At 41.5% G+C, this 144179-nt stretch overlaps 4 protein-coding genes across 4 annotated transcripts; 1 reads left to right on the forward strand and 3 right to left on the reverse strand.

Annotated features, from left to right (window-relative positions):
- Positions 1-7775: 7775 nt before the first annotated feature.
- LOC124259339 lies at positions 7776-12186 on the reverse strand. The gene is made up of 5 exons (XM_046693462.1): positions 11998-12186; positions 11192-11504; positions 10298-10368; positions 9643-9952; positions 7776-9193 (listed from the first exon to the last, which is right to left on the reverse strand). The coding sequence occupies exons 1-5, from the start codon at positions 12058-12060 to the stop codon at positions 8469-8471; spliced, it is 1482 nt and encodes a 493-aa protein (XP_046549418.1). The 5' UTR covers positions 12061-12186; the 3' UTR covers positions 7776-8468.
- Positions 12187-21375: 9189 nt separating this feature from the next.
- On the reverse strand, positions 21376-40014 carry LOC124259335 (arginyl-tRNA--protein transferase 1-like). The gene is given in 12 exon segments (XM_046693458.1): positions 21376-22784; positions 23269-23386; positions 31018-31117; positions 31994-32175; positions 32532-32693; positions 32727-32888; positions 33678-33767; positions 34145-34272; positions 35679-35812; positions 35814-36110; positions 36646-36709; positions 39909-40014. Coding segments are annotated over 12 exon segments (1704 nt in total). The 5' UTR covers positions 40003-40014; the 3' UTR covers positions 21376-22611.
- A 345-nt stretch (positions 40015-40359) lies between these two features.
- LOC124259341 (2-oxoisovalerate dehydrogenase subunit beta, mitochondrial-like) lies at positions 40360-61425 on the forward strand. The gene is made up of 9 exons (XM_046693465.1): positions 40360-40517; positions 41950-42027; positions 48759-48827; positions 49157-49290; positions 54349-54504; positions 57292-57463; positions 57738-57883; positions 58967-59053; positions 60027-61425. The coding sequence occupies exons 1-9, from the start codon at positions 40382-40384 to the stop codon at positions 60165-60167; spliced, it is 1119 nt and encodes a 372-aa protein (XP_046549421.1). The 5' UTR covers positions 40360-40381; the 3' UTR covers positions 60168-61425.
- A 25890-nt stretch (positions 61426-87315) lies between these two features.
- Positions 87316-90531, reverse strand: LOC124259342 (extensin-like). Its single transcript, XM_046693466.1, has 2 exons — positions 90519-90531; positions 87316-89093 (listed from the first exon to the last, which is right to left on the reverse strand). Exons 1-2 carry the CDS (start codon positions 90529-90531, stop codon positions 87316-87318), a joined length of 1791 nt encoding a protein of 596 aa, XP_046549422.1.
- Positions 90532-144179: the final 53648 nt, after the last annotated feature.

The following is a 144179-nucleotide window of genomic DNA, read 5'->3' on the forward strand; positions in this document are numbered from 1 at the left end:
TGATCCCTGATTGCATCATACCAATAGATGCTAAAATATGCTGCTTATAATTACACTGGTGCTCTGTATTCAAAGGACAAAACTGAGTGGTCAGTTCGGAGGGAGGGTACTTGGTGTAGAGTTATATTCATATTGAACCAAGGGATCGTATCTCAGTGGGCCTCAGTCATCAGTCAGGACCAACACACATGTCACTTTCTCAGTATAGTAATCTTAGACTCAACATTAAACCCCAATTCACTTCTTTAGTCAAATATTGGCCTACCTTGAAATCCCGAAACACAAGAAAGGACGACTTTCTCTCCTGCCTCCACCGAGTAGACTGTAGCAGGAGGATGTTGGGCTGGATTTGTTGGAGTGGACTCTTTCAGGCCATAAACCTGGACAACAAACTGCTGAGAGTTTGAAAATCCAGACCATACCAAAGCATTGACTTTGCTTCTTTCCAAGAGCAATAGGCGTTTCAGTTGGCCAAGCCTGTCACTGACAGACACAAGGACGTGCGACATGTCCTGCCATTTTATGTTTAGTTCCAGGCGAGGAGGATCAGCTTCAGTAGCCCTGAACTGGAGAGTTGATTTGTAGGAATTCTGGAAACAGAGTAGATACTTGCTAGAAAGTTTTCAGTCTTTTTCACTTCAGGAATGATATCAAGGTGTCACAAATAGACTTGCCATATTTGTTGTTAAAGGGATTGATATATACTTTCAAAATGAAACATCTACATTTATAAAGAGACTTGACAACCTTTACTTACAAGGTTCTCCATGGTATTGAGCATGGGACTGTCCGTGCTGCTTGATTACAGGTATGTGTTTAAAACATACACTGTTCTTGACACGTACAGATATCGTAGGCTTACATCACATCTATTTCTAGATATGAAACCAGCGGACTTCCCAGTGGTGATTTCCCTCACTGAACATTCTAGTAAATGAGATAGCGTTCCATAAATATGTACTTTTTTGGTACAGTCCTTGCTGCAGACAATTTGGCACTGACAGAAACATTTGGATGAGATCATAAAATATCTAGTAATATTTGTGGATTTCTGTTAGACAAAGTTGAAGATTGTAAATCATGGATGCTTTATCATCTTCTTACAAGTGAGCAGGTATATATAGAAGGAGAAAGGCACAGCACTTCATTGGAATAATAGGACTGGTACAGAAGCGAAAACAAAAGATGTGCATTTCAACTAAGCGGAAACTATTGATTAATTCACCACTGGTGCCATATAAGGGCATATATTGTTGTTCATGGTAGTGTTACACCACCCGAGATGTAAACACAATCAATTAACAAAGACCTGTTCACATTGTTCTGTGAGTAGCTCAAGGATTCTCAGAAGAAGGAGAGTGAGATCTGTGTGTGGCTCTATATGTCTACATGTGTGTGTGTTTGTTCATGTGTAAGTATGAGTGTGTTTATGTAGGCATGTGTATGTACATGAATGTGTGGATTAGCATGTGTCTGTGCGAGGGTTTGAATTAGAATGTGTGTGTGTGTGTGTGTGAGTGAGAGAGAGTGTGTGTGTGTGTGTAGTGTGTGTGCGTGCGTGCATGCACACCATGCTGCTGTTCAACACAGATATTCTAATCAGACACCTTTGTGGTACTGCCACGGACCTGTCCCTTCCATGTTTTTCATGCTGATCGCCAGGCAGGGCAACAAGTAGTACCATTTGTTGACATATTTTGGTGTTATGCAGTTAGGGATCGAATCAAAGCTACCTAGATTAGAAGTAGTTTAAGGCCTCGGTTGACTGGCCGGCCAAACTCCCTGGACAGCTGGACTATATTGTATAGTGAGAGAGTCTGGAAAGTATTCAGCGCCCTGCTAACATGAACACATCCCTTGCTCAACTTAGAAATAGCAACATGACAGATGATCTGTCAAACATATTCTAACAGTATGGCAACACTCTGGTGGACATGTATCTAACCACAAGGTACATTTTAACATTATTGTGGACTGTTAAAGTCAACTCTGTGGTAAAGATTTGCATCCTTGCCAAAAGTTATTCAACTGTATGAAAAACATGTATATCCTGGTGAACATATATATCCTGGTGAACATATATCCTGGTGAAAAGTTATTCAACTGTATGAATAACATGAAATAATATCCTGTTAACATGTATATCCTAGTAAACATGTTTATGCTGGTCAACAGTTATTTCACTGTATGGTGAACATGTGGTGAGGATTATATGAATGGATCGAGAGTACACCCAGTGTTCACTGAATCTCCTGTATCTCTGAAACTGCTGATGTTGTAACAGTGACATGTAGTCAGACAACAAGACAGATACAGGCTATACTGGAGTGTGCCTGGCTAGTCTGATGGAGTACTTTATTATGTTACTGAGTATGCCTGGCTAGTCTGTCACTGATGGAGTATGCCTGGTAGTCTGTTGATATCTGGTAGCCTGTCACTGATATTTCCAGGCTAGTCTGAATGAATGCCTGGCTAGTCTGTTACTGAAATCAATGCCCACTGTCTGCCTTAGTCTTTGAAATGCAGTATTCCTGGCTAGTCTGTTACTGATGGAGTGTGCCTGGCTAGTCTGTCATGCCTTTACACCAATGTATTATGGTTATATCTGTACTATTTCCAGCCTGTCTGCCTTTCTTTGGGACCACTTTCACTTTACACCAATGGTAACTCAGCCTCTGTCTGGGACACATACCTTAACAGCAGCCTGCTATGTTTGAATATTTCATTCACATGTACTGTTAAAGCAACATGTGAAGCCAAAGAGACTTCTTTTGTTTGGGTGTCTCTTATCTGCCTTCTTTCCTCACAGCTCATTGGTACATGAGTGGTGGAGTTGAGGGCAAGACACGTCTGGAGGGAATGTTATGAACCATTATTTCTCTTCTGAAATCTACCGGTACTTTTCCAACCCTGTCTGGTATAGGGTCACAAAATCAGACAATTTGGCACTGACAGAAACATTTGGATGAGATCATAAAATATCTAGTAATATTTGTGGATTTCTGTTAGACAAAGTTGAAGATTGTAAATCATGGATGCTTTATCATCTTCTTACAAGTGAGCAGGTATATATAGAAGGAGAAAGGCACAGCACTTCATTGGAATAATAGGACTGGTACAGAAGCGAAAACAAAAGATGTGCATTTCAACTAAGCGGAAACTATTGATTAATTCACCACTGGTGCCATATAAGGGCATATATTGTTGTTCATGGTAGTGTTACACCACCCGAGATGTAAACACAATCAAATAACAAAGGCCTGTTCACATTGTTCTGTGAGTAGCTCAAGGGTTCTCAGAAGAAGGAGAGTGAGATCTGTGTGTGGCTCTATATGTCTACGTGTGTGTGTGTGTGTGTGTGTGTGTGTGTGTGTGTGTGTGTGTGTGTGTGTGTTCATGTGTAAGTATGAGTGTGTTTATGTAGGCATGTGTATGTACATGAATGTGTGGATTAGCAAGTGCCTATGCGAGGGTTTGAATTAGAATGTGTGTGTGTGTGTGTGTGTGTGAGAGTGTGAGAGAGAGTGTGTGTGTGTGTGTGTGTGTGTGTGTGTGTGTGCACACGTGCGTGCGTGCGTGCACACCATGCTGCTGTTCAACACAGATATTCTAATCATACACCTTTGTGGTACTGCCACGGACCTGTCCTGTCCATGTTTATCATGCTGATTGCCAGGCAGGGCAACAAGTAGTACCATTTGTTAACATATTTTGGTATTATGCAGTTAGGGATCGTATCAAATCTACCTAGATTAGAAGTTGATTAAGGCCTCGGTTGACTGGCCGGCCAAACTCCCCGGACAGCTGGACTACATTGTACAGTGAGAGAGTCTGGAAAGTATTCAGCGCCCTGCTAACATGAACACATCCCTTGCTCAACTTGGAAATAGCAACATGACAGATGATCTGTCATACATATTCTAACAGTATGGCAACACTCTGGTGGACATGAACATATATATCCTGGTCAAAAGCTATTCAACTTTATGAAAAACATGTATATCCTGGTGAACATATATATCCTGGTGAACATATATATCCTGGTGAACATATGTATCCTGGTCAAAAGCTATTCAACTGTATGGTGAGCATGTGGTGAGGATTATATGAATGGATCGAGATGACACCCAGTGTTCACTGAATATCCTGTATCTCTGAAACTGCTGATGTTGTAACAGTGACATGTAGTCAGACAACAAGACAGATACAGGCTATACTGGAATGTGCCTGGCTAGTCTGTCACTGATGGAGTATGCCTGGCTAGTCTGTTACTGATGGAGTATGCCTGGCTAGTCTGTCACTGATGGAGTATGCCTGGCTAGTCTGTCACTGATGGAGTATGCCTGGCTAGTCTGTCACTGATGGAGTATGCCTGGCTAGTCTGTCTACTGATGGAGTATGCCTGGCTAGTCTGTCACTGATGGAGTATGCCTGGCTAGTCTGTCACTGATGGAGTATGCCTGGCTAGTCTGTCACTGATGGAGTATGCCTGGCTAGTCTGTCACTGATGGAGTATGCCTGGCTAGTCTGTCACTGATGGAGTATGCCTGGCTAGTCTGTCACTGATGGAGTATGCCTGGCTAGTCTGTCACTGATGGAGTATGCCAATGTATTATGTAGTTATATCTGTATTTATTTCCAGGTACAGAATGAATTCTGAGAAATCAACCACTGTCTGCCTTTCTTTGAAATGCAGTCTAACCTACTTTCACTTTACACCAATGGTAACTGCCTCTGTCTGGGACACATACCTTAACAGCAGCCTGCTATGTTGGAATATTTCATTCACATGTACTGTTAAAGCAACATGTGAAGCCAAAGAGACTTCTCTTGTTTGGGTGTCTCTTATCTGCCTTCTTTCCTCACAGCTCAGTGGTACATGAGTGGTGGAGTTGAGGGCAAGACACGTCGGGAGGGAATGTTATGAAACATTATTTCTCTTCTGAAATCTACCGGTACTCTTCCAACCCTGTCTGGTATAGGGTCACAATTTGTATTCCATGTTTTCTATATGCCTTTCTCATCCACATCATCTATGAGAAACCAACCTTTTAAAATAGTGATATTACATGCATATATTCCTCCACAGTGGCCATACTGCTGTGGCATAGATGTGATAGTTCTGTGGAAAGTCTGTTGGGTTTATGGGTAATTGTTTAGGGAATTCATGCATTGCAAGTGTGGTCTTCCATTGTCTGTGACAGTTCTGTTTGGTTAAATGTGTTTTACATATTATCATGTTACTTGTTCAGTTGCATTTTCAACTAAACCCCTGAATTCATAAAATATTCTGGAAAATTTGTTAAAAATGAAACCCAGAATAGTCTGCTACATGATTCAGTATGTAAGGGAGGTAATCACATAGCAGTCATTTAATGAACCAAACTAACATCTGATCTGTTTAGCAATATAATCAGAAACTGCCCTGCCACTGATAATATATGTACCAGTACCAACCACTAAATATCCTGGATGTTAGTCTGGTGTTTCTACAAGACACAAGGGGCGGTGGGGTAACCTAGTGTTTCAGGCGTCCGTTGATTCCCCACATGGGTATACCCCACCGTGATATCGCTGGAATATTGCTAAATGCAGTGTAAAATCCAACTCACTCACTCACTACAAGACACAAGGGGCGGTGGGGTAACCTAGTGTTTCAGGCGTCCGTTGATTCCCCCACCGTGATATGGGTAAATACTCCCTACAAGACACAAGGGCCGTGTCCGTTGATTCCCCACATGGGTATACCCCACCGTGATATGCTGGAATATTGCTAAATGCAGTGTAAAATCCAACTCACTCACTCACTACAAGACACAAGGGGCGGTGGGGTAACCTAGTGTTTCAGGCGTCCGTTGATTCCCCACATGGGTATACCCCACCGTGATATCGCTGGAATATTGCTAAATGCAGTGTAAAATCCAACTCACTCACTCTCTACAAGACAACCTCAGGCGTCCGTTGATTCATGGGTATACCCCACCGTGATATCGCTGGAATATTGCTAAATGCACGTAAAATCCAACTCACTCACTCTACAAGACACAAGGGGCGGTGGGGTAACCTAGTGTTTCAGGCGTCTGTTGATCACTCACCCCAAGACATGGGGTATGTTTCAGGCCCCACCATGATATCGCTGGAATATTGCTAAATGCAGCGTAAAATCCAACTCACTCACTCTCTACAAGACACAAGGGGCGGTGGGGTAACCTAGTGTTAAAGGTGTTCATTCGATTCCCCACATGGGTATACCCCACCGTGATATTGCTGGAATATTGCTAAATGCAGCGTAAAATCCAACTCACTCACTACAGGGGCAGTGGGTAACAAGATTCGACAATGGGGCGGTGGGAATATTGTAAACCTGGAAAAGTGTCACTCACTACAAGACACAAGGTGTTAACCTAGTTATGAGGTGTTCATTCGATTCCCCACAGGGGTACAATGTGTGAGCCCATTCCTGGTGTCCCCCACTGTGATATTGCTCGAATTATGCTTAAAGCGGCCTAAAATTCAACTCACTCACTCACTACAAGACACATTTTATTTCCTCGAAATGGGGTCTCTTCTGGCACCACACAGGGAAGGGATGGAACCACACCCCTTCCACTCCCTGGGCAGAGGCTATATCCACAGCACCATAGAAGATGTGGCAGGTCACAGCAGAGGCTTTGTGGACGAGGACAGTGGGCTAGAAGCCAGAGTCTAGTGATCTTTTTAGCAAATGATACAACTATAATTAGATTTCGTTAATACCATACCAAAAGACTGAAACAATGGACCTTGTGTGAATTATATAAGTTTATTCTAGAAGGATCAAAAACCATAAATGTTTTCACATGTAACATCAGTAAATATATGTAAAGATATGTATAAATATAGATTTTTAGAAAAGGCATGTCAACAATATTAACAAACAAGTGATTATACATTTGGCAAAATGAAAATGTAATCATTTATTCAAAGAATCTAAAGAAACACAACCAACATTTCAAACAACACAGATTGCTTTAAAACACATAAAAATATCGCAACTTGAAGACTGAAAATTTGGAATCTATTCTGGACTATGACTTGCAAATGTCTTCATAAAGATGTATTCTGTATTAAGGCAAATTACAAACCTTGTCAATTGCATTTGACAAAAAGGTACAAACCGTATCAAACAATAACTCGATTGAAAACAGTTGCCAAGACAGTGCACACTTTAGGTGCAAAACACAAATGTGACCCATGCATCATCAGTTACAAATATCACAGTGTAGGCTGGCTGGCATACAACAGGCATAAGAAAATTACATATTTAATCTCTGTGTTCTGAAACTATTATATCGGAATTAAATCAGGCCATACATGGCTCAGCAATGTGACGTCAACAATGATGTATATACAAATGACAAAACTGATGCTAGTACTTGACTGTAACACAGTATTGTTCCAAGCAGCCACATTTATTATCTTGTAAGCATATTTTTCCGGCTACCTGATTGGTCTAGAGGCGGTCACGTGACCAACGACAGAAAAGCATACTGACTCCAACCCAGATCTGACCAAAAGTCATATTGACTTGAGTTACTAAAAATAGAGTTTGTCGTCAAGCTATGACATCATTCTATTGTTTACATGTCACAGTATTGTTGACATAACGTTATTGGTTTGTAGCGAAAATAAGATTACTTTTCTTGACTAAATGGACATTTTTTTGGTTTTAGAAGCTTTCTTTTTTGGTAATTACATAATAAAACAATTATGGACTGGTGAATTCGGTCAATACCTGTGTTTATCCCATAAAAACAGGTATTGACCTCATCACCAGGCTATAATTGTACATTACTGTACATGGTATCAGTATATATAAGTTACAAGTATCACAGTACATTACTGTACATGATATCAGTATATATAAGTTACAAGTATCACAGTACATTACTGTACATGGTATCAGTATATATAAGTTACAAGTATCACAGTACATTACTGTACATGGTATCAGTATATATAAGTTATAAGTATCACAGTACATTACTGTACATGGTATCAGTATATATAAGTTACAAGTATCACAGTACATTACTGTACATGGTATCAGTATATATAAGTTACAAGTATCACAGTACATTACTGTACATATCAGTATATATAAGTAACAAGTATCACAGAGGCACAGAATTGGTACAGAAAAACACATGCATAATCTGTATGACAGAATGATGACATAGGGCTCAAATATGCAGTTGATCAGTAGAGGTGATAAAAGTAAAGCATACTTCCCCAACACAACCATGATAAACATGTATATTCCACACAAAGTTGGTGTATACGTTACACGTATGACACTGGAGAGTGGCACCAAGTATGTATATGATTGTGTGGGCGTTCACAAACGGCAGATATGATAACTTGTTTGAGTGGCATTTAGAAGTTGGTGTGATGGCAGATATGATGTCATTAAGAAAGGGCATATTGTCCTAAAACCACCCTGGTGTCAAATCCTCATGTTCGGATACCGAGTCAAAGCAGCAGTCTGGGCAGTCAAGCTTCTTTGGGATTCCCTCCTTCTTGCTGCGTCCCCTTCCCCGAATATGCACTCGTTTAAACACTTTGTCCTTCCCGTATTTGTCCATCAATGCACTAATGTCGACATCTTCAGTGTAGAGAAACTCCACATGGAACTTGCTGACAGACGTCATTGTGAATGTCTTCCCCAAGAATGGATCATCCCTTGTGGTGAAGAATGGATTAGACTGCAAGTCCAGTTCGATGAGTCTCTCCTCACAGAATGTGTCTTCAGCTGAACCCCTCTTGGTGAGGACAGCTGTGACGTAATGTGTTTCCTTGTGACAGTAGAAGTCCGAGAAGTACATCCTCGTGTCAGATGTGAACATCTCCTCCACTGGAATAAAAAGGCGTTTGTTTCCGAAGAAGGAGAAGTTGGGTATTTTCTTTTTGTGCTTGGATCCACTGAAGAAGAGGCCACAGATTTTGTTGTTGATCGGACAATATGGATCGCCATTGTTGTCCTTCAAGTATTTCTCCATCACGCCATCTGTGTTGGCCATGATGTCATCAAAGTAGGTTTCGGGTTTGTTGCGGTAGAACTTCTTAACATTGTATTTGCTTGGATTTTGTAGGTTCTTGGAACAAAATGTCTTTGCTTTGCACAGAAGCCTCTGGAGATCTTCCTTTGTATTGCCTGAAGACAAACCTAACTGTTAAAATTCTAATCAGTTGGTAAAACCTGTCAGACGTATTCTGATTTAATTTAAACTATCAATACCCCAAATGAGCTACATACTAGAGTCTGTAAGTTTCAATAAGTGTTAGGAAAAGGGAACATTAAAAATAAATGTTTCATATATGTATATTAAGTGACATATTCACAGACAGGTATACAGTGAAATCAGAATAGAAGAACTGGCAATGAAATCTGACCCCTGTACACCCTTCAAGGAAACCCTTCAGATCCCTTCTGGTTACCCTATCTGAATCCCCCTTCTTGAATTCCATGTGAAACTCCCCAATTGAACCCTGTTCAGAACAGATGCAGACCATTTCCTGCCTTAGCGTTCACTAAAATACTTCTGAGACTGACATTTTAACTCACTCACTTTATGATGACAACTCAAAGCAGAGCCAACTTACATGTCTTGATAGTGATGATGTCTGACCCACCACTAGGTGTATATGCCCCACCCACAACTCGCCAATGCTCGGTAGAGATCACCCTGGAACCTTTCAGTCCCATGACCTTGACCCTGTAGTTGTTCCTGGACTGACAGACGGGCAGTAGTGGGATGCCGGCGCTGATTGGGGTGGATGACATCACAACATACTCCTTCTGACTTCTCTCACAGAACACAACACACAGACCTGCCTCACTGTCAGAGGGTCCTGTAGGTTTAAGGCTGTAGGTCAATGGTGGTTTGTGCTCCACCTCCATCTCAAGGTCATCCTGAAAAGGATTTTTGTTATCAAACTGAAGGGTTTTCAATTTCTCAAGCAAAGTTGTATCCATTATATCCTGATAAGATATTTGTCTACAGTAATAAAATATAAGCTATTTCAAATATTGTTCCCTCATCTCCTCAGGTAGCAATTGATGACTGAAGAAAACTTTCATGTCAGTTGGGTTCATAGTTCAGTTCTTGTGTGAGTCAAAACACAGATATCCAATTATGACTGAAAATACATGCCTGTATCTTTTCAGAAGATAACATTATACTCTAGGTTAGTAAATGCAAGTTAATGTCAGATTCAATGTTGCTGAGCAACAATATAAGCAAGACTCGTTACTCACCTGAGTGTCTCCCAACAGGTGTGTTATGTGATCAGTTGTGGAGGACCACGTCCCACAACTCAAGTCCACCTCTGTGAAACAAGGAGAACACTACTAAGTTTCATTCATACAAAAGAAATATGACATGTATTTGAACTTATATATTTGACATAGAACTCAGGTCACAAATTAGTTGACGTTAAGCAACGTCGAGCTCGGAGAATCCTTGGATGGGGGATTGTGTTTGGCAGCTTGACACCTAAGAGTTACTAGGACTTCAGTCCTGCTTCACACTGAAACACATGTGATACATGTGGTCTCACCTTAGGCAAGTGAGTTTGTTCAAAATTGCCTCTGTTCACCCAGCAGAAGAATGGGTACCCGGTGGGATAAGTCATGTAACTATAACCTTCTTGGTGCCTCACAGACAGCTTGTGTTATCCGGGGGTAATAATAATCAGATTGTAACAAAAGTTGTGGTGCTTTGAACATGCACTAGTGCATGGAGTCTAGCACTCTACAAATACACTGTATTATTATTATTATTATTTGAATATTTAGCACAGGATATCATGTTTCTGTTTCAACAGTAGGGCTTATAATTGAAGTATATCAAAAGTCAAAAGTAAAGTTTGTTTAATACATATAGAATGACAACACTGGAGAACATTCAATCTCAGGTATATGTCCAAGCAGATTCATGTGGTTGCAAGAGCCAAAACAATCATGACCATTATGTGAATTGTTCACTAAGACTCAGTGATGACACCAGGTGTTCACAAGAAAGGTCAGCATGTCCTGCCCCACCAATAGGACCTGCTATTGATAAAATGTGCATGGAGAAGGAAGTATTTTTGGTGTGAAGCCAGCTGTACTGTCATAAAATGGGCACCTGAAACTGCAATGTTCTCATACCTTGTGTCACTTTAGTTGAAGGAAAGGCAACATCATGACTTGTTTCCACGGTATACGATGTTGCAAACGGGTATCTGCTGCTGCTCTGTCCAGTGTCAATCTTCAGGCCGAACACCTGGACAGTGTCCAGTGCCAGGACTGACTGTTCCAAGTTATTACCAGCCTCCAGGAGCAACAGGTGCTTGAGTGACCCCTGTCGCTTGTTGACCGCTACCATCACATGGGATATATCCTCCCCACACTTTATGTGTAGTCTCAGCACTGGGTCAGCGTATCCATATATTTTGAATGAGAACCACGAATATGTTGAATTCTGACAAAAGTATAAAGCAAAAAATCATATTTAGTATTTTTAAAGTTAGGTTTGGATTGATACCAGAATCAATACATTTGTTTGCATAACTTAAGATTTTCACCAACAAATCTAAAGTAATGATAATACTATCCGTAACAATGTATCATCATGTTTGATCAGATACTGCATTAAATATTTAGTTACATTTCCTAAAGAAAGTCAAAAGAATGAATACTATGATTTGTTTGCATACATATTTTTAGACCAGGTAAACTATTAATGCTTTATGAACCATTATGTAGATGTAAGTACACATATAATGAAACATTGAGACACCTGGACAGGTAGATGCCCATCTCAGGCCCTTAATGGCCTGTTAACAAGATTTCAGTTCTGTTACAATAAACAGTCCAGTTGTCTGCAAGTGAATATCTTGTTGAGTAGCTCCATTACGATCTGTATATATACTATGTATCAACAACATTACAATTACAACGAACAGTATCCTCACCATGCTTACACGATGATGTCCTTCCATCTTGTTCAGTTGTAATAAATGGCCGAAGTTCCTCATAGTTTATATTTATACTACAGTCACTCCTGATGATAAGCAGTGTTTTTCAGTGTGTGAAACTGTCGGTATTCCATCAGGGGATTCCCCTATAGAAGCTTCTGGTCTGGCCTACTGCGTGGTCCGGGAGATGTTCCTGCTGCTCTCACAGGGATCACCTGATATGTGGATGTGTTGCAGATATATATTTATGTATGTATAATTCCCTGCTTATTTCAGACATTTTTATTCAAATGTTGAGTGTCATGTTCATGTTTAACTCTGCAGTCCAACTACACACAGACTGGCTTGTTGAGGACGGTTATCAGCAGGTCGCTCTGACCTGGCAAACCCCAGCTATTTATAGAACAAGGTCACAGGAGCTCGAAGGTTTTTGGAATGTGCATAATAAGGCTTGCACAATTTGACTGGCACTGGATAGGATGGCACTGCGTAGGATACAAATATAGCTGTTTTAACTGCTACGTAGGATACAAATATAGGTGTTATAACTGCTATGTAGGATACAAATATAGGTGTTATAACTGCTATGTATATTTAGAAATTATGATACTTATTATAAAGTTCTGTAAATGAGAATATGTCCACCTAATAGACTGCAGGGAACCCCTGTACTTGATAAACTGGAAGTTGCACCGTTGCAACTACATGTACTATTTCCTCGATGTACAGATTTTTTTAGACAACAGTGTCGACATTTAAGGTTGTTTTTTTATATTATGCAAGCGTTAAATGTGTTGATTTTCAGTGTAGTCCGAAAGCTAAGACATTCCGTAGCTACTTTTTAATCATAGAAATGTTATATATCTTTTACTTTACGACACAAATGTGAAGTGAAGTCGTAACACTGGGGTAGGAATGTTTTGTGGCGTGAATTTTGCATTTCCATGAGCTATTATTCTAATATATAATCATTTGTTTACATCGAGGTAGCAAACTTCAGTAGTTTAGTAATCCTTTAATCTGAGTTATCATTTTTCTTTTATGATCATTGTCTGTAATGTTACTAAACAGGCACTGTAGTTGAAATCAGAATCAGAATAATTTGTACTGGAAGTTGCATAGTTAATTGTATTGTATTTTCATTTAAGAGAGGGGCGGTGGGGTAGCCTAGTGGTTAAAGCGTTGGCTCGTCACGCCGAAGACCCGGGTTCGAATCCCCACATGGGTACAATGTGTGAAGCCCATTTCTGGTGTCCCCAGCCGTGATGTTGCTGGAATATTGCTAAAAGCGGCGTAAAACCAAGCTCAGTCAGTCAGTCAGTCATTTAAGTGATACATTTGTATATACAAAACAAAACGTATTGGGTATTCGTTGCAGGTATCCAAGATATGCCGTATCTATGCAAATATTACAATCCATTGCTATTACTGTGACGAAAAGAGAGATTTTGACCAGATTATTAATCATTCAATAGAAAATCACCAGGTGGAATGCCATGATGCCCATTGATGTGTGACCTGTAGTTCCAAACATGCTGGAACTTCTTATCACAAATCGAACATGAATATCGCCATTTATTTTCATGGACACTTCTTTGGTGAAGTGTGAGTCCGTATTTGGACTTACACCCATGAACGCATACATCACAGATATTGGTGTTATCAGCTTTTCGTTTCTTTCTTGGTGTGCTTGTAGTCAAATCTGAAGTATCGAAAGATATGCTTGACTCGTTTTGACCCTCAATATCCATTTCTGAAATTTTATCAGTTTCTCAATATTTTCATATCCATGAAGATGCAACTACCAGTACAATGTCTACAAGGCACCAAAATAATAGTGGTCAACTACCATCACATGTACAGTTTCTTTTCAGCGTAATTACACGTAAAGTATAGCATGCAACGATATACTTTACTGATGCCTTAACAGAAACATTCATTCCTTTCGTTGTAAATCACGCAAATCATTCTAGGGTAAATATTATTTTCATAAATAGCCAATGAAGCGGTATTTCACGTTCGATCTTCGAGCGATTTGCGAGAGGTCCATATTTTTGGTTAATCATTGGGATGAAAATACACATTCGATTTTTGAGGCAACTTCCGGTTTATCAAGTACAGGGGTTCCCTACAGTGTAATATGAATGCAGAGATTATTGATTTAGAGTCAATGGTGTTGGTGTTGATTTGGACACAACAAGGGTTTGTGATGGGAAGTGGGTGGGTGCCTTAGCGTTGTTCTCTGCCATACCTTACCTATACAGTATTCAAGTATTTGAGTGTTTCACATGATACGTATATAACCACCAGCCAGTTCCCGAGCCTGACCACTCGCACCAAGTCCTCTTTTCGCTTGGGTTCTAATCCAGACTGGTCCTAAACCTTTGGTGACCATCCCCAGAGTTGGAGCCTGACCACCCGATCCCCTTAGTTGCCTTTTACGACAAACATGGGTTGATGACCAATTCTAACCCAGGTTTTCTCGGGTTCCATCCCCAGAGTAGGAATTGAACACCTTCCATGTGTTATGGAGATCCTTGCTTTTGTCCTGTATAGTTTGCTTGGGTTCAAACCTGGACTGGTCCTAAACCTTTGGTGACCCTCCCCAGCGTTGGATGGTTGGTTTGTTGTTTAACGCAGCACTCTGCAATATTCTACCTATATTGTCTGTAAATAATTGAGTCTGGACCAGACAATTCAGTGATCAACAACAATAGCATTGATCTACGCAATTGGGATGACGATGTCAACCAAGTCAGCGAGCCTGACCACCCGACCCCATTGGTCGCCTCTTACGACAAGCATGGGTTGCTGAAGACCACTTCTAACCCGAATCTTCACAGGTTTCATCCCCAGAGTGCTGGAGAGTAGGAATTGAACACCCTCCATGTGTTATGGAGGAGATCAAGATGATAGTTAAGAGTAGGTTTGGTGATTCCAGTATTTCAAGAGTATCACAGAGTGTTGGCTTCATGATTGAGGAAAGTGGTCATCACTTTGGTGATCACATGACCTCAGACATGCTGCTGACGAAAAGAAACAAGAAAAACATATTTTTCTTAAAAAAACATTTATTTCTAATGCATTTGTTTATAAATTAGAACACATCAATCCAATGCAGCATGTCAACAGTTCTTCACAGTTGACATCTCCTGACTACTGATGAAACCTGAGGTGTAACACAACTGGCAACATTCATCCTTCTCGTGATATCTCTTGCTTGCAGTCATTTATATAATTAGAACTCAAATTTGAGAAAATAACATGTTCAGGAGGTTGTTGGAACGTTATTACACAAATAATCCGAGAAATCAAGTTGGACAGAATGTCTGATCAGTAATGACATATCGCATGTTAATCACTTAATCTTCAAATGTGACCTAATAAAGTATTCTTAATAGTCAGTGGTGTATCTTGTTTCCTGTAGTTATTATCTACCTTGTCTGGGCTTTTTAACAGGACAACAAATTAACCCCTCATTGTCGTCCTGCCAACTTCAATTTCTGTGTTGTCGTCCAGCAAAATATTTGCAGTGGTTATGTTTCTAGGTTTGTCAGCAAAGTTATTGGGGCGTTGGGGTAGCCTAGTGGTTAAAGTGTTCGCTTGTCACGCCGAAGGCCTGGGTTCGATTCCCCACATGGGTACAATGTGTGAAGCCCATTTCTGGTGTCCCCCGCTGTGATATTGCTGGAATATTGCTAAAAGCGGCGAAAACTAAACTCACTCACTCATTCAGCAAAGTTATATGATCATTAGGAAAAATACTTATATGGGCTTGACAAAGGTGGTAAAGATCTGAGACATGCATCACTTTGTGATTGGCTCCCTCATTTAGCTGATACGTTGTGATATAACTGGAATACTGTTACGCCATAAGATACAACTTACTCACACTGCCAAAGCCACACCCACATGCTCCTACCCAACAAACATAACAAATTTATATTTAAATGAAGCATTGATTCAGTTTTGTTTCTGATGTTGTTTTAATCGTGTTCTGTTCTTGGTTAAGACATGTCAGATAACGCTTGCATGGAGAGAGATAGAGATGGCCCAGAATTACAACAGTGTTATTATTTTCAGGTTTATACCCCTGGTATGTAGTACATAGGTGGGTGGGTGGTGTTATGTAGTACAAGGATGGGTGGTATGTAGTACAAGGGTGGATGGGTGGTATGTGGTACATGGGTGGATAGGTAGTATGTAGTACAAGGGTGGATGGGTGGTATGTGGTACATGGGTGGATAGGTAGTATGTAGTACAAGGGTGGATGGGTGGTATGTGGTACATGGGCTGATGGGTGGTATGTAGTACAAGGGTGGATGGGTGGGTGGTATGTAGTACAAGGATGGGCGGGTGATACAAGGGTGGATGGGTGCGTGTGATTTAGTACAAGGGTTGATGGGTGGGTGATATGTGGTACATGGATGGGTGGGTGGTATGTGGTACATGGGCGGTATGTAGGACAAGGGTGGATGGGTGGTATGTAGGACAAGGGTGGATGGGTGGTATGTGGTATGTGGTACATGGGTGGATGGGTGGTATGTAGGACAAGGGTGGATGGGTGGTATGTGGTACATGGGTGGTATGTAGGACAAGGGTGGATGGGTGGTATGTGGTACATGGGTGGTATGTAGGACAAGGGTGGATGGGTGGTATGTGGTACACGGGTGGATGGGTGGTATGTAGGACAAGGGTGGATGGGTGGTATGTAGGACAAGGGTGGATGGGTGGTATGTAGTACAGGTGTGGATGGGTGGGTGGTATGTAGTACATGGATGGGCGGGTGATACAAGGGTGGATGGGTGCGTGTGATTTAGTACAAGGGTTGATGGGTGGGTGATATGTGGTACATGGATGGGTGGGTGGTATGTGGTACTTGGATGGGTGGTTGGATTTTATGTGGTACAACAGGTTCACTCTTAGCTCATTGGGATATGTAGTACATGGGTGGATGGGTGTTATGTAGTACAGGGGTGGATGGATAGGTTGATGGGTGATCAGCTTGTCTGTCTGTTGCCCACCCTCCACCACCATAGCCCAAATTAATGCTCTGGATTTTCAACAGGTTCACTGAACATAATTGTTTATTTCAGTCAAAATTAAGTTTTTCAGTGTTATATTATGTTAAAACTCACACCTGTCCCATTAGTAAAGTGTATTAATAGTCCTGACATTTTTCATAACGGATAACAATAGAATGGTCTTTGTCAACACTCACCGGTGAGTTATCTCCATGACCTCAGCCCCAGCACATTATCTCGGCCCAAACACAGCACACATTATCAGCAACTGAAACTGTTGGTTTTCCCACTAACAACCACATTCCCTTTACCAGAATGATCTCTGACTGTGTGTGAGGTCTGTGTATAGATTACTGTGACTAGTTACATCAGTAGAATGTGGGATAAGTTGCACGTACATGTTTACCATGACTGAAACAAACCAACCTGGGTTTGATACTGACTACTATACAGTCACAACTTTGACTCTTAAAAGTAGGGGAACCTGAACTTTCAAATTGGATAGGAATTATAAGCGTTAACAAACTTTTCAAAGACAGACATCATATGAACGCACCACCTTTTCTCTTTATCACCACCCCTAAACAAAACGCATGGGATGCACGTGCACAACGCAGTAGCCCCATACACATGCATGGGGTGTCATTCTTGATTTTGACAGTTTTCAAGAAGGTCAATAAATCACTGTAGACTATTTATTGACAACCAATGAAAATAATACACATGCAGATTTCACATCATACACCAATCATCTTTGAAGAGTGATTACTGTACAAACAACTATGGTCATAAGGAAGTTCAGGTGGTGATTATTATCATATCAATATTGATTGACTCCAATATATTTCCCAATATTTTTCAATCGGAAATTAAAAATGAAGTTCGTCTACTTTTTTTGACAAGTATAGCAGCCTCTGCCCTTGATGATACCTGTCTGTGTGTTTCCTTGAGATCACTATCATCAGAGTCTGCATTCCAAACAGCATTAAAATCTCATCCTTTTCCAAATTGCCATCTCAAAGCTACTCCTATATTACCATGTACATTGCTATTATTCCAGCTCCACATGTTTTCTCCTCAAGACTCTTTCTCACAGTGCCCTTGAGCTCCGTATAGTGGAAACTAGGCGCTATTCATCCTTCAACTGGCCAAGTCTATTGCCTAAAACTAGCTATTCATCCTTCAACTAGCTAAGTCTATTCATCCTTCAACTAGCTAAGTCTATTCATCCTTCAACTAGCTAAGTCTATTCATCCTTCAACTAGCTAAGTCTATTCATCCTTCAACTAGCTAAGTCTATTCATCCTTCAACTAGCTAAGCTCAAGAGCTAAGTCTATTCATCCTTCAACTAGCTAAGTCTATTCATCCTTCAACTAGCTAAGTCTTTTCATACTTCAACTAGCTAAGTCTATTGCCTAAAACTAAAAACGATCATACTTCTCACCATGATTGTCAATCTTCCAATCATTGAAATAAACACAAGAAGAAAAAAGGTATGTTTTTATTGAGGCTTTAGTAACTTCAATATGCACACTAGATACAGTGAGTGATGAAACCTTCACATAACCAGTCCCAAACAGACAGATTGTAGATTGGTTTGTCTATAGAAGGAAGCAAATGAGCAATCATTTACCATGATGGGATGTCAGGCTTTGAGGAAGGGTGGCTTTAAACAGTATCAATTATACTACTCAAAGAAAGAAAGACACATACACACGCATGCACGTCGTCATATGAGCGAAATATTCTCAAGCACGACGTTAAACCCAATTTCACCTCACCTCACCTCACTCAAAGAAAGAAAAAATATTATGCTACTCAAAAAAGTTAAAGGTCACATGCAACCAAAAAATCAAACATAATTTAAACACAATTATCACTTATTCATGACATATAATATACATTGCTGAAAAAACATAAAAAACATAACCGAAATAATAAGCGTACAATCGCAAATCAAAAGTGCAATATTTTGTTCCTGGGTTTACTTCCCTAGAAACGAAGCAGCCGCGATACCGAACCCAGTCAGAGCGGGTTGGTGTGCACTCAAGTGTAACGACTGGTTCATTTGCCGATGCCTTCACGGCTCATTGTGTATGTATATATAGAGATGTTGGGTTTTGTAAATACATGCTCATTTTTTGTGTATAACATTTTGCAATCAACAGACATCATAACATGTCATGTGTACAAGTATCACACCTGCCTGTCTGTGTAATTACATAATGTGACAGAGACCGTACTCGGGCCATATAAATCAATGCGCATTTGCAAAATCATTACCAATTATTTTTGTTTATGGTGTATAGCCTGACACGTGTTAAGTTCAAATTGCATGTGATCAGTGATCAAAGTTGTGTATTGAATATTGTCATTAGCAGACGGGCAGAGACATAGGCGTCAATTGAGTTTTGTCTGTGACAATGACATATCCATATCACAGTTAGAAATTCTGTCAACACTAAATAATGACATTGCTTTTAAGTATCGAACTGAGAAAGTGACTCGGTAAGAAGAACGTGTGGTGAAATAGACAAATGAAATTATATAAACAGTTAAAATCGGTAATCTACTGTAATAACATATAAAAAGCTCGCGCCTGTGAAATATCAACAAAGCATTAGAAAAATAGCTCACACCAAAGCCTTCACCGAGTATTCACCGGACAACCCGCTTCCAAGCTGTGCGAACTTATTTCACTGCGCATGTGCTATGAGCGCAGCCCAGCTGTTGAAACCACTTCAATTCCCCCAAGCACTGGGGGAAAATTAGTGAATCATTTGAACTCCGATTTCGCACGGGTTTTTTCATCGCGTTATTTTTCAACTTTATAAGTTGAATTTGCATTTTTGATGATTTGTTTCGGGTAAGACCATACCCAAAGGTATCAGAATCTGCAAAGTTGTGTTTTACGTTGCATGTGACCTTTATAGTACATTATTGTTCAGATGACAGTTTAAATGAAAATTGTGTGTTCTTCAACTTTTGAGTAGCATGTATTGCTTATGTAGCATCAATGAGGATCAATCTTGTGACACCCAGGTGTATAGTGCTATCTGATTCCGAACCAATAACCAGTGGCTCCTGATCTGATAAAGGGACGCAACCCTGCACAGTAATTTGTTCAGCCTAAGAAAACCAAGCCACCTGTTTACATCAGGTAAAGGTGTTTCAAACAAAAAAATCAAAGTTATTAAATCTGCACATATATCCTTTCTGCACATAGCCTGAACAACTGTCGGAGATTATTATAGACATACTGTGTCAAATGTTGCTCTTTTAAGTAGCTCTCAGCTTTATGCATAAGGCATAGTCCATGTCATAAATGACACTGGATTAATTATCTGTATAATTCGTCACATAAAATACAACAAAACAACTGACTGATCAGCCTTAGAAATGTCTGTCTTTGTTCCGGACTTTGATCCTCAGAGGCCATAGTGTGTCCTGCTGGACAGAGTAGTACTAAAATCACACAACGGAGAACTGTTTAAGTGTAATGGCCGTCAATGTCAGTAGCCCTTGAGTCCTTGACAAGTTGACTACAATGAATTGCCGGCAACAAATGGCTGTTGCACATGACACTAACACAGCAGTGTCATCACTAACACTGCAGTGTCATCAGCAGCTTGCATCGTCCAGATGCCAGGACATGGACAATGTGACTGATCCATGACTGACTATAAAATCTTTTGGGGTTCGAACTAACAACAACACAGCCAGCCACTGCCATCACATAACTACACAATAAGTTATCCACAACAAGAACGCACACTCAGACTCTCAGTGATTATGTCTGCCACTGGGTGACCAACTTAACAAACCATTAACAAAAGGAATAAAGAAACAAGATGTCCTACAGTCCCAGCAGGTGTCCAGTGTAAGTAGTGATGACACATCTAGACGAATCTGTCATTTTCAAGACAAAGCCAGCAAACCACATGACAGTCCATACCTTCTTTCAAAGAACAGTAGTGTGGAGGAGGTATGTACCCGTAGTACCATGGAGATGGAGCTAAGCAAACCACATGACAGTCCATACCATGGAGATGGTTGTTTCATCAAAGTTCACTCACTACTGCATGACTGTGATATTAGCTTACTGTGTATGATTATCAGTTACTGAAGTATCCCTGGTGCTTTGTATGGCAAATCTGGTGTTTACAGAAACGGTTGATAATTCTCTTGAAAAACTTCTGTTTGGAGACACACAAATCCTTGACACACTTTGACCAAACGTCCAGTTATTACAAGAGAAGCTAACAGCCACACAATATTACTTCCATCATGTTCATCACAATATTACTTCCATCATGTTCATCACAATATTTACAAGTGAAAATACACAAATGTAGTCCAAAATTCGATTTAATAGTGTCAATTTCATAAGGGACAAATTACTTCTTAGGCTTAACAAATCAATTCTAACAATGCTTAAGTAAAAGGAAAATGTTCACAATCCAAGGATAACCAGACAACAAACAACGAAAGCTTCAGTTTCTCCTAAATATGTTAAATAATATCTTCTCTGCTGCTTGTAATTTGAACATGAAAATCTAAATTAACAAATGGTTAGTGAAGTGTTAGACACTTTTCACTAAAAATCACAGCCTTGTGTTGACATAAAATCCATTTCTGTAGCCTAGTCTAGCAAAGCATTAAATAGGGTCCCATCACAGTGGCCTCTACATGTACAACTGCATGTCATCAACATCCAATACACATTAAATACAAAAGATACTCTGAGATCACACAATACCTGGTGTGGTATGAGTATCAAATTGTCGATACTGAAATATGTACACTACTTCTATACAAGCAAATCAGTGAATGGAAATGGATCGATACTCCAAGAACACCAAACATCAGAAAAAATTGCATCAGGTATAAATATAGAGTTGTTTCAATGAGTTCGGAGAAGCACAACTGTAAGTTTCTCTAATGTTTGACACAGACAAAGCCATGAAGTGCAATTTCATTGCTGGTAATTACAAGCATCATTTTCTCAAGTAATACATGAAAAGGACTAGTAGCAATAGTTGTCTATGGTTTCTGAATGAGTGAGTTAGGCAGTTTGTCACACTGCCATATTGCAGCAAGAGAATGACAGCAGTCAAGACCAGGGAGTGACCTACAACACTGCACTATGCTTGGTGAACCCACTGCTCCAACACACAATCACCCTAGTATACAGAACACACATTATGATAGCCTTCTATGCATACAGAACACATACTGTGACTACCTCGTGCATACAGGTAACATATGAAGATAGCCACCTGTTCATACAGAGCACATATCGAGATAGTCACCTGTACATACGGAGGTCATATAGAAGCAGTCACCTGTACATACAGAGCACATATCGAGATAGTCACCTGTACATACGGAGGTCATATAGAAGCACTCACCTGTACATACGGAGGTCATAGAAGCAGTCACCTGTATATACAGAGGACATATCAATACAAGCACCTGTACGTACAAAGACCACTTCAAGACTGCCATCTGCATGTATAAAGGACACACTTCGATCGCCACCCATACATCAGTGTGATCCTGCAGCCTGCTTTCTCTCCCTAGGTTCTACTTCCTGAACAGCAACATCCGTTCTGCACACGTCTTCCCCGCTAACATGGCGTACTCCTTCACTTCCGCCTCATCGTTGGGTTTCAGGAAACTGTACACCTCGTATGGCATGGCCTCGGAGTCGTAGAGAACCAGTACACGGTCCAGGTCAATGTTGCCATTGTCGTCCTCTGCAACACAAACAACACATGAACCTCTCCTCTTCTCAGTCCCTCGACATCACATGGTCTTCATGATTTTGTTGTGTTCAGGATCTGTTCTATTTACTGGATTGGATAATGGTTCCATGTGTGCAGAAACACCTGGACAAATGTTGATCCCACAACACCACTCTGTTGAGCACAGCAAGCTTCGCCTCGCCATATAATTTCAAAGTCCAATCACCAAGGTTTACCACATGGAAAAACACATTTTCGCCTAAATTTTCTCCTGTCTCTCTACCTACAATTAGCTTATTTCAACAAATAGAAAGTACATCTAACACTCAGTTAAATTGAAGATTGTAACTACATAATGAGCAACTCCCAGCAAGTGATAGCATTCTATCACTGATATAAACTGTCGCTGGTTACTCTATAATTCTGTTGCCAGGTAAGGACTGTGAGACAACATACACCCAACTACACTATCTGAACTAGACCTCACATTACCCACCTACACCATCCTCTTCTAGTCGGGCATAGTGACTTGCATCCAGCTTGGGCCGACATTTGTCGATGGGGACCCAGGTGTAGGCCTCCGGACAAGCCAGGTAGGAAGGAAAGTACTGACCCTGAAACAACAGCATCACATCTGTACAGCTAGTCTGTCTGAAACAACAGCATCACATCTGTACAGCTAGTCTGTCTGAGACAACAGTAGGTCACTTAAAACTATGCCTGACAATCACGATGTGTAAAGCCTGTCTGTGGTCACCTGATTGGTTGGTTTGTCGTTTAACGCTGCACTATGAAATATTCCAGCTATATGGAGGCGGTTTGTAAATAATCGAGTCTGGACCAGACAATCCAGTGATCAACAGCATGAGCATCATTCTACGCAACTGGGCCTAGATTTTCGAAACTCTCTTAGTGCTAAGATAGTCGTAAATTAATGTTAATGAATGGCACTTACGACGATCTTAGTGCTAAGAGAGCTTCGAAAATCTAGGCCCTGGGATACAATGACATGTGTCAACCAAGTCAACGAGCCTCATCACCCGATCCCATTAGTTGCCTCTTATAACAAGCATGGGTTACTGAAGATCAATTCTAACCCGGATCTTCATGGATCTGATATTAATGAAATACTAGTAGCAGTGTAAAAGCACACTCACTACAATCTGTTTGTTCCATTGATACAAAACAGCTTTGTGGCACTTATTACATCCGAAATGTCTGACTAGGTCAATATTTTCTTGTGGTAGAAATGTTTTTCTTATTTATCACTGGATTGTTTTTCACCACAAATTAATCATTGATTGTACATGCCAACTGCCAAGATAATGAATGCAAAGTCACAAAATTGGTATTTTAGATATTTACATACTTACCTCTTATCATCTTATGCATACTTGCCTTCCTCTTCGAAACAGACTATGGAAGTTGAGATCGAAAACTTGCTAACCTATACTAGCGAAGGTGGTTCGATTGAAGACATCCGGGTGACCGGTAAGGTCACGGCAGTCCATCACGTGGCTACGTGAAAAGTCATTCCTTTCGTATAGAACGAAGGGTAGAACGATGATAGCAGGGAGGTAGAGATGTCTCGGGCGGGCTTCAGACTTGATGATAAGAGGTAAGTATGTAAATATCTAAAATACTTAGATTTTACCAAAATGTTTACTTATCTCTTATCATCTTATGCATCTTATCTGACAGCCCTGGAAGGTGGGACGTTCTAACCGCTGTTCACCCAAATAGACCAGCAGATCAGATGTATGGAACAGTGAATGCTTGGGGGTCTGCAAGCAAAACAAAGACCATGAAAGTGAAGCAAGTAAAGGGAACAATAGGTGAGGCACTATCACGATTGTCCCTATACATAGGTCACCATACTCCAAAGGAAGAGAACAAAGCCTCGTACCTTAGTGAGTAGAAGGACGCGTCAGCTGTTGAGCGACCACAAGAGGTCCAAAACTCTGAATTCCTTCAACATCCTCGACTGCCACGTCTCGAAGATAATGGCTGGCGAAAACAGTGTTAGACTTCAAATAACAGCCCTCCATAATGGTAGGAATTGAACAATTCCTATGAAGAGCCATTGTGGAAGCCAAAGCACGAATTTTATGAGGGTTATTCGGCTTGGGATGAGGTAACCCGGACGCCTCGTAGGCATTGATGATTGTTGTCCGTAACCAGAGGGCTACAGTGTTCCTGTTGACCTCCCCCTTGGAGCCTGCCGACAGAGGGATGAATAAACGTTTCCTCGCCCTCTGTCTGGGAGACAATCTGGAAATGTACTCTCTCAAAGCTCTCATTGGACAAAGGGAGAGTTCGTCTGCCTCCTCATTCCCTACCACAGAGGAGAGGTCTGGTTGCCCCGTTAATTGATTCTTAGCCACGAAGTCCCATAAGAGATCCAAATGGACAGCACCATGACGAGACTGTTCAAAGTGGATTCTCATGACGTCTAGGGCGTGAATCTCACTAACCCTCGCAGCTGTGGCTGATGCTAAGAGAAAGACTGTCTTTCTGGATAACAGGTCAAAGACGCCTGGCCTAAAGGTTCATGCGGGGCACCTCGTAAGTGTTGTAGGACAACGTTGAGGTTAGTGGTGGTCCGATTAATTGAAATAATCGAAGATTGGTCGCAATGACAAAATGAACAAGCAATCGATCATGTTTTCTCATAATCAAACACAATCAATTTTGGAACACTTGTTTGCAATAACAATATTTTTCACAAGGTCGGTTTTGTCTGTTAGATTTTATTAGCACTACAAGCTCTTCCAATTCATGATTGAATTTATCTTAAAGACTCCATGAAATTCATGTTCCTAACATGCTGGTCCTCCTTTAAAGATGTGAAATTTGCAAATGCATTTTGTGCAATTTGCAAAGAAAACGAAAGAACTACATGTTTTTTTCTTTATCTTTTGTGCATTAACAAACATATCCAGGAAAATTTGATAAATGACGCTAACCAATTATTTTCGATGATTGATCGGTTGTAATGAACCAATCATCAATTGCCAGATTTAAACCAATTCCTAACACTAGTTGAGGTCCCAAGCTGGCGGACGAAACTTCACCTTCTGGTCCTCAAGCTTGAAGGCTTTCAACAACCTGCAACTCAGGGATCTTGGACACCCGTTCATTCGTTTTCACCGCTAAAACAGAGTTGATGGCCGAGAGGTAAGTCGCGATGGTGCCTCCTTTGAGATGAAGAGAATTCCACAAATGGAGGAGAAATTCCGCCAAAAATTGAGGGGAGGCTGTCAATGGTCTCACAGTACGGGATGAACAGAACCGTTCAAAAGTAAGCCATTTGTCATCATAAAGTCCCCTCGTCGAAAGTCGATGGGTTTGTGAGATAATTCTAGACACACCATCCAAATAACCTTTAGCCCTCAAGGTCCTCTGCAGATGACCCAAACGCAAAGATTGAACCTCTCCGGGTCTGGGTGAAGTTGCCTGCTGTGAGGGTGCCGCAGAAGATTTCTCCACCCGGGCAGACGAACTGGGTTTGCGTTGGCGAGACGCCTTAGTTCGGGGAACCACCCCCTCTCAGGCCACCAAGGCGCGACCAAAAGCAGTATCAGTCGAGTGGTTTGTCTTATCTTTGCAACAACCTCTGTTAGGAGTACAGGAGGCGGGAAGGCATAGGCATCGAGATTTTCCCAAGATAGAGACAGGGCGTCTACTGCCCACATGGTTGGGTCCAGGACAGGAGACCCATAGACCGGAAGTTGATTGCTCTGGCTGGTGGCGAACAAGTCTAACATGGGCCTGTACGGGGACTGGCGAACGAGAGCGAAAGCCTCCGGATGAAGCATCCATTCTGTGGGTGATGGTTTGCCGGGTCTGGAGAGAGCATCTGCCAGAACATTCTTACAACCGGGAATGTGTCTTGCTCGAACCGTGATCTGAGCTCGATCCAGAATCCTGAATAACTGGAACGCCTGATCGAGAAGGCGCCGGGAGCCAGTCGTCCCCTGATTGTGTATCACCCAAACCACTGTCGCATTGTCCGATGCGATGAGAAGGTTGGATCCTGCGAGGAATTTCTGCCAATGAGACACTGCGAGGATCACCGCTTGCAGTTCCAAGCTGTTGATGTGCCAGACTTTTTGCTCTGCTGACCACAGCCCCGAGACCGTGTGGCCGCTTAGGTGTGCTCCCCAACCCTGCATTGAGGCGTCCACAACGAGTTCCTGGTCGGGGGAGAATTCCCTCAAACAGACACCGTAGCAGACGTTCAACGGTCGAGTCCACCAGCGAAGGTACTGGTGCAGATGCAACGGTAGTGGAATGCTGGTTCTGAGATCGTCGGCTTCTATGAATAGTTTCAAAAACCTTTGGATAGGTCGAAGCATGAGCCTCCCCCTGATCGTGAGGTCCTGCGCTGATGTCAATAGACCTAGAATGGCTTGCCAATCTCTCAACTTAAGAACCTGGGTCAAACCCTTGTGGATGCAGACCAATATCTTCACCCACCTGTCGGGGGGGATTCTGAGCTTGTCCTGATCGGTGAGGAAAAGTCCTCCTATGAAGGTGAGTCTCTGAGACGGCTCCAGGTGCGTCTTCTCCCAATTTATCAGCCATCCCAAATGGAGGAACAATCGGAGAGTGTATTCCTTCTGTCGGACAAGCCTTTGACGATCCCAGTGATTCATGAGACAACTGTCTATGTAAGGACTGAATTCTATTCCCCGCAGATGAAGGTAACGAGTAATTGGAGCTGTGATGCATGTGAACAGCCACGGGCCAAAGAAATTCCAAACAGGAGTACCAGCCATTGGAAATGCTGGCCATTGAAGTAAAAACGGAGGTACTTCCTGTGTGGTTTGAAAATTGGTATGTGCAGGTACGCATCCTGTATATCTAGGCTGACAAACCAGTCTCCTGGTGACACCTTGGACCGATGCTGGTCCAATGAAATCAGTCGAAAATGAGGAGGATCCAAGAGGTAAAGGTTGTTGAACACAGCCATATTGTGGATCATTCTCATTTTGTTGGTGTTTTTCTTGGGGATCAGGAAGATCGGCGAATAAAACCCCGGGTGGTTGTTGGCATCCTGCACAAGTTCGATGGCCCTTTTGTTGAGCAAAATCTGGATATTTTCTGCTATTTGCTGATGTTGAGCCGAGGAATAAACGCTTGACCGAGGCAGGTTGGTCAGATGCGGCTGACTGCTTAAGGGAAGTTGGTACCCTATTTTCAGTATGTTGACAACAAAAGGATCTTCCAGAAATGTCCAATTGGGCCAGAAGATCCCCAGTCTCCCGCCTACAGGTGTGGGATGGATCTGGACGACTGGGGGTGGGAGGTCCCAGTCGTGGATGTCCGACGCCTCAACAGCGTTTATACTGTGGTTTGGTGACGGCTGGGGTTTGCCCCTCTTGCCAGAGTCACCAGTGGTAGGTCGTCCCTTGGCTTGCCTGAATCTGCCAGCCCGATGGACACAAGTACGCTTGCCAATGCAGGAGTTGGCCTTGGGTGCTTGATTTGTTTTACAAACGGCTCGAAAGGATTTGAGTGCTATCTCTGTAGTTGTAAAGGATTAGTGTTCCTTATAGATCCCCCTAATGGAATCGTTGAACAGGCATCTAGTGGAAAAGGGCTGACGAAGCAACTTTCTTGTAAACTCCAGTTCCCAAGTACACGCCAAGAGAAAGCCAGACCGTCTCACTGCTGTGGTATTAGCCAACGCCCATCGAACATGACCAGCAATGTCACCCAAAGTGCGAGATTGCCATCTCATCATCGACGTGAGATGGTCGATCTTGGAAACATTATCTTCTTCCAAATCCTTAGAAATAGCCTCAGTAGCAGAGGCCAAGGCAGACAAGCAACGTAACATTCTTTTCAATTCAGTGTCAATAGCAGCCAACTTGGAGTCAGGAACCCGATATGAGTAGATGAGAGAAGATCCAACTCCTCATCGTGAACTGCGGCCTGGTCAGAAAAGTCCAACGAGTGAATAGGATAATCACCTTTGTGCGCTTTAGCTGCCCTAAAGTTATGGCAAACTCCTCATCAAGAGAATCAACCAAATCCCGGACAATAGGGTGAGGTGGAAGACAAAGATCTGGTGAATCCCAGATAGTAAGCTTCTTATCCACTCCGGCCACTGGAGAAGGGCAAGAAGTCTGAAGTCTATCTGCCATCCAATCAAAAACAGCCTCCATGGCTAAATGCATCTCGGTTTGAGATGGGTCCGTTATCTCCAGATCGTCCAAAGTTTCCTCGTAATCTGGACAGAAATCTTTCTCGGAGCAAGGCGAGCCTAAAGGAGACCTACTCCTGTCAGTACGCCTAGAACCCTTATTGTCCCTTTTTGACGACCGTGACGACCGATCAGAGGTAGTTGAGGAGTAGACTGAACAACCACGTCAGGCGTTAAGGGACGAGACGGTTGAGGGGATGATGAATACAGAACAGCTGGCCCAGGAGGGGCTGGAGGTCTCATCTGGGTGTGTTGATGCGACTGGTTAAACATCGAGTTCACAAAAATTATATATGACACTCGGGTCAAAACCTTGAATAGGTATACCAAAATTCTGGAACACAGCTGGGTAATTCCCCACTTGTTGAGTCACACCTGGCTGATAAAACCCCATCTGGTTCGGTCAGCCACGGCTGAGTAGACAACTGTTGTTGTGCGCCAGTCTGAACAGGTGCACCACTGCCGGTAGATGCGCCGCCGGGTATAGGTACGATTTGTCCAACAGGTACAGTCTGTCCCATGAGTGCGCCCTGTCCAACAGGTGCGCCGTTGAGAGAAGGGTCCATCCCCATAACGCTGACAAAAAACCTCGGTTGACACACTGAGCGTTGCGTTCAATGGTGACGAACTCGAAGGCGCACTAGTAGGTGCGCCAGACGATCTCAGGGTAGACGAGGGAAAAGGCTGCCCCTCCAAGTCCTCTACAGGGGTAGACGACATTCTCTTACGTAGTCTCTGTTGCGTAAGTCTCTTCTTAGTTACACGCAGGTAAGCCTTGAAGAAGTCAAGGGATAACAAATCACACTCCGAACACCTGGAGTCCCAAGTGCACTGAGAAGTGCAATTTAAACACCGAGAGTGCGGGTCCTTGTACGACTTGAGACCGTTACACTTTATGCAATGAGGTTGTGGCATAAAGTGTGCTAAAACGCAAGCAGAACAAAAAAATTATTCATAAGCGACAGGGGAAAACATGTACGAAAGCGAGGAGTGTCGGAAACAAACACGTTGCAAACACGACCCCGCCCAAACCACGCTGGTTGACAAAACTGGCTAATCACGTGGAACCGCCATTTTGGCAGTAACACACCACCAAATGCAGGTGAAGGAAACAAAACAAAACGCGAAGACTCACTCCCATACCGTAGGAGGGAGGAACGGGAAAAAAAGATATACGAGGACACAAGTCCAGGATACCTCAGCACAAACCAAAAACCACGGACTCCACTCGAGAAGCGAGAGAGCAGTAAAACAAGCGAGCAAGGAAAAAAACAAAAACAACATGGATGACAAACTCAACTCCCGTGAGTACGTCCTTATTCAATAGTTAGCAAACTTAAAACAAAAGACCACAGGGGAAAAAACACCAGCAGTCAAAATACTACAAGTATAGAGATCTCAATCCACGTCTGATTCGGTCCACGAATAAGACTGACTGACTGACTGAGTTTGGTTTTACGCCGCTTTTAGCAATATTCCAGCAACATCACGGCGGGGGACACCAGAAATGGGCTTCACACATTGTGCCCATGTGGGGATTCGAACCCGGGTCTTCGGCGTGACGAGCCAACGCTTTAACCATTAGGCTACCCCACCGCCCACACGAATAAGAAAGGAATGACTTTTTACGTAGCCACGTGATGAACAGCCGTGACCTTACCGGTCACCCGGATGTCTTCAATCGAACCACCTTCGCGAGTAATAGGTTAGCAAGCTTTCGATCTCGACTTCTGCAGTCTGTTTTCGAAGAGTAAGGCAAGTATGCATAAGATGATAAGAGGTAAGTAAAAATTTATTATATTATATTGGTTTCCCAACTTCAAAATGAGTGAGTGAGAAAGTTGCTTCGAACAACATTTCTGTCATATCACAGTGTCAAGATCAATGTGATGGAGGTGTTAGACGTTTACTACACTGATGAATCCACTATCATAGGTTTCTGGTACACCCAAGGGAGGCAACTGTCCCCATGCCCACAATGCAAAATGAATGACTAGCAAATGGGTCCGTCTGTCGTATCATGAAATGTGTTACCTTGTATCTCATCTTGGGACAGGAGTGTATGTAGAAGCCCATGTAGTAGAACCTCAGCTCCGGTGTCCTCTGTTGCAGTTCCCGCACAAACGCTATCTCCCTGATACAAAAGATGCAACAACTCTGAACATTACATACAACAATGAAACAGTTACATACAGAGGAAGCTGTCTAAACCAGCACTCGTCGGGACTGAAGAAATGATCTGGTTTAGACAGCGTACCGAATTGTAGAGCTGACACGGTTACCTACGACCAGAGAGCGCTGATTACTGTATAACACATGTTCGGGCAGCTCATTTCATGCCGAGATCTGGAATTGACAGCTGCTGGATTGCAGAGCTTTTAAATCATGATAAATTTACTAGACCGACGGGACTGAGATTTTATGCCAGTGTTGACAATTTGCCGGATTGGACAGCGAGCTGCCGATTTTGACTGTACAACAATGAAAAAGTTACAGTCAACAATGAACCTATTGCATACAATGAAACAGTTACATAATAATGAAAAAGTTACATAATATTGGAACAGTTACATAGAGCAATGAAACTATTACACACGAAACTGATTTGACGACTTTATCAAATGCACATGAGCAGGAACTTATCCAGGATCCCAAACTAAGCACTCCTGACAATCAAATTGTTCAATTCCTTTCTGTCTTTCAATGTTTGGCTTTTCTAAACCTCTAAATGTCATTATTTCAGAGCACATTAACACTACAATCAATGTAATACTTACCAGTGATCAAAACTCAGAGCGTCAAGTCGTTGGTATTGGAAATTAAATCTTTATTGGTCCTGTTTAAATATGTCACCTTTACACAGACATACTATTTCTTACAAACTCATGAACATGAACTGGGGAGTGATTTACTCTTAACTGCCAGTGACATGGGCTCATTCTCCTTGACAAATCCTTCATGACAGACATGCTGCTTTCCAGCAAACATACAACAGTCACTGAAGTCTTACCTTAGAGCTGAGTAGGTCCCCAGGGACAAGAAGCTGTACTCTGGATCATAGTAGAGGTAGACTGATGATATGCAGTGAGGAAGGATGTCAATGACGCCGACTGCGATGATCTTACCATCGAGGATGTAATGTTGATGGAACGATCCGTACCCTTGTGTAGGGCCTCCATCTCTGCTCATTGGCTGCAAGTATAATGCAGTATGTGTTCATTACGACAATATGTGCATGTAGAATGTGTCCATCACAACAACAATATGTGTATGCAGTATGTGTCTATTAGAATACTGAGTTTGAAAATTGTTTGAAAAGACACCATACAAAAATTAGAACAGAAAGGAATTAATGGAAAACAGGCAATACACATCAGCTACATAAAACGATTCCCAAACTACGCTAGACACGATGTCCACATTATACCGGGGGGTTCACTAACTGACAGCAAGATCATCAATAATCAACAATAATGGCAAAGCATGCATAAAAGCTTGGCAAGGAAAGGAACGATATTCTAAATATGTAACATGGTTTGATCTCCTACCTCCAATGGAGAGTTTGCCAAGAATTCCGTGAAGTTTTGCTTACTACAGTCACTTTCGCCTTCTTTGTGAACAGACATCTGGTATTTCTTAAACACTTGGTGGGATTCAGTAAAACTTGTTCTGTAGTCATTTGAGTGGGGGTTTACAAGTACGAGTCGTGTCTACAAAGAAAAAAAAGTTGACATGAAAATTACCTGTAATGGAGAGTCCACTAAAAAGCGTGTATACTGTTTCTGATTGGGTTTTCCTGGTGGGTCTTTGTGAATGGTCATTTGGTAATTGCTATAAACAGTGTGGGCAGCTTTGAAAGACGACACAAACTCTTCACTTTTGGGCGATGATCGCACAAGTCGGATCTGAAAGAGGACAGATGAGTCACTTGGTCCACCATGATACAGCCTTGTTTATTCCATGTGGTATTTCTCAGTTCTAATCTCATAAATACCACGGTCACATTTGATACCGGAGCTTCACTGAAGCACAACACTGAAAACGCTGACCAATCAAATTACTTTCATGAGCAAGAGAAAGTTTGTGCAGAGGAGAGAATGACAGCAGAGATGAAGATGGCGATATCACTTCCAGAATGAAGCTGTTGAGGTGAATGGTTCCTGGGTATAGAACAGTGAGTTGATGCACTTGATATGCAAGGATAATGACAACAACCTGGCCTGCAAAGGGATCTTACTGCTAAGACTCATAAAGCCTATGTTATAGTATGGGACGTTTTCTTACTGGCAAGACTCATAAAGCCTATGTTATAGTATGGGGGCTCCTTCACGAAGCAACCTTTACTAAGGTTAACCTTAACTCCCATTCTTTAACATTGCACTAAGGTTACCTTAATGACTTACGATCACCTTAGTGCTTTGTGAAAGGAGGCCCAGGATGTTTTCTTACTGCCAAGACTCATAAAGCCTATGTTATACTATGGGGCGTTTTCTTAGGGCTAAGATCCCTTTGTGCAACAGTGCCCAGAACTGTTTTCAGCAGCTTTATGTGGTTTTCAACAGACATGTAGAGGTAATGTGTCATGGAGATAAACAAACTACTAGTAATATTTTTAATATTTTCAAATTCGAACCTTGTGCTTTTGACAAATAATTTAGAAGAAAAGAGCATAACCCAGAGTTGTCTCCACCTACCTGGAGTTTGTGAGCGACGCTTGGGGCCTGTTCTGGTTCATTGAGATAATCCTCTAACATCTTCATTTCCGAGTCCATGCGCTGTAGCTTCTGGAATATGCAAAACAACTTCAAGAACACATACATTTGTTTTAAAAGGATATCAGCATGGTTAGATCCGAAGTCAGCATGGTTAAATCCGAAGTCAGCACGGTTAGATCGAAAAGCAATCTAAATTTTGTAGTCCTTTTAAGGAGCAACCATCATATCTTCAGACAATGTGATGAATGTCTTAGACATTTACCAGATGATAAAGGTGGCGGTACAAAGTACATGGTAATATGTTCACTTACAAAAGTGCAGGTCCAGGGTATAAGATTATTATTGTGTGTCCCTCATGACATACCATGATCTTTTCTGTGAGCTAGATGTACATTAGTTGATTATGTGATACCCCGATAGTTATAGATGGAAGTTTTGTCCGTCACCTTGCTTTGTACAGCTGCTGCAGCTGCCTCCGCATCCACTCCCTTGTCTGACAGCTTCTGTAGTTTCCGCTCCCTGCGTATATCCTTGGCCTTTCTACTTGGAGGCCGACTTGGGTCTGCTCCTGAACCTGTATAACAGCCTTAAATCATGATTCTATATGGGTATATCATCGTATATCTCGATATATCGGGGTCGCAGTAAATCTGTCATGTCAGTGCTGTATGAAGCACATAGTTCATGATCATCAAAGGGATACTTTACTGCAAGTTTCATGAAAAGTGAGTGAGTATAGTTTTATGCTGCTTTCAGCAATATTCCAGCAATATGCTGGGGGACACCAGAAATGGGCATCACACATTGTACCCATGTGGGGAATCGAACATGGGTCTTCAGTGTGAGGAGTGAATGGTTAAACCACTAGGCTACCCCACTGCCCCCTTCATGAAAAGATATCAAACATATCTCCATCAAAAGAAACACCAAACTACATAGAACTGATATTTTACCGATTACTCAAGATTAGTCACCATTTGTTAGACTTCAGTACAGACTTGGTAAGTTTACTGCCTGAACATGTTTTTCATCCTAGTATTCGGCATCTACAGCTATCAAGGAAAAATCCTGTCATTGCCAAGTAGTGTAAAGTCAGGTACTCCACTAACAAAAGATTATAATTGGAACCAGGTTCAGCAAATAGGTTGTTCCAGCAAGTCTGCTTTGGCTACTTCTACGACAAATTTCATTGACTGAATGCCTAAATTTCATTATGAACCAGCAGTTTCTTCTTTTGTCTATACATTCCAGTTATATTGTCAGTGTCTCTTAGTCTTGGTCCATGCATTAATATAAACTGTTCTTTCCAGAGTAGAAAAAATGTTTATATCATTAGGGTTTTGAATCCGTGGCTAAAGCCACAGACTGTGCCGTAACATTAATATAACAGTTGGCACTTTGCTAAAGCCACAGACTGTGCCGTAACATTAATATAACAGTTGGCACTTTGCTAAAGCCACAGACTGTGCCGTAACATTAATATAACAGTTGGCACTTTGCTAAAGCCACAGACTGTGCCGTAACATTAATATAACAGTTGGCACTTTGCTAAAGCCACAGACTGTGCCGTAACATTAATATAGCAGTTGGCACTTTGCTAAAGCCACAGACTGTGCCGTAACATTAATATAACAGTTGGCACTTTGCTAAAGCCACAGACTGTGCCGTAACATTAATATAACAGTTGGCACTTTGCTAAAGCCACAGACTGTGCCGTAACATTAATATAACAGTTGGCACTTTGCTAAAGCCACAGACTGTGCCGTAACATTAATATAACAGTTGGCACTTTGCTAAAGCCACAGACTGTGCCGTAACATTAATATAACAGTTGGCACTTTGCACCAAAAGGAGCTGAACCCGGACCTTGTATTGAAAGGTACTACAAGGGGAGATAACCCTGCTGTGCATTTCACCAAATGGCAAGTAGATACTAGTTGAAATGATGATTACTGTCTACTGTCAGAGCTTGAATGGTACCTGGCTGAGGTTGATGGGGTTGTTTAACTTCTGTATCCATTGCCTTTTCTTTGCTCAGCTTGTTTGCTTGTGCTGGCCATGGCGGATGATGAACCTTTATCAGTGACATCTCCCTTTGAACTGATCTTTGAACTTGAACCTTTCAAGTCTGTTTTGAGCTTCACGCCATCAGCTTTAAGTTTTAAGTCACTGGGTAATATATTTTCTAAACGTTCAAGATTTTCACCAACATGTGTGTCAGATGGTTCACTTTCATCGTCTACTTTATCACTCTCATCGCTTTTCTTTATTCCATAAATAAGAAACTTGTTCACCCGTTTTATAACCTTTTTATGGGATTTGGTTATTTTGAAATTAGGAGCATCTTGTTTGATTGTGTAGTGTGGACAGCACGTCACCTTCATGGTGGGCTTGTAGCAGTACTTGCCACTTCTGACATGAAACAAAATGATTAAAATAATTATTCACATTTTTTTCATCAACATTACATTGTTTTGCACGATATTTCAAAGGACCATATAAAGTTTGTAAAAGTTGCTAGGATATATATCGGTGAAATATGTTAATGAAACATTTTCATCTCAGAAGCATGATAACATTGTTCTTTATGTTGCTGTCAGCAATATCCCAGCTGTATGATATCTCTAAACCACTGAGTTTGGACCAGACAATCCAGTGGTTTACATCATGAGCAACTATACATGTTCCAAAATTCTCCAAAAATGATAATCACAATTAAAGGAAAACAAATAAATTGTCTTCAATCACATGCATTCCAGGCAACAATTTCTGAAACACATATATAGATTACTTAGAGCAAATCAGTGTATTGCAGTTTTAGTTTTGTATTACATACACATAGAAGTGACTGGGATAAGATAAACATAAAAAATGTCATGTAGCATCATTGTTTAATTTCCCTGAAAACCAGCTGATCTTGCATGTGGAGATGAAATGCTATATTTACCGCCTCCAGCCTCTGTTGATGAGGTCTTCATAGTCCTGTACTGTCATGGAATGAGCCCACATACCTACAAAACAAAATTCTTGCTACTTTGTGCTTTTGTAACATTATGTTGAAATATGGTTGGGTGTGTTCAGCATTACCTGTAACAGTGGAACATTGATCAACCAACATTTTAGTATTACCAAAGTTGAAATGAAATTTTACAGCTCATCATGCTCACAGAGCAACTGGCATTTCATAGTTCTATTGACAGAACAATATTTCAGGTTTTAAAAACCAGCATCTTGTTTTTGAGAAGACAGCCAGGCCAGGATTAAATATGATGTGGACTCTATTGCCAATTTTAAAATGTTGGCATGAAACTTTATCAGAAATGTTCAAATGGGTATTAACTGGAGCAAAACAGTGCTGATGTTCAAATAATTATTAATAATAATCCTTGACTGGCTGTTCTCTTTGAATCATGATGACGCTCTAAGGGTTGCAAGAACATTACACATAAACACGGTTTGGCCTTGGGAATGACATCATAAAATGCAGCTGAGTGAATGAGTGAGTTTAGTTTTACACACACTCAGTAATATTCCAGCTATGTGACAGCGGTCTGTATATAATTGAATCTGCAACCAGACAATCCAGTGAACATGAGATTCAATCTCACAATTGGGATAGGACATGAAATGTAGTTGGAACATGCACATTTTGGCTCATTGTTTCCTATCACATTTCCCTTTCAAACTTCTATGATAACTTGGTCATTTTAGTTTTCTGGACATAACTTAAATGTATGTAAGCCAGAATTTGTGCATGGCTTTCTCTCTACACAGTACAAAAGAATATTACAGAGAGCTTCACATCAGCTTCCATAGCCCTTGTAATAAAACTTGAAGAAAACATACAAGACCTTTGTAACTATGGCTCATAACTAACTTTTACTTTTTGTAACTAGATCCAACATGAAATCAGCCTTCTAAGGGCACCTGAAATCAACTTTGACTTCTTTTTCAACTTGTGCAATGAGGGCAGTGGAGGATCAGCTTACAGTGAAATGAACAGCAGGTGTGATTTTACAAGTAACAAATTATAATTTGACATTTTGTTCAAGTCCATTGTATATCATATGACACACAACACAATAAGGGACAAAATGACTACTGTCAAACTCATTGTAGGGTGATCTAGATACGTATCATCTCAACAAGCATACAATCTACCGCTTTAAAAAAGACTCCTCACAATCCTTAATGTTTGGGCACCACTTGCCAATCAAACAACTCTTTGTGATCCTTTATGATTGGGTTTGGAGCTCCTTTACATTGCTTAGGTTTGGTTGTATGTCAAAGTATGTGTATAAGCTTGCGCAGTTCTTTAACGAATTGTTGTCTTATTATCATGGGACCCTCTATTATCGCGGTAGTTAATGTTGCTGCTATCAGGGTGATGAACGCCTACTGACATTTGGCATTTTATATGTTTTCAGCTGACTGATGTTTAATCTTCAATTCTGTCACAAATAATGTGGCACATAGTTGCAACTTGTTTAATACGACCGAGGCAATACCGTTTGCCTCGATTGACCCAGAAATTGAAGCAACTCTCTATTATTGCGGTATTGCTATTTTCTTACTGTGGCATGCGGTACAAGCAAATGACACAGTCAAACGTTTACTGAGACAAGCAACGAATCTAAATAGCTTAAATATTAAAAATTATGTAGGAATTTCATTCAGATTAATAATATCATCATGTTTTTAACCAAAACATCTGAAACTTCTGTTCATTTGAATACAAGGTAACCATAACGTAAGAAAATAATTTTTTGCCGCCATAAAACGTACCATACAATTTGCCGCCATGTGGAGGGTGAAGTTGCATAATACGTTTCGGCTTTCCTGATGTTTTCCGTGCCGTGATAATAGAGAGTCCCAGTACCCTCGCATCATGGACTATGAATATGATCCCTCATATTGCCAAGTCATATAAACATAAAATAGTGTTAGACGACATACCTTTGTATCATTTAATGTCAATAAAACACTTTTTTGTCATTCTGAAGTTCATTGTTGTCCGTATCGGACGACAGGCGGCCATTGTGCACAAACTCTGGTGATGTCATATGTTTCCGTGGTATTTCCTACAGATCAAATTACGGGCGCACAGCACATGTCACAATCTCACACGTTGTGAACAGCCAATCCGGGAGTGGCAATGTAGGTTTTCAGAAATAACGAAATTGATAAATTGTAATACAGTAAACGATTTTGTAGAATTAACACAATAGTCACATTTCTTCAGCATAAATTTCCAGTTCATAAGATATGTAGAGTTGATCAACGGGGGTATGTGAAATGAAAAGTGAAAAAACAACTTAAGAGATGACCCTATCGGGCTTCCATAGTTTAAAAAATAGAGCTGGGATTACCCCCTTAAGTCACGTGATTGTTTTTATTGATGACATCAGCTAGCAGACGAGCGATGTTTGGAAAACTTTGAAGCTGAATAAGTTTATAGAAAATGTTTGTAAAGATTGCACAAAAAGTGCATTAGGTACTAGACATAAAGTTGCATTAGTTTTTAATAGTAGATGACTGTACGAACGCAAATTGATGAAAGTCTGAACATTTTTTGCTCAGAGAGGTGCCGATCGACTGATGAACATAAACAATCGATAGGTGGTGCGATTTGGTGAGTGGCTAGTGAGAAACTATGTCATTAGAAAATACCACGGAAATGTAAGTACCACGTAATCATATGACGGCATGGTATACATAAACTTATTAGCCTAGCTCTGCTTCAATCTGGACACTCAAGTTTGATCCTCCTCGCAACCTAATTGATATTTGAAGTGTGCCCACTTAAAAACAACACTCAGTTCGTATTATATTTCTCTGCAGGCCCACCATTTATCAACTTTCATGATTTGGTTGTGGGGCTCATGGGTTATGACGTCACTGTCGTGACCACGAGTACCATTGTTGTATTTACTTCCGTGTCGCGTGCATTTTGCGTTTGTGACAACAAAAACATATAGAGCATCATATCCTTCTTTAAACAGAGCGACGAGCTAACTGTCAATGTTACTTAATAGTACGTATTTTGGTGTTTCTCTATTTCGCGCATCACTCGCACCAAATCACATTGAATAATTCAGTGGAATATCACAATGTTTTCCTTGACAACACATTCTAGAATTCACACATTTAAACTTTCAAGATTAGACTGTATAATGTTTCCGAGAAATCGTGCAATAATTTTCAATTCACCATGGGAATAATTAGTATCCGAGGATCCGCAGTAACCACAACGATAACGTTCATGGTCGCCGAGGTACTCGACAATACTTCTTGTCGACGCCATAACAGTCTTGCTGGAAATTCCCAAATTCGAACTTCATGGAAGAAGAATAAATGAAAATTATATTCTGTCCTCATTCACCAGAATATACATGTCATAACAACACAACTCATGTTTTTGTTACACTATTTATTTTTTTTCACTATGTTTGGTGAGGATGTTTGGATAAAAACGACCAACAGAATACAACTTTTTCGCATCGTGTTTTCTTTTTCGATATACCTGCATTCTGCGGTTCTGCTGTGTGCGTTAGAAAGTTCAGACTATTTTCAACGATTCAGTCATAATACACATAAATAAGGTTCTGTTAATGACTGCATGACATTTATGAAATAATATCAACCAAAATAATTATTTCTTGAAAATATTAACTCCGCACAAAATGGCGATTTCCTTGCGAACGATTCGTGTTTCCTCCAAATATTTCAGACATATACTGCCAAGAGCATCAACGACAGTTGGAGTTCGAACCGCAACCTCATTCAGCTATGTTCCAGACACACCGCCGCCAGAGCATGGTACTGAATAAGTTCGAATCTTAGCAAAATCTTCTGAGGACACATTCTTCATGTAGCATCGTTGATGCAAAAGCTGAAATAGGGTTAGCATCCATGGTGATTCCGGAGAACACAGGGTCCATGAAACCTGTACTAGTCATAAGAAGCGACTTAGCGCATCAGGTGGTGAGCCTTGATTCATGTGCATATCATTGTATTCTAATTGCGTGAATTAGTGCTCATGATATCGATCTCTAGACTATTGTCCAGACTTGAAGGGAAACAACTGAAACCTTTATTCGTCCACACAGTGCCATTTTAATTAGCCTAAGTAATCAGCAGATGCCAATTAGCATCAGCCACACAATACAACCGTGGGATCCGGGTAAAGGTGTGCCTTGTTGAAAATCAGCATGGTTTAATTAGTGGTTCTGCACTCCAATTACCTCGACTCAATAAAGTTCATCCCAGCCTCTGAGGATGTCAAGGATATATAACAATCAGTGTTTGCATTTGGCATTTCTCATGTGTAGGTGTAATTAGTCAAGATAGGGTCATAAAAGGTTTGATGTAGTGAATGTATTACATGTTATGAAAGCAACATGTGTAAAAGCAGCATACTTTGTTTAAAGAATTAGTCAATAATATGTTGATTGATTGTTCATTGTTGTGTAACTAAAATAGATTTTGTAGATGCTTTCTAAGTTCTCATTTTCGTTTTCTTTTAATTATTTACGGACCATTGGCATACAGGTTCAGTGGAATATTTGCTGTATGCTGTGTTAAACCACTTTCAAAGAAAAACAGAATTGACGTCATTAGTGATATTAAGGGAATATACCTGGGAATATAACATCCTATATTATGCGTTGTTATTGTTGTCACAGTTATATGTTATTGAAAGTGGTGAACACTCATGTCTAAAATGAAACATAAAATGTCAAAAGTTGTAAAATTAAACGAAATTTGCAGTAGCCCTCAAAGGATTTAATGTATTTTCAGCATATTTATCCAGCATTATACCAATATATGTTTTGGAAGTTGATTTCTGTGATCACACAGTCTCTGAGTTATATGTTTAAAATTTTGGGTTGCATTGATTCAAATACTTCAGAAACAAACCTCAAAGACACTTTGAATGATGAAAAGATGTTGAAAACACTGACCAATTCTAGAGCCATACGATTTTCGAAGAGTAGGTACCATGATTTGGTGGCAGTGATCTATCCAGATTAAGAGCTGTGCTGTGAGAGGGATACAGTTGCCTCACTGTAATCTTTGTACTCATTTCCTGCTAAATCATTGATGTAAATAAGCAAATAAAGTGAGTTTGAAATGGCTAGAAATCAAACTTTCCATGAGTGAGAAAGTCCTCCCTTTCGAGTGTAACATGTTTGAATATGTTGTGTTACTTTGATACTCATTTAGCACCATGCAATTTTTCCATTGACAGGGGAGACAACTCGAATGAACTTATTCCAGTCTGTGACCAATGCACTAGATATTGCACTCAGTAAAGATCCGTCTGCTGGTAAGTTGTTGCTATGGTTACTGCAAATGTATTAGTTGTGGTCTTCTACAAACAGGAGTAGGTCAACATTTGGCATCTTAGCCTCAAATATCCGAACACATCTGAGAAAATTTGATGTCTTGTTTTGCATATTGGTAATGTTGCTTCATTCGGTTTTGTTAAAAATGATAAAATGCTATGTTATCTCATAGTCCTAGCATAAGGGTAAGAGCACATGTGAATGGATACAAAACCAGAGGTGCATTCTGTAATTTTTTTTGGCCAGGTACATTTTAATATGAAAACGTGTGGGTATGTTTCTGTATTTCATAAGATCTCAGTTAGATTATCTTCAGCAATCCTTTTTTTGTCATAAGAGGCAACTACTGCAAACATACTTTTTTTCGCTTGGTGCAAATTTCGCGGAATTGACAGTTTAGACTACATCGCGCGGTCAATTATTTGCGCAAGAAGTAATGTTTTTTGTTTTTTTCTACTTCACGCTTTTTTTTCAGGTATACATACAAGTTGACGTATATTATGTAAAAGTACTAGTTCAATGCAAACATGTAGGGTCTCAATAAATAATCAATAATACTTTAGTATAATTATACAGTGTCAACATTGTTACATATACATCGAAATAATGTACCTATTCAACGGTTCTAATAGCATGTGTAGGCTGGACCATAGTTTTAGAAAGTAGGCTTTCTGGTCACGATTAATGTATACATATTTTGTGGTATTATAATATTGTATAATTTGTCTCTTGATGTATGAAATATTTGGAATGAAACTTTTCTTACTACAGTTGTATATGGTATTCTTGACTAAAATAATTATCGCATATAGTGCATAGTTATGTTTTCCTTTAATCCCAAACATTACCTGGGTATTTGTAAAACTCAATTCTACGTCTACAGAGCCGTAATTATATTTCACGCCATATGTTTTTTATCTTTTTTGGTCAGGTACATTTTTAATATGAAAACATGTGGGTATGTTTCTGTATTTCATAAGATCTCAGTTAGATTATCTTCATCAATCCTTGTTTTTGTCATAAGAGGCAACTACTGTAAACATACTTTTTTTCGCTTGGTGCAAATTTCGCGGAATTGACAGTTTAGACTACATCGTGCGGTCAATTATTTGCGCAAGCAGTAATTGCCGGAACTGCCAGCTGTCTCTTAGGCCGCCACTAATAGCAATGAAAACAACCAGAGTGGCTTAACCTGTCAGGAGGCGGCGTGTATTGCTTACTCACAGGAAATCCCTACCTGCGCGATATATACAGTAATACGTTTACTCACTGAAGTATTAAGTACTTAGGAAGTGAGATATCGTGATGCAAATATAAAGAGATGAAAAACACATCAATCTTATGTTCCGAATTCTGACGATCTGACGATGCCATTGCGCAATTAACTATCAAGGAAATGAACTTCTACTGTATATGAAGCTTTTTGTGATTTCATTTCGTGATATGCAGGAATAAATATAAATAAAATCTTAATGAATAAATAAAATACTGCTGTATTATTTCTTTCTGAGTCGTTTCATGGTAATCCGTTTTGTATCAAACCATCTGTCACTACGACTGGTCAAAATAAAACATGTGAGGACATGATTTGGGAAATCCATTACAGCGACAGTTATGTATGATTATTTATGCTACTATCAGTTGTCATTTTAAGATTCCCGTAGATTTTTGTCTTCAAACTTGATGTGTTATGGTAACAACTCAGAGGTGAGTGTGGGTTTATTCGCTGTGTATAAATTTTCGCGGTAAATTATTTTGCGCGAAAATAAACCTGCGCGATATATAATACGTTTGCAGTAACTGGGTCTTAGTGGTCTGACTCTCTGACTTAGGATCAAATCCCAGTTACGTAGATCAATGCTCCCGGTGTCGCTGTATCTACATGATATAGTTTAATGATCACTCTATCATCCACTGGTTCACCTGGATCTGACCAGAGGTTGTGTACACTGAATATTACACACCTTGTGAAGAAAAGAGTATTAAAGCTTATTCCATATCACGTTATGTACTCTCCCTTGTTCTTTTGACCATGGAGTGGAAAAGACCTTAAACAAGGTTTCCACTATGTTGTAACACCTCTCCTGTTCCATCTATTGTTTGTGGGCAGTCACTGGAAACTCATGCTCTGTCATTGACAGGGAATTATTCTACCTTCATATAATTTCTGCAGAAGTTGTTCAGAGTGCTCTTATGTACCTTTAATCTCTTAAAAAATCACCATGGGGAAGGAAAACTCGTTGAGAAGGAAGAAGGTCTTCTCCCAGTGTAAAGAGACTCTTTTGTCTCGAGATCCTCACTCACCTTGGTATGACTGCATAGGGACATGTAGCTGGGCTAAGCACTGTCACTCCTGCAATCTAGTGGATGATAGCCAATTTATGACGGCTAATTAGAGACACCTCTGCACTTCCTAATGTTCTACATTGGTTTTCTGTGAAACATCATGAAACCAGGGGACTGCTTGATCAGCCTAGATCTCTAATATGCTTATCTACTTGTACCAATATATCCAGGTGATCAGAAGTAGCATCGCTTTGTCTTCAAAGGTTTGGCATTTCCACGGCCCCGTAGCATTTTACCTACCTCATGAAACATAGTTCCTTGATGCAGGGGATTTTTATTCGAAGCCTACATTAAAATTGCACTCAGGCTCATTCTGCTGATCATGTTCTACAGAAACTACTATGTCTCACCACTGGTTGTTACATCAACTGGGATGGACAGTCAACATCAAGAAGTAGCAGCTAGTTCTGACTTAATGGCTCCAATTTTCAGGGGCAGTGTTCGACACTTGAGTTTGCAAGATTTTGATCCCTCCCCACAGATGAGTGAAGAAACAATGGCAAGTTCCAATGGCTCTCAGACAGTAGTTGTCTCGATGAAAGTGGCAAGAACTTCTAGGTCTTTAGTCATCAACTCAGCCTCTCCCTCTTAGAGGATAACTACAACTACCTCACAACGCTCTGGTGATATACTGCTAGAATCTGAATGCTCTTGTGTTTTCTCCAATAGGTCTCATTCCGCGCAAGTTCTACACAAGGTTCAGTCAACCAAGAAGATTTGACCATCTGATTTTGGATGCACCATTTTGTCAGGGATAAGTCGGTTCAGAAATCTCCATTGTCACAGATTTATGCCCTCTGGTTCTACCACCAAGAGATGACTTGATCACTGATCCTCCACAAACTCTATTGGTCTCCACAGATGTTTCGTCTTCCTGCTTGGTGCATCTTCTCTCATAGCCAAAGGATACTCGAAGGGAATTGCTGAGGTAATCCCAATGGCTTATGGCACATCCACTCGTTGCCTCTATGCATCAAGTAGAAGATGTTTGAAGAATATTGCAAGAGTCATGGACTCATGGTGTTTCGTCAACATCCACTGCTTCGGCAGTTGCTGAGTATCTACAGCATCTCTACATTTCAAGGAAACTGAAAGGTTCCTCTTTATCAACTTATGTCACAGTCATCAACTTTGTTGTGGCCATGGCTACTGGGAACAAGATCTCTAGAACTTCAAATGCATCAGCAGACTACGAACCACTTCAACGTGTGAAAGGGGAAGACCTTGAGGACACCATTCTGTTCATGTCTTTTGTCCTTGGGCCTGAGGATGTTGAAGATCTCTGGCTCTCTGTACACCTTCGCAGGATTAATCTTCTCTGGTTGCCTCCAATCCTCTTGAGACAAGAGCAGTGGCATCGACTATGGCACTCTACAGCAACTGTTCACTGGTTTCATGGAAGGATGTTTTTTTCACATTTGTAGATGGTCTTCACATCACATCACATTATCTATGGTATTAATCAGTTGCTGATGTCCAATGGCTTCACCAGTTTTGACCCTTGGTACCACTGGTGAGGGGATTTCTGACCTCTTCCTCTCACATGTTCCTTGACTCTTTATGGCCACAAAGGAAAATATATAGGAAGGAAAAGAGGTGGTCATTGATGGTGTTAAGGAGGGATTATCAAATTGTTCTGGCTTTCACCTGTATGTGAGTCTCCAGGAGGCAGCTCGAAGAACTCACTCTTCAGGACTGGCACTGGGACTGGGACTGAAAAGTCTTTGGATTCTGGGGCCTGTTTAAAATCGAGGTGTAATAGGTTAAACTTAAACTTTTGTAAATTTTAACTACAGTCCGTTTGAGTCAGAAACGGACCGATGAATTGCAAATTTTATCATTGTACAAAATTGCCACATAAATATAAATTGTACACATGTTTATCATTACCCAACAGCTTTCTTATATTTGAAAATTTTCCGGACTCCACCAAAAAAGTTCTTTAAGAAACTATCATCATTGAAAACGCAAAAGTTGTTATCTGTCGCGGCAGGGTGAAACCGCAGAAACAGGACAGCCACTATCTCGTCGTGCACGGGATACACATGACTGATGAAAAATGAAGTTGAATGCTGACATGAAACAGTTGATTATTAAAGTGTACGATTTTTTCTGTGCTGAGGCCGAAAGGGGCAAACCATTTTAGGCCATTAATAAATTCCGTAAGCAGGCAGCAAAAGCTTTAGGAGTATCAGCAAGGGTACTGACAAATGTTCTGGAACACAAACATTGTGAGGGTGATGCGAAGCAGGTAAGGGTCATGTCAAAATAACACAAATTAAAACATTTGGACAACTTTCAAAAGAACCTTGTAAGGCAGTCTATCAACAAGCTCTATTCTGAAAACAAATACATGTCGCTGAAAATTTTAAAAAAGCATTTGGAGCAAGAACACAACCTCAGAGTATCAAAGTACACACTCTGGCGACTCTTACACTCTTTCGGGTATCGTTATAAGAAAATTTGGGGGAGAATAGGTCAGTACTCTGTAGGCAGCCCTAATATCGTTAAGCGAGAAATAATTTTCTCAGGGTTATAAAGAAGAAGCGAGGAAGGGTTCGAGCCAGTGTACTTGGACATGACCTGGGTCAATGCCTCGCACATTGCCAGCAGTGAGTGGGTACCCGATGGGGGTGATAAGGGGTCACGTAGAAAGCTGCCTCAAGGGAAAGGAGAGAGACTAATCATTCTCAATGCTGGCTTTTCCAGCAAAGGCTTTCTCCCAGGCTGTGACTTGGTATTCAGGGCAAAGTACACAGATAACAGAGACTACCATTCCGAGATGAATGGTGCGGTTTTCCTCGATTGGGTTAAAAACAAGTTGGTACCAGCTATACCAGAGAAGTCTTTTATCGTAATGGACAATGCCCCATACCACAGCGTGCAGGACCCCGACAGTAAAGCCCCGACATCGAACAGTCGAAAAGGTGATATGATATCATGGCTCGACAAATTTCAGATCGCACGGCCTTCAAAGGCAACGAAGCCTCAGCTATATGAGATCATAAAAACCCACGAAGGTGAACCTTTCTACAAAGTTGACAGTTACATAAAAAGTAAGGGTCACGATATTCTGCGACTTCCACCCTATCACTGTGACCTTAACCCCATTGAAATGATATGGGGTATTGTCAAAGGAGATGCTGCCAGATCAAACACAACTTTTAGATTACGTGACGTAGAGGTTTTGGTTAAGGAATCCCTTAACAAAATCACGACTGAAACTTAGCAAAACTGTGTCAACAAGGTAGCTAATAGGGCTGCGCAATATAACCGGTTTACCGGTATTTACCGGTTCAGACATGAAAACGATATGTATTGCGATACGCTGGTTGAAAACCGGTATTTTGACTTGCATTCGGAAAACTTCGTAACACTCGGAAATCTTCGGATATTTCCTTGTTTCATTTGTGCCAAATATTCTTCACATTTTTATTTTATCATGATTAAAAGTTGTTATTAAAGCTTAATCAAGCATAGTGATTTTGTTGTGTTTTTGCTCTATAAATCAAGCATTAACTCGCTTATAAGTAGTATTTTGTTTAAAAATACTTCAGGCAATATATTGCAATACATATCGCAATACATGCTTTCGCATCGCAATATATTGCAATATGAAAATTCTGTGCAATACCCACCCCTAGTAGCTAACGTCATTGAACAAGGTTACTGGTCTCGGGATGGCTTACAACAGGCAACTGTGGCACCACTTGTCATCAAGTCATGACTATGACACTACGACAGATGAGGAACCGACAGGTCTCCCAGAATAGATTTTGAGATGTCCCCAGCCATGACTTGCTGTTCCGTTACTGTGGTTTCACCCCGCCGCGACAGATAACAACTTTTGCGTTTTCAATGATGATAGTTTCTTAAAGAACTTTTTTGGTGGAGTCCGGAAAATTTTCAAATATAAGAAAGCTGTTGGGTAATGATAAACATGTGTACAATTTATATTTATGTGGCAATTTTGTACAATGATAAAATTTGCAATTCGTCGGTCCGTTTCTGACTCAAACGGACTGTATAAAATGTTTATATATAGAAATATTACTTATCCTCACACAATATACTCCTGCCCGACAAACCCTACTACTCAGATTACCTGATTGGTTCGCTCCAAGACAAGTGTTCGAGGGAGGTGTTACAAGAGGCTGGCATGAGTTAGAATAAGTATTTATATATACAATATATAGTAAACATTTTCAGGATAAAGCAGCTGGTCACTCTAGATTTTCACAGGTTTTGGACTTAGGACGTGTGGACTGTCTGTACTTGTGGAATGGTGGTGAAAGGTGAAAAATATTAACTCACCCTTTGCCAACAAAAAACTTGTAGTTTTATTTCTGTTAATGTTTTGTTTCAGTGGTATTTGGGGAGGATGTGGCATTTGGTGGTGTGTTCCGATGTACAGTTGGATTGAAGGATAAATATGGTAAGTCCTTCCATAACTGCTAAAGCATATCTATAACAGTGTTTGCTGTTTGAGGCAGTTAGGGCCTTGTTTAATAGATAATGTGATAGATCGAAGTAAAATGAGAGCTGAAATAAAATAAAATAAAACCGTTTGATATTAAAATGTCTCGAAAGGAATGAATAAAGAAGTAATATTTTGTGGAGTTAATTTGTTTAGTTTTGATTGTTGGACTTGGACAGTAATTTTCTCCAAACTTTTACTCTTGATTTTACACATGGAAAATGATAATGCATGAATATATGTATATAGTCCATTGTGTAGACTGCATAGTTTGTTAACTGACACAGGTAAGGAACGAGTGTTTAACAGCCCGCTGAGTGAACAGGGAATCGTTGCCTTTGGGATTGGCTTGGCAGCAGCTGGATCTACAGCTATAGCCGAGATACAGTTTGCTGATTACATCTTCCCTGCTTTTGACCAGGTAAGTGGAACAGTAACCATAGTATCAGTAGTGTTGGTGTTTTATCTGTACTAGAATTGACTGCTAAGTCATCTTAGGCACTACAAGAAAGTTGTCTCCCTTTGGCCAGAATTGGTGGATTTTATGGTGCGCATCAAAGAACTTAGTTAAGCACCCCCTGACATATCTCACAATTGAATAATCCCCAATCTTAACCCTTTGGAGCATATGTGGGACATGATTGGTTGTCGTGTGCAACAAAGGGATACCCCTGTGCGGAACCTGGTCCAAATGAAAGCTGCTTTACACTAGGAATGGTGTAGACTGCCCCTTCAGAAGGTCAGGAGGCTGGCAGGGGGTATGAGGAGGAGAGTGCTGGCTGTCACATGAAGGTTATACTCGGTATTGACCTTGAATCGTGTAAAACACGCAAGATGACATTTTGAATGTTCACATTCAATATTAAACATTCCAGGGCAATACTTGTACAGACATGGTTTTGTAGGAAAATCAGTGTATTTTAATATGAGCAATTATCATAAAATCAACATGGATTCCAATCATTTTGTCATTTTTTATGAGTCAAATGATCATATGGGTCAGAAAGACTCATGTTTTACCACCATGGTCACCACGAGAAGTTTTATGTATGTGATGAAAGCTTATTAGTTGAGTATTAGTGCAGAAATACAGGGGGTGCTTAAATAAGTTCTCTGTGAATATGTTCTGCTTTTTGACTTGTCAGTTTTTGAGTGCTGTCGGTTATAAATATCGGTTATAAATTGATCAGGGGTGGAAATAACTTTAAAATTGCTAGTGTACTCCGGTACAGTGGCACATGTAAAATCACTTGCCCTGATAATTTTTCCACTATACTGTCCGTTTTTAGTTGATTTTTTAAATAAACAACATAATTAACATTGGAAAGTCAACTGGACACTGTTACAGTGTGATATACAAATTTGCATGCCGACAGAAAAAAACACTGGACTCAGATGTCGGGCAATGGGTTATTTCCACCCCTAGCCTGTTGATATTCCCCAAAAACCTCCCTCACGTCCGTTACATTGTGCTGAGGATATGCACAAATCCAAAGAAGGTAGTCCTCATTGACTAGTGGCCTACAATTCAGATCTCAATGCTTCACATTTGCATCAAATTGATAGAAAACATGAACATGTTGAACATTTGTGTTCTGCTCAAGGACTAGCTACCTCAAGACCTCTGGTCTTTTCTTTGACAAAAAGATTTTTTTAGGTTTAGGAATTCCTTTTCAAGAAGATGTCAATTGACGTGCAGATATAGCCCAGCATGCATTGTACGTTAAACTGACTGGTGCAGTTCATGTGTGAATTCGTAATATTCGTGATTGATAGTCCTGCAATAACACAGACTAGAACCATATTTGTGAGTTAACAAGCAAAGAAACATCATTGTAGGACCTCCGGCTGGTGAGTAGGCAACATTCATGCAATGTCAGCCGACCCCCCAGCTAACTGTTTCCGTCCTAAGAGAGACAAGGCCTTGCATGTCACGCGCCTTTTGAGCTTCCAGCTTTCACTCAGCCTTCCCACTGGGTACCTCTCTTCGGCATGCTCACGTCTTAGATGTGCGTAAGACCCTCAAGGCTTATATCAAGCAAACATTGGCTATCTGGAGAGATAACCAATTGTTTTGCTGTTACGGTGGAGGTAAGGCTGGCCCTCCGGCGAACAAGCAGACCATATCTAGATGGCTTGTCTCTTCCATTTGTACGAGCTATACACAGAAAGGGTTAACACCACCTACTGGGTTAAAAGCTCATTTGGTTAGAGCAGTAGCCACATCTAAGGCTTATGCTGCGGCTCTGCCTATTGAGGAGATCTGCTCTGCGGCTATTTGCAGCCTGACGAGTACGTTCATCCGGCATTAGCAACTTGACAGAGACTCCAGTGAGCGTGCTCGGTTTCGGTCAGTCAGTTCTCTCCAGTGGGCAGAGTCGTAACTCTCTAGCCGATTGAGCTTTAGAATTACGATTTTATCTGTATTTTACTGGTGGCAGGTTTGCAGTCAACTTTCCTTCCTTTTTACTCTTACTTGGTGTTGGGTTTTTATGGTGATGGTTTGCACATTATTCCTCAGAAATCTAGGCTTGGCTGTGGTTTCATGGGATTTAATGTCTCTCCCTCCCTAGGTAGTTATGAAACTCGGGATGTGGGTGGGGCACTATTGTTTACTACATGCGTAGTTCACTGCTTCATTTGCATATGAGCAGAATAGATAAACCCTGACCCTGGACCACACCCTCGCCTGATTGGCTGAACAGGTCACGTGGCCAGGTAAGTGAGCTGTTCCTTTTTCTTTTTATATCTTTAGTTGGGAAATTCCACTTGTCGGGGGCTTAGTTTACAGACAGAATGCCACTCCCAGGACTTTTGTCTTTAGGAGTCTGTCTTATGCTTATATGTACCCCAAGGAGGATCTCTCATGAAAAAGAATCGAACAAACCTGTAGAGGTTGCTGATTCTTTGTTGAGAGTCCTCCTTGGGGTACGGCCACCCACCTCCCCACATTCTGTCTGTATTTCTTCAGCATGGAAAGTGAGGTACGAGGTTAGAGCCTAGAGTTACCTGTTCTTGGCGGAGGGGTCCATTTTGGGTTCCGCAGGGGTGGTCAAACAAGACAAAAATGTTGTTTTTGTTTTGTAAATATTTTATTCAAAATATAGTTACAACTGTCGTAGGGATTAAAAATGGACATCAGCAACCTCTCCAGGTTGTGCGAGTTTTTTATATGTACACTTTTTTATATGTACTGTAATCGTAGATATTTTCGCGTGGGATTAATTTTCGTACAGTCAATAATCATACCAAGCGAAATCACAATGTTGACACAAGTATAGTCCCACCTCTCTCTGATTGTTTTAGTAAACATTTTTTTTTAAAGTATTTTTATTTCCCAAAGTACATTTGTTGTTGTCATAATACATTGTACAAAACGTCATACACAACATCCTCGTCATCAATTTGTTGTTGTCATAATACATTGTACAAAACGTCATACACAACATCCTCGTCATCAATTTGTTGTTGTCATAATACATTGTACAAAACGTCATACACAACATCCTCGTCATCAATTTGTTGTTGTCATAATACATTGTACAAAACGTCATACACAACATCCTCGTCATCAATTTGTTGTTGTCATAATACATTGTACAAAACGTCATACACAACATCCTCGTCATCAACGTCATACACAACATCCTCGTCATCAATTTGTTGTCATAATACATTGTACAAAACGTCATACACAACATCCTCGTCATCAATTTGTTGTTGTCATAATACATTGTACAAAACGTCATACACAACATCCTCGTCATCAATTGCTTTTGTCATAATACATTGTACAAAACGTCATACACAACATCCTCGTCATCAATTTGTTGTTGTCATAATACATTGTACAAAACATCATACACAACATCCTCGTCATCAATTTGTTGTTATAATACATTGTACAAAACATCGTTCACAAGCGTCATACACAACATCCTCGTCATCAATTTGTTGTTGTCATAATACATTGTACAAAGCGTCATACAAAACATCCTCGTTATCAATTTGTTGTTGTCATAATACATTGTACAAGCGTCATACACAACATTGTACATAATACATTGTACAAAACATCATACACAACATCCTCGTCATCAATTTGTTGTTGTCATAATACATTGTACAAAACGTCATACACAACATCCTCGTCATCAATTTGTTTTGTCATATAATACATTGTACAAAACATCGTTCACAACATCCTACACAACAGTCCAGTATCGTCATCAATTTGTTGTTGTCATAATACATTGTACAAAACGTCTCTAGCCGCGTCGTTCAAGAATGTCCCATAGATGTTCATTGGAGCCAGATCTGGTGAATAAGCTGGCCACTGCATCACATTCACAACATCATACAAAACATCCTCGTTATCAATTTGTTGTTGTCATAATACATTGTACTTTTAAGGAAAAGTTGTCACAACATGCAAAGCGTCATACAAAACATCCTCGTTATCAATTTGTTTTTGTCATAATACATTGCACAGAACATCATACAAAACCATCCTCATAATCAACATTGTGCAAACATCATCATCACCATCAATACAAACAATCATCATATGTTTTAGTAAACGTGATTCAAGTATGGCGGCTAGCTTCGATCATTGCATATCTGTTGGTTGTGAAAACCTTGTGATGGATACCATCACTCAGGTGTTTGAAATGTGTGAAATAAAACAACTGCGCTAACAGGTCTTTGGTGAACTTTCCGCGAAAAGTGCACCCCGTGAAAATATATACGATTACAGTATTTATTTGTAAGAAGCCATTGATACAACACAGAACATTGTAGCAGCAGGAAATGCATATATGTCCCCTAGGAAGACGTTCTTCGAAGACTTCGAAAGCCATACAGGTTTGGCTAAATGTTTAGCTCATGTCATAGGCCAAGATCGAGTCAGCTAGTTCAAATGAAGGTGGAATCTATTTAGAAATTCCCACTTCCCCAAAACAAGAAGAAACATGACATTTCTGGAATGGCTGGTTACTACTGTAAATTGTGTAAAAATTTCTCACTTCTGACAGCCCCTCTAACTAATTTAGATAAGAGTGAAATTTGTTTGGAACAGAAATTGTCAGGCAGTTTTTGCGAAAAATATAGCTGTTTTTATGAATTCTCCTGCTGAAAAATTGTTTAGACTGACAGTATATGCTAGTGACATTAACGCTGAAGTTGTCCTGTTGCAGGAAGATGATACCAGGCTTTGATCATCCTTTTTGTCATTTTTGAAGGAAATTTCACAAACAGAGAAAAAACTCATTTCGATCAAAGTTCTCTCATAGTTATGCATGATGTCTATTATTATCTGGCTCACTGCATGCTGTCATGCACTGTTGACATGATGTTATACATGCTTTCAGTCACTCACAGTTACCATGGTTACAGAATATATTTTTCACTTGCCAACAGTTGTCTTAAACAAATTGTGTGAGACTAGTGCATGTTTCCAGATGTGTGTCTTGTGTTCCAGATTCGAAATGAGGCTGCCATGTTCCGCTACCGGACAGGCAACCTGTTTGATGTGGGTGGCTTGACCATTCGAGCTCCATGCGGCGCCGTCCGCCATGGTGCGCTCTACCACTCACAGATGCCAGAGGCATTCTTTGCCCATATGCCAGGCATTAAGGTAAGATCACCATAACCATAATCCACAGATAATCTGTATATGGCGGAAGGTTATTCTTTATGTTGCCTACTTTTCAGAAGGTTAACATGAAAAGTATTTGTAGAAAGGGGAGTCAGGAATGAGTGAAATTGTGCTATGGGTTCACAGGAGTATTAAGCATGGTAGACCTGTGTCGCTTTTCCTCTCACATTGCAGGGCAGATGGGTAGCTCTGTTGTTCATACTGACCAAGCCTAAGATCTGCATTTGAACCTGTGAAGGTCAGGGTTAGAATTGGTCTTCACCAACCCATGCTTGTAAGAAGTGACTGACAGGATGGGTTGGTCAGGAGGCTGTCTGGGCATGGTTGATGCATGTCATCATATGCCAGTTTGTGGATCGATGCTGTTATCTGGTACAGATTTGAGTGTGGCATTAAATGACAAAAAGACCTGGAACTCTCTGATTCACTCATATCGGGGAATAGATACTATATAAATTTGTCCCTTTTTATAATGTCTGATTGTATAGGAAGGCTCGTGCTCTTTCATCCTATGGCATCAGAGGTCAAGAAAAAGACAATCTTGTGAATATTGTGGTCAGCTGTATTGTCATAGTCAGATTATTACTGAAACAGGCTGTTGGTACAGACTATCACAGAATGACATGACCATGCAAACTACATTTCCTAGAGGTAATTCAGTTCAGTTGCTCAAATATCACTTGGGAAGTTTATAAATTATATGCCAGGTTAACAAGTGCCAAACAAAGTTGTATGATGAACGGATTTTCTCAGCGATTGCAATTATGAAACGTGATATATTCACATTTTTTGCAAAAATACATAGAGGTCAGTGTGACCCAGGAGAAAAGTTCTCAACAGAAATAAAAATGTACTGTACTTCAGAGCATTACAGAGAATAATTGGTGGTCTTATAGATTGTTATGGGTAACATGAGACAAACAATGAGATAGTTAACATTGATAAAACTTGGCATTTGATATAGTCTGTGTAATTTAGGGTCTTCTAACATGTACTTATTTTCCAACTTTGTTTCAGTAGAAAATATTCTCATTTTTCATTCTGGTACAGATTGTCTTTAGAAGGGCTTCAGACTGCCACTGGGCACCATTGCAATCAAATATATTCATGTTTTGTTACTGTCCTTTTACATAAGTAGAAAGTAATGATGATGAATGTAACTGCACACCCTGCCATGCATTCAGGAAGACAATTATCAGAAGGTGACGTATTAAGTTGCTACACGTGATGTCCATGAAGGAACACAAGCTGAACCATTATGCCGTTGGATTCAGTTATACATTCAAGGCTTCTTCGTATATTTCGAATACTGTTGACTCTCTTTCAAGATCCAGCATGTGAAGTTATATAATGATGCATTTGAGCTGAGAAATATTCTGTTTATATTTATTATTATTTGATTCCTGAACATAAGAATCATGTCTATATACAAGACCTTGATGATCTGAATCTATTGTTATGTGGGCTGTTTGATTGTTTAGCTGAACAGGAAATTGAATCCTAATCAGGTGACAGATGGTTACACACGTGCTGCATGTGGTCACCATTCTTACACTTTGCAGAAAGGGATTTACGAAAGTGCTGAGTTTCGAATTATGGTGGTATAGTCTCAGCGAGACTACGTCAGATTTCAAAACAGGTTTTTCTCCCAATTTAAAGCAGCTTGTTGATGTTGAGAACAGGTGCCTGTGCTATCACCCACTGATTTGACTTAGTGGAAGTTAGACTCGTGAAGATCCGGGTTAGAATTGGTCTTCGGCAACCCATGCTTGTCGTAAGAGGCGACCAACGGGATTGGGTGATCAGGCTTGCTGGCTTGGTTGACACATGTCATCATATCCCAATTGCATAGATCAATTCTCATGATGTTGATCACTGGATTGTCTGGTCTAGACTTAATTATTACAGACTGCTGCCATGTTGCTGGAGTGTGGCTTTAAACACCAACCAACCAACCAACCAACCAACCAACCAGTAGAAGATAAAATATTGTGGCTAGGGTTGTAATTAATTTATGTGATGAAGTTATGTGTCCTGTTACTATGGTTACTGATACGGCATAAGGAGGAATTCATTCATTGGCCCTTCTGCTTCAAATGCACAACTTGGTCCTGAAGCAGGTGAGCTTGAGAACCATGAATGATGTGCGTTGTCTGATTAGTGGCATGTTTTGTGACCAAGGCTACTGCCATGGCAAAAAGGAGCAATTCAGGCCTGTATTTATAGAATGACATCTATATGAGCAGGTGAGCTTCAGAACCTTGTCAATACTTTCCGCTCAAGGCAGGCATTCAAGAAACAATCAATAAGCATTAGTGGTCTAATACTGGTAATTTGGAGGAAGGAGAGTGATCCTTCTGACAGTTGCTATCTGTGCCTTCTTAAAAGTAATAATCTGGCCGAAGTAAGGGACGCTGATGCTCTGGTCTTTACACATCAGTCGGAATCAATAGGCCAATTATGTTTGTCTGAGCACTGAGCTCGCGACATGGACGACATTTGGATGAACCCAGGCTGATGGGGGCAGGCAGTTAGGGTAAATTAGTAAACAAGGCCTGGTAAATGATGACAGTAATCTTTGTCTAGACACTGTGACTACCTTTGTGTAAGGTGTGGCATGAAAAAATAATATAATAATGTTTTTACTTTGGGTTTCTTTGGTTTGTTTTTTAGTATTTGAAGACAGTGGCAATGCATGATGACACTGTTGGTTAAGCATGTTAAAGGTTAGGATGTCAGTGTTAATGAATAGTGTGATGTTGCCAGGTTGTGATCCCGAGGGGCCCAGTCCAGACCAAGGGGCTGCTGTTGAGCTGCATCCAGGACCCCAACCCATGTATATTCTTTGAGCCAAAGATCCTGTACCGAGCAGCCATCGAACAGGTGCCGACAGGAGACTACACCATCCCACTTTCAGAGGCGGAGGTGGTGCTGGAGGGTGAGTGAGGCTGTCAGAGCACCTGCTTGCATCATGGGTGGACAAATTTTGTAAGAATCACAGGAGGGGAATTTTTGTAGCCCTTTCCTGAATGGTGTATGTGTGTGCTCATTCTGCTACTTTAGTTATGTAGACATTGGTAAGACTGTATGACATTGAACTGATGGCATTTAACTGTAATGGACATAGTTCAGATATGACCATATGTTTCATGGATGACAAAAGACAGGGTTATGACTGATTGCAATCCAGCCTGTACATTTATTCACTGCAGGTTCTGACGTGACACTGATTGGCTGGGGAACCCAGGTCCATGTTCTGCGTGAAGTGGCCACAATGGCGCAGGAGAAACTGAACGTCTCCTGTGAGCTGATTGACCTGCGAACCATCCTGCCATGGGACATTGACACAGTCTGTAAGGTAAATAGCTATCAAGTTACTGTTTATCATTCAGTTTTAATGGAAGCATGCAGCAAAGAAGTGCTTTGAAAGCCTATTTTTTAAACACACCGGCAGCATACTTTGGGGTGGATTGTGTTCAGGCCCCGATTTCTCGAAACAAACTTAAGTCTGAGTTTTGACTTAAGTCTGAGTTTTTACTCAAATTTGAGAAAACGCAGGAAAATGCATTTTCCAGAATATACTGAAATCAATATTAAACTCAAACTTAGTAGACAATTTGAGTTTGGTGGATAGATTATTTAAGTTGTTGGGGCTTTTTTTATTTAAAAAATGCAGTTGAGTTAAAAATTCAGCTGTTTCAAATTGTCAAACTCAGTTTGAAATTTGAGTAAAAAGTTAAGTTTGTTTCGAGAAATCGGGGCCAGGTGATACATTTTATGCTAGCCAGAAGTGTGTACACAAGTGAGTGTTACCTTGAAGGAGATGTCAGATATCATTGTCCTGATTGTCAACTGGAAAATTGATGTCTTGAGCTGAGATAAACATAAAGATGTCCTGATTGTCTTGATTCATGGGTATCTCAAGTCAAGTAGACTTAGTCAGGGTGTGTCTGTCCATATATATCCAGTAGTAACTTTCATGTCTTTAAAGTCACTCCTAAAACTATTGAGGCTGATTTCAGCTGTGGTGTCTATATGTTGCTCAGTGTATTCAGTATTGACTTATATGGTTATGAAAGTTTATATGTGGCAAGTAATTGCGGTCTGGTTTAGTACACATTGTTTTGGGCATATTTCATTTTTTTTTGTCTGCTCTGCAACTATTTGATTTGTGGGACTGAATGAATGTAAGAAAGCTGTCTCTATTAAGTGCACACTGAATTTTGATCATGGTGGCTATTATTGATTCAAGATAAATCAGGAAGCTCTAGGAAGGCTCTGTTTAGAAACATACCCCTGATTATTACATCTGACAGCGCATTATTACAACAGTCTGTTCTAAATGTAATTCTGTATGTTCCGGGGCGGTGAGGTAGCCTATTGATATTGATGGAGCACTGCTAAAAGCGGCGTAAAACCATTCTCACTCTTTATGTTCCAGTCGGTTGTCAAGACAGGCAAGGTCCTCATCTCCCATGAGGCACCAATTACAATGGGCTTCGCATCGGAAATTGCGGCAACCATACAGGTAACTGCCGATGAGAACAAAGGAATATAAAAAGCTCTGTATATGTTACAATCTGTCTCTATATTTATATCTCTGTATTATTGGTAATTACCGAGATTACTATCAAATGATAGTATATGATTGTGTTCAACGATTAGTTGTGTCTGAAGGGTAGTTAATTACGTTTCAAAATAGTTTTGTGCACAATGCCACATTTAGGCAACATATGCATTTGATGATTATACTTGGGGAAGAAAACGTGAGTTTCGACAACCACGAAACCTGGTAAATGTGGCGGCCATGGCTGGATCCTGTAGTTCCTAGTGTGGTGCCAAGCAGCCTCCTGGCTTTGTGTGTATTGACACATGTACAGACACCCAGCCAGTATCTGCCATATTCCGTCTAATCTGACTGGGTTTTGTTGTATGTAAAATGTTGTAGTTAAACTGTCATATGTGTTATGAGATACCATGCTTCACTGTAATACTCATTCACAGGTATTGAACAGTTGTCAGTACACATTTGGTACCATGCATCAATCATGAATCACCCCACATTTTTGTGTTATATCAACTTTGTGATATTTATGCCACTGTGTTACAGTTGTCATGTTATTGGTATATGATACCCTTGAAGATCTGGGTTAGAATTGATCTTCCGTAACCCATGCTTGTCGTAAGAGGCATTTAATGGGATCGGGTGGTCAGGATCGCTGACTTGGTTGACACATGTCATTATACTCCAGTTGTGTGAATCGAAGTTCATGCTGTTGATCACTGGATTGTCTGGTCCAGAGTCGATTATTTTACAGACTGCTGCCATATAGGTGGAATATTGCTGGGTGTGGCGTAAAACTAAACTCATTCAACTATTAGTGTATATCTGTGTAGCTGAGATATTGACAGTGTGATTATTTATTGGAGACTGTAAGAATGTCGTCTATCTCCCTACCCCAGTGTCATGAGTTTCTTATCATATTTGTGTTCTTTCACAGAGTGAGTGCTTTCTGAACCTTGAGGCTCCCATCCAGAGAATCTGTGGATATGACACACCATTTGCTTGTGTGTTCGAACCCTTCTACATGCCGGACAAATGGCGTTGTTTTGAGGCAGTCAAGAAGTTGCTTAGCTACTAGGCAATTTAGTGTGGCATTTAAACTCTTGCAGTGATTAACTTCTTGTACAGAAATACTCTTCAAATTGTCTTGACTATAATCTCAAGTTGTGAAGAACATAGTATCTCAGGATATAGAAGTCTCGCGAGAGACATGTGATATATGTAATTCCATCAACTTGGGTGTCCACTTGAGGTACAAGCACTGCACCTCTATCCACCCAGAGCAGGGACCATGCACTACAGATCTCACTGGTAAAGTCCATCTTCAAATGTGATGGTTCAATAATAATAATAATAATAATAATAGTTCCTTCGTGAAGGATGCTTTCCAACAGCTGCTTATCTGTATCTAGAACTATGCGAGTGAGTTTGCACATGCAAAAGGAAAGGAAAATACAACACAATTGCTTCAGATTATTCAGACTACTTGTGTAACCTAAGAATTAGCTGATAGGAGAAGATAATCAGATCACATGATACGACAAGATTCCGAAACAGATGTCACCTACGGTATGTATCAGGTGAAAGCTCCCTGCTCCTTTTGTCGGGACTGAGATGAAGTCAGGATGACATAGTCAGTGTTCCTGCAGACCATATGAATAGACACAAGACAGCAAGCAGCATGTCATATTCCTGTGTATCGGTGCCGAGGAACACAATGTCTGCACACTGATGGACAGCAAATAGTCTGGTTGAAGCAACACCTGAGAACGTCAGTGTGCATCTGTGCACATCAATATATTCAAGTTATTCACAATTTTCAAATCATTTTTAGAAATGAGGGCAGACCTGAGACTTTCAAGTGGAAAAGATACCAATTGTAATGAGTCATTAGCTGAGTGGTGTAGGGTGTGAACTGGGCCCTCTGGCTGTGTGGGTCCAGGGGGAGGTGGTTGTGCTGCAGTATCGCGTGAATGTCGTGTGAGTGAACGTAAACGGGACAGTATTACAGGACACTGACCATACAGACCTTGGGGTAGCAATCTCAATACAATGAAATCTCAGCCGTTCTCCTCATCAGTACCCATGGTCAGTGGTACTCCAGGACTAGGCCACTAGCATCCAGGTTCCAAGAACTCTTGTCCTGACATCTTGGTGCACATATTATAGCAAGGTGAGATTGTTTGGAAGATGATTTGTGTGATTCTAGAACCACTTGGCCAACACATGAACTTAATCTGTGCATAGATTGTTATTGTATTTATGAGAGAAAGTTTGTCAATGTACAGAGGAGTCATGTGTGGCCTGGGTGCATGTCAAATAAATCATGAAATGAATTGTTGTGTTGAGTTGTGTTTGTTTGATGTTGTTGTTGAAGATGTTGGTTTATTGCTACAGATCCTGATTCTAGAAGCTATCTTAGCACCACAACTTTACACTTGAAATCCTTGTATGTTATTGCCTTGTTCTTATTATATCCTAAGACCTGGGTTTGATGAGTAAACGATATCAGGCCATATTTGGGTATCTCATAGTGTCATGGCATTAGTATTGTTGAAAGTATTGGCTGTATTACGCAACATCTAAAGTGAGTGAATTTAGTTTTACGCTGATTTTACCAATATTCCAGCAATATCATGGCAGGGGACACCAGAAATGGGCGTGACATATTGTACCATGTGGGGAATCGAACCGGGTCTTAGGCATGACAAGCAATTGCTTTAACCACTAGGCTACCCCACCGCCCCATACAACATCTAAATACCAATCTTGAGCGACAACATATTCCTTAATGCCTGGCACTGAGATCGCTTTATAAAAGAGGATCTTGTTTGTGAATTACATTAATATTTAGAAGGCTTATAATGTTACACTTTCTCAGAAGACAATACATGTCTTGATAGTTTTGTTATATGATACATGGGAGTTGATTCTTATGATGAAACTGGAGACATAGTCCATCAGAAATAGGTATTAGTAGCAGCCATATAAAGACATCAGTCAGCTTGTGTCCATGAACACCCCTGAAAAGCAAGTGGGAAATTATGCCTGAGCATTGCTTTTCCTTTATCCAGCCATCTCCACTGTTACATAGTTTACATACAATGTAATACAATAGGTTATCTGTCAGGTGAACCAGGCTGACTTCATTAATATTGCACACACAGCAATAAAGTGGAATAGCTGCTGATGAAAATATACATATCGGACATGTCTATATTTTTGCCAACCTACCAACGTGCATTTCACAAATACCTCTGTAGCCCAGGCAGTAAAATATGTCTTACATATGTATATATTGGGTACACCGGTGATACAGTGTTGGTATTGTGGGCCAAAGTGTCACCATGCTTGGTACATTTCAGTGAGACCCATGAAGATCCTAGGTTAGAATTGATCTTCAGTGACCCATGCTTGTAGTAAGAGGTGATTAACAGGGTTTGGGTGGTCAGGCTCGCTGACTTGATTGAGATTTCATCAAAGCTCATGCTGTTGATCACTGGATTGTCTGGTCCAGACTTGATTATTTACAGGCTGACGCTATATGGCTGGAATAATGCTAAGTGTGGCATAAAACTAAACTCACTCAATGTAGGAATTTCTGTATGCATATGCTTTAATCAGGTTTTGTACTGGAGACTTCAAATTAGAATAACCAAGTAATGTTTTGAGAAGACCTGAATCTGCAAGTAGTTTGTTGACGGTGAGCACCTAGGATAATATGTTCAGGAACTGAGTCCCTACAGAATCTGTATCTCCTCTTGTCCCTTTGCAGAGTTGTCTCCCTTGGACCAAGATATCAGAAAGTGATAGTTTGCCATGTGTTGTTATGGCATTTGTGCAGATCAAGATGATTTATTCATATTACATTTGATATCAACATGTTTATATGCTGTATTTTTATAATAACAAATAAGTAATGTATATCTCTCTTCTTCTGGCTTTGCAATGCCCTGTCATTTTCAGAAAGTTGATACCTAAACAGGTATAGTTAAATCTGAAGGTATCTGTTCAAAATGATAAACATTTTGAATATGGATGAATGGTTGAATAATTGTGTAATTGTCCTTGCTAAGATATTCTCTTTCTCTGTTAGGTGATAACAATATGATATATAGTTTGGACTGTTTCCACTTATGTAACCCCTAGTTTACCTGATGGACAATATACCGGCCATTGTGATAGGTTAGAATATTGCAGACTGCAGCGTGAGACCATATTCACTCTGTGTCAGAGTGAACATTTCAATACAACAATTCCATCTCTGTTTCTATGTACAACAACCCATGAAGATCCGGGTTAGAATTGGTCTTCAGCAACCCATGCTTGTCATGAGAGGTGACTAATGGGATCAGGTCGTAGACTCACTGACTTGGTTGACACATGTCATCGTATCCCAGTTGCGTAGATTGATGCTCATGCTGTTGATCACTGGATTGTCGGGTCCAAACTCGATTATTTACAGACGTCCGCCATATAGCTGGAATGTTGCTTAGTGCAGCATTAAACGACAAACAATAAGTCATTCTTCTTGCAACTGTGTATGAAACTGGTGCCATCTTTGATGATATATACATAAATTCTCTCATGAATATGATGTAATTACAGAATACTTTATCTTTACAAGAAAGCACTGAACATGTTTCTGCAGCTCTCACAAAACCTTTAACAAACATAGCATACAGTATTTATACACCATGATATATTTACACAAGGCACAACTTCAGCACGTTACAAAATAAAGTAACCCAACATAATTTTTATAAATTATAAGTTGGGAACCTTGAGTTTATTAGAAAAAATGATGTTTGTCAATGTTCCTTTTGTAAACCTAGCATTATGATCAAAAGCAATAAATGTGGGACAAGGTCACGTGATCAATGATATGATAGATACAAGCATATCGCATGTCAAGCTTTGTCTCTGTCCGATCAGATGTGATTTGTATCTGGAATTATTCATGTATGCTACTCAACATCTGCTAAGGAGAAGACCTTTGACTAAAGGTGACTAGTTTGGTCTTGAGCAAATGTTGAGTAATATAGGTTAAACTTCCAAGCAGCCATCGTGAAAACATTGAACACACTGTACAGACTTTCAGCTTTGTTAGTTCTTCTCTGTGAGATATTATATACAACTTCTAAAATGCTGCACAAAGCTTTTTAGTTTGTTTACAGAATTTTGTATTGTTCTTTCAATGTTGGAAGACAAAAAAACCAACCTCATTGAGTTGGACATATTGTGCTTAAAAACAAGCTTTAGGCCAGACCAATTATATTTCTTGTTTTACGGAACTGCGGTCATATTTTTTCAAGAATAAATAAAAAAAAAAATAATTTCCCTGCTCAAAAAATAAAATCCTTATGTTTTTATTGGCAAAAAATGTAAACTTACAAACAAATATTTTATGATTGTTTTTTTGCCACATATACACTTCATAAATCACCAGAAATAGAATACCTAAGTATTTAAAATTTGACTGGTGATTTTTAAAAAAAAATATTTTTTTTCCCTCCTGCCTTTGGGTTTTCTGAGGACAAAAATCCGTAAAACAAGAAATAAAATTGGTCTGGCCTTAACAAAAATCTCAATTGAGTTTCTAAATTCCCTGAATTTATGGCACTTGAGTGCATTATCAAGGCACAGGAATGCAGCCATTTTCCCTCCAAAACCAAGCAAGCAGCTGGATACATCATATCAAACTCTTCATCTCTGCAAGCATTGTAAACACTTTATGTATTTTGTGTTTCCCAATATATCCTCTTTACAACTTAAACCAATTTATGTAAGTTTCATATTAACTTATCACCTGTGCAGGTCCGGGTTAGAATGTGCCTTCACTCAGTAACCCATGCTTGTCGTAAGAGGCGACTAACGGGATCGGGTGGTCAGGCTCGCTGACTTGGTTGACACATGTCATCGGTTCCCAATTGCGCAGATTGATGCTTGTGCTGTTGATCACTGGATTGTCTGGTCCAGACTCGATTATTTACAGACCGCCACCATATAGCTGGAATATTGCTGAATGCGGCGTAAAACTAAACTCACTCACTCACTCATATTAACTTATTTTTTATGCATATATCTTTTTAAAAAGGATTGAGTGAGTTAAATTATAAAGTCATGTCTGCAATATTTCAGCCATATTGTGACTGTAATATAAGTACTCATAAGAACACAATTTCAGACTATATAAAACCTGTCATCAACGGACAGTAAAGTAACCAGTGTATCACAGATATGCAACTTAAAACTAGTATCTAACAGTAAAAATATTACCACTCATAACTGTGCACTGTACAAATGGGTTAAAGATCAACAGCAACCAAAGGTAGGCCACCACGCTCAGGACCTTGGGGCCTTATGTTACTTACAGCATGGTACCCAAGGTGGATTTAAACCCTCTGGCAACTGATGATTATCGGACAGTTTAATTAAACACATATGCTGTGTTTAAAACCACGTAAACTGAGAAATACTTTGGGTGAAAAGGGGACTTATGAAAACTTATGACATTATTTGGCATTGAAACAGTATCACAGAAGTTTTCATTATTGGGTAATGTTAAATTTTTCATGCTGCTAGTGGGGCAGTGGGGAAGCCTAGTGGTTAAAGTGTTCGGTTGTCACTCCAAAGACCCGGGTTCAATTCCCCACATTGGTGCAATGTGAGAAGGCCATTTCTGGTGTCCCCTGCCGTGATATTGCTGGAATATTGCTAAAAGCGGTGTAAAACTAAACTCACTCACTCCTGTTGGTAGTTCCAGTAACCCAAACCTAAATATGGCCTAAAGATATAATTTGATTGCCAACAGTAGTACATTAGCTGACGTACTAGCTCTTTATGGACTAAATGTCAACTCAACACACTTACACAAGGTTGTCTCCAAGTCAGGGACAGAGGAGCAGGGTCAGATTTGTCATATTTGAATTGTTTGAAAGGTTCTGTTGTTGTTCAGTTAATCCTGAGTAATAAATTAGGCTCTCAAATGAGTCTTGTCACCAGAGAACTATTCCACTTAGGGCCATTATGCTGAGTTTGCAGTTTTTGTGACCTTGTGATCAACACAGCCAAATTATACTTCAAGGTCATACAGCGCTAATGCTGTACGCCTCCATCACAAGTGAAGGTTATCGAGTAATTGGTTATGTGGAATAATTGGGCTCCGGAATAGGGTAGAAATCAGCCTATGAACTCTCTCTAACCCTATGCTCTTTTGTGACCTCATCAGGTTATTAACCCATCAAAGAGTACTACTGGAGGAATAATCTTTGTAGTAAGTGTTAATATTTTCAGATCTTGGTGAGGTGGTAACCATTGTTGGACCTCATCAGAGGCAATTTTTGGGCACGATGTGCTCAAGGTGCTTAGAAACCTGTAGCATGACAGAATCCTTGCTCATCATTGCTGGAGAGTACAGTAACATTTGTATTCAACCATATAGTTGGAAGATGGGCTCCTCCGGATTGCCGCAAGACATCATCACTTCATGACTTGCATCGTATTAGGAAAAACGTGTCGATGGCCAGTAGAGTTTCTACTCAGTGTAATCATCTTGGTGAGGCTGGTCTCCAATCATGGAGGACATCCATTCACCCTGTCCCGACCTTGTGGGCAGGTACTGTTTAGACTTCACAGATCATCAGGCCTAAGTGAGTGAGTGAGTTGGGTTTTACTCCGCTTTTGGCAATATTTCAGTAATATCACAGCAGGGGACAACAGAAATGGGCTTCACACATTGTGCCCAAATGGGGAATCAAACGTGGGCCTTCGGTGTGACGAGTGAACGCATTAACCACTTAGGTACCCCCTTCCCCCATCAGGTCTAAGCATTTTCTAGACATGGAAAAGGATTGCAGGATTCCAATTTTGTCAGATGTGACCACTATTGAGGAAGTTCAGTCATGATTTGGGATGGTATCAGTAGAGTTTGGAAAAAAACATCTCCTGCAGTAACACATGATGGCAGATATATGCTACCACAATTACATTGTGAATGTGTAGGTCACTGTATGCAGGTCCCGGAGGTCCATACTGTGTACTCATGCTGTCTACTTATAGCAGGAGACCATTATTTGCATAGAGTGGCCAGTCTGGTCACCAGACCTCAGCTGTATCTGATGTGGAGCAAGCTGCAGATCAACCTCGCACGATGCCCTGTCCTGGCAACTCGAAAGGAACCCAGGAGTGCTCTTACTGAAGAGTGGAACAATCTTCCCTTGGCAACCATCCAGACACTTATTGGAAGCAGGAGAGGATTGTATGAGAATGTAATCGCAATACGTAGATCACATATGTGGTTATCACATAGTAATTTTAAGGACAATGGTTTTGTTGCCGTGATTGTTTGACAATTTTGGTCAGATACTCAAACTTTGATGGTGGTCTTGCTGATTATTGGTCATATATTTTTTGGGCATAGTGTCACAAATGACAATAGACTTTGTTCATTAAATATGTTATCATGCAGTATTGTCTTCGGCTATTTCAACAGATGCACACTATTTTGACATGTTACTTGTTAAAATAGTAACCATAGCAAACTTTGTTATTAGTTAATGGTCTGAACAGTGTCTGAAGTAAAGGGCTCTTGTTGATCATTCATCACAACTGTTGCAAAGTGTCTGAATTTGATAAAATGTGTCTGTGGTGTTTTTATGACAATATGACAAGAATAGTTGATACTTTTCACAGCTGAATTGTGGCTACTTCTTTACATTTTATACAAATAAATGATGATGGTCAGAACCGTATGGGGACAAGGACACGACTGGGGAGTGGATCTCCAGCAGATACAAGCACAACTCATATCTGAAGGGATCTGGGTAAAGGTTTAGTCCAAGAAGGAAAGAAAACCTGGGACTAAATCAATTTGACTCACCTCAGACTTCACATACTTTAGTAGAATGGACCTCAGCGATGGCTATTGACAGTGCTTGTGTGCAGGAGATGTCCATATTTCCTATGAAGATGTTTAGGGTCCACTGGACGGCCATTTATCAGCTTTTGTGGAAATGTAGAAGATCATACGGACTGATCAGTGGATCCTCAAAGTTGTCAAGGATATTGGCTGCAATTCACCAAGAGGTCCTTCTTGATGACACGCCCAATAGAACATCACAGCGACGATGACAGCCATAGATAAGCTCTTGAACAGGAAGGCTGCAATTGGATCCTTTGGAGCCTGGATCAGTGTTTTTGTCTCTGGTATTCCTGGTCCCGAAGATGGATTCAACAGACATCAGGATGATTATTGATGTGAAGATCCTCAACTGAGAATACCTATGACAACCTCCCAAGTTGTGGATACAGTGCATACGGAACCTCAGACAGACTGTCTCTGTGGGTAACTCTATTTATGTTCATACCTTCAGGATGCATATCTACACATACCAGTCCATCCAGACTCTCAGAGATAAATACGCTTTGCTGTCAGTGGAAGACTCTTCCAGTTTATGCTTTAACCGTTCACAATATCAGTCACGCCGTCGCTAAAAATGATCATCACAGCTCTAGATCATTTGCAGCTTCATCGTATGAGAATCCAGGGGTAACTGAATGCTGATGTGGATGCCTGTTTAGAAGACTCTCAGTATCTGCTGGCTTTCTTCAGGAATAGGGGGTTCCATCCAGAAAAGTCAGACCCAAGAAAATGCAGAAATATATCTGAGCAATATTTGACACCAGTTGAGGTCTAGTTTATCCTCGACAGGTTCTTTATTGAGAGATCCAAGATCCAAAATAATGGAGTTTCAATGATGTCGTCTCTATGTCAATGGATGTTGCTGCTAAGAGTTCTTACTTCTCTGCAGGATCTTACATCCAGAGGCCATCTTCATCTCAGGTTATTCAAGACTGGATCAACCAGCATCCAGGGAGACGTCTAGTATGTCATAGTGCCTGCGGATTGTTCAAGAGCCTTGCATTGTGGATTATTCCAGTATGGAGTAGTTCTCAAGGAAACATTATGAGGTTTCCCCACACACACATCCGTTATTGGAAACAACTCCTGTGGATAGAGGACCACTAGGAAGCTAGACAACACAAAACCATGGACTTTAATGATTTTATTCAAGCTAAACCTGTGGATTCAGAAACAAGTTTCATTGAAACGAGTATTGGGTAACGAATACGAATATTGAGCAACGGATGCTATAAAGAGTCAGCAGTTGATGTATTATTCAGTACATTCAGTAAAGTAATACCCAAGTATTTATTTGACATGTTCTAGCTATGCTGACAGTGTTAATTTATCACGACAATCACCAGTGATCACATTACTGTCAAACTATATAAGAGCGTTGGCTTTAGGATACCTTATAGGCTATCCTGCCTGGCTTCGATAGATTCCATCTTGCATACTTTGTTGTGATAAATAGCAAAAATTACTAAAATACTCCTTTTAAAAAATTCATGAATATTTCATTTTAGTGAGTGAGTGAGAGAGTGAGTTTAGTTTTACGCCACACTCAGTAATATTCCAGCTATATGCCAGCGGTCTGTAAATAATCGAATCTGAATCAGACAGTCCAGTGATCAACAGCATGAGCATCGATCTGCGCAATTGGGAACCAATGACATGTGCCAACCAAGCCAGCGAGCCTGACCATCCGATCCCGTTAGTGGCCTCTTACTACAAGCATGGGTTACTGAAGGCACATTCTAACCTGGACCTTCACGGGTTGTTTGATTTTAGTGATCATGAATAACAAACAGAATTCATGAAGGGATAAAGTTCAATTGAATCATAGCAGACCTAATTAGAGGTAGTATGTTAAGAATTATTTTCATTGTTGATAATGTTCCAATTTTCAGTTCTAACTGTGTTCTCGTCACGATATATGGCTGAAATATTGCCGATGTGACGTTAAATAATAACTCACTCACTCACTCTAGCTGTTTTCATGATTGGTGTGGTAGCCAATACAAAGGCTACTTCCTCATTGGTCTGATAATACCAGAAATTTAATCAAGGAAAATGTTCCCAAAATTTGACTACTGATTTAGCGTATATCAGATTTATGTAGTGTACAGTGTTAGCATTTCTCTATTCCTCCTGCTAACTAATTTATTCTGTAAGCAGCTGCAAGTGATCTTTGTGTATGGGCCCAGACAACGATTATGATAGCCATGCGAGTTACTTATGTCCACTTGAATGGCAAAGCCATTGCCCATATGTGACACTGGGGTATTAAACTGGCCAATTGGTAAACACAGACATGGCAGTCTGAGTGTAGACAGGGAATTGACGTGTATGTAAGGGAGGCACGTCAGGGCAGTCCTGTGTGCTGGTCATTGGTAATTTGATCATGTCATCCTGGACTTGATTTACCCTTTCATGAAATCTACCGTAATGAGGACTGTGCTAAGTTTGGACAAGATAGCTGAAAATAGCTCAGTCGATACTTTGTATTGATTGAACATTTCGTCGAGGGCCAGAACGATTTATGGGATGCTTCCAACTGGTCCTGGCCGTGCAGTGCTGTTATGTCATGCTGGTTCAGCTGGATAGGAGCAGACGGCTTCCTCTTGTAGCCAAGTCTTCACATTAAAGGGAGGCAAGGCAGGTGATAATAAACAGGAATCTTAGGTTTAGATCATTCATGAAGTATACTTTTCATTCTGGCCACATTGATACCTATCTCTCCTCCTACCGAAATATCCGATCAGTCAGTTCTGAAACCATGCTCAGTCATACATTTAAACATTCCTACTCTCATCCACTGAACCACTCACTTTTCCCCACTCCCAGTGAACCACTCACTTGTCCCCACTTCCACCGAACCACTCACTAGTCCCCACTCCCTCTGAACCACTCTCTTGCCCCACTCCAAATGAACCACTCACTTGTCCCCACTCCCAGTGAACCCTCCCTCCCCCAGTGAACCACTCACTTGTCCCTCTCCAAATGAACCACTCACTTGTCCCCACTCCCAGTGAACCACTCACTTGTCCCCACTCCAAATGAACCACTTTCTTGCCCCACTCCAAATGAACCACTCACTTGTCCCCACTTCCACTGAACCACCCATTGAACCATTCACTTATCCCCACTTCCACTGAACCACCCATTGAACCACTCACTTGTCCCCACTTCCACTGAACAACCCATTGAACCACTTGTCCCCACTTCCATTGAACCACACACTTGTCCCCACTTCCACTGAATCACCCATTGAACCACACACTTGTCCCCACTTCCACTGAACCACCCATTGAACCACACACTGAACCTTCTGGTGTCCCCTGCCTTGATATTGCTGGAATATTGCTAAAAGCGGCGTAAAACCATACTCACTCACTCACTCACACACTGAACCACTCACTTGTCCCCACTTCCACTGAACCACTCTCTTGCCCCACTCCCACTGAACCACTCACTTGTCCCCACTCCCACCGAATCAGTTTACCAGCGACATAGCCATTAACAATCACATCACATTTATTCTTCCACATTCTCTTTCCCCACACACTCATCCACACAAATACCCACCCATTATCATCCAGATACACAATCAAGCAGGAGCTCCATCCAACTAAGAGATCTTGTACCTTGTATCACAATGTTCAAGATCAGTAAAAGATCTTGTACCATATGTAACAATGTTCAGTTAGAGATCTTGTACCGTGTATCACAATGTTCAGAAAGAGATCTTGTACCGTGTATCACAATGTTCAGAAAGAGATCTTGTACTGTGTATCACAATGTTCAGAAAGAGATCTTGTACTGTGTATCACAATGTTCAGAAAGAGATCTTGTACTGTGTATCACAATGTTCAGAAAGAGATCTTGTACTGTGTATCACAATGTTCAGAAAGAGATCTTGTACCGTGTATCACAATGTTCAGAAAGAGATCTTGTACCGTGTATCACAATGTTCAGAAAGAGATCTTGTACCATGTATCACAATGTTCAGAAAGAGATCTTGTACCGAGTATCTGTATCACAAAGAGATCTTGTACCGTGTATCACAATGTTCAGAAAGAGATCTTGTACCGTGTATCACAATGTTCAGAAAGAGATCTTGTACCGTGTATCACAATGTTCAGAAAGAGATCTTGTACCGTGTATCACAATGTTCAGAAAGAGATCTTGTACCATGTATCACAATGTTCAGAAAGAGATCTTGTACTGTGTATCACAATGTTCAGAAAGAGATCTTGTACAGAAAGTTCAGATACTGTGTATCACAATGTTCAGAAAGAGATCTTGTACCATGTATCACAATGTTCAGAAAGAGATCTTGTACTGTGTATCACAATGTTCAGAAAGAGATCTTGTACTGTGTATCACAATGTTCAGAAAGAGATCTTGTACCGTGTATCACAATGTTCAAGATAATTAAGTGAGCATCTTTTATTTTTTCAGTTAACATTCAGAAAACGACATTAAGAAATTCACCATTGAAGCAGTTGCAAACAAATTGCTTCTATATTTATCCCAACCGTCAGAAATAGAACTGTTTTTATCTTTTTTCACAGCTTCAGATCCCTGATTATTTTGTTTTGGTTAATCTCTGACCGAGTTTTTTCTGTTGTGATATGATGGAGTGGGCAGAAACTGCAAATTATTCTAACTCCGTCTTTTGAATGGAAATCGTTGTAGCTTTATTGACTTTTTGGTCTTCCCCTGTGAATGAAGTAAGCTCAGCTCATGGCGGTTTTCATTCAGCGTGGTAATATAGTTAAGCTGTTTACCAGTTCCGCTGGTTTTACTTGTCTCATGGCATGCTTTGACGTCATTCGGCGCCCTCCTGCAAGAATCCATTCAAAAATCAATATGTCCTGCCTGGCTGTTGTTGGCTGAGTGATGGCGGGAGTGGAACTCATTCATAGTACCATGTCAGCTTAACTTACTACATACGAGCATGTGTCTCAGCATACGCTTTCTTTACGATCCAGTAGTTGACGCTGATCTCGTCAAGGTAGTCAGTCAATATTTGACAGTGTTATCAACAATGGTCGGTCAGTTTGTATATGTGAGGGTTAATAATCAACTGTCTATGCCTAGTGGGAAGTGTAATCATGGGTGCCATGTTATCTATCATGGCCAGTAACCAGGGTACACAATCCAATAATAAATCAAAGAATTTTGAAAGAGGGGACAGTTAAAGAATCAATGAATGAAATTTCATAAAAGGGTCGTTTAAAGAATGGAGGGACGTTGATAGTGGGGATAATTAAAGAATCAATGGAGGTATTTTGAAACAATGTTGAAGAATGGAAGAATTTCGTAAAAGCGCCTGTCACTTGTTGTTCACTTATTGTGAGATGTGTCTCTCTCTACATGTGTAATTTTATTTGGAGAAGCAGTGAAACTGTGATGATACTTAAACAAATCCACATGAAGATCCGGGTTAGAACTGATCTTCAACAACCCATGCTTGTAATAAGAGGCGAGGATTGATTGATCAGGCTCGCTGACTTGGTTGACACATGTTATCATATCCCAGCTGTGATGATTAATGCTCATGGTGTCCAATTGTGTAGATCGATGCTCATGCTGTTGATCACTAGATTATCTGGTCCAGTCTCGATTATTTACAGACCACTGCCATATAGCTGGAATATTGCTGAGTGCGGTGTAGAACTAAACTCACTCACTCACTCATTGTGGGATTGCACTTTCTTAGTAAAGTACAGAGTCTAGTACTTTTGTTGGGTTGAGTCCCATCAGGGATTCGAACGCACACCCTCAGAGTCCTAATCGCCAGCACACAAAGTCAGCCGTCTAACCCACTCAGCCACCACCACTTGCACCGCGACAATGGCATTGTGTAATCACAGTCACTGGATAGTCTGGCCCAGACATTATTTACAGACCACCATCATATAGCTGGAGTTTGGCATGAAATAACAAACTCAAACTTAATACTTTCAGGACTTTTGCAAATATCTATTCACTGCTTTTGATAGGAAATAACATTTAAAAAGCAAAAGCTACAGAGTAATGATTGTAAATGTTTAACCGTAAATCCAAGAGTTATCCAATAAAGCTGTTAGTCCAAGTAACTGAGACCGTGCATTGCGCTTCCTGTGTGCTGTGTGGGCTGGTGGCTTCAGTGCCATGCTACCCCAGGTATGACCAGTCGTGTTGCCTCGGCAACAGACCCATGCTAATACACCAGGCTTTGCAACAGCACATGTTAAGATGCAATGTATTATCACCTCCCCTTCCTGTTTGGTCATCTATTTATTCAGTAATGTGTCTATGTGCTGTGGCGATTGGCAGTCGTAATACACACTCACCATATTTGTTCATGGAGTTCTCTTGCAGGGGTTAGTGTCAATATTAGCCGTTCAGGGGACACTGGGCCTGAAGACATGACAATAGGTGAAATAGTAAGAAAATACTGAATAGCTCACCTGATACACGCTTGTCTCACCTGGTCAGGTATAATTTGTCATTGATACTAAACTAGGACACTGGAGTAGACTAGTGTACATGTTTTTCTTTTTTTACGGATTCAGGCACAGATTTAATTTTGGCCTATACTTAACTCACACAGCGTTGACTTATACAAGTCTTAACTTACACAGTGTTGACTTTCACGAGTCTTAACTTACACAGTGTTGACTTATACAAGTCTTAACTTACACAGTGTTGACTTTCACGAGTCTTAACTCACACAGCGTTGACTTATACAAGTCTTAACTTACACAGTGTTGACTTATACAAGTCTTAACTTACACAGTGTTGACTTTCACGAGTCTTAACTCACACAGTGTTGACTTATACAAGTCTTAACTTACACAGTGTTGACTTTCACGAGTCTTAACTCACACAGTGTTGACTTATACAAGTCTTAACTTACACAGTGTTGACTTTCACAAGTCTTAACTTACACAGTGTTGACTTATACAAGTCTTAACCCACACATTGTTGACTTATACTGGCCTTAATTCATATAATGTTGACTTATCCAAAGCTTAACTCACAATGTTGACTTTTACTGGCTAGTAAGTTAATTCATATAACGTTGACTTATCCAAAGCTTAACTCACAATGTTGACTTATACTGGCCTTAATTCATATCATGTTGACTTATCCAAAGCTTAACTTACACAGTGTTGACTTATACAGTCTTAACTTACACAGTGTTGATTTATACAGCCTTAACTCACACAGTGTTGACTTACACAGTGTTGACTTATACAAGTCTTAACTTACACAGTGTTGACTTATACAAGTCAGTTTTAACTTACACAGTGTTGACTTATACAAGTCTTAACTTACACAGTGTTGACTTATACAAGTCTTAACTTACACAGTGTTGACTTATACAAGTCTTAACTTACACATTGTTGACTATACTGGCCTTAATTCATATAATGTTGACTTATCCAAAGCTTAGCTCACAAAGTTGACTTATACTGGGCCTAATTCGTACAATGTTGACTTTTTTATCCAAAGCTTAACTTACACATTGTTGACTTATACTCGGCTTAGCTTTCAGCTGTCCCAGTATATCTCACCATCAGTATATGTAACACCCCGGACCCCATCCCCACCCAGTACACACAAGAACATCAAGTGCTTGGCCCCTTTCAGCTGTCCCAGTATATCTGACCGTCAGTATATGTAAAATCCAAGTCCGAGATATTCCAGCTGAAGGTTGTGTCTGACATACTCATCAGTCTTCTGACTCTTTTTGTAAAAGCTATCATAATGAAATAGTTACAGTTAAACTTTTGACATTGCTCCATGTTGCACAGTAGATTTATGACCATGTACATGATGAGAGATATTCAGGGACTCAGGATTGACATCTGGATAACTGAAGTCCTGTTTACACGGCCCCTGTATACATGACCACGGGATCAGTAACATCCCTTCTGGTTTGGGAAGCAGGCGAACATAGTGTCAGGAAACTAGTATTTCGTTGGTTGAGACCACAGGATGCAATACAAAGCAGGCTGAGGCTTTATTATTTACGATTTCAAACTGTATGTTTATTTTCGTTTGCAAGGTACAGAGGTCCATCCCAGTTATAACACCAGCCTTCTATAGGTCTTGGTGATCCATACAAAATTTGCTTTTTTCATAAATTAAACATGCCTGAAAGAGAAGTTTTTAATTCCTGTGAATGTTATGAATGTAGATGTTCAGATAAGATTTTGAATCATACTAATATTTCATTGCTTTCCTCAGTCATTTCCTCAGTCATTTAAGATATGATCACTGAAACATTACAGTAAATGGGCTAAATCGATGGCTGCTCGTTAACGATAAAAACCATATCCCAACTGGGATGCGCTCAGCAAACTGCCCTTGCAGTGCAAAATAAACAGGTTTGAGACTTATGATGCAACAAGGAGCTTGCTGACAGCTGGGAAGGAGCGTTCTGCCCAGGTAGAGCAGCTAATCACTGGGCACACACATTTAAGCTGCCGGAAAAGGAAGCCAGGTTCCTTCATGAACACCCAGCTGTCAATTTTTATATTACAATAAACACCCTTCGCTGATTAGGTATGACAAATCTTGTCAGGTTGTACTGCATAAGTGATATAGAAGAGGTCTTCCCTGCCACTGTGGCCTGTTCAACTGATACACTGGACAGCTGGGTCAGAAAGGTTGGCTCACAGGCTATAGTGGTTCTGTCACCTGCTTGGAATATATAAATCACACATGTAGTTCAGCCCTTTCTGACTACTGTGACCAATACAACCCATATTGATGGACCGGAATAAACAACTTAAACTTAATCATACCTTCAAGGAAATTATTACTTTGAGATTTGAAATAAATGTCTGTTTGCTGTTTACATCTCTGTCCTGGTGACCAAAGCTAGATAATGCTTAATGTTGGACAATCTGTCCCATATTTCCATAAATGATTGAGATAAATTGTGGTTATTTTACCGACTTTGATCTTGACGTCCCACCAACGTGTATGATCACGGATTACAGACCCACCACGGCGAATGGACCTCAGCAGTGTTTGTTTCCCATGGTGCACCTCAAGCCTAAATACCACGCTGCCACAGTAAAGAAATTAAATCAAAGAAATGTCAGTGAATTGGAGAAGATTGGCAAAGCAATGAAATCTGCTTGTAAGGCATGGGTCATTGTTTAAAGCAGAGTAGAGTTAACTGTCTGCCAGAATTACTGTTTTTCCAGTGTCCTCAGTAGGAGGCAAGTATCAGCCAGGAACAACGTATGTGATGCTTTTATTTATCACACACTCTTCAGATGTTCTGAAGCCATTCTGTTTCAAGTCCTGGCAATTATGGCAATAATAAATGCGATGTACTTGTATTTCGGGTGAGGGGGGTCATTGTTGAGAACACACATTTTGCTATGACTCCATTCCAGACTTGTGGAGCCCCTTCTGGGTGTTTGTTGTTAGGAGTCCTGCTACCTGAGGTGTTACTCCCTTCCTACATGCAGGGGAGTATGATGTGCAGAGTTTGTCAAGACAGATTACTTCATGAATAATATCAAAGATATCATATGGTCAAAGTTTTGATTATGTCCAGGCTACATTAAGTGCCAGGTAGTAGGACAACCTCACATGCTTCTTGGAAAATTTGTGACACTTGTGATACTTGAAATACTGAGATACTTGCAACACTTGCGATACTTAGACACTAATGATATCTGTGATACTTGAAATACTGAGACATTTTTTGTACTTGTGACAATGAGACACTTTCGATACTTGTATACTTGTGATAATGAGACACTTTCGATACTTGTATACTTGTGGAAAGGAGACACTTTCGATACTTGTATACTTGTGATAATGAGACACTGAGTGACTCGTGATGTTTGCTACACTGATACACCTGCAGTACTGAGACAGTCCTTAACTGTGATATACTATCATGTATCTGTACCCAGTTCAAGCAGTAGTACGTAGTTCAAATCCTCCAACACATCCCTCAATCAACACAGACCAAGGATATCTCATCCCATCTTCCTACAATGAACTGATAAAAACAACAGAGCAGAACACCCCAGCCATCATTGCTAATTAATCCTATCAGCCATGTATATATTTGTTTTTATATTTCAATGTTCTTATTGTTTGAAAGTCCCTGTTACAGTGTTGAGGAACACCTCCAATGTAAGGGTGACTCTTGTTTGTAAAGTATGAAATCTTACTGGTAGACAGAATTGGTTGGTGGAAAGAATTCTATGCAACAATCTTGTATGTTTTGTTCTGTGTCATGTACAGTTGCCTTCCTCCTATTGTAATTATGATCACTGTCCATTGTTGTTGATGTTCAGCCCTTTGATACACATCTTCATGTTCTTTATATCCCTGTTGATGTATATAAGTCTGTACTTCACTCTTGATTGTCAACAATATCAGAACATATACTGAAATGTCGCATCATAATATTATAATAAGTACTCATCCATGAAGTATCTTATCTTTCTTATTATTCGTCAACTTCACAAATGCCATTCAAAACTAACAACTTGCCATAAAGATTTGATATTTGAGATAAAACATCACAAGACATAATGATTTACCATTTAAGTTATATATCCCATTCTGCTGGTTTTGGCTAAAAACTACCGAGTAAAGTAACTTCAAACAAATTTGAAAGAAGTAGGGCCACAATAATTATTTTATCAGGAATATTATATTTGAATATTGCATTATTCTAGTTGCAAATTTTAATAAATATGTTTAATATCCTAATATGTATAGCATCCTGGTACAGCTTAAAGTTTGATAATGTTTACGGGACAAGTTGACAAGTCGCCATTATGTTGACATAATATAGTCAAACTTTTAACAAGTGAAAGTATGGCCTTTATGATTAATGTATCCATTCTCTGATACTAAAGGTTTGTTTGAAGGCATCAGCTGTGGTCATCTGGCCTTGGCTGCTGCAGTTGCTGCTCTAATGCCATTAACTTCATGTACAATTTAGCTGAAGTAATTGTAAACAATTTTATATTGTCATATGTTGTGTTGTACCTGTACCATATTGTCATCAACTGTGTCACATGTTGTGTTGTATCTGTACCATATTCACATCAACTGTCACATGTTGTGTTGTACCTGTACCATATTGTCATCAACTGTCATCTGTTGTGTTGTACCTGTACCATATTTTCATCAACTGTGATATGTTATGTTGTATCTGTACCATATTGTCATCATGTGTCACATGTTGTAGTGTACCTGTACCATATTGTCATCAACTGTCACATGTTGTGTTGTATCTGTACCATTTTGTCATCAATTGTCACATGTTGTGTTGTATCTATACTATATTGTCATCAATTGTAATCTGTTGTGTTGTATCTGTACCACATTGTCATCAATTGTCACATGTTGTGTTGTATCTGTACCATATTGTCATCAACTGTCATCTGTTGTGTTGTACCTGTACCTTATTGTCATCAATTGTCACATGTTGTGTTGTATCTGTACCATATTGTCATCAACTGTCATCTGTTTGTGTTGTATCTGTACCACATTGTCATCAATTGTCACATGTTGTGTTGTATCTGTACCATATTCACATCAACTGTCACATGTTGTGTTGTACCTGTACCATATTGTCAATCAACTGTCATCTGTTGTGTTGTACCTGTACCATATTTTCATCAACTGTGATATGTTATGTTGTATCTGTACCATATTGTCATCATGTGTCACATGTTGTAGTGTACCTGTACCATATTGTCATCAACTGTCACATGTTGTGTTGTATCTGTACTATATTGTCATCAACTGTCACATGTTGTGTTGTATCTGTACCATTTTGTCATCAATTGTCACATGTTGTGTTGTATCTGTACTATATTGTGATCAACTGTCATCTGTTGTGTTGTACCTGTACCATATTGTCATCAATTGTCACATGTTGTTTTGTATCTGTACCATTTTGTCATCAATTGTCACATGTTGTGTTGTATCTATACTATATTGTCATCAACCGTCATCTGTTGTGTTGTACCTGTACCATATTGTCATCAATTGTCACATGTTGTGTTGTATCTGTACTATATTGTGATCAACTGTCATCTGTTGTGTTGTACCTGTACCATATTGTCATCAATTGTCACATGTTGTGTTGTATCTGTACCATTTTGTCATCAATTGTCACATGTTATGTTGTATCTATACTATATTGTGATCAACTGTCATCTGTTGTGTTGTACCTGTACCATATTGTCATCAATTGTCACATGTTGTGTTGTATCTGTACTATATTGTCATCAACTGTCACATGTTGTGTTGTATCTATACTATATTGTGATCAACTGTCATATGTTGTGTTGTGCCTGTACCATATTTTCATCAACTGTGATATGTTATGTTGTATCTGTACCATATTGTCATCATGTGTCACATGTTGTAGTGTACCTGTACCATATTGTCATCAACTGTCACATGTTGTGTTGTATCTGTACCATTTTGTCATCAATTGTCACATGTTGTGTTGTATCTATACTATATTGTCATCAATTGTAATCTGTTGTGTTGTATCTGTACCACATTGTCATCAATTGTCACATGTTGTGTTGTATCTGTACCATATTGTCATCAACTGTCATCTGTTGTGTTGTACCTGTACCTTATTGTCATCAATTGTCACATGTTGTGTTGTATCTGTACCATATTGTCATCAACTGTCATCTGTTGTGTTGTATCTGTACCACATTGTCATCAATTGTCACATGTTGTGTTGTATCTGTACCATATTCACATCAACTGTCACATGTTGTGTTGTACCTGTACCATATTGTCATCAACTGTCATCTGTTGTGTTGTACCTGTACCATATTTTCATCAACTGTGATATGTTATGTTGTATCTGTACCATATTGTCATCATGTGTCACATGTTGTATTGTACCTGTACCATATTGTCATCAACTGTCACATGTTGTGTTGTATCTGTACTATATTGTCATCAACTGTCACATGTTGTGTTGTATCTGTACCATTTTGTCATCAATTGTCACATGTTGTGTTGTATCTGTACTATATTGTGATCAACTGTCATCTGTTGTGTTGTACCTGTACCATATTGTCATCAATTGTCACATGTTGTTTTGTATCTGTACCATTTGTCATCAATTGTCACATGTTGTGTTGTATCTATACTATATTGTCATCAACCGTCATCTGTTGTGTTGTACCTGTACCATATTGTCATCAATTGTCACATGTTGTGTTGTATCTGTACTATATTGTGATCAACTGTCATCTGTTGTGTTGTACCTGTACCATATTGTCATCAATTGTCACATGTTGTGTTGTATCTGTACCATTTTGTCATCAATTGTCACATGTTATGTTGTATCTATACTATATTGTGATCAACTGTCATCTGTTGTGTTGTACCTGTACCATATTGTCATCAATTGTCACATGTTGTGTTGTATCTGTACTATATTGTCATCAACTGTCACATGTTGTGTTGTATCTATACTATATTGTGATCAACTGTCATATGTTGTGTTGTGCCTGTACCATATTGTCATCAATTGTCACATGTTGTGTTGTATCTGTACCATTTTGTCATCAATTGTCACATGTTATGTTGTATCTATACTATATTGTCATCAACTGTCATCTGTTGTGTTGTACCTGTACCATATTGTCATCAATTGTCACATGTTGTGTTGTATCTGTACTATATTGTCATCAACTGTCACATGTTGTGTTGTATCTATACTATATTGTGATCAACTGTCATATGTTGTGTTGTGCCTGTACCATATTGTCATCAATTGTCACATGTTGTGTTGTATCTGTACCATTTTGTCATCAATTGTCACATGTTGTGTTGTATCTATACTATATTGTCATCAGCTGTCATCTGCTGTTGTACCTGTACTATATGCACATTTTCATCAATTGTCACATGTTGTGTTGTATCTGTACTATATTGTCATCATGTGTCACATGTTGTGTTGTATCTGTACCATATTGTCATCAACTGTCATCTGTTGTGTTGTATCTATACCATATTGTCATCAATTGTCATATGTTGTGTTGTACCTGTACCATATTGTCATCATGTGTCACAGTTGTGTTGTATCTGTACCATATTGTCATCAACTGTCATATGTTGTGTTGTACCTGTACCATATTGCCATCATGTGTCACATGTTGTGTTGTATCTGTACCATATTGTCATCAACTGTCATATGTTGTGTTGTATCTGTACCATATTGTCATCAACTGTCATATGTTGTGTTGTACCTGTACCATATTGTCATCATGTGTCACATGTTGTGTTGTATCTGTACCATATTGTCATCAACTGTCATATTCGTTGAGTTGTACCTGTGCCATATTGTCATCAACTGTCACATGTTGTGTTGTATCTGTACCATATTATCATCAACTGTCATATGTTGTGTTGTGTCTGTACCATATTGTCATCAACTGTCATATGTTGTGTTGTACCTGTACAATATTGTCATCATGTGTCACATGTTGTGTTGTATCTGTACCATATTCACATCAACTGTCAAATGTTATATTGTAAATGTACACTGTTATTTTTGACTGTGATATATATCATTGAGCATTAAGCCCACAACAAGTCAGGTGACATTTGGCCACTAATTCTTTACGACTGTGACATATAATGGATGTATTGAGCTCATGGTTACATACGTGCAAATAGGGCTTGCGTAGGTGTTTTGATTGTTGGTAATGAGAAAATTATACATATTGTTCCAACTGTGCCCTTGATTCTGTGGACTTGACCTTTCTATGAGGACAGTTAATTTCATCATCATGGTAAAATATGGCAGTAATGGGGTTTGTAAGCGTATCAGCAAATATTAAACGCTGAGAATTGCACTTGAGTGAAAACAAAATTGATGTGCATGTCACAACACTGCGAAGTGGGACTTTCCAGCAGTTGGAAATGGTGTTTTCATCCCAATCATGTTACTAAGTCAAATTGGACAGAATTATGTTGGAATTATTGCCTTCACTCTCTGGGTAACTCCACTTAGAATTCCATTTGATGTAGCCAGTATTTTTAAGCTTCCAGATGAATTTGTCCAGGATCACCATGTCAGCTTTTTCAAAGGAGGATTGAGTGCTCATTGCCTGGACAAGATGCACATCACCAGAATTCATTTCTTTGATCTTTGTTGAAGTGTGTGAAGATCAATTCAATTTCTACAAATTATTTTGACTTAAATGGGTTTTCATCAGTACGTTTGTGTGAAAATGTTATATTTTGTTTCATTTGTTATCGTAGCTGGTTGAAGACCAGCTGAACTGTTGTTCCACTGGACCAGCTCTCCTGTAGATCTTTTTCACATTTTTGTCACGAACTGAAGATACACTTTGACCACTGCAACCGCCGCTTGAAGTAGATCATTCAAACAATTTTAATTTTGTTTTCCTTAATCACCATTTAGACTGACACGCAGTAGAGATCATGTGACATTGAAGCTGCTCCCTCGGGTCCGTCTGCCGGGATCAGACCTGTTGAGTCAGGTCTGGCTTGATTGGTTTTGTACACAGGATTTAGATCATCAGCATCTTCACCTGTGAGTGTAAACCAATCTACAGTCTATCATGGTATGCAATCAGTGGTGACTCAGTGCCACCAAGCTTCATGTTGGAACTGAAGCCACCATCCCTATTATGTTTATCATTAACTTAGCACAGAATGTGGATTCAACAACCAATCATATCGTCTGTGTTCCACATATTCCACAGTCAAAGTCTCATCCTCATCCTTCAGCAATATGATATTGTTAATAGAATCTGAACTGTGTTTTTTAACATCTGAGCAGGCATTCCATGGGGTATGGGATGGGGAGGTGGGTGAACGTGCTACACAATGGTCCCAGTTGTGTGTGAAACATCTCTCAGCAAAGTAAACAGATTGTTGCTGATATTGAGGCTTGTTTCAATTCTGAAAAATATAATTTGATTCGACTGCTATTTGTGGTGTTGCATCTGTAATATGTAAATCTGTTTGATTTATATCAAACCTAGGGTTGTGTCCAGCTTGGGCACAAATTCATTATCTGGTTCATGGAAATTTAATAACACCTCTATGTAGTAAGTCTTGCAAAGGATATTTCACTCATGAGACATTCAAATGTTGTAGTGTTTAGCTTAATTGGGGGATAAGTAGGAAGCTTCTGAATGGTGAAGTTTGAAAATGAGGCCCTTTTAGAATAGTCTAGATGCTGAATGTGTTTATTTGACTAGCAGTTGTGCACAGCCTCATCAGACTTCCATTTTAAGTGGGATCCCGGTGGTCCAGTGGTCCCAGGTGCCACAATTCACTTAATTCTTGGCATCACAGAAACCCATGATCATAGATGTGAACGTGGAGCGCAGTAGTGCAGTGGTAAGGCGTCTGCCTATCACGCTGAAGGCCCGGGTTCGATACCCGGTGGAGGCACCGAGGTTCGGGTCCTGAGGTGGGCACATTTGCATAGTATCCTTGGACAAGATACTTAGATCTACATTGTCTCAGTTCACCCAGCTGTAAAATGGGTACCCGTGAGGATGTGCTTGCAATGTGAGTGTTTAGTTCATTGTGCCTAACAGGGAGCATGGCTGTATCCCCAGGGAGTTGAAAAAAAGTATTGGAAAGTACAATAGTGTCCTATGACTGGGGATAGTAATGTACATAGCGCCGTGAGCAGACAATGTGCCTGGATATGAGCGCCATATAAGCGGACTATTACTGACCCTAGGTTTCTCGGTTTGCCATTACTGTACCCGTAATCATGGGTTTCACCAAAGAGGTGAAAATCTAAGAACTGCATCAATTAATCACTGAAGTTTAGGGAAGAGAGTCTCTATTCTATTTCTGGCTATTATGAACTATTGGGCTTATAATGAAGTCATATATTTGTTCAGAAGACCTTTCATTACAGTGAGTGAGTATGGTTTGGCACCTGCTCGTCCACTCAGCTACTGCAGTGCCCTCTTTACAATGAAGTAAGTGTATAATTTAATGTGAACAAGAATATAAAAACATGGCTGTCGGAAATGGATGTAATCATGCTTGCTGTACTAGTAGCGGTATTTAAAACATCTAAATATGTTCAAATGACCTTTCTCTGAGATATGATTGGTGTACTTCAGAAGTCAAGGTCACCACTTAAAGCATACATTATATTTAAACATTTCTGACACAATAACAGGACACTCATGTTGGAAACGGCCTCCAGTTGTACAGATTGTCTTTAACTTTTGGGAAAGGTCAAGGTTACAAAAATAGAAATGTCTGCAAACAATTAATGCTACTAAACTAAAGTATTATATTGAAAATATGTTTATGACCCTACTAAGGAAACCCTTATAAGGGCACTGGAGGTCTGTTTATTTTTTGTGATTTGGGCGTAGTTGTGCCCTAGAAATGTCCGAAGGCATTTATCATGGGTTCAAATCCTGGCTTTGGCAGTGTGATTTTAAGTGTGGTTTGGATACCACCCTAGAAGCACCAAATTCCTGCCAATTTCCATTACTACCCAAAAAGAAAACAGATTTCATTCAAAACGTTTGGGACTGACAATATTCAAAACATTTGTGAGTGTACAGAGATTAATTCTGTGGCCTGCTACCTGCTGCTGCTACCACTCATATGACCCAGTGTATTACCCTTCTTCTACTGAACCTAAACTGTGTTTGTTTATAGTATAGCGATCATGTGCGAGTCTTGTATTGTCCTTTACTGAGTCCACAATTCTGTTCTGCTTATACCGATAGTGAACTTCAGAGATTCGAATTCAATATGGAAATCTCCATGTAACTCCAGATCTTCAAATTGTGATTGTTTCCTCAACATGCTCTTTTTCTAAAACTGAATAAATGATCACCACTACCTGAATTAATTCTTTAGGCCATGGGAACTGTGCCAGTTTACACTTGTCAGTGGGGTACACAAAGAATGTGGTCTAGACTACCAGTTGTGTGGCTGAGTGGGTTAGATGGCTGACGGTATGCTGGCGATTAGGTGCCTGACTCTATGTGTGGTGGTTCGAATCCTGGATGGAACACACTCAGATTACCTGGCAAAGGTTCTCATTTGGCATATCTGGTGTCCAGGGTGATTATTCAACCTTATAAATTCAGGTCTGATGTGATAAACACATAACATGTTACATAATATGCATGTGGAGGTGCTGTAAGAGAGGAATTATTAGTTGAATAAAAAATATTAAAACGATAATAAGTTAAATATGTAATCTTGCACTGTCATTTGTCATAAGTTACTGTGTATGTGTGTAGGTCTACCACAGCCATAGCCTGACATAGTGCCAGTGTAAAAACAACGTCCTTTGTTCAAAGGATTAAATGACAATGCACTGATTGACTGGCTCATTGTTGTGTTACTAAATGAATGTAAAATCACTGAAATATTGAGGAGTCACAAAGATGACTACATTTCCCTATTAATTCCAAGACAACGTTTCATCGTTGTTGATCAATGTGAGGATATGCCCTTATGCTATCATTTAAACTTATGGGGATGCAAACAGAGGTCGCAAACCAGAGAAGAACTCTGGGATATCTTCAAGGTAACCACTGGAAAATTTTATAACAAAAGCAGCAACCAGTCCCGTGGAATTGGTCTAGATCGGTGACCCAGTAACGCCAGAAACAACTGATCAGTCAAAAGTGTGACACCCAAATAATCCTCCCATGTCTGAGATTGTTTCCAAACACGCAAGCTGTCAAGATGCTAAGTACCCTGTTGGTGACAATATATCAAGTTCCGTATATCCTACATTACAATCACTCAATTAAACATGATGGACCGCGCCCCAAATCAAGGGAGATAATCCCCACAGACACCAAGTGTACGATGGAAGAAGCTTGGAATGTCGCATGCAATGTTGGGCAGATATGAAGTAGTATTAATCTATTGACCTTTCTGAATCTATCCCACATAATCACAGGTTTGTATTTCCTTGTGGATATTACTTGGATTACAAGAATAAATTATGTCAGAAACTTGTTGACAGAGCTAGTATCGAGTTGTGTCCCATCATACCCTTCTACTGGATGGAAAGAATGTATATGATGTAGTATACATATTTCAAATATAAATTATGAATTACATTTGTTAATCTGATGGTAACCTATGAGAAAAATAGTTGAAATGGTGGTGTGTTGATGTAAATGTTAGATGGAGATGGGGCACATTGAGAAGAGACAGATGGAGGTGGGGCATATGTAGGTGGGGCAGATGTTGGTGGGGCAGATGTTGGTGGGGCAGATGGAGGTGGGGCAGATGTAGGTCACAAAACAGCTCACTTGTCATCCATGCTTTGTATTGTGGGTGGAATCAGATGTAGGTGGGTACAGATGTAGGTGGGGCAGATGTAGGTACAGCGTCCGGACTGTGAAGAACCCAGATGTAGATTGGTAAGGTGGGGGCAGATGGAGAGGGTGAATGGGGAATTACACAGATAACCTATGGAATTGGTGTTGATGACAAGATGTAGGTGGGGCTGGGGCAGATTGATGTAGGTGGAAGTGGGGGCAGATGTAGGTGGGACAGATGGGACAGATGTAGGTGGGGGCAGATGGAGGTGGGACAGAATGGAGGTGGGGCAAATCCAGGTGGAGGTGGGGCAATGTAGGGGGAGATGGAGGTGGGGCAGATGTAGGTGAAGGCAGATGGGAGGTGGGACAGATGGAGTGGTGGGGCAGATGAAGGTGGGACAGATGTAGGTGAGAAGTGGGGGCAGATGTAGGTGGGGCAGATGTTGGTGGGGGCAGATGGAGGTGGGGCAGATGTAGGTGGGGCAGATGTAGGTGGGGCAGATGGAGGTGGGACAGATGGAGGTGGGGCAGATGGAGGTGGGACAGATGTAGGTGGAGGTGGGACAGATGTAGGTGGGGCAGATGTAGGTGGGGCAGATGTAGGTGGGGGCAGATGGAGGTGGGGGCAGATGTAGGTGGGGCAGATGTAGGTGGGGGCAGATGTAGGTGGGGGCAGATGTAGGAGGGGGCAGATGGAGGTGGGACAGATGGTGGTGGGACAGATGTAGGTGGAGGACACGGGCAGATGTAGGTGGGACAGATGTAGGTGGGGGGCAGATGTAGGAAGGGAGGGGCAGATGTAGGTGGGGCAGATGTAGGTGGGACAGATGTAGGTGGGGCAGATGGATGTTGGTGGGGCAGATGTAGGTGGGGACAGGTGTAGGTGGGACAGATGGTAGATGGGGCAGATGTAGGTGGACAGATGGAGGTGGGACAGATGTGGATGGAGGGGGCAGATGGAGGTGCAGGACAGATGTAGGTGGGACAGATGGTAGGTGGGGCAGATGTAGGTGGGACAGATGGAGGTGGGGCAGAGGGGTGGGACAGATGTAGGTGGGGCAGATGTAGGTGGGACAGATGTAGATGGGGCAGATGGAGAGGGGGAACAGATGGAGATGGGACAGATGTAGACAGGACAGGATGTAGTGTGGGGCAGATGGAGGTGGGACAGATGGAGATGGACATGGAGGTGGGACAGACAGTGGGACAGAGAGGTGGGGGCAGATGGAGATGGATGGCAGATGTAATGGGACAGATGTGGTGGGGCGGATGTAAGGTGGGGACAGAAGGGAGGTGGGGGCAGATGGAGATGGGGCAGATGCAGGTGGACAGATGGATGTGCAGGACAGATGCTTGGTGGGCAGATGGAGGTGGGGCAGATGTAGGTGGTGGGGCAGATGGAGATGGGACAGATGGAGGTGGGGCAGATGGAGAAGAGACGAGAGGTGAGGCAGGGCAGATGGAGGTTGGGGACAGAGAGAAAGATGAAGGTGGGAGATGGACCAGGTGGAGCAGATGGAGGTGGGACCCGCAGATGTGTTGGGACAGATGTAGGTGGGGCAGATGAGGAGGTGGGACAGATGCAGTTGGGAGCAGATGGAGGAGTGGATCAGATGAAAGGATGGACAGATGCAGGTGGACAGATGGGGTGGGACAGATGTAGGTGGACAGAAGATGGAGGTGGGACAGATGACAGCCCAAGCAGTGAGAAAGACAGAATGGTGGGACAGATGTAGATACACCCAACACAACCCAACACACTCTCAGACAGGACACCCAACACAACACTCTCAGACAGGACACCCAACACAACAGACACCCAACACAACACTCTCAGACAGGACACCCAACACAACACTCTCAGACAGGACACCCAACACAACACTCTCAGACAGGACACCCAACACAACACTCTCAGACAGGACACCCAACACAACACTCTCAGACAGGACACCCAACACACAACACACCAGACAGGACCCAACACAACACTCTCAGACAGGACACCCAACACAACAGCTCTCAGACAGGACACCCAACACAACACTCTCAGACAGGACACCCAACACAACAAACACAACAATCTCAGACAGGACACCCAACACAACTCTCTCAGACAAGACACCCAACACAACAATTCTCAGACAAGACACCCAACACAACTCTCTCAGACATGACACACAACACAACACTATTTGAGGTAAGTGTTCGTCCAGCCAGAATACGCATGGATCAACAGGTGAGGAGTATCTGGATGAAAGTGCAACTTATCAGTATCAGTCAGCTTCCCTCCTGCAGGGGAACCGTCAACTTCCAGTTTACATGTCTGTACATCAATGGCAGCCTGCTGGCTGAATGTGTTAGTGTCAGCTGATGGTAGCTGATGGGAGAGAGCCTCAGTTCGCCTGTTCTCTGTTTCATGTTTTAATGGACACACTCCTGGCTGCAGTGCTTCATGCACAACTCACAGGGTGGCAGTGTTGAATGAGAGCAAATATAGATTCCCCGGGCAGATGCACCAACTGGAATTGATAGCATGAGTGGGGTCAGGAGTGTGCTTTAAAATGTTGGATTAAGAAAATAGTGATGATCAGACTCACTATTATTAAGTTACTATGTAACAGAGGGTGAAGTTGGGTTACTCTGCTGTTGCCAAGTAGGAATCGAAGGATCCACACTTAACTGACTAAAATGGGGATTAGATGAACACTGGTGTGGAAGATGGTTGTATTAATGAGTGAGTGAGTTGAAGTTTTACTCTGCATATATCATAGAGGGGACACTAGGAATTGGCTTCACATGTTGTACCCATGTGGAATTGAACCTTGGCCTTCAGTGTGATGAGCAGACACTTTAACCACTAGGCTACCTCACCACCCATATGGTTGGAATTGAACATGGGAGTCTGCATGGCAGGACTTGTTTAAGACTTTCTGTATGGTCACCAGTTTGTCTCAACCCAGGTAGGTCAAACCTGCAACAATAATGAAGTATTCTGAAATACATTTTGTGAAATCTCCCACCTCTGACTGAATATCTTATTTGATGGCAATATCACAAAACTATGACTTTGTTAAACACTATTCTGAATTGCTTAGAGGTTTCAAATCACAATAATCACCTTTGATTGCAGCAACTTATATATGAAACCACTTTCACTCTTTCATTGACCCACTGGTAGACTGACCCGGGGAGTCCATGCTTTAGGCCTCTCACACCGTGATTCACTGCAGGTTATAAGTCATGTCTATAGATGGCTGCAAGCAACCACAACTCCTCAACTGACCACCCATGGCAGTTGCCTACAAATAATGAGGGGTCACTGTACAAGCAAAAATGAACTTAATTCCTCATTGTGCCTGTTGATGCAGTAGAGTGGTATCTGTCAACACTGCCACAACAGAGCTGAATAAATAGTCACAGAGATTTTGAGAAGGTCCCTGTATATCTTTGTTTACATTTCCAAGAAGCTCAACAGCTATGTGAGATAAGTGAAGTCACTTCTCAGAAATACTGCATGCTCGACTACCAGACCGAGACTCTGTACCGTATTCCACTTCCAAGGGTGATCCATGGCACTCATAAATTAAAGTGTGATGGGCTTTTGAAAAACTGATGTAAATTCAGTGTGTGCTTTAGGTTATTTATAGGTCTTTTTTGGTTTAAAGAGTTTTCATCAATTTTCCTGCTATATCACGGAATTCTGTAAATAATCGAGGCTGGACCACACAATCCAGTGATTGACATCATGAGAACCATGCCATGGGCAGCATATGTTGCTGATATGAAACACAATCAGGGCAAAGCGGGATTTATATCATAAGTGTCTGTTGTGCCATGAAACACAATCAGGGCAAAGCGAGATTTATATCATGGGTGTCTGTTGTGCCATGAAACACTATCAGGGCAAAGCAGGATTTATATCATGGGTGTCTATTGTGCCATGAAAGAGAATCAGGGCAAGAGCAGGATTTATATCATGGGTGTCTGTTGTGCCTTGAAACACAATCAGGGCAAAGCGGGATTTATATCATGGGTGTCTGTTGTGCCATGAAACACAATCAGGGCAAAGCGGGATTTATATCATGGGTGTCTGTTGTGCCTTGAAACACAATCAGGGCAAAGCGGGATTTATATCATGGGTGTCTGTTGTGCCTTGAAACACAATCAGGGCAAAGCGGGATTTATATCATGGGTGTCTGTTGTGCCATGAAACACAATCAGGGCAAAGTGGGATTTATATCATGGGTGTCTGTTGTGCCTTGAAACACAATCAGGGCAAAGCGGGATTTATATCATGGGTGTCCATTGTGCCATGAAACACAATCAGGGCAAAGCAGGATTTATATCATGGGTGCCTTGAAACACAATCAGGGCAAAAGTGGGATTTATATCATGGGTGTCTGTTGTGCCATGAAACACAATCAGGGCAAAACACAATCAGGGATTTATATCATGGGTGTCTGTTGTGCCTTGAAACACAATCAGGGCAAAGTGGGATTTATATCATGGGTGTCTGTTGTGCCATGAAACACAATCAGGGCAAAGCGGGATTTATATCATGGGTGTCTGTTGTGCCTTGAAACACAATCAGGGCAAAGTGGGATTTATATCATGGGTGTCTGTTGTGCCATGAAACACAATCAGGGCAAAGCAGGATTTATATCATGGGTGTCTGTTGTGCCATGAAACGCAATCAGGGGAAATCGGGATGTATATCATAGGTGTCTGTTGTGCCATGAAACACAATCAGGGCAAAGCGGGATTTATATCATAGGTGTCTGTTGTGCCTTGAAACACAATCAGGGCAAAGCAGGATTTATATCATGGGTGTCTGTTAAGCCTTGAAACACAATCAGGGCAAAGCGGGATTTTTATCATAGGTATCTGTTGTGCCGAAGGGACACAACTCTGCACAGTAACTTGTGACACCCCAGAAAACTGGGCCACCCATAGCTGAGAGGGACAATAGAATGACATTTCTTTAAGATATGTAATAGTACACAGGAAATACAAGGGATATGGTTTGTACGCAGGATCTCATTGGGAGGCCATGTTTTGCAATAATGAGAGCCGTCTGTCAAGGCATTTTAAACATTGTTCAAACATAATAATTCTTGATTAAGAAGGAACAAGGTTTTTGTGTGTGTAAACACAATACGAGGGCAAGCTGGACTAGCTGGATGTGTTTGGTGACAGGCCCCATGTGATTACACAGAGATTACAAGCTGGTGTTGAGAGGAAAATTTAAAAAACAAACAAGACTGATAAGATTACAAACTTTTTCATCGTCTTTCCTGTTCAGGTTTTAAATTTAAGAGACATTTTATGTTTTTGCACTTTGTAACTGAACAAAATTGGAATACAAGGGGATGTTATGCTTCTTGTAAGTTTGGATCAGGTGACAATGCCAGTTGAGTATGCAGTATGGGAATGGGTATCACCATGGAAACCAAGTGTTTGGATCAAACTTATCTCCATGGAGACTGGGTCTGAAAGTAGGGCCTGAGTGACCATCATAGAGACCAGGTCTCAAAAACTGATTACATAGATCAGGACATAGGGACTGATTGACACTGGGAACCAAGTCTCAGGTAGGGACTGTCTGACAATAGGGACTAAGTCTCAAGTACGGACCGTCTGACAATAGGGACCAAGTCTCAAGTAGGGACTGTCTGACAATAGGGACCAAGTATCAGGTAGGGACTGACTGACAATAGGGACCAAGCCTCAGGTATCGACTGACTGACACTGGGGACCAAGTCTCAGGTAGGGACTGATTGACACTGGGGACCAAGTTGCAGGTAGGGACTGATTGACAATAGGGACCAAGTCTCAGGCTGGGACTGACTGACACAAGGGACCAAATCTCAGGTAGGGACCGAATGACACTGGGTACCAAGTCTCAGGTTGGGACTGACTGACACTGGGGACCAAGTCTCAGGTATCGACTGACTGACACTGGGGACCAAGTCTCAGGTAGGGACTGACTGACACTGGGGACCAAGTCTCCGGTTGGGACTGACTGACAATAGGGACCAAGTCTCAGGTAGGGACTGACTGACAATAGGGTCCAAGTGTCAGGTAGGGACTGACTGACAATAGGGACCAAGTCTCAGGTTGGGACTGACTGACAATAGGGACCAAGTCTCAGGTTGGGACTGACTGACACTAGGGACCAAGTCTCAGGTTGGGACTGACTGACACTAGGGACCAAGTCTCAGGTTGGGACTGACTGACACTAGGGACCAAGTGTCAGGTAGGGACTGATTGACACTAGGGACCAAGTGTCAGGTAGGGACTGACTGACACTGGGGACCAAGTCTCCGGTTGGGGCTGATTGACACAAGGGATCCAGTCTCTGGTTTGGACTGATTGACAATAGGGACCAAGTGTCAGGTAGGGACTGATTGACAATAGGGACGAAGTGTCAGGTAGGGACTAACTGACACTAGGGACCAAGTGTCAGGTAGGGACTGACTGACACTAGGGACCAAGTCTCAGGTTGGGACTGACTGACACTGGGGACCAAGTGTCAGGTAGGGACTGACTGACAATAGGGTCCAAGTCTCAGGTTGGGACTCACTGACACTGGGGACCAAGTCTCCGGTTGGGGCTGATTGACACAAGGGACCCAGTCTCTGGTTTGGACTGACTGACACTGGGGACCAAGTCTCAGGTATCGACTGATTGACACTGGGGACCAAGTCTCAGGTAGGGACTGACTGACAATAGGGTCCAAGTGTCAGGTAGGGACTGACTGACACTAGGGACCAAGTGTTAGGTAGGGACTGATTGACACTGGGGACCAAGTCTCCGGTTGGGACTGATTGACACTGTAGGTTGGGACTGATTGACTAGGGACCAACAATTGACAGGGACCAAGTCTCAGGTTGGGACTGACTGACACTAGGGACCAAGTCTCAGGTTGGGACTGACTGACACTAGGGACCAAGTCTCAGGTGGGACTGGAGGGACCTGACTGACACACTAGGGACCAAGTCTCAGGTAGGGACTGATTGACACTAGGGACCAAGTCTCAGGTAGGGACTGACACTAGGGACCAAGTCTCAGGTAGGGACTGACAAGGGTCAAGTGTCAGGTAGGGACTGACTGACACTAGGGACCAAGTGTCAGGTAGGGACTGATTGACACTAGGGACCAAGTCTCAGGTAGGGACTGATTGACACTAGGGACCAAGTCTCAGGTATGGGACTGACTGACACTAGGGACCAAGTCTCAGGTTGGGACTGACTGACACTAGGGACCAAAGTGTCAGGTTGGGACTCACTGATTGACACAAGGGACCCAGTCTCTGGTTTGGACTGACTGACACTGGGGACCAAGTGTCAGGTATGGACTGATTGACACTGGGGACCAAGTCTCAGGTTGGAACTGACTGACAATAGGGTCCAAGTGTCAGGTAGGGACTGACTGACACTAGGGACCAAGTGTTAGGTAGGGACTGATTGACACTGGGGACCAAGTCTCCGGTTGGGACTGATTGACACCAGGGACCAAGTCTCAGGTTGGGACTGACTGACAATAGGGACCAAGTCTCAGGTTGGGACTGACTGACACTAGGGACCAAGTCTCAGGTAGGGACTGATTGACACTAGGGACCAAGTCTCAGGTAGGGACTGACTGACACTAGGGACCAAGTGTCAGGTAGAGAGTGATTGACACTAGGGACCAAGTCTCAGGTAGGGACTTACTGACAATAGGGACCAAGTCTCAGGTTGGGACTGACTGACACTAGGGACCAAGTGTCAGGTAGGGACTGATTGACACTAGGGACCAAGTCTCAGGTATCGACTGATTGACACTGGGGACCAAGTCTCAGGTATCGACTGATTGACACTGAGGACCAAGTCTCAGGTAGAGACTGACTGAGACTAGGGACCAAGTGTCAGGTAGGGACTGATTGACACTAGGGACCAAGTGTCAGGTAGGGACTTATTGACACTAGGGACCAAGCCTCAGGTAGGGACTGACTGACACTAGGGACCAAGTGTCAGGTTGGGACTGATTGACACTAGGGACAAAGTCTCAGGTTGGAACTGACTGACAATAGGGTCCAAGTGTCAGGTAGGGACTGACTGACACTAGGGACCAAGTCTCATAGGCTGTTACGACCAAGCCACCCAAGGGGGCTCTTTCATGTGTCATGTCCTAACACCAAGTGTCCTAACACCCCTTCTACCAACTATACCTAGAAGGTAATGTCCTGAAGTGTCCCTACACCCCTTTTACCCATTATGCTGAAGAAGGTAACGTCCTGAAGTTTCCCTACACCCCTTCTACCCACTATGCTTAAGAAGGTAATGTCCTGAAGTGTCCCTACACCCCTTCTACCCACTATACTTAAAAAGGTAATGTCCTGAAGTGTCCCTACACCCCGTTCTACCCACTATACTTAAGAAGGTAATGTCCTGAAGTGTCCCTACACCCCTTCTACCCACTATACTTAAGAAGGTAATGTCCTGAAGTGTCCCTACACCCCTTCTACCCACTATACTTAAGAAGGTAATGTCCTGAAGTGTCATATCACCCCTTCTACCCACTATACTTAAAAAGGTAATGTCCTGAAGTGTCCCTACACCCAGTTCTACCAACTATACTTAAGAAGGTAATGTCCTGGAAGTGTCCTTACACCCCTTCTACCCACTATACTTATGAAGGTAATGTCCTGAAGTGCCCTACACCCGTTCTACCCACTATACTTAAGAAGGTAATGTCCTGAAGTATCATAACACCCTTCTACCCACTATGCCTACAAGTGTTCTACACCCCACTTAAGAGGTAATGTCCTGAAGTGTCCCTACACCCGTTCTGCCCACTATATTTAAAGAAGGTAATGTCCTGAAGTGTCCCTACACCCCTTCTACCCACTATACTTATGAAGGTAATGTCCTGAAGTGTCATATCACCCCTTCTACCCACTATACTTAAAAAGGTAATGTCCTGAAGTGCCCCTACACCCGTTCTACCCACTGTACTTAGAAGGTAATGTCCTGAAGTGTCATAACACCCCTTCTACCCTCTATTCTTAAGAAGGTAATGTCCTGAAGTGCCCCTACACCCGTTCTACCCACTATACTTAGAAGGTAATGTCCTGAAGTGTTCCTACACCCCTTCTACCCACTATACTTAAGAAGGTAATGTCCTGAAGTGTCATATCACCCCTTCTACCCACTATACTTAAGAAGGTAATGTCCTGTTATGTCCCTACACCCCTTCTACCCACTATACTTAAGAAGGTAATGTCCTGAAGTGTCCCTACACCCGTTCTACCCACTATACTTAAGAAGGTAATGTCCTGAAGTGTCATATCACCCCTTCTACCCACTATACTTAAGAAGGTAATGTCCTGAAGTATCCCTACACCCCTTCTACCCACTATACTTAAGAAGGTAATGTCCTGAAGTGCCCTACACCCCTTCTACCCACTATACTTAAGAAGGTAATGTCCTGAAGTGTCCCTACACCCCTTCTACCCACTATACTTAAGAAGGTAATGTCCTGAAGTGTCATATCACCCCTTCTACCCACTATACTTAAAAGGTAATGTCCTGAAGTGTCCCTACACCCGTTCTACCCACTATACTTAAGAAGGTAATGTCCTGAAGTGTCCTTACACCCCTTCTACCCACTATACTTATGAAGGTAATGTCCTGAAGTGTCCCTACACCCGTTCTACCCACTATACTTAAGAAGGTAATGTCCTGAAGTGTCATAACACCCCTTCTACCCACTATACTTAAGAAGGTAATGTCCTGAAGTGTCCCTACACCCGTTCTACCCACTATACTTAAGAAGGTAATGTCCTGAAGTGTCCCTACACCCGTTCTACCCACTATATTTAAGAAGGTAATGTCCTGAAGTGTCCCTACACCCCTTCTACCCACTATACTTATGAAGGTAATGTCCTGAAGTGTCATATCACCCCTTCTACCCACTATACTTAAAAAGGTAATGTCCTGAAGTGTCCCTACACCCGTTCTACCCACTGTACTTAAGAAGGTAATGTCCTGAAGTGTCATACACCCCTTCTACCCACTATACTTAAGAAGGTAATGTCCTGAAGTGTCCCTACACCCCTTCTACCCACTATACTTAGAAGGTAATGTCCTGAAGTGTCCCTACACCCCTTCTACCCACTATACTTAAGAAGGTAATGTCCTGAAGTGTCCCTACACCCCTTCTACCCACTATACTTAAGAAGGTAATGTCCTGAAGTGTCCCTACACCCCTTCTACCCACTATACTTAAGAAGGTAATGTCCTGAAGTGTCCCTACACCCCGTTCTACCCACTATACTTAAGAAGGTAATGTCCTGAAGTGTCATATCACCCCTTCTACCCACTATACTTAAGAAGGTAATGTCCTGAAGTGTCCCTACACCCCTTCTACCCACTATACTTAAGAAGGTAATGTCCTGAAGTGTCCCTACACCCCTTCTACCCACTATACTTAGAAGGTAATGTCCTGAAGTGTCCCTACACCCGTTCTACCCACTATACTTAAGAAGGTAATGTCCTGAAGTGTCATACACCCCTTCTACCCACTATACTTAAGAAGGTAATGTCCTGAAGTGTCCCTACACCCCTTCTACCCACTATACTTAAGAAGGTAATGTCCTGAAGTGTCATATCACCCCTTCTACCCACTATACTTAAGAAGGTAATGTCCTGAAGTGTCATAACACCCCTTCTACCCACTATACTTAAGAAGGTAATGTCCTGAAGTGTCCCTACACCCCTTCTACCCACTATACTTAAGAAGGTAATGTCCTGAAGTGTCATACACCCTTCTACCCCCTTAAGAAGGTAATGTCCTGCCCCTACACCCGTTCTACCCACTATGCTTAGAAGGTAATGTCCTGAAGTGTCCCTACACCCCTTCTACCCACTATACTTAAGAAGGTAATGTCCTGAAGTGTCCCTACACCCCTTCTACCCACTATACTTAAGAAGGTAATGTCCTGAAGTGTCCCTACACCCCTTCTACCCACTATACTTAAGAAGGTAATGTCCTGAAGTGTCCCTACACCCCTTCTACCCACTATACTTAAGAAGGTAATGTCCTGAAGTGTCCCTACACCCCTTCTACCCACTATACTTAAGAAGGTAATGTCCTGAAGTGTCATAACACCCCTTCTACCCACTATACTTAAGAAGGTAATGTCCTGAAGTGTCCCTACACCCCTTCTACCCACTATACTTAAGAAGGTAATGTCCTGAAGTGTCCTTACACCCCTTCTACCCACTATACTTAAGAAGGTAATGTCCTGAAGTGTCCCTACACCCCTTCTACCCACTATACTTAGAAGGTAATGTCCTGAAGTGTCCTTACACCCCTTCTACCCACTATACTTAGAAGGTAATGTCCTGAAGTGTCCCTCCACCTCTTCTACCCACTATACTTAAGAAGGTAATGTCCAGAAGTGCCCCTACACCCCTTCTACCCACTATACTTATGAAGGTAATGTCCTGAAGTGTCATATCACCCCTTCTACCCACTATACTTAAGAAGGTAATGTCCTGAAGTGTCCATACACCCCTTGTACCCACTATACTTAAGAAGGTAGTGTCCTGAAGTGTCCCTACACCCCTTTTACCCATTATGCTTAAGAAGGTAATGTCCTGAAGTGTCCCTACACCCCTTCTACCCGCTATACTTAAGAAGGTAATGTCCTGAAGTGTCCTGAACACCCCTTCTACCCACTATACTTAGAAGGTAATGTCCTGAAGTGTCCCTACACCCTTCTACCCACTATGCTTAAGAAGGTAATGTCCTGGAAGTGTCCCTCCACCTCTTCTACCCACTATACTTAAGAAGGTAATGTCCAGAAGTGCCCTACACCCCTCTACCCACTATACTTATGAACCCTTCTACCCACTATACTTAAGAAGGTAATGTCCTGAAGTGTCCCTACACCCCTTCTACCCACTATACTTAGAAGGTAATGTCCTGAAGTGTCCTACACCCCTTGTACCCACTATACTTAAGAAGGTAATGTCCTGAAGTGCCCCTACACCCCTTTTACCCATTATGCTGAAGAAGGTAACGTCCTGAAGTGTCCCTACACCCCTTCTACCCGCTATACTTAAGAAGGTAATGTCCTGAAGTGTCCTGAACATCCCTTCTACCCACTATACTTAAGAAGGTAATGTCCTGAAGTGCCCCTACACCCCGGCCAAGTAGCACCTGTTGTGAACACAGTGGTTTTGTCTGTGCATCAGCAACACAAACACAATTTTGTATGAAAGCAACTTCCCCCTCACGATACCCTTTATGACGTCACAGCTCCCACTCATTCTCACGGGTCCAGCATTTTCCTGTGTTGACAATTTATTAGTAGAACCTTGACAATTGACTGACTGTGTCACACCTTGGACGTCAACAGTAATTGATCTCTTGACATATGACATTGTACATGAATGCAAATTCTTTCTTTGAACAAAGGACAGTTACTGTATAAATCTCCACCCAGGTCTGGCTGATGGGTGTTATCTAGCCTGCACATGTTTGATTCACTTCCTTTATTGTATACAGGGTGTATGTTGAGGGCAGCAGTATTGTTGGAAATGTATTCATCATACTTTAGCTGTGGAATTGATTGATCAACCTGCACAACATGGCCTTCAACTCTGCTTTAGTGCTTTCATTAGTCTCAAGAAACATAAAATCATACTAACGAGTTCTGTAACCTATTACTTTGTGCTACTTGAGATGTTGATACTAATTAGATTTATGTTACTTAAGGCTACTCAATCTGTTATTCAGGACAAAGTTCTTTATGCGTGTAACTTTGTTTGGAATTATATTACACTGTGATTTTTGACATATGCAACATTGCCTCCCAGTTGCCAGTGTACAGGGTAGGATAAATTATTGTAATTATCAGCTTCTTGGTTTTGTCTATGCCTCAATAACTTTCAAACCTTGCTGAGGATTTATCAAATGATAGTTTCAGAAATCTAAATCTTGTTTTGAAATTTGTTGAAATCCGCTCATGTTTTTTTGGTCTCCATTCATTAGGTTAGAGACACGTTCTACAGCTGGGTCCAGGCTAATGGTAGAGACACATTCTACAGTTGGGTCCAGGCTAATGGTAGAGACACATTCTTCAGCTGGGTCCAGGCTAATGGTATGGACACATCGACAGTTGGGTCCAGGCTAATGGTAGAGACACATTCAACAGTTTGGTCCAAGCTAATGGTAGAGACAGATTCTACAGTTAGGTCCTAACTCATGGTAGAGACCAACTAACTCAGTTAACCTCTACTTATTACATATATAGTGATGAAGCGCTGCATCTAGGCGAACCTTAATCAATATTGTGTAATGAAACCCTTTATAGGAACTACTGTGAACATCTTTATCCAAGTTATTCAAAGCTAGTTCAAGTTATTTGATCTACCATCTTTAAGATAGACTAGACAATGTTCATCATGACAGCCATGGGAAGATAGATTGTGCATCAAAAGTTAACACGTATGTACAAATGTGTATTTTTGGTTACAGAAACCGGTAGACTAGACTAACAACTAGTCTCTGAAATGAACATATTTTACAGAAAAAAAGCTCTTAGTAAAAAAAAAAAATATATAATGAAAGGAGCCCTGAGACTTTCTTCATTTCAGCTGTGGAAATCTAGAATTGCACATTTTCTACACTTGCGTGGGCTTCCTTGGATATATTTTCTTCAGGGTCTGTATGACAGACTACCGGTAGACATGCTCAAGTATTGTTCAAGTTATTTGGCCTTAAAAGATAACAACATCCCAAAACAGCATGGCTTCTTTACAGTTCCAGTAAAGCAAATCACTACACTATTTCTGAGACAGCTCTAATAGCAGGACCAATGTTAAGCAATGAAAATTTAGAATAGCTCTTTCTTGATAGTGCACAAGATTTATTTATTGAAACAGACAGATATGTAGGTATTATCAGGAGAGAATATCCATGTTGTAGTATATGTAGTAATGGGGAATATCTCTTTCATACTGTATGTCCTGTGTATTAAGATTTAAGAGGAAAAAAACTATTTCTGAAAAAATCTAAATGCTTAATAATTCAATAAACTAATGAAATGTGATTGTACAAAAACTCTCCATGTATCTTTCTTCATTACAATGCTATGAGAGAGTGTATGAATCTGTAACACACCTTAGACTATGTACCTCTCGCCTCATCACAGTCATGAATATGGTCTGAGTGACTGGCACAGTGCTGTTGTGCGATGGAACAGTAAGAAAGTCCTTATAACATTTACCTATTTGTCCAGTCTCATATTTACATCGGCACATGTGCCACTCATGAAAGTGTCTGTATTGTCAGGAGATAAACGTGTTTATGGAATCATGGATCAGTTTCCCCGTCAGGATAAAGTCAGCAGATATGGTGTCCATCAGGGCCATGATCGGATAAAGTCTGTAAACATAGTAGTTTGTAGACAAAGCCTTGTTCTAGGGGCACTAAGCTCCTGTACAGTGACCATAGTGTCTTTGTTACCAGACAGTCATTAAATGTTGGATTCAAACATCCTAAGACTTGAGTTAGTTAACAAACAAAGCTGGATTTTAATGACTTGAATCAAACTGTTTTGGACTGGCAATGCGCCAACAGTGGCCCCTTTAACCAGATGGAGGAAAACAACTGATGCTCCAGCTGCTGTTGGCCATTGCAAACAGGGACTTGTCGAACATGCTTCACACCTTGTAGAGCATGCTTGCATATTTGTGAAAGATTAAAAAATATTCTGTTGTTTGTGAACAGAAGTCACAAGTTCATTAATGTCGTCAGGTTTCCAACATGAACACGTTTTGAGTGTGAAGTTCCTCTCTTCCTATTTTTTTGTAAAACTTCCCAGCCTTTGAGACGAAATTTACGAAACAGCATGCATAACAGAGTGGGTGAGTAAGTTGTGTTCAGTTACACAGAGCCCATCAATATCTTGGGTGGTGAAACCCACAGTGATACAGAAAAGTCTTGATCAAATTATAAAAGAAATATATGTTGATAATCAATAGTTTCAGGAAAACATACCTTTTTAAAAATGAAACTATTACTTTAAAATTTAAGAAATATTCCTGAGGAAAATAAGAACAAAAGCTGGTCTGACATTAAAAACATATTACTCTTAAGTATCATCACCACAGCGTTTAAGAGATCTTGAAAATTTACGACCTTGCCAAACTGCCACAAGTGCCACGCCAGCCTCCACGCTAATGGCACTTGATATCTCTCGCTATCTTGTACAGAAGACAAAGTTCCATTGAATTGAACACTTTGAACTTTGAGGTTGAGAGAGTTGGTAAGTTTGATCATCAATTACCTCCAATATAATGATATGTTCATGTTATTTATAGGTGTGATGGATCTTCAGTGCCATAGATTGGTGATTCCATGCCAAGGGGCACTGTGTCGTGACCTTTCACACTGGCTTTATCACTTTCACTCTATTTTCTGTTGATTAATTTTCCAGCTGAAACCCAATTTGAGATGGCCTGGTTGAGGAAGGAACAGTTGTGATGAAATTGATATCCAATTATTTTTTGTGGGTAAAATAATTGAATTGAATAAAAAGATATGCTTTGGGGTTGTGTGGATGTATCAAAACAAGATGAAATAATTGTTATGAAGAACTGACTTTCTCCTGTTTGTATCTTATTTCAGTATAAACGTGTTTACCATGAAACTTGATCACTTTTCATTTCAGATCAGTATAATAACCAACATTGCATTGTTCAGCTCTGAGTGACACAGGACATTGTCCACCTCAGCTGTGTGTGACACAGGACATTGTCCACCTCATCTGTTTGACACAGGGCATTGTCTACCTCATTTGTGTGTTACACAGGACATTGTCTACCTCAGCTGTGTTTGACACACCAGCTCTGTGTGTCACCTCAGCTCTGTGTGACGTTAGGCATTGTCCACACCAGCTCTGTGTGATGTTGGGCATTGTCTACACCAGCTCTGTGTGACATTGGGCATTGTCCACACCAGCTCTGTCTGACATTTGGCATTGTCCACACCAGCTGTGTGACATTGGGCATTGTCCACACCAGTTGTGTGTGAAGTTAGACATTGTCCACACCAGCTCTGTGTGAAGTTAAACATTGTCCACACCAGCTCCGTGTGATGCATTAAACAACAGAAAAACAAACTATAGCTCTTTGTGTTAAAAGAAATTGTTTCAACATTGGACAATACTTATTTTTACAAACACCATTATCTACTGTACTTCGGATCTATTAATGTCTGTACTTTCAAGTTCTGTACTTTCTGTTCTTTCAAGTTCTGTACTTTCTATTCTTTCAAGTTCTAAACGTTCTGTTCCATCAAGTTCTGTACCAAATCTTTCAGCAGACCAAGCTGTATACTATATAGCAGCTATTTCCCTCAAACAAATAGCAATTTTCATAATGACTGCAAGACTAAAGGCACGCGATATGAATCCAGGCTAATGTTCTTAGAGTAGAGCCAATAATATCCCGTGAATTGACACTGATGACTTGATAACATCAGGTTATTCACAGTTGGGTGTAGCCTATGTTGACCTCACTTGTGCAATTGTCCACAATTGTCATCAAGCATAGCTAGTGTTTCACTATTATCACTAACTGTTTTCCTGGAACTATGATCTACAGGTTTTATATTAACATCATATGTACTGAATTACTTAAATATTAGGCCATGCTGTTAGACATACTGATACACAGATAGCCCAATTCAAAGTTGAAAACAATCTGAATTTGATTTCATATTCTGCCCTAAATGAAATGTGTGTGTTTGTTTAAAAAATGTGTGTAAAACGTGAAGTCTTTCACAGGCAATTAAAATATCTACAGATCAGGAATTAACCCTGATACATCACCTACACAGAAGAGAGAAGACGTCATGTATGCTTGTGTTCAACACTGCATCACAAGTAAGACTGGAGCATAGGTACACAACACATATAAAGGTAACCTTTCGAATAATGGAAGAAAAGAACCTTAAATTAAATCTAAAGTGTAATTTAAGGATATTTTTGCCTATAAACCCAAAACATATATTATAATAAAGCAAGTATTGTTGCATTGAAGGACAATTTCCTGCAGTACACGGGCATCATGGACCTTACTGTTTTACGCTATGTATTTCAATTACTGTGTCAAAATATATTACAGGTCCAATAAGGCTGCTTGTAACATTATCCATATATAGTTCCGAGAATGGCACATTTTCTAGAAAAAGTTGATACCTGTTGTTAATTGTCTGGAATAATCAGTTTTTTTGTTATTTTTGATCAATGTGTCAAAAGGACAGACACAGAAAATTAGACTAACTCACATTATGCCCTTTGTGGGTCTGTAGTGATGATGTCTTTGCCTCGTTATTACAGAAATAATTTTTTCCTTTATAAAGTTTTTTTGGGTGTTTTTGGCTTCCATGGTTAACTATTGACATGGGGCTTTAGTAAATTGGAACTCTAATTTTGATCCAGATCACTCAAAACTAAGTTTGTAACGTAATAGTTTATGTATATTTATTGGGTTGTTATGTTTACCCTTATAACACAGAGACTATATCTTAGTTTCTCTGATTGTAACAGTGAACATTGACGGTAAAAGGGCAAGCAGTCATAGAGCATAGTTGTTAAGGATAAAAATTCATTTGTTTTTTACCAGTCAACTGATCCGGGTTTTGTTTTTGTTGACGCCGGTAAGGATCCGGATTTTAAGTGGTCCCGGCCGGTAGTTTTGATCTGGGCGACTGAAGTCATGGCTGGTGTCACTGCGGTGATTCATTTCTGTAGAGGTGCTAGGGGCCAAGAAAATTTGTAAGTAGTTGATGATTATTATTTATATTGATGAACATTGTTGATAGGGTCACAAAGCGTGTTCAGTTTGATGAATTTATATGTGTTTGGAATAATTTCAGTTTTGTCATGTCAGGCACGTGGGTTCGTGTTTCATATTTTCGTTATATTTACAGATACATTGCATTAATCTGAGTAGTCAAGATATTGATTTAGCATTGGAAATTGTTCAGCTGTATTTAAATAATTGTTTGTTTTATTTATACAGTTTGAACCGTATCAAGTTCAGTTCTACCTACGCTACGGCGTCTTGTAAAGAGTCTTCGGACAATAAACCAATAAACGTACGTGTTCAAGATAAAGGCCCATCTATGTTTTAACCTCTGCAATAAAGTTCAAAAAATTTTCAAGGATTTATGAACATTTGAATCAGGATGTTTGACAGCCAAAGTGATATCGAAGAGTGTACAAATACTCGTACCAGAATGGAAAACGTTAGCGTTGACGTTGATGAAGGTGGCGCAGAAACAATTACACAATTAAGAAGACAAAGGGGAGGAATAATGTCTTCATTTACTATATCGGAGAATTACCTGAGGGACAACCCAGATAGCATTCAGACGTTGGCCCAACATTGGCAATGGTTTTGCCAGCATTGCCAACGTTGGGCCAACGTCCGAATGCTATCTGGGAAACTTCATGAAATGGCCACTGTGGTTTTGGTTGACTTAGTAGACAATGAAAGGACAATATTGAAGGAATAATGGCCAAGCTTGTACAGAAAACTATGCAATTGAAAGATCTTGTTATGAATGACCCTGCTGAATATAGTCAAGCCGAGACATATTACATTCAGGTGAGAGATAGGTATGAACAGTTAATGACTGACATTACGGTGTGGAGGCTAACTTCACAAAGTAATCCAGGAAATGATATAGAGGATGTGCGCCCAGAAGATTCTGCAAGTCAGGCTTGTGGAAGTCATACATCAGTAAGTTCAAGGCCGAAGGCTGCTGCGAAGAAAGCTGCTTTACGTGTGCGAGCAGCAGCATTACAGAAACAACATGAACTGAAGCTCAAACAGCTGGAGTTGGAGCAGTTACACGAAACTCTTCAAATAGAGACAGACATAGCAGCTGCTGAAGCAGAAGAACAAGTTTATGAAGAAATTAGAAGTAATGTCTCACAGAAAAGGGATAACACTGATGTATTGCATGATACAGGCTTAACTCGTGATGGCTTGGTACAGGGAAAGGTTCTGACAAAGAAAGATAAGCGTTTAGATCCTTTGGCAAAGGAGTGGCCACACCGGAAGTCTTATCTATCAGATAGGGGTGTTAATCCAATCTTGTCACAACATAATCAGCAGGAGCAGCAGGTAAAGAAACAGGGTCAACATGGCATAATGGATGGCCTGTGTGAAGTGACAGGTGACAATATGACAACTGATGATAAAATGCTCTACATGCAACACCAGATGTTGAATGTTATTGAGCTTCCCAAAACAGAGCTTATGAAGTTTGATGGGGATCCTCTGAAATACTGAATTTTCATTCGTTCATTTGACAACAGCATTGGGAACACTAATGTCAGTGATAGTGCAAAGCTTACTCGTCTTCTCCCGTACTGCACCGGTAAAGCTCTCGGAGTTATTGAATGCTGTGCTGTGATGGAGCCACATGTAGGATATCCTGAAGCTAAAAGACTATTGTTGGAACGTTTTGGCAACCAATATGTAATATCAAAGGCTTGGGTTGGAAAGGTCACTGAAGGATCAACCTTGCGATATGGTGACAGTTCAGAATTAAGGAGATATGCAGACTCTGTTAGAAGCTTTGACTGCCATGGGTAGACTGAATGAAATAGACAATCAAGTCAGAATGGGAAAGATGATTGGAAAATTACCTTTGTATCTTCAAGGGAGATGGAGAAAGCAATCAGTTCATACCTTGAAAGTTCAAGGCAATTACCCTGGTATTGAAGCTCTGTCAGAATTTATTGAGACAGCTGTGGAAGAAGCAACTGATCCGGTCTTTGGTACAGATAGCTTAACTTCAAAGGATTTAACAGGAAAACCCCAAAAGCCTAACTCTGGAAAGTCTGTTGTGTCCAGCTTTAACGTTCAAGCTAGCAAGGAAACTGGCATCTCAGCTGGTCGGTAGTAGCTCTTAACAATCAGTACAGGACTGGATGGCCTGCATCCACATACAAAATTTCCAAGATTGTCCTTATTGTTTCGTGGTTAAAGTCAGCTCTATGGTCCTCAGCAGTGCGTCTCACAGCAAAACTTGCACAACTTGGACTCCAAACGCCCCCAAACAGATGAACACCATTAATTGGTGTTCTCCTTTGATTTCATCAGCAAAAGATAGCCATAATGGGTGACATTGAGGAAATGTTTCACCAAGTTAGAGTTGCCGAAGAGCATCGCAATGCTCTGCGGTTTCTTTGGTGGCCTGATGAAGATGTATCAAGACAACCTGAGATCTACCGAATGACAGTTCATCTGTTTGGGGGCGTTTGGAGTCCAAGTTGTGCAAGTTTTGCTGTGAGACGCACTGCTGAGGACCATAGAGCTGACTTTAACCACGAAACAATAAGCACAATCTTGGAAATTTTGTATGTGGATGATTGTTTGAAATCTGTAGCCTCTGTATCCAAAGCAATTCATCTTGTGAAGTTGTGTGAACTGTTCCAGAGAGGAGGTTTCAAACTTACCAAGTGGATCAGCAACTCCCGGGAAGTACTAGATTCCATCCCTGCAGAGAGAAAAGCAAAAGAGGTCAAGGATGTTGATCTTGGAAGTAATGTTCTTCCACAGGAGTGAGAGTTGGGCGTTAGCTGGAACACTGAATCTGACAAATTTGGATATCTGATCATGCCAAAGAACAAGCCAACTACACGGAGAGGAATTTTAAGTGTCATCAGTTCAATTTATGATCCTTTTGGATTTATATGCCCAGTTATTCTGCAAGCTAAGAAAATCTTTCAACGTGAGTGCAGACCTAAAAGAGGATGGGATGATCTACTGGAAAAATATAATGAGGAAAAATGGATTGAATGGCTTCAGAAACTTTCAAGGATTGAACAGTTGACAATTACACGTTGTGTGTCTCCCTTTGACTCTGATGATTTATTGAAATATGAACTACTAGTACATCATTTCTCTGACGCTTCCATGGAAGGATATGGAGCAGTATCATACCTAAGGATTGTCAATTCTGATGGCAGAATCCACTGTGCTATATTGATGGGAAAGGCCAGGCTAGCACCTATGAAACAAATAACAATACCAAGGCTTGAACTCTCAGCTGCAGTCATTTCTGTAAAACTGGATCAAATGTTACGTCAGGAACTGAGACTCAAGATAAGTAGTTCTACCTTCTGGTCAGACAGCATGGTTGTTCTTCACTACATCAAAAGTGATTCACATCGTTTTCATACATTTGTGGCAAACAGGATAGCTGTTATTCATGAAGGATCCACGGCTGATGACTGGCGTTATGTTGAATCCAAACTTAACCCTGCAGATGATGCATCCCGAGGTCTTAATGCAGATGAGATGATTTCGCAAGAAAGATGGATGAAAGGACCAGACTTCCTCTGTCTGGATGAATCTGCATGGCCAACTGTTCCAGAAGCATTTGAGTTGCCAGAAAGAGATTTGGAAATAAAGAGACCCAAAGTGTACTTTGGTCAAGGTGGTGTCAAACAAGGATGTACTAACAGGTTACTGGAATGGTACTCATCATGGTACAAGTTAAAGAGAGCTGTAGCTTGGATCTTGCGACTGAAACAGTGCCTATTGGTAAGGTCTAGAAATATGAAATCTGATCAAAGAGTTTCAAAGAATCCACTAACTGTTGAAGAAATCAGAACTGCTGAGTTTGAGGTGGTGAAGTTTCTTCAAAGATGTCATTTCTGTGATGAGATCAATGATCTTACAGGAGGTCACCCTGTGAAGAAAACTAGCTCAATTTACAGGCTCGAACCTGTGATGAACTCTCACGGAATCGTGTGTGCTGGAGGCCGTCTCAAGTATGCCGAAATACCAGAACAGGCTAAGCATCAGATGATTCTCCCTAAAGCACATCATGTTGCCAGGCTGATTGGACATCACTATCATGAGCTTCTTGGCCACTCCGGGATAGTTTATTGCTCACTGTTTATTCAATATATACTATCCCCAAAAAGAAACGCAAAGGCAATTTGCATTTCTTTTTTAATCTATCAATTACCTATTGTGTTCAAACAATTGTCAAAATATGTAACAAAAGTGTTGATAACATGATTTTACACAATTGCACCAGTAAAATATCGATTTTACCTGAAAATGTTGATTTTGATGAGATTTCTTACAAGGATTAAAAAGGCATCGCCACAACACAACAGAAATCACCTTCCAGTTGAAATTGTGCAGCAAAGAGCATGCACTGTCTGGCAATAAAAATCCAGATTACTTTCGGAAAATGGCATTCGTTTGGAAGGTGTTTCAAGGTCAAATCACTACACCACATCTTGACTCTGCGACACGGAACATCACCATTGAAAGAATGCATGCTGGAGATTACCAATCTTCTGGTGCCAGGCGTCTGAATGTTAGTCTGAGCACGATATCACGGCCTGCAGCTTGTTACAACCAAACAGGTATAACAAATGACTGTCCCCGTACAGGCAGACCTCAAGTTACCACTGCAGCCCAAGATCGGTACATCCGGGTACTACATTTGCATGATCGTACTGCCACGGGCGAGAGCACAGCAGCCAGGGTGCCTGGAGTGCGGAGGATATCCTGTCAAACTGTACGGAACAGGTTGAAAGACATTGGCCTGAGAGCCAGGAGACCCGACGTCGGGACCGTGCTACGTCGTCACCATCACGCTCAACGTCTCCATTATCTTATAGTATCCCCGTGGTTGTATAGACATTACCTTCTTCTAAACTGGTGTAAAAATTCATGCACTAATGTCTATTTGTTATACACGAGTTATACATGTTTGAAAATACACAACATTTTCGCAACAGATTTCTGGTCTATGCGTGTCTTTTTGGGATAGTGTATTATTGAATATTTTAGACTTTACTGTGTTCTATTTTGCTGGTTCAAAGGGGACTCTTAAACCTTTTGTAACGGCAAATTATTAACTGTAACAGTTGATGCATTTCCAAATCTCCATCACCCCTTGTGCCCTCCTTCACGGCCTGAAAACCAATCCTCCTCCCCCATTTCTCCTGCTGAACACAGCCTTCTGTGTATGTCTCCATACAGATGGAGTAACACATGCATTGTGATATTTGTTTGTCTTCAGCCCCCCACCCCCACTGGTGACCCACAACTACCCTCACAGTCTCTCACCCCTGCCTAAATCCACACATACATAGAGAATACTACACGAGGTCTCATTACATACAAATTATACGAAACGAGTGTCCTTCCTATGGTATCTGACCGAGCGAAAGCGAGGTCAGATACCATAGGAAGGTCACGAGTTTTGTATAATTCGTATGTAATGAGACCGAGTGTGGTATTTTATTTATTACCCACGTCTTACATGCATTAAATTGACAAAATAGCGTATTTTTGTTATTTTTATAGTTTCAAACCGAAACTGGTTTCATAAAGAGGTTGCGGAAGAGTTTGTACTGTAGTACACTATTTGCATGACATCACACTGTAATGACGTCACTGCCTTGGTAACCGACGTCACGATGCATGTCAGTTGTCATCGCCCCGTACAGCCTCCTACAGTAAACTACTCCGTAGCACCCCGTTTCTTGGTTTGCAGTTGCTTCATTCGGCTAACATCACTGGTGGAAACATTGCGTTTATGTTTTTCGACGGATATAATGTCTCAGTTCGACTCATAATTAAACAGCGACACGGCAACGTTCGCAATGTTTACATTCCCACAATGCATTTAAGTTGTAGAATGAATGAATTCACGTGTTTGTTAAGAATGAAAAAAATAGTTACGTCAGAATGTGACCTAATTGAGAGGTCATCGGTTATCCAATCAAATCGTTAGAATCTCAGGTCAAGTCGTTACGACACAGGTCAACGCGATACGACACTCGTGTGACGTACGAGATTAGTATGCAACTACCCATACGTTGACCACGTGGGTAATAAGGTTGGTTTACATGCTTTCCTCACGAGTGTCACCTAGTTCCAAATGCCCACCCATGACAGTTGATTACAGAGTATGTGATCACAGAGCCATCCACCCCTCCATCCTGTAATGACTGATCCCAGCTTTCAGACTATCACCCCTTAACACCAGCAACCACCCTTCACTAGTTCTCACAGCCCCACACCTGGGTTAGACTGACTGACTGAGTTTGGTTTTACGCCGCTTTTAGCAATATTCCAGCAACATCACGGCGGGGGACACCAGAAATGGGCTTCACACATTGTACCCATGTGGGGATTCGAACCCGGGTCTTCGGCGTGACGAGCCAACGCTTTAACCATTAGGCTACCCCACCGCCCCGGGTTAGAACTGATCTTCAGCAACCCATGCTTGTTGTAAGAGGCAACTAATGGCTCGCTGACTTGGTTGACACATGTCATTGTATCCCAATTGCGTAGATCGATGCTGATGCTGTTGATCACTGGATTGTCTGGTCCAGACTTGATTATTGACAGACCGCTGCCATATAGCTGGAATATTGCTGAGTGTGGCGTAAAACTAAACTCACTCGCCCTCCCCAGCCCCCCATATAACAGGTATCCATGTTATCCATGACCAGAGGCCATCATGTCAATCCACCAAGTGATAAAACATCTGTACAGCCCCACTCAATACTGATCTTTGACTAAATAACCTCAGTTTTCTTCACTCTCACTCCACAAGTAATCACAGTGGAGATTTCTCAACACAAGCACCTGCTAGCATGCAGTCCCCCATCATCAATATGCTGTCCATGTACATCCCAGCTTAATTCAATGTATGATTATTGCTGTGAGAGTGTGCGCTTCATCCCATAGCTGCAGCAGCAGGGAAGTTCAGATTGATGATAATGACCAAGGTAAGAAGAGGCAATATTTGATTTGTAATGGAAATAGGGCAGTAATCAAATTATCCGTCCACCCTATTGTATGTTGTTCAGTATTATCAGTGTATTAATGCCAGCTCACGTGTCGGTCGGAATCATGGAGAAATAAATACTGATTGATCATATTATTCTCTCCAGCAGCACAAGACAGCTCCATGCACAGGGACATGTTACCATTCCAACATAGTCCAAATGTGTGATAATTTGTAGAAATGATTGATGTTCTGTCAACAAAATAGAATGACCCAGTCATCAATCACGACAAATTCCATCTTTCACCCAAACACATTATTCCATGGAATTGGTCCATCTGGAAATGAATGACACATTATCACCTGGCCACTATACATGACGCAGCACTGGATTCACTCATACAGAGATATCCAAATGTTCTGTCTCATTTATGTCTACATTCCGCTATTCAATATTGACAACTGAACCATCATGAAAGGCAATGTTGGAATTCAAGAAATGAACCAGGAGAGATCGTTGACATCCTGGACCAATCAACGAATCCCTGCATAGTACGATTGTTCCCTGGGGGGACCTAGGTTGCCGAGGTCTTTTCTACCCAGAGATCTCCATAAGGGTAGACATACAGAGACAATGCAGCACATGTTGTACATCAGGTCTGTGAAGATTTTGTGATGAAGCTCACCAGATTTATAAAGAATTTGAGATGACGCTCATCCAGTTTGAATACATTCAGGTAGCTAACTCAATCTCAAAGGTTCAATCAAACTGCAACAAAATAGATGGGATGGCTATAGTTGTCTCATAAAACCACCTTGTAACGCCCTTTTCTAAGAGATTTGACTTACCTAGCTATATAGTAGCAGTAAAAACATATCAGGTTCAATTCTCAATTGATAATGTTCACTGGGCTGTGAATAATTTCAATCAGAGATGAGTGAGCATGACTCAAGTTTAATCCTGGCCAGTCACTTACAAGGAGGAGCACCAAATAATGTACTGGATTGAAATGAATATTAGCATGAAAATGAAAGCTTTACAAACCCTGTGTGTTTATCTTTTCATCTGTTTGTTGATTGCACCTCCATACCTCATCACCTGTTGTAGCTTGCACCTCTGTACCTCATCACCTGTTGTAGCTTGCACCTCTGTACCTCATCACCTGTTGTAGCTTGCACCTCCATACCTCATCACCTGTTGTAGCTTGCACCTCTGTACCTCATCACCTGTTGTAGCTTGCACCTCTGTCCCTCATCACCTGTTGTAGCTTGCACCTCCATACCTCATCACCTGTTGTAGCTTGCTTGCGCTCTGTACCCTCATCACCTGTTGTAGCTTGCACCTCTGTCCCTCATCACCTGTTGTTGCTTGCACCTCCATACCTCATCACCTGTTGTTGCTTGCACCTCCATACCTCATCACCTGTTGTAGCTTGCACCTCTGTACCTCATCACCTGTTGTAGCTTGCACCTCTGTACCTCATCACCTGTTGTAGCTTGCACCTCTGTCCCTCATCACCTGTTGTTGCTTGCACCTCTCCATACCTCATCACCTGTTGTTGCTTGCACCTCTGTACCTCATCACCTGTTGTAGCTTGCACCTCTGTACCTCATCACCTGTTGTAGCTTGCACCCTGTCCCTCATCACCTGTTGTTGCTTGCACCTCCATACCTCATCACCTGTTGTTGCTTGCACCTCTGTACCTCATCACCTGTTGTAGCTTGTACCTCTGTCCCTCATCACCTGTTGTTGCTTGCACCTCCATACCTCATCACCTGTTGTTGCTTGCACCTCCATACCTCATCACCTGTTGTAGCTTGCACCTCTGTACCTCATCACCTGTTGTAGCTTGCACCTCTGTCCCTCATCACCTGTTGTTGCTTGCACCTCCATACCTCATCACCTGTTGTTGCTTGCACCTCTGTACCTCATCACCTGTTGTAGCTTGCACCTCTGTACCTCATCACCTGTTGTAGCTTGCACCTCTGTCCCTCATCACCTGTTGTTGCTTGCACCTCCATACCTCATCACCTGTTGTTGCTTGCACCTCTGTACCTCATCACCTGTTGTAGCTTGTACCTCTGTCCCTCATCACCTGTTGTTGCTTGCACCTCCATACCTCATCACCTGTTGTTGCTTGCACCTCTGTACCTCATCACCTGTTGTAGCTTGCACCTCTGTACCTCATCACCTGTTGTAGCTTGCACCTCTGTCCCTCATCGCCTGTTGTTGCTTGCACCTCCATACCTCATCACCTGTTGTTGCTTGCACCTCTGTACCTCATCACCTGTTGTAGCTTGCACCTCCATACCTCATCACCTGTTGTAGCTTGCACCTCTGTACCTCATCACCTGTTGTAGCTTGCACCTCTGTCCCTCATCACCTGTTGTAGCTTGCACCTCCATACCTCATCACCTGTTGTAGCTTGCACCTCTGTACCTCATCACCTGTTGTAGCTTGCACCTCTGTACCTCATCACCTGTTGTAGCTTGCACCTCTGTCCCTCATCACCTGTTGTTGCTTGCACCTCCATACCTCATCACCTGTTGTAGGTTGCACCTCTGTACTCCTCATCACCTGTTGTAGCTTGCACCTCTGTTCCTCATCACCTGTTGTAGCTTGCACCTCTGTACCTCATCACCTGTTGTAGCTTGCACCTCTGTCCCTCATCACCTGTGAACATGACTCAAGTTTAATCCTGGCCAGTCACCTACAAGGAGGAGCACCAAATAATGTACTGGACTGAAATGAATATTAGCATGAAAATGAAAGCTTTACAAAACCTGTGTTTTATCTTTTCATCTCTTTGTAGCCTGCACTGTACCTTATCACCTGTAGTAGTTTGCACCTTTGTACCTCATCACCTGTTGTAGCTTGCACCTCTGTACCTCATCACCTGTTGTAGCTTGCACCTCTGTACCTCATCATCTGTTGTTGCTTGCACCTCTGTACCTCATCACCTGTTGTAGCTTGCACCTCCATACCTCATCACCTGTTGTTGCTTGCACCTCTGTACCTCATCTCCTGTTGTTGCTTGCACCTCCATACCTCATCACCTGTTGTAGCTTGCACCTCTGTACCTCATCACCTGTTGTAGCTTGCACCTTGTACCTCATCACCTAGCTTGTACCTCATCACCTGTTGCTTAGCTTGCACCTGTACCTCATCACCTGTTGTAGCTTGCACCTCTGTACCCTCTGTGCACCCTGTCCCTCATCACCTGTTGCACCTCCATACCTCATCACCTGTTGTTGCACTCATCCATCCCTCATCACCTGTTGTAGCTTGTTGCACCTCTCCATACCTCATCACCTGTTGTAGCTTGCACTCATCACCTGTGCACCTCCTCATCACCTAGTTGCACCTCCATACCTCATCACCTGTTGTAGCTTGCTTGCACCTGTTGTCTTGTACCTCATCACCTGTTGTAGCTTGCACCTCTGTCCCTCATCACCTGTTGTTGCTTGCACCTCCATACCTCATCACCTGTTGTAGGTTGCACCTCTGTACCTCATCACCTGTTGTAGCTTGCACCTCTGTTCCTCATCACCTGTTGTAGCTTGCACCTCTGTACCTCATCACCTGTTGTAGCTTGCACCTCTGTCCCTCATCACCTGTGAACATGACTCAAGTTTAATCCTGGCCAGTCACCTACAAGGAGGAGCACCAAATAATGTACTGGACTGAAATGAATATTAGCATGAAAATGAAAGCTTTACAAAACCTGTGTTTATCTTTTCATCTCTTTGTAGCTTGCACTGTACCTTATCACCTGTAGTAGTTTGCACCTTTGTACCTCATCACCTGTTGTAGCTTGCACCTCTGTACCTCATCACCTGTTGTAGCTTGCACCTCTGTACCTCATCATCTGTTGTTGCTTGCACCTCTGTACCTCATCACCTGTTGTAGCTTGCACCTCCATACCTCATCACCTGTTGTTGCTTGCACCTCTGTACCTCATCTCCTGTTGTTGCTTGCACCTCCATACCTCATCACCTGTTGTAGCTTGCACCTCTGTACCTCATCACCTGTTGTAGCTTGCACCTCTGTCCCTCATCACCTGTTGTAGCTTGCACCTCCATACCTCATCACCTGTTGTAGCTTGCACCTCTGTACCTCATCACCTGTTGTAGCTTGCACCTCTGTACCTCATCACCTGTTGTAGCTTGCACCTCTGTCCCTCATCACCTGTTGTTGCTTGCACCTCCATACCTCATCACCTGTTGTAGCTTGCACCTCTGTACCTCATCACCTGTTGTAGCTTGCACCTCTGTTCCTCATCACCTGTTGTAGCTTGCACCTCTGTACCTCATCACCTGTTGTAGCTTGCACCTCTGTCCCTCATCACCTGTTTGAACATGACTCAAGTTTAATCCTGGCCAGTCACCTACAAGGAGGAGCACCAAATAATGTACTGGACTGAAATGAATATTAGCATGAAAAATGAAAGCTTTTACATCATCTCTTTGTAGCTTGCACTGTACCTTATCACCTGTAGTAGTTTGCACCTTTGTACCTCATCACCTGTTGTAGCTTGCACCTCTGTACCTCATCACCTGTTGTAGCTTGCACCTCTGTACCTCATCACCTGTTGTAGCTTGCACCTCCATACCTCATCACCTGTTGTAGCTTGCACCTCCATACCTCATCACCTGTTGTAGCTTGCACCTCTGTACCTCATCACCTGTTGTAGCTTGCACCTCTGTACCTCATCATCTGTTGTTGCTTGCACCTCTGTACCTCATCACCTGTTGTAGCTTGCACCTCCATACCTCATCACCTGTTGTTGCTTGCACCTCTGTACCTCATCTCCTGTTGTAGCTTGCACCTCTGTACCTCATCAGTTGTTGCACCTTCATTGATTTTTGACAAGTCCAGTCTGTCCTCAATGTAACACCTTGATATCAGGACATCTCTGTGTTACATGTACATATGATAAACAGCCATCAATCATCGGTGATGACATTTACCTGTACAAAGGTTTAAGGTTAGGCAAAGAGGGTGTTATGAGGTTCTTGTGAGAGATACGAATCATTGATGTAGATATTCACTGTGGGGCAGAGATAGGTGTCATATCTGTATTGTTACACAAGGGGATTGGAGATAAGATGTGATAACTGTAGCTCACCTGCTTCATGGGAATTTAAAGTTGCAGTGCCCTTCATTCATGTACATTAAGAGATAGAGATCACCTGATTGCTGAAGGCTTTACAGATGTGGCTTCTGTGATTCACATACATTTTGTGGGAAGTTCACCAGATTTGTATAGATTTTGTGATTAAGCTCACAAGATTTGTAGATTTTGAGATGAAGCTCAGAAGATTTATACAGATTCTGAGATGGAGCTCATGAGATTTGTAGAGATTTTGAAATGAAGCTCTCAGGATTTACATAGATTCTGAGATGAAGCTCACATGCAAGATATATATAGAATTTCAATGAAGCTCTTGGGATTTATACAGATTCTGAGGTGAAGCTCACATGCAAGATATATATAGAATTTCAATGAAGCTCTTAGGATTTATACAGATTTTGAGATGAAGCTCAAAAGATTTACATAGATTCTGAGATAAAGCTCACATGCAAGATATATATAGAATTTCAATGAAGCTCACAAGATTTATAAAGATTTTGAGATGAAGCTTCCACGTCTGCACGTCTATTTGACATCTGCATCTCTGGAAACTCTGCAGTTCTAAAGTCCTGATTCACAGCATCTGCTCTTAGTAGAACCCATTTCAGTGTCAATTATCATTTCAGCAAATGATTTCTTGGAAACATGTTTCAATAAAATAAACATCTGCAATGAAGAAAATTTGACAAGTTATTAGCTTTTAATTTGAAAGCTTTTACATCCCGAAATGAATGTGGACAGCTTATGCTAATCTCTCAAACATTTACCAGTTTATTTTCAGGGAGGCAAATGCTCACAAGGAAATATTTACCTACTTTAAACCAAATTAATTGATTCTTATGTTAGATATCTCAACCGCCCAGACAAATATTTAGCAGGGGCTGTATAAAATAGGCTTCATTTATAGTTTATTGTATATTCATTTGTGGTCTGTTTTCTCAAGTCGACAATATTAACAGCTTGAGAGATGAGCATGTCTGTCTCTGTTGAGCAGCTCATTACTACATTAGTGAAGACATACAAGTAGTCTTTGTAGTAGTATTTGTCTCATTCCATCATTTCTTGCAGTGTTATTATAGACATGTGGCCATTATAGAGCTCCGGACTCCTCGGTACACGCTTGAACAATATACAAACTCGCGATCTCCTCCGCTGTAAGTTGTCTCAAATATCGGATCAGTTGGGTTTGGATGGGTGTCTGCATGTACAACATACTGTATGTAAATATTTGATGACAATGATAGAAAATAACCGGTATTGCTTACCTGCCGAAACAAATTTGATTGAGCATAGAAGGCACAGTAGCTGTGAACACTTTCTGAAGTAGACACTGAAAGTTGTAGTAGCTCATTGTGCTTCCGGATAAATCATGTTTGTTAAAGGCCCTATGGATGTCAACAAATGGTGTTTTCTTTCATTTCACGTTTGTTTATTGGTATAATATTCGTAGCTGCACTTTTCCATCTATATTATCCAGACAGTTTAACAACTGTGTTCAGTAACACATGGGTGGATCCAGAGTTTGTGTGTGCACCGCCCTTCCCCTGTGTCCTCAACGTTTATCAAATGACCATCGAAACTCCCGGGAAAATGGGTGAAAATGAACTGTGCATTGCCCTTTCTCAAACATCTGTATCTGCCCCTGTTAACATCAGATGTTCATCAGTGCAGTGTTGATACTATCTGAACAGTATTGTTGACATCAGTAGAATGTTCGGTACAGTCATTGATGTCATAACCGTTGATCTATGCAAATGATTGACAATGACAGGCATCGGTCAAGTCCGAGCCAGACTACCCAATCATATACGTTGTCTCATGACAAGCATGGGTGACAGAAGACCAGTTTGAACCCGGGTCTGTAAGAGTCATTTCATGTTATTCGGTTAGCTGTAGTAACACACTGTACATCATTTCATGTTATTCGGTTAGCTGTAGTAACACACTGTACATCATTTCATGTTATTCGGTTAGCTGTAGTAACACACTGTACATCATTTTGCATGTTAGTTGAATGCCACAGGTAGATTTTATGTTCAGTTATTCGGTTGCTGTGTAACACAGTACACACACTGTACATTCCAGTTCTTTATGTTACTGTACATCATTTCATGTTATTCCAGTTAGCTGTAGTAACACATACAGCATTGTCATGTCGCTAGCTGTAGTAACGGTTATGTACGTAATACACTGTATCAATGGGTGATGTTATTCGGGTTAGCTGTAGTAACACTCGGTACATCATGGAGCATGTTATGTACTGCTGTAGTAACACACTGTACAGCGATTGGAGTATGGCCATCAGGTGATGTAACTGTAGTAACACACTGTACATCATTGGTACTCAGCTGGATGGTACAGTGATGGGAGTAAACCAAGTGATTTTACTGCTGGGCGGGTATTAATGGATGGGAGTAAACCAGGTGATGTACTAGGCTGGACGGTACAGCCAAGGGAGTAAGCCAGGTGATGTAATTGCTGGATGGTACAGCCGATGGGGAGTAAACCTTATGCGGTGATGTACTGCTGGATGGTACAGTGATGGGAGTAAAACCAGGTGATGTACAGCTGGACGGTACAGCATGTTTCAGGATTAAACCAGGTGATGTAACCGCTGGATCGAATTATTGGTGGTGAGTAAACCTGTAGTGATGTACGGTTCGCTGGATGGTACACTGGACTAAACCAGGGTGATGTAATTAGCTGTAGTCGGATGGGGTATTTCAAGTGATGGGAGTAAACCAGCAGGTGATGTACCGTCATTTGATGGTACGAGTTAGCGATGGAGTAAAACCACTGGCGATCATTATGTCGCTGGATGCGTAACACATGTACATCGAGTAAACTATTCAGGTGATGTACTGCTGGTATTCGGTTAACTGTAGTAACTTACCAGGTACATGTACATGCTGGATGGTAGTAACGAACCAGGTTTCATGTTACCAGGTGGATGTACTTGCACTGTGTTTCATGATCCGGTTGGCTGTAGGTACAGAAAGTGATGGGTTAGGAGCAAACCAGGCTGTGCACGCCGCATGGTATTAGGTTAGATGTAGTAAATCCAGTGTGATGTACTGGCTGGATGGTACAGCCGATGGGAGTAAACCAGGTGATGTACCGCTGGATGGGTACATGGGAGTAACCAGGTGATGTAATTCTGCTGGATGGTACAGCCGATGGGAGTAAACATTTCAGGTGATGTACCGCTGGATCGGTACAGCCATGTTATGGTTAGCTGTAGTAAAGTAAACCAGGTGATGTACTGCTGATGATGGTTAGCGATGTAGTAAACCAGGTGATGTACCATGTTATTAGGATGGTACAGGAGTAACAGTCGTGATGTATTGGGTTAGCTGGATGGTACAGCCGGATGTTGGGAGTAAACCAGGTGATGTACCGCTGGATGGTACAGCGATGGGGAGTAAACCAGGTGAAATGTGTACCGCTCGGATATGGTAACACTGCCATGTTATTATGTGGAGTAAACTAGGTGATGTACTGCTGGATGGTACAGCCGATCGGGGAGTAAACCAGGTGATGTACCGTTGCTGGATGTAAACCAGGAGTATAAGTACTAAATGATGGGGAGTAAACCAGGTGATGTACCGCTGGATTGTTTTGTGTACATTTTACAGGTGATGGGTAACAAGGTAAACCAGGTAGATGTACAGCTGGATGTACTGGACAGCATGGGGAGTAAACGGGAGAGGGTACGGTGATGTACCGCTGGACGGCATAGCGATGGGAGTAAACCAGGGTGATGTACTGCTGGGCGGTACAGCGATGAGGAGGGTGATGCACTGCTGGATGGTTTGTACTGATGAGCAGACTTACGAGTGATGTACTGCTGGGATGGGTACAGCGATAAGTAAAACCAGGTGATGGATGCTTGGACAGTACAGGGATGGGGAGTAAACCAGGTGATGTACTGCTGGATGGTACAGCGATGGGGAGTAAACCAGGTGATGTACTGCTGGATGGTACAGCGAGCGATAAACCAGGTGATGTACTGCTGGACAGTACAGTGATGGGAGTAAACCAGGTGATGTACTGCTGGATGGTACAGCTGATGGGAGTAAACCAGGTGATGCTACTGGATGGATACCGTACAGCGATGGGGAGTAGTAAACCAGGTGATGTACTGCTGGATGGTACAGCGATGGGAGTAAACCAGGTGATGTACTGCTGGATGGTACAGCGATGGGAGTAAACCAGGTGATGTACTGCTGGATGGTACAGCGATGGGAGTAAACCAGGTGATGTACTGCTGGATGGTACAGCGATGGGAGTAAACCAGGTGATGTACTGCTGGATGGTACAGCGATGGGAGTAAACCAGGTGATGTACTGCTGGATGGTACAGCGATGGGAGTAAACCAGGTGATGTACTGTTGGATGGTACAGCGATGGGAGTAAACCAGGTGATGTACTGCTGGATGGTACAGTGATGGGAGTAAACCAGGTGAAGTTATTCACCAAGCCGGCTCAGAGTTGGTCATTTGTGGAGAAGCTTTCTGAGAAGCCATTGCATCCTTCGCCTGGATGAAGTCGGCTGGTCTAAAATGTGAAACTGAGGGCTTCCTTTTTGCTGCTCAGGACCAGTCACTTCCCACTCGCAATCGCCTAAATGTGATTCTTAGAGAAAATATATGCATGAAATGTTGATTGTGCAATGAATTTACAGGGACTGTCCAACCCTTTGTTAGTGGATGCCCTTCCTTGGCACTAACAGCATTTCTTAAACGACATGATGATGGCTCGTTGCTTTTGCTATCGTCCTTGCCATGCCTCAAAAACTCAAAAAGTCCGAAACAAAGCCTTTGGTGTTCCAGCAGGAATACAATCAGTTACGTTCCAAGTGTGACACCCATAGATCCATTTTCACAGACGGATCCAAGGATGAGGGCCAAGTTGCCAGTGCTACAGTCATTGGATCCAAGACTGTCTCCTCTAGGATTCCGGACAACAGTTCCATTTTCACTGCCGAGGCCAAAGTTATCTATTCAGCTTTGACCTATATTAAACAGCAGAATCATTCCAAAAACTTCATCGTTTTCACAGATTCATTATCTTGCCTTCAAACACTTCAAAATGTCAGGGGCGGTGGGGTAGCCTAGTGGTTAAAGCATTGGCTCGTCACGCCGAAGACCCGGGTTCGATTCCCCACATGGGCACAATGTGTTAAGCCCATTTCTGGTGTCCCCCGCCGTGATATTGCTGGAACATTGCTAAAAGCGGCGTAAAACTAAACTCAGTCAGTCAGTCAGTCAAAATGTCACTTCAAGTCACCCAATCATTCTGGACATTTTAGAACTTTACAACGACCTCTCTACTTGCCAATGTGACATCATCCTCTGCTGGTTGCCGGGTCACGTCGGCATAGCAGGTAACACAAAAGCGATGCTGCAGCAAAAGCAGCTCTTGACAAGCCCTTATCTCCCCTGCTGATCCCATACAGTGATCTGAAACCCACTATCAAAAGCTATACTCAGGACCTCATGCAAAAAAGGTTGGACACTCAAGTAGGAAGAAATAAACTGTATGAATTGAAGCCAACAATTTGTTATACCTACTTGGGTTGTCAGTCAAGACGTGATGAGGTAATTTGGCCACAGTCGGTATTTTACGACGATGTCCTATTGGCCACAGTCGGTTTACTCATGACTATCTGCTGAAAATCGGATGGGATGGACCCCCATTGTGTGTGTCTCTTGTGATGAGGTTTTGACAATGAAATGAAAATATGTTTTGAAGTACAACATTTTGACTCTGTACTTACAATGTTTATTAATGCGGTCGTCACTTTAACCACTGGGCTACCCCACCGCCCCTACTTAAACTGGAATGTCATTTCATTGTTCAGTTCACTTGTAGATTTAGTTCCATATAATTTCTCCTGCCTTTATAAGCAAGGGATGCTAATGAAAGTTTATTTATTTATATTCATAGGCAAAAATTCAGAATGTCAGAAATTATGTCCAGAAGCTGCTCACTGTGATCAGTGCATCATGGCATTTCCATGGTAACCAGAATAGCTATCTTTAATTAGATTATGAAGAGAGTTGTAATGAAATATGTATCTTTTTCATTCAGACCATAACGCCACCTATCATTCCGATTAAGCGTGTGTAGTAAGCAGGCTTTTGATTAATTATGACACAAATCTACATGACGAGAACACATGTACAGGAATTATGTGAACAAATGGTTGTAGCTGTATGCAGACAAGCAAAGAACAGTTAACAGTTAAACTACATAGCATGAGTATATAGGATGGGTTTAACTCTGGTTTGTATATTTGCTGATTGTCAGTACATATTAGTTTCCTGCAGACTAGTTCTGCTTGAAAGAATATTTTTCCAATAAGGATGGTATTAATTAATATATATTCCTGCCTCTATGCCACTGATGTTGTGATATGCTGAGCTGCCTAGTGGCCCATCAAACAGAGTGTAGTTATGTTACTGCAGGAGTCTTTATGTAACCAACACTTGATGTGTGTGGTGTGTGGCACTGGGTACAACAGGTCACACGTTAGGTAAAGGTGAGCAACACGGAGAGTAGTTACATTGATAACCGTGTTCACTCTACAGAGTTTCTAGGGCTTTGGTTCGACTCCACGCTGATGCACATGGAGTATATGTATCTCATCTGTGTATGCATCTGGTGTCTCCTTAGGACTTTGTTGAAAATATACCTCTAGTCTCCCTGTAATGAATGGGTACCCGGTAGGATGACATTTTAACATGACTGTTAAGTTTCTAGCATCTCACAGGCAGCTTGGGTTGTATACTTCCAAGGCAAATCAAATCCACATTATTGAGCAGGTGTCTTTGAACATACTAGAGTGGATGGCAAATGTCTTATTATCATTATGTTTTACAGATTTAAATAGATGAATGCTGCAGAGGGTTGAGGTGATCCTGGCACAATCAGGCTGGTTGAGCTCATGACCCCTACTCACCAAGAACAACTGAGAACAATGTTGAGCCTATGAAATACACAATGCCATTTTAGAAAGTGATCAAATGTAACATATGTTATATTTGGGATTAAACTTTCTTAGTAAAGTACAGATTCCAGTATTTTTTTGGGTGGAGTCCCATCCGCGATTCGAACCCACACCCTCAGTCATGCACCTAATCGCCAGCTTTGTGGAAGCCACGGTAGCTGAGCGGTCTATGCTTCTGACTTTGTGTGCTGGCGATTAGGTGCTTGACTCTGAGGGTGTGGGTTCGAATCCCGGATGGGACTCAACCCAAGAAAAGTACTAAAATCTGTGCTTTACTAAGAAAGTGTTATCCCAAATATAACATATGTTATAATGTTGAGCCTGTCGTTATAATCATTATTATTATTGCATGGTTTGGACATTTACCCTATTAATGTGAAACAAAGGAGCATGGGTACTGACACACCGAGGATCTTGATCAGGGTAATTCTGGGTTCAAACACATGACCATTACAATACCAGGTTCCTGGCAGGCTGTAGGGATGTACACAGCATAGTGAACACCCAGGATCCACCCGAACACGTTGGATCCACTGGATCACCCTGGATCCACCGGATCACCCATCCACCCACATTCCTTGGAACATATGATCGCTTTTTGGAATCAGAAACGAAACTGAAATAGAAACACATCCTATTGATATTGTTAGTATTTCGAGTTTACGCATGACTAATCTTTCGATGGAAATATTCAGAATGTGACTTTATCACATTTGGTACAGTAAAAGATTTACATTACATATTCATTTACCAAAGTTCTAATGAAACAAAGTGCACTAAGTCTTTTTCATAATGGGCGGTGAGTACAATATTTCTGATTTTGAAACAAACAGTCTAATGGCAAATAGCATCGAAATTACGCCTAGTTTTGTATTGATAAGATTATGTTGATCTGGGGCAGCCTATGAAAGTGCCTAACCTGTGGTACCCCCAGTATGGAACTAAAATGCATCCCCTTTCTCTCTCTCCCTCTCCCCCTACTGCATTGTGTTGCCCCTCCCATCAAAGGATACTTCAGTCCCAAAGTGACCTTGTAATCCCTTTTAGACAGCTACATGGAAGACATTGTATCGGTATTATGAAACAACGGCTGGCTTGATGAACCGGTATACAACTGATAACCCATAATGTCATCATCTGATAACCTCGTTACAGATCAGCATGTTCAGTTATTCAATGCAGAGGTGGAGAGTTCATATTCACAAGTCGATGAAGAATTGAATGAGAAATGACCAAGAACAAAAATGAAAAAGAATGCATCATGCAAAATATGGACATGAATATTTTGTAGTTATTTGACTGAAATGCATCAGGAACATTGCTACATGGAATACTATTTGTATGACAACATCTCCAGGTGACATTGTGGTAGAGCCAGCGGTAGCTGAGAGGGTTAGATGGATGACTTTGTGTGCTGGCGATTAGGTGCCTGACTCTGAGGGTGTGGGTTCGAATCCCAGATGGGACTCAACCCAACAAAAGTACTAGAATCTGTACTTTACTGAGAAAGTGCAATCCTAAATATAACGTATGTTACATATTGACAGACAAATAACATTGATGACAGATGTCAAACTGATTAACCATGTGCGACGAATGGCATACAAACCCATTTGATGAGAGCGGCTCACAGTGTTGTGATACTGGGGTCAAGTGCTCCTCAGACCGATGATTTGCAGTAGGTTACACAGAAGAAACCGTCATGCCTGAAGTTAATTAGTCTCACAGTCCCTGTACCATATTATTTTCCCTACAGCCTAGCCCTCCTGGCAGTGCTAAAGCCCTAAATGAAGCAAGTTTCCTCAGATTTGCTCAGGTTCTGAATCTCTGGTCTCCCTGGGGCTCCTTTTCAATTTAAATGGGCTTGTGTGTTACAATCAAAATGATATATTCAGAGACTAAGCGTTAGTCTAGAAGTCAATGTGTGATACCTGCTGTTGTCAAGAACAGCAGCCCTGGACCAATTGCTGTTGAGGAAATGTTTTCAGGATAATCAAGGTTTACTTTGACAGACCTTGTGGCACAGACAGAGTGAGCCTTCAGGCCATATATGTATTTTATATGATGGTGTTTGGGGTAATTCAGTGATAAAAGAGGGTAGGATCACTGTGACTGGCAGTACATCTTATACTGTTATTCATGGGCGTGTCACTGGGCAGTACGACCATGATGACATCTTGGAGGCACTGTGACTGACAGTACATCTTATACTGTTATTCATGGGCGTGTCACAGGGCAGTACGTTCATGATGACATCTTGGAGGCACTGTGACTGGCAGTACATCTTATACTGTTATTCATGGGCGTGTCACAGGGCAGTACGACCATGATGACATCTTGGAGGCACTGTGACTGGCAGTACATCTTATACTGTTATTCATCGGCGTGTCACAGGGCAGTACGACCATGATGACATCTTGGAGGCACTGTGACTGGCAGTACATCATATACTGTTATTCATGGGCGTGTCACTGGGCAGTACGACCATGATGACATCTTGGAGGCACTGTGACTGGCAGTACATCTTATACTGTTATTCATGGGCGTGTCACAGGGCAGTACGACCATGATGACATCTTGGAGGCACTGTGACTGGCAGTACATCATATACTGTTATTTATGGGCGTGTCACTGGGCAGTACGATCATGATGACATCTTGGAGGCACTGTGACTGGCAGTACATCTTATACTGTTATTCATGGGCTTGTCACTGAGCAGTACGGCCATGGTGACATCTTCGTGTTTCAGGATAGTCTGCAGGAAGCATGAGATCGAATGAAGTAGACATTCAGCGTTTGATTAGATGTATGCCTAATCAAATCAGGGATTGTCTTGAGAATAGAGGTGGATTCATGCAATATTAATGACTTTGACTTTTCATGATAAATGGCGTGATGGACAGTAGGGCGTTTTGACCAATCATCTAGCAAAATCATCTGATGTTCAAGGACTAAAGCAAATCTTTGACAGATGTTACACTGTTAAGCTATTCATCTCATTACATATATAGAATATCTATAGTTGTAACAACTATTAATAATATCAACTACTATTTTTCAAAAAGTACATATAGATGTTTTTATTTCTTTTATTAGTTATTACTTAATTTGTTTAACACATGTTGTTCAGCTGGCAATGTAAAAATTAACAATTTGAACATTTTTACATATTTACGTGAAATTGACAATGTAATTCCTTTTTTAATATTTATCAATAGACTTTTATACTAAAATCAGGAGATGTTTATATTTCTGAACATTACTGCTAACAGTGGTGTCCTACCCATCTAAGAATCACTTGAACAAGGCTCTGAATCATGATAACTGACACTAATTGTATTTCCCTACAGTTGCTTCTTAGCCTGAATGTTTCAGATGACTTCCAACAGCTCTGACTCAGTGGTACTACTATCCCTACAACTAACGATCCCAGCACTGGCGATCAGCTTAGATAGGCTATCAGATTGTTTTAGATATCTTACAGTTATCTACATGAGAGATAAAAATGAGAAGGAAAATCCTCCCATTTTATCATAATTTATGTTTGTTCCTGCCAGATTAAACAGATGATATCTATGCTAGGCTATCAGGTGTCTATAACAGCTGGTTACACAGCAAGGTGCTGGTGGAGTGTGAGTGGTTGCCTCATATCAGAGGGCTGCTAAGTCACTTCCATATAGATGTGGCCAGTCCACATCATGTTAACCGGGACTAATAATGCCCCGGCATATTAAAAGTGCCTATTTCATATTGAGTATGAAAGCTGTCATTTCATAAAATGAATATGTGTGAGGCAAAGAAGATTGTATCACTTTACTCTTCACAGAACGAGAGTGATGTATTTGAGGCAGAACTGCAATACACTTGGTTTAGCATTTAATAACCTCATCATTGAGACGTCTATGTTAATGATGCATACTTATCCTTGTTAACTACTTACAAGAAGTCAAAGAGAAACTGGTTGTTGCTTCTGGCTCAAGTTAATACATGTATGTCATCAAATGACAGCTTATTAAAATTTATTTTAGTCAAGAAAATATCAAGCTTCAACTCAAAAGCAAAACCTACTGTGTTACTGTATTACTCTTCTCACAGTTTATACTCATAGCAAACTGTCCTGGTGACAACCTCACCAACTGTCAAAGGTTGAATGACAGCATCTGCCCTGGTGACAACCTCACCAACTGTCAAAGGGTGAATGACAGCATCTGTCCTGGTGACAACCTCACCAACTGTCAAAGGGTGAATGACAGCATCTGTCCTGGTGACAACCTCACCAGCTGTCAAAGGGTGAACAACAGCATCTGCCCTGTTGACAAGACTCACCAACTGTCAAAGGGTGAACAACAGCATCTGTCCTGGTTCAAAGACTCACCAACTGTCAAAGGGTGAACAACAGCATCTGTCCTGGTTCACAAGACTCACCAACTGTCAAAGGGTGAACAACAGCATCTGTCCTGGTGACAAGACTCACCAACTGTCAAAGGGTGAACACCAAACATCTGTCCTGTTGACAAGATCACCAACTGTGCTGTTGAACAAGACTCACCAACTGTCAAAGGGTGAACAACAGCATCTGTCCTGGTGACAACCTCACCAACTGTCAAAGGGTGAACAACAGCATCTGTCCTGGTGACAACCTCACCAACTGTCAAAGGGTGAACAACAGCATCTGTCCTGGTGACAACCTCACCAACTGTCAAAGGGTGAACGACAGCATCTGTCCTGGTTCAAAGACTCACCAACTGTCAAAGGGTGAACAACAGCATCTACCCTGTTGACAAGACTCACCAACTGTCAAAGGGTGAACGACAGCATCTGTCCTGGTTCAAAGACTCACCAACTGTCAAAGGGTGAACAACAGCATCTACCCTGGTGACAAGACTCATCAATTGTCAAAGGGTGAACGACAGCATCTACCCTGGTGACAACCACAATAACTCAGTGCGCCTAGTGGCAGCAAGAGTTGTATACTCCCCAGGGAGTTGAGATTGATAATACAATGTGCCATTGAGATTGACATCCAACGATCGAGGGGAAAATACCAGCGCCTTGAGCATGCACTAGTTGCGTGGATGTGTGCGTTATATAAATATCCAATAATAATAATTAAAAAAATAATTCTACACATTTGTATTGAATACATCGACATTGATTGATTGATCACATTTTTGAGTGAAAATGATACCAATAAGGCCTTAATAAATTTCCTTTAGATTTTCATTCAACTTCTATAACAATTCAAGGATGATGGCCAAATTATACAAGGCATTAACAATCCAACAATGTGATTCACATTAAGCATGAATGTTTGCTGACACACATGATTGGCGTGTTTCATCCAGTGAGAAAAATGAGCAATTGTCTTTGTAGATTTCGGTGACTTCATGATGATGTGTGGTCATGGACAAAAATCGAATAATTCTTATATTTTGACCACATGGCTCTGCAGAGATTTTGCAAAGGTCATCAAAACAAGGATTATGGTACAGCTGTAGCTTGGTTATTGAGCAACAGATGGCAACAACATCATCTTCTTATCTGGGCGTTCTTGATCCTCACCCTTGAGCTTGCACTTCTGTGTTTGTTGATGGCCACTGGTGGCTCCTCCTGCAGACTAGTTTCCAGGAAACTATCAACAATGCATCTACAGACGGTCTGCACTCAAGCCTCAGAAATATCTTTTTTTCGTTGAAAAACATTGAGATAACAGACTTGGTTTATTAAATCGGCTTTCATTTTGATTACATGATTGATGGAATAGGACTGCAGGGAATCACTTTGGGTCTGGAGAACAACTATGCTTGTTATTCAAATGATATCATCAGATAAGTAGGTATTTAATGCTTGAACAAGATGATGTGTTTTGTTGATTTGCTCATGCAGACACATCAGGTATATCACAATAGGGACAGAAGTGTTTATCAGGTGGGTAGGGTATATCACAATAGGGAGAGAAGTGTTTATCAGGTGAGTAGGGTATATCACAATAGGGAGAGAGGTGTTTATCAGGTGAGTAGGGTATATCACAATAGGGAGAGAAGTGTTTATCAGGTGGGTAGGGTATATCACAATAGGAGAGAAGTGTTTATCAGGTCAGTAGGGTATATCACAGTAGGGAGAGAAGTGTTTATCAGGTCAGTAGGGTATATCACAATAGGGAGAGAAGTGTTTATCAGGTCAGTAGGGTATATCACAGTAGGGAGAGAGGTGTTTATCAGGTGGGTAGGGTATATCACAGGAGAGAGGTGTTTATCAGGTGGGTAGGGAGAGAAGTGTTTATCAGCTGATTAGGGTATATCACAGTAGGATAGGGAGAGATGTGCTTATCAGGTGGGTAGGGTATATCACAATAGGGAGAGATGTGTTTATCAGGTGGGTAGGGTATATCACAATAGGGAGGGAGGTGTTTATCAGGTGGGTAGGGTATATCACAATAGGGAGAGAAGTGTTTATCAGGTCAGTAGGGTATATCACAATAGGGAGAGAGGTGTTTATCAGGTGGGTAGGGTATATCACAATAGGAAGAGAAGTGTTTATCAGGTGAGTAGGGTATATCACAATAGGGAGAGAGGTGTTTATCAGGTGGGTAGGGTATATCACAAAGGGAGAGAAGTGTTTATCAGGTGAGTAGGGTATATCACAATAGGAAGAGAAGTGTTTATCAGGTCAGTAGGGTATATCACAATAGGGAGAGAAGTGTTTATCAGGTCAGTAGGGTATATCACAATAGGAAGAGAAGTGTTTATCAGGTGAGTAGGGTATATCACAATAGGAAGAGAAGTGTTTATCAGGTCAGTAGGGTATATCACAATAGGAAGAGAAGTGTTTATCAGGACAAGAGTGAGTAGGGTATATCACAATAGGGACAGAAGTGTTTATCAGGTGGGTAGGAGAGATGTGTTTATCATATAGAGGGTATAATAGGGGAGGAAGTTTATCAGGCTGAAGTGTTTATCAGTTGGGAGAGAGTGGGTAGGTGGGTAGTATATCACAGCAGGGAGAGAAGTGTTTATCAGGTGTTTATCAGGGAGAGTGTAGGGTATATATCACAATAAGATAGAGAGAAGTGTTTATCAGGTGGGTAGGGTATATCACAGTAGGGAGAGAGGTGTTTATCAGGTGGGTAGGGTATATCACAGTAGGGAGAGAAGTGTTTATCAGCTGATTAGGGTATATCACAGTAGGATAGGGAGAGATGTGCTTATCAGGTGGGTAGGGTATATCACAATAGGGAGAGATGTGTTTATCAGGTGGGGGTAGGGTAGGGTATATCACAATAGGGAGAGAAGTGTTTATCAGGTCAGTAAAGGGTATATCACAATAGGAGAGAGGTGTTTATCAGGTGCCAACAGTGGGGTATATCACAATAGGAAGAGAAGTGTTTATCAGGTGGGTAGGGTATATCACAACAGGGAGAGAAGTGTTTATCAGGTGAGTAGGGTATATCACAATAGGGAGAGAAGTGTTTATCAGGTCAGTAGGGTATATCACAATAGGGTATATCACAATAAGGAGAGAGAAGTGTTTATCAGGTGAGTAGGAATATATATCACAATAGGAAGAGAAGTGTTTATCAGGTGAGTAGGGTATATCACAATAGGAAGAGAAGTGTTTATATCAGGTAGGGAGAGTAGGGGTATATCACACAGGGAAGAGAAGTGTTTATCAGGTGAGTAGGGTATATATCACAATAGGGAGAGAAGTGTTTATCAGGTGGGTAGGGTGAGTAGGGTATATCACAATAGGAAGAGAAGTGTTTATCAGGTCAGTAGGGTATATCACAATAGGAAGAGAAGTGTTTATCAGGTGGTAGGGTATATCACAATAGGAAGAGAAGTGTTTATCAGGTGAGTAGGGTATATCACAATAGGGAGAGAAGTGTTTATCAGGTGAGTAGGGTATATCACAATAGGAAGAGAAGTGTTTATCAGGTGAGTAGGGTATATCACAATAAGGAGAGAAGTGTTTATCAGCTGATTAGGGTATATCACAGTAGGGAGAGAGGTGTTTATCAGGTGGTTATCAGTGGTTAGGGGTATATCACAATAGGGAGAGATGTGTTTATCAGGTGGGTAGGGTATATCACAATAGGGAGAGAAGTGTTTATCAGGTGGGTAGGGTATATCACAATAGGGAGAGAAGTGTTTATCAGCTGATTAGGGTATATCACAGTAGGATAGGGAGATGAAGTGTTTATCAGGTGGCTAAGCTGTGGGGAAAGACATTGTTTCCTGATTGTATATATGTGCCTGCAACATCGTGAGATAAGATGGTGAGTTGCATGTGACTGGATGGTGAGTTGCATGTAACTGGATGGTGAGTTGCATGTAACTGGATGGTGAATTGCATGTAACTGGATGGTGAACTGCATGTGACTGGATGGTGAGTTGCATGTGACTGGATGGTGAGTTGCATGTAACTGGATGGTGAGTTGCATGTGACTGGATGGTGAGTTGCATGTGACTGGATGGTGAGTTGCATGTAACTGGATGGTGAACTGCATGTGACTGGATGGTGATGGTGAGTTGCATGTGACTGGATGGTGAGTTGATGTTAAGTTGCATGAACTGCATGACTGGATGGTGAGTTGCATGTGACTGGATGGTGAGTTGCATGTGACTGGATGGTGAGTGTACTGGATGGTGAGTTGTAACTGGACTGGATGGATGGTGAGTTGCATGTGACTGGATGGTGAGTTGCATGTAACTGGATGGTGAACTGCATGTGACTGGATGGTGAGTTGCATGTAACTGGATGGTGAGTTGCATGTGACTGGATGGTGAGTTGCATGTAACTGGATGGTGAGTTGCATGTAACTGGATGGACTGGTGGTGAACTGCATGTGACTGGATGGTGAACTGCATGTTAACTGGATGGTGAGTTGCATGTAACTGGATGGTGAAGTTGCATGTAACTGGATGGTGCAGTTACATGCATGTAACTGGATGGTGAGTTGCATGTGACTGGATGGTGAGTTGCATGTAACTGGATGGTGAGTTGCATGTAACTGGATGGTGAGTTGCATGTGACTGGATGGTGAGTTGCATGTAACTGATGGTGAACTGCATGTGACTGGATGGTGAGTTGCATGTGACTGGATGGTGAGTTGCATGTGACTGGATGGTGAGTTGCATGTAACTGGATGGTGAGTTGCATGTAACTGGACTGGTGAGCTGCATGACTGGATGGTGAGTTGCATGTGACTGGATGGTGAGTTGCATGTGACTGGATGGTGAGTTGCATGTAACTGGATGGTGAGTTGCATGTGACTGGATGGTGAGTTGCATGTGACTGGATGGTGAGTTGCATGTGACTGGATGGTGAGTTGCATGTGACTGGATGGTGAGTTGCATGTAACTGGATGGTGAGCTACATAGGATAAGGTAGTAGGTAATGTGATATATCATCTACTGATAACTCCTGTTTTCACCGCAGATTGCAACAGTTTACCTTTGAATGCACTTTTATTACAGACTTCTTACACTGAATTACTGCAGCTCATTGCATGCTTCATTTACTCTCAACCTAATCAGGCACTTGATTAGATCACCACTCTCACCACTTTCCTCTCTTGATGCTGGCAGCTGCTGTTTCAGATATTTTTAAGACCTAAACTTAAATTTGTAAAGGATAATCCTTAATTTTAACCATCCAACCACATCAGTTTGATAGCATGGCTGACTCACCTTGCTTCCAAACTGGAGTGATCATATTACCCGATCATATTAACACTTTAAATGTTCAAATATTCTCAGTGCTAATGGTGAATAATTTTCAGATCTGACTCAAACTCTATTTTTTCATTGCTATGAAGACTTATTATCCATAGTAATGGATTTATTTATTTACAGTTTTCTTTTATGGGACCATTTTGGCCATCTGGCTTGGCCATCTGTTAAACTGAGTCTGGGCAGTGTAACCACTGGCAACAGCTGGCAATGGAACCTTTGTTTCTTCCCACCACCTCCCCCCACTGCAGTCAAAACATTCTCTGTCGGATTTACCAGACCACTGCATCTAATTTCCTACATATTTCAGGGAGTGTTTTTAATAAAACTGTTCTATTGATTGAGTGATTGTAAAGCAGGCCAATATGTTACAATTAAGAGCTGGAAAGCATATATCCTATATGTGATACACAATGCTGTACACTTGATGTCCACACAATGCTGTACACTTGATGTCCACACACAGTATTGCTACAGTAGAACTCCAGCGGTGTCGGAGGCTGCCTGGCCTCACACCATCCTGGCCTGGAAGTGTAGGACAGTCAAGTTTGTCTCGAAGACTATATTTTTATAGCATTTATTGCTTACATAGTATACAGATGAGAAGAGACACAGTATATGAATGTGAAATGTCATATAGACAGATATAAGTTATACAAAATACACATAAGTGTATGTACATAGTATATAGATGAGGTGATGGTGGTGATGAGGTGATGGTGGGTGATGGGGATGTGATGAGGTGGTGGTGGTGGTGGTGGTGATGGTGATGGTGGTGATGATGTGGTGGATGGTGGTGGTGGTGGTGGTGATAGTGGTGGTGATGATGATGGTGGTGGTGGTGGTGATGGTGATGGTGGTGGTGGTGGATGGTGTGATGATGGTGGTGGTGGTGATGATGGTGGTGGTGGTGATGGTGTGAATATGGTGATGATGGTGGTGGTGGTGGTGATGATGGTGGTGGTGGTGATGGTGTGAATATGGTGGTGATGGTGGTGATGATGGTGGTGATGATGGTGATGGTGGTGGTGATGATGGTGATGGTGATGATGTGTGATGGTGATGATGGTGGTGGTGATGATGATGTGTGGTGGTGGTGATGATGGTGATGGTGGTGGTGATGATGATGGTGATGTGTGGTGATGATGGTGATGTGTGGTGATGATGTGATGATATGGTGGTGATGGTGATGGTGGTGGATGGTGGTGATGGTGGTGGTGGTGATGGTGGTGATGATGGTGATGGTGATGTGATGGTGTGATGATGGTGATGGTGAATATGGTGTGATGGTGGTGGTGGTGATGGTGGTGACTATGGTGATGATGGTGTGAATATGGAATATGATGATGGTGATGATGGTGTGATGGTGGTGATGGTGGTGGTGATGATGGTGTTGATGGTGATGGTGTGCGATGGATGGTGAATATGGTGATGGTGGTGGTGGTGGTGATGGTGATGGTGGTGGTGATGATGGTGATGGTGTGAATATGGTGATGATGATGATGGTGTGAATGATGGTGATGGTGGTGGTGATGATGGTGTGGTGATGATGGTGATGGTGATGATGTGTGGTGGTGATGAAGGTGATGGTGATGGTGATGGTGGTGATGGTGTGATGATATGGTGATGGTGTGATGGTATGGTGATGGTGGTGGTGATGGTGATGGTGGTGATGATGGTGATGTGAATATGGTGATGATGGTGATGGTGTGAATATGGTGATGATGGTGTGGTGATGGTGGTGATGGTGGTGATGGTGTGAATATTGTGATGGTGGTGGTGATGATGGTGATGGTGATGATGGGTGATGATGGTGATGATGGTGATGATGTGTGATGGTATGATGATGGTGGTGATGATGATTGGTGTGATGGTGAATGGTGGATGGTGTGGTGATGAGGATGATGGTGGTGGTGGTGATGGTGGTGTGGTGATGATGGTGATGGTGATGATGAGGTGATGGTGGTGATGAGGTGATGGTTGTGATGGTGGTGATGGTGATGATGGTGTGGTGATGATGGTGATGATGGGTGGTGATGATGGTGATGGTGATGATGGGGGTGATGAGGCCATGTGTGTGACGAGGTGATGATGGTGGTGGTGTGAGCGAGAGGAGATGATGGTGATGGTGGTGTGATGATGGTGGTGATGCCATGTTGTGAGGTGGTGATGGTGATAATGGTGATGAGATGATGGTGTGATGATGGTGATGGATGAATAGTGATGAGTGGTGATGGTGAGACCATGGTGATGATGAGAGTGATGATGCCATGATGGTGATGATGGTGATGATGGTGATGGTGTGTGATGAGACCATGGTGATGTGTGATGATGGTGATGAGGCCATGATGTGATGGTGATGGTGGTGATGGTGGTGGTGTGATGGTGGTGATGATGGTGGTGGTGATGAGGCCATGTTGTGATGAGTGATGATGTGATGAGACCATGGTGTGATGATGGAGGTGATGGTGGTGGGTAGAGGCCATGGTGTGATGATGAGGTGAGTGGTGGTGGTGATGAGGTGATGGTGGTATGATGAGGTGGTGTGGTGAGTGATGATGATGGTGATGATATGATGGTGATGGTGATGATGAGGTGGTGGTGATGATGAAAATGGTGATGGTGGTGTGTGATGAGACCATGTGTGTGATGAGGTGATGGGGGTGATGAGGCCATGTTGTGTGATGAGATGGTGTGATGGTGGTGATGAGGAGGCCATGGTGTGATGAGGTGATGGGGGTGATGATGAGGCCATGGTGTGATGAGGTGATGATGGTGATGGTGTGATGAGGAGATGATGGTGATGGAGGTGATGATGGTGATGAGATGCCATGTTGGTAGTGATGGGGTGATGGTGATGAGTGGTGATGAGGTGGTGGTGGTGATGACCATGGTGTGATGAGGTGATGAGGGTGATGAGACCATGGTGTGATGAGGTGATGAGGCCATGGTGTGATGAGGTGATGGTGGTGATGAGGCCATGGTGTGATGAGGTGACGATACCATGTTGTGATGAGGTGATGTAGGTGATGAGACCATGGTGTGATGAGGTGATGGGGGTGTGATGATGGTGGTGGGATGATGGTGATGGGGGTGTGATGAGGCCATGGTGTAATGAGGTGATGGGGGTGATGAGGCCATGATGTGATGAAGTGATAGTGGTGATGAGGCCATGGTGTGATGAGGTGATGGGGGTGTGATGAGGCCATGGTGTGATGTGGTGATGAAAGTGATGGTGATGGGGGTGTGATGAGGTGGTGGGTTGCCTCTTATGTACTGACATGATCCAATTTTGGATCCAATGAGTTGTCAGTAGTCACAAAGCGGGTTGTTCTGAACACACGTTTCATCCTGTAAACCATGTAGTAAACAATACATAATACAGAGAGATGTCTCCAACACTTGCAGGTATCATGTGACAGTGCAGCTGGATTCCCTGGGGAACGTTCCTTGCTTTGTGCTGGCTCACAGCTGTATCGCTCTTCTCTTGCCAGGCAGACAGCAAGCTACTTAACACACACCTTAGAAAATTTACTAAAACTGGATTTAATAAAGGGTAGGTAAAGTGGTGTTTGTGTTGTCTGCTGGTTAGTGTGATTGCCATACATATGCCTTCTCCAACCTACATATATACATACCATTGTCTGTAGACAATCACATCCTCTTACACTGTAGACTGTTTCCTAAAACATTGCCCAACATATATGTAACATCTGGGCATGTTTGTAAACAGGTCTCTGATATTACATACCGCCACATGGAGTATTAGCTCATTTACACACAGCTGGTGACAAGCAGGCTGCATGGCGGAGAGTTATTAGCCTTTGTGTTTCAAATTGAACAAGACTGACTGACTGACTGAGTTTGGTTTTTACGCCGCTTTTAGCAATATTCCAGCAACATCACAGCGGGGGACACCAGAAATGGGTTTCACACATTGTACCCCTAATTGAACAAGAAAACAAAGTCATCAATATCCCCCGCAATGGCAAAATATTCATTATGAATATGTCTACTAGTTATGATTATGTCAAATGTTTTGGTGTGTATATAACTAAGTGGAAGGAGAGTACTGAAAGGTTTTAACATCTGCTCCAGAAAGGAGCACTACCACCAAATTCAGTTGAAGCCAAAATTGTTGCCGTGGAAACACAAAAAAAACCATTTTATTCAGAAATCCAAAACTAGCAAAAGGCACCAGTTCACCACTAGACCTACATATGTATGGAATTTGGTGATGAAACAGTGAACAGTTTTTAAGTTCTGCTCCGGAAAAGAGCACAACCACCAATTTCAGTCTAAGTCAAACTTGTTGCCATGGAAACGCAAAAAATATTTTATTCAAAAATCCAAAACTACCAAAAGGCACCAGTAGACCACCAGATCTATCTATGTGCCAAGTTTGGTGAAGAAATATTGAACGGTTTTAAAGTTATGCTCCGGGAAAAAACAAATGTGCACGGACGGTCGAACGGAGTCCATTTTAATATCCCCTGCAAAACGCGTTGCAGGGGGTAATAAAAAGTTGAATTTGGAACCATTTGTAGTATGTTTGAGCCTGATGAAAGGTTGTATGTAACCACCTTGTATGCTTGCTGTATTCTTCAATAATCTTTAATAATTGTGTCCACCAGCTCCCACCACACAATCCTGCATCGCCTCAGTCATGACTCTCGCTTGAGTTCTTCATGACTGCACCCCAACAACCCCATCCCCCAGATATTACAATGTTTTGTCTTGGCTGCAGAGACAAGCAGACTCCATTAGACCGGCACAACAGTCACAAAGTTGTCCTTCCATATATGAAGCTGATTCGCTGAAACTCACAGTATTGCTTTTCCTGTGAACTTACTTTTTGTTTTGTCTCCCTTTGCTGATAAACAGTATCATGTTTCAGTGTGACCTGTCACCAACAACTACTGCTGTGCCTAACATGCACATTATTCCAGCAGATTGTCCTCAGATACGGCAGGCAACTATACATCCAGTGAAGGAAATGGACTTTTTCTGACTTTTTCTGCCATCATTCGTTCTTCTTTGTAGGGTTATATTATCTGTATCTGCCTATACATATGTGAGGTAGTAAGCTGTGTGGAGCTTTGTTGTTTGGCTGAGAATTCACCTTTCACTCAAAATATATTTCATTCATGATAAAAAGCACCATCAATATTCTATCGTTTTCAGCTCACCTCACCTGCTGACACTGAAAGTCCAGTTAAAAACAGTATGGAAACTCACACACTCACATTAAATCTGAATTAATCAGGTCCGAGTGAGTTCCACATCAGGTCTGAGTGAGAGTCCACATCAGGTCTGAGTCACATCAGGTCTCCACATCAGGAGTGAGGTCCACATCAGGTCAGGTCTGAGTGAGGTCCACATCAGGTCTGAGTGAGGTCCACATCAGGTCTGAGTGAGGTCCACATCAGGTCTGAGTGAGGTCCACATCAGGTCAGGTCCGAGTGAGGTCCACATCAGGTCATCAGTGAGGTCCAAGTGAGGTGCACATCAGGTCATGAGGTCCAAGTGAGGTCCACATCAGGTCTGAGTGCACAGGTCCACATCAGGTCACATCAGGTCTGAGTGAGGTCCACATCAGGTCATCAGTGAGGTCAGGTCGGAGTGAGGTCCACATCAGGTCCAAGTGAGGTCCCACATCAGGTTGAGTGAGGTCCACATCAGGTCCAAGTGAGGTCCACATCAGGTCGAGTGTCACATCAGGTCCTGGAGTGAGGTCCACATCAGGTCCAAGTGAGGGTCCACATCAGGTCCACATCAGGTGAGTGAGGTCCACATCAGGTCCACATCAGGTCTGAGTGAGGGGAGTGAGGTCCACATCAGGTCCAAGTGAGGTCCACATCAGGTCCACATCAGGTCCAAGTGAGGTCCACATCAGGTCCACATCAGGTCCAAGTGAGGTCCATCAGGTCAGTGAGGTCAGGTGAGTCAGTGAGGTCAGTGAGGAGTCCACATCAGGTCCGAGTGAGGTCCACATCAGGTCTGAGTGAGGTCCACATCAGGTCTGAGTGAGGTCCACATCAGGTCCATCCCAGGTCTGGAGTGAGGAGTGAGGTCCACACATCAGGTCTGAGTGAGGTCCACATCAGGTCCGAGTCATGTCCAAGTCAGGTCCATATCAGGTGCAAGTCATGTCAAAGTCAGGTCCATATCAGGTCCATATCAGGTCTGAGTCATGTCCAAGTCAGGTTCATGTTAGCACTACGTCATGTTCATGTTAGCACTACGTCACGTTCATGGCAGCACGTCATGTTCATGGCAGCACTACGTCACACTCATGGCAGCACCACATCCATGTTCATGGCAGCAGCATGTTCATGGCAGCACTTCGTCATGTTCATGGCAGCACTACGTCATGTTCATGGCAGCACTACGTCATGTTCATGGCAGCACTACATCATGTTCATGGCAGCACTACGTCACGTTCATGGCAGCACTACATCAAGTTCATGGCAGCACTACGTCATGTTCATGGCAGCACTACATCATGTTCATGCCAGCACTACGTCACGTTCATGGCAGTTCCTCAGAAGGTCCACATCACATCTGAGTCACTCCATTTTCCATTATATACCTGTCCTTCTACTGGATAACAATCCCATGATGCAGTACACACACACACACACACACACACACACACACAGAGACAGAATGAGTGTGAGGCACTCGTTTATTTCACCTCCAGCAGAAAATTCCTGTGTTTGCGTTTACTGCCCCGTCCTTGTATACTGCCAACATCGGACATCTCACATAGATCGTGTTAAATGAACATGTTTGAGGATAAACATACAGAACATACAAGAAGAATGTGGATGAAGGTGCACTGTTGATTCTGCAACGGTTATCTCTGTTTGATTTAAGTACATGTTTTAAAGTAGATCAAACATGCATATGCAAACACATACATACATGCTTTGCAGTCCCATAGACCTTCCCATCTCATTACGTTAAAATATGGTACTTGTTGGTCCCTGTCTGGCGTTCGGCATTAATGGGTACGACAAGGACTGGTTGGCTCGGAGTCAGTATAATGTGTCTGAGTGGGGTATTCATGCTTCACTGCGGCATGGTATCTCAGTGGGCTTAAAACCAGCTTAAGTCTGGGCTAGTCCAAGCAGCCGCACATACACATACAAACGCATGCACGTCGTCATATCAGCAAAATATTCTCAAGCACGACGTTAAACCCAATTTCACCTCACCTCATCTCCCATCTCATTGGTATTTTTCATGCACAAGTCATTTTTCTATGATCATCAATATCTTGGTCCCCAACTGGTCTCCAGGATCCTGTGCTGGTGGTAAGGGATGACTAACTGGTCCCGCCCCAAGATCCTGTGCTGGTGGTAAGGGATGACTAACTGGTCCCTCCCCAAGATCCTGTGCTGGTTGGAAAGAGATCAACATTCCATAAGTTGTTAAAAGCATTTAAAATACCTGTACTTTAAATCACATCATCATGTCTTCAATATTACAATACACACAACTGGATTTTCTGAGATAATAAAACCATTTAGATGTTAAACATTTTATCACAAAATCTCAATCCCTACAACTGAACAATATGCACACAGTATGTATGTTGCCGCAGATTAAGTGTGAATCAGTTGCTTCAGTCAGCAATGCATGGCCCCCAGACTGCATTCTATGGTTTAAAATTGTTAATTGTCAAAATTATACAGGTTATCATTTTATCCTAGCAATATATTATCCACTGTGGCTCTCAGTGGTGTGCTATGTTGGCTTTATCTGTTCCAACTGACGTTTCACTGTCTCGCAATCTCTCTGTATATACCTTGCAGCCACATATCTTATCAGGACGGGTTCTAGTATTTACTGGACGTGAACGCATTCAATGCATGCTTGCATATTTTATTGGATTATGCTAAAAACTATTTCTGAATCTCAGTTGTCCAGAGTATGTTAATTGAAGGAAGTACTGACTTATTCACCAGATGTATAGCAGTATGTGCCTGGATGTCACTATGGCATTAACTGTTTTAACTGATGACAAATGACATTCTAGTCCATAAAACAGCTTGTGTAGGGCCAACAATATTAACTGTTTTAACTGATGATAAATGACATTCTAGCCCATAAAACAGCTTGTGTAGGGCCAACAATATTAACTGTTTTAACTGATGACAAATGACATTCTAGTCCATAAAACAGCTTGTGTAGGGCCAACAATATTAACTGTTTTAACTGATGATAAATGACATTCTAGCCCATAAAACAGCTTGTGTAGGGCCAACAATATTAACTGTTTTAACTGATGACAAATGACATTCTAGTCCATAAAACAGCTTGTGTAGGGCCAACAATATTACCTGTTTTAACTGATGATAAATGACATTCTAGTCCATAAAAGAGCTTGTGTAGGGCCAACAATATTACCTGTTTTAACTGATGACAAATGACATTCTAGTCCATAAAACAGCTTGTGTAGGGCCAACAATGACAAATGAAAGTGGCTCTCTACCCCCACCAGCACTATAAAGTGGCTCTCTACCCCACCAGCACTATAAAGTGGCTCTCTACCCCACCAGCATTATGAAAGTAGCTCTCTACCGCACCAGCACTATAAAGTGGCTCTCTACCCCACCAGCACTATAAAGTGGCTCTCTACCCCACCAGCATTATGAAAGTGGCTCTTTACCCACCAGCACTATAAAGTGGCTCTCTACCCCACCAGCACTATGAAAGTGGCTCTCTACCCCACCAGCACTATAAAGTGGCTCTCTACCCCACCAGCACTATAAAGTGGCTCTCAGCACTATATGAAAGTGGCTCTCTACCCCACCAGCACTATAAAGTGGCTCTCTACCCCACCAGCACTATAAAGTGGCTCTCTACCCCACCAGCATTATAAAGTGGCTCTCTACCCCACCAGCATTATGAAAGTGTCTCTCTACCCCACCAGCGCTATAAAGTGGCTCTCTACCCCACCAGCATTATGAAAGTGGCTCTCTACCCCACCAGCACTATAAAGTGGCTCTCTACCCCACCAGCACTATAAAGTGGCTCTCTACCCCACCAGCACTATAAAGTGGCTCTCTACCCCACCAAGCACTATAAAGTGGCTCTCTACCCCCAACACTATGAAAGTGGCTCTCTACCCCACCAGCACTATAAAGTGGCTCTCTACCCCACCAACACTATGAAAGTGGCTCTCTACCCCACCAGCACTATAAAGTGGCTCTCTACCCCACCAACACTATGAAAGTGGCTCTCTACCCCACCAGCACTATAAAGTGGCTCTCTACCCCACCAACACTATGAAAGTGGCTCTCTACCCCACCAGCACTATAAAGTGTTTCTGTACCCCATTTACCCCTCTGTAAACATTTAGCAAGAAAACAATCGGAAACTATTTAATATATCCTGAATCACTTTTATGTATATATATATTCTTTTCTGTTTACAAATATATTTAAGATGCCAGTGAGTTTCCTGGCTTGAATAATGTTACAAATAGCTTCAGTATCATTGCATGGTTTACCTTCAGCTGACGAGTTGTTGGCAGTTCACTAAGTCAGCTGTGCAAGGAAACAAACACGACAAGATTTGTGTTCTATCAAATATTCCATTTCCCAAAACAGTAAATCACTAAAATTGTTGTTCAAGTGGACCATTCACTCAAGTGCAATCAGGTAACCTTGACCTTGACCTTGAGGTCAAGTCAACAATGGACTTGGGTGTCTTGGTCATCAGCTTTTTTCCTCCTTCCAATTGAGCTCAAGGAGATCAGCAGTGTTGACTTGACCAGACTTCATAGCATAACAAAATTCTGTCTAAACGTGAGTTAAGTTGTCATTTTACTCAATAATCTGTTTGTCAACAATGGCCCCACGCCGGAGCAGGATTGTAAACACCCCCAAGGTGGGGTGGGATCAGAGGGCCAGTCTGGTTAACTCCAAGACGAGCCATTGCGGAACTGCTTTGTTTGGTGCAGGTACCTGTCCTGTGTTCCAGAGAGTCCTGAGTCTCTTGATGTAATCCTGGTGTGGAATGACACTGCCTCTACAGGTGACGCTGGGAAATAGGGGACACACAGTATTTGTGAGGTCATGTTTCTGCCCATCACAGCCCCAAATCCCACCTCACATC

The sequence above is a fragment of the Haliotis rubra genome, unplaced genomic scaffold, assembly GCF_003918875.1.
Source record: "Haliotis rubra isolate DU_JTF1 unplaced genomic scaffold, ASM391887v1 Scf719, whole genome shotgun sequence".
NCBI lineage: Eukaryota > Metazoa > Mollusca > Gastropoda > Lepetellida > Haliotidae > Haliotis > Haliotis rubra.

Bases quoted from the DNA above. Each gene is read 5' to 3' on its own strand.
- LOC124259339 (XM_046693462.1), bottom strand. From the start codon at position 12,060: ATGAGGAACTTCGGCCATTTATTACAACTGAACAAGATGGAAGGACAT. The intron at 11,505-11,997 runs GTGAGGATACTG...TACTTTTGTCAG, and splicing joins GACATCATCGTGTAAGCATG to AATTCAACATATTCGTGGTT. The intron at 9,194-9,642 runs GTAAGTTGGCTC...GTTTGTCTTCAG, and splicing joins CATCATCACTATCAAGACAT to GCAATACAAAGGAAGATCTC.
- LOC124259341 (XM_046693465.1), top strand. From the start codon at position 40,382: ATGGCGATTTCCTTGCGAACGATTCGTGTTTCCTCCAAATATTTCAGA. The intron at 40,518-41,949 runs GTACTGAATAAG...TTCCATTGACAG, and splicing joins CACACCGCCGCCAGAGCATG to GGGAGACAACTCGAATGAAC. The intron at 59,054-60,026 runs GTAACTGCCGAT...GTTCTTTCACAG, and splicing joins AAATTGCGGCAACCATACAG to AGTGAGTGCTTTCTGAACCT.